General features: G+C 48.1%; 4 protein-coding genes and 1 long non-coding RNA gene across 10 annotated transcripts; 2 read left to right on the top strand and 3 right to left on the bottom strand.

Moving 5' to 3' along the window:
* The first annotated feature begins 38,436 nt into the window (after positions 1-38,436).
* On the top strand, positions 38,437-44,567 carry TRIM40 (tripartite motif containing 40). The gene is made up of 4 exons (XM_004598407.2): positions 38,437-39,467; positions 43,151-43,243; positions 43,874-44,098; positions 44,385-44,567. Exons 1-4 carry the CDS (start codon positions 39,120-39,122, stop codon positions 44,565-44,567), a joined length of 849 nt encoding a protein of 282 aa, XP_004598464.2. The 5' UTR covers positions 38,437-39,119.
* A 4,958-nt stretch (positions 44,568-49,525) lies between these two features.
* On the bottom strand, positions 49,526-57,658 carry LOC101536382 (tripartite motif-containing protein 10). 3 transcript variants are annotated; one of them, XM_004598406.2, is made up of 8 exons: positions 57,437-57,658; positions 56,757-57,223; positions 55,449-55,544; positions 54,564-54,794; positions 54,031-54,053; positions 53,582-53,697; positions 51,916-51,948; positions 49,526-50,567 (listed from the first exon to the last, which is right to left on the bottom strand). In XM_004598406.2, exons 2-8 carry the CDS (start codon positions 57,183-57,185, stop codon positions 50,050-50,052), a joined length of 1,446 nt encoding a protein of 481 aa, XP_004598463.2. In that variant the 5' UTR covers positions 57,186-57,223; positions 57,437-57,658; the 3' UTR covers positions 49,526-50,049. The 3 variants fall into 3 exon arrangements, with proteins under 3 accessions (XP_004598463.2, XP_058522640.1, XP_058522642.1); XM_058666657.1 differs by having other exon boundaries at positions 56,757-57,258; positions 57,439-57,658; XM_058666659.1 differs by having other exon boundaries at positions 56,757-57,227; positions 57,439-57,658.
* A 5,958-nt stretch (positions 57,659-63,616) lies between these two features.
* LOC101536140 (E3 ubiquitin-protein ligase TRIM15) lies at positions 63,617-73,006 on the top strand. Of its 3 annotated transcripts, none has more exons than XM_058666645.1 (8): positions 63,617-63,986; positions 64,262-64,624; positions 67,049-67,144; positions 68,745-68,975; positions 69,659-69,681; positions 71,081-71,196; positions 71,546-71,578; positions 72,300-73,006. In XM_058666645.1, the coding sequence occupies exons 1-8, from the start codon at positions 63,951-63,953 to the stop codon at positions 72,815-72,817; spliced, it is 1,416 nt and encodes a 471-aa protein (XP_058522628.1). In that variant the 5' UTR covers positions 63,617-63,950; the 3' UTR covers positions 72,818-73,006. The 3 variants fall into 3 exon arrangements, with proteins under 3 accessions (XP_058522628.1, XP_058522633.1, XP_004598462.2); XM_058666650.1 differs by having other exon boundaries at positions 63,619-63,986; positions 64,424-64,624; XM_004598405.2 differs by having other exon boundaries at positions 63,619-64,624.
* A 14,454-nt stretch (positions 73,007-87,460) lies between these two features.
* Positions 87,461-88,727, bottom strand: LOC131480721 (uncharacterized). Its single transcript, XR_009245766.1, has 2 exons — positions 87,921-88,727; positions 87,461-87,868 (listed from the first exon to the last, which is right to left on the bottom strand). It is a non-coding gene; the product is annotated as an uncharacterized LOC131480721 (long non-coding RNA).
* Positions 88,728-88,759: 32 nt separating this feature from the next.
* Positions 88,760-111,775, bottom strand: TRIM26 (tripartite motif containing 26). Of its 2 annotated transcripts, none has more exons than XM_058666324.1 (8): positions 111,649-111,775; positions 94,184-94,669; positions 93,924-94,019; positions 92,850-93,080; positions 90,811-90,833; positions 90,243-90,358; positions 89,986-90,018; positions 88,760-89,520 (listed from the first exon to the last, which is right to left on the bottom strand). In XM_058666324.1, exons 2-8 carry the CDS (start codon positions 94,619-94,621, stop codon positions 88,838-88,840), a joined length of 1,620 nt encoding a protein of 539 aa, XP_058522307.1. In that variant the 5' UTR covers positions 94,622-94,669; positions 111,649-111,775; the 3' UTR covers positions 88,760-88,837. The 2 variants fall into 2 exon arrangements, with proteins under 2 accessions (XP_058522307.1, XP_004598426.1); XM_004598369.3 differs by lacking the exon at positions 111,649-111,775 and adding an exon at positions 110,161-110,311.
* Between the last annotated feature and the right edge of the window lie 940 nt (positions 111,776-112,715).

Genomic DNA, 112,715 nt, shown 5'->3' with positions numbered 1-112,715 from the left:
CATTTGAATCTGTTCTTTTGAAAGGTTAACTCTGAGAGTGGTAGAGGCTTTTTTTCCTTTACTGGGGAGTCTTCAGTAACATTCATTGTGCCCATGTCTCTTCTTTTAACTTTTGACATTGCAATCCTCTTTTGTGGATTTTTCTCCTTAGTGCAGATTTCTAAGATGTATGACTCAGAGGTCTACAAGTCAATTTTTATGTTAAATCAGTGTCCTGGGTTAGAAAGACACCAACTGTCACAGATAACTGGGTTATCAGTGTTGCTGATCTTGTCTAAACATACAAGATAGCAGCCAGCAGGGCGCTGCTGGAGAGCTGGGTCTATTGGCCTTCCAATCTGGGGGCCACACAGATCCTGCAGGATGCAAAGCTGGCTCTGCCCTCCTGGTGGGATCACCTAGGTGTGCCTAGCTGGAATCACACCCACTCTGCCATTTGTTCCCTGTGCTCTTATCTCCAATGTGCCACCAGTCTGCCCCACAGAGACTGCAGCTCCCTTTCCATTCATTGCTGAGCCAAAGTATTTGGCAGAATTGGTCAGTCCCAGCCTGCCTTCAACTCCCAAGCTCCCAGTAAGAACCCAAGCTCTCACCTGGCTGCTGCAAGGGCTGATTTGTGGCTGTCACTGAATTCCTATTGTCACAGGAGTCCAGATCACAGCTCACCAGTGGCTGGTGGTTTTCTGTTCTCTGTAACACTTCTCTGCCAATGTCACCTCTTCCCTGTGTCCAGAAAGTCTCCAGATACCTCCCTGTTGACTGCCTGGCCCCTATCTTTTTCTATAATCTGCTCTCTGCTCTTAACCCTGTCTAATGATTCTCCATCACCTTGAACATGTCTCCAACCTTTACTGACATTTTGATTTTTCCAACCTTTTCTAAAAAACAAAAATATTAGTTTATAATGTCTTAAAATCAATACTATTGAATATTGACCAACATACACATATATTGCCGGATAAATTTTCCTTTGCTTCATGTATCATGTAACCTCTACCCTAACCTCATTCCTCTTTAATAAATAATAAACAGGGCCTGGCACAATAGTATAATATTTAAGGTCCTCGCCTGAAACGTGCCGGGATCCCGTATGAGTGCCAGTTCTGATACAGGAAGCTCTACCTCCCATCCAACTCCCTACTTGTGGCCTGTGAAAGCAGTCAGGGACGGCCCAAGCACTTGGGACCCTGCACCAGCATGGGAGACTGGGAAAGAAGTTTCTGGCTCCTGGCTTCGGATCGGTGCAGCACCGGCCATTACGCTCATTTGGGAAGTGAATCATCAGAAAGAAGATCTTCCTCTCTGTCTCTCCTCCTCTCTGCACATCTGCCTTTCCAATAACATAAATCTTTTTTTTAAATTATTTATTATTTAACTTCATTAATTACATTGTATTATGTGACACAGTTACATAGATGCTTGGGTTCTCCCCACCCCTCCCCAAACCCTCCGACCATGGTGGATTCCTCCACTTTGTTGCATAACCACAGTTCAAGTTCAGTTGAGATTCCCCCATTGCAAGCATCTACCAAACATAGAGTCCAGCATCTTATTGTCCAGTCAAGTTCAACCAATAACATAAATCTTTGAAAAAAATAAATAATAAATAATTTTTAGGAGGTTGTTCAGAAGAATCTCTTGTTAGGAAATCACTTTGGTATTTAATGGCTGAAGATGTATGTGTGTGTGTGTGTGTGTGTGTGTTTTAATCAAATGATGTTCATTCAGCAAAAGTTAAATTTGACAAAGCAAGAAAAGATATTGACAAAACACATCTTAAGATTAGGTGTACCTCAAAGATTAGTTACTCCTCACTGGGGTATTGAAGATTTCTCTGCACACCCCTCCTAAAAATGTTCACCTAAACTGTTGACATATGTCTTGTTAGAGTTATAGAGTTAGACTACCCGAAAAACATCCAGGTACAGCAAAATCATGCTTCAACGCTATAAAATGCTAAACACTAAAATTAAAATAGACATGAGACTGCTGAATAGTAATCTATAGCCATTTTAAGGTGTATAGAACCCGGTTGTATATAAACTAATAATTGAAATGTCAATGTAGAAGTCACAGGATGTGGTTCAGAACTTCCATTCTTTTTTTTTTCTCTTTTAACATATTGGATACTCAATACCATGTCAACTAATTCCATAACGTTATAAATTGTTTCTGATGTAATGTCGGGGCTTTGAATCGATAGGGATGATACTCTGCCAGCTCTACCTTCAGACCAGAGATGGACTCCCCAAGAAACCGTTGAGCTTATCTGGACAATAAGATGCTGGACTCTATGCTTGGTAGATGCTTGCAATGAAAGAATCTCAACTGAATTTGAAGTGTGGTAATGCAACAAGGTGGAGGAATCCACCATGGAGGGGTGTTGGGGAGGGTGGGGGGGAATCCCAGTGCCTATGAAACTGTGTCACATAATACAATGTAATCAACTCAGTTGTCACATGGAGTGAACTAGTGGATGGGATAGCTTTCCTTTGTTGACTTTTCTTCTCTCTCTGTAAAATCTAGTTTTCCAATAAAAATACATAGATCCTGAGAATAAATAAATTAACTTGGATTATAGATATCAGGCCTGGGTCTCCTGGAAGCTTGACATTAACCCTACTGCCCAGTGATGGGATGGCCCCAGGAGTTACAGAGGATGACCAAAGAGCACAGATAGAGACTCAAGGTGATCTGGATTCCAGAGAACAGCAGCCTGAAGAAAAAGATCTTTCCTGGAAAGCAGGTATAGAAAATTTAAATGTGGTTGTGGGTATCAGGTCATAGAAGGAGACCTTCTTGTCCTCGAGATCCACGCAAACATCCACTCTCCTGGGGCCACACCTCAAGGGACTCCCAGGAGCTGCTCCCAATGAACACCTGGCACTTGAATCTGTTAATGTGCAGCACCCAGAAACCACTCACGCGTCAGGATCAGGCCGCCCCTGCAGGGTACCAGCTCCTATGTCCCACCCAGGATGTAGGCCATGCACTGGGGCCCATGGTGCTCTACCTCTCAGGTGTAGCAGCCTTTGGAAACCCCATGCAAGCCCAACAGGCAAAAGGACAATTAGAAGCGGTGAAGCTTCACTGGTCGTCTGAGGAGTTTTTTTTTTTTTTTAAGATTTATTTATTTCATTACAAAGTCAGATATACAGAGAGGAGGAGAGACAGAGGAAGATCTTCCGTCAGATGATTCACTCCCCAAGTGAGCTGCAACGGCCCACCGGTGCTGTGCCAATCCGATGCCGGGAACCAAGAATTTTCTCAGGGTCTCCCACGCTGGTGCAGGGTCCCAAGGCTTTGGGCCATCCTCGACTGCTTTCCCAAGCCACAAGCAGGGAGCTGGATGGAAAATGGAGCAGCCGGGATTAGAACCGGCGCCCATATGGGATCCCGGGGCATTCAAGGTGAGGACTTTAGCCGCTAGGCCACGCCGCCGGGCCCCTCTGAGGAGTTTTGAGGGATCACGTAAACTGTCATCATTTTCAGATCCTGGTAAATGTTCAGGCCTGGGTGGGCAGAGGCAGTATCAAAGATCACAGTGGTAGTGTGAAGAGTAGGCAAGTAGGCGAAAGATCCCTTGTCAAGGCCCCACAGAGGAAGACTTTTTTTTTGTAGCCATGGGCATCTGTGATCAGGCAGGCCTTAACTCCTGTGTGGACTTCCACTCTGAAGGTGTAAAGGGTGTGGACACAGCAGCAGGGACCTCGTGTGTCCACTAGAGGGCACCACACAGCCCAAGGGGGGCCAGAAAAGCCATCATGATTGTGGCTTCTTCTAAGAACCACTCCTACCCTCCTGGGAGTTATAGCCACCACCTCTGCCACCCAACCTCCGCTTTCAGGAACCCAGATTTTTCCTCAAGTCCCAACCCAAGTCGTGGCTCCAGTTACCTCCAGCCACTCATGCAGCACCAGTTGCACCAGCATGAAGCATAAGGACAGCCAATGATTCCCAGGGGGAACCACCACCACTGCACCCAACAGAAGTGTGGAAAATTTTCATTCATCCTCAGGCTCAGCTGGAGAGAGGATCGTTGCTGGCCTGTGCCACTAGGGCCTAAGGGGTGGGAACACTGAGTTCCCATTAGAAGTGAAATGCCCAGTCATTGTCCCTCCCAGTGGAGACCTTGCACAGAAACAAGGGGACTGCCCAGCATGACTGTTAACACAGCAGAAAAGGCCCTGCGTCCAGCACATCTAGAGCCATTTCCTATCTTCTCTGGCTCTGAGCAGGGGAAATATCATTTACTGACTTTTTTTCTTACTTTGGAATGTTTTTGAGTGACTGAGATTTTCCTGGGTCTAAGATATCCCTCTAGACCCTTTAACACTTTGTGGGAGAATTCTACCCACTTCCTGTTTGAGGGTCTCACTCTCCACCAATGGCAGGAAGCAGCCTTGCATCTCATTTACTGCTCTGCCTATGGGTTGTACTCATGTCTTAGAGGAACTTGCCTTGCCATTTTTTTCTGTGAGACTGAAGTTGGTCTGGGGGTAGAAAAAGAAGGCATTAGAGGCTGTGGAGTTTGAGTGATAAACCCGGGCTCTCACCACAAGGCCCTGATGTGGCCCTGGGAGCCGGAGTTGCAGTTGTCTCTCATGTTCTCAGTACATGTGAGACTCCCAGCCTTGCTGCCCTGCTTCTCTAAAGTGGCCACACAGAACAATACCGTACAATGGGCATCCAATGAGACTTCATTTTGGGTGAATTAAAAATTCTTGGGGACTACCGTGGTGGCATATAGGCTAATTTTTTGACTGTAGTGTAGAGGCATCCATATGGGCAACAGCTTATGTCTCCTTTGCTCTGGTTCTTATCCATCTTCTTGCTTATGGCTTAGGAAAGTAGCAGAAGATGGACAAAGAACTTGGGCCTCTGAACTCACAGGGGAAACCCAGAAAGAAGCTCCTGGCTTCAGAGCAGCCCAGTCCCATCTGTTGTGGCCCTTTGGCAACTTAACCAGTAGATGGAAGACTTAGCTCTGTCTCAGCCTCTCCTTTTCTCTTTATAATTCTGCCTTTCAAAAGAGTGACAATAAATCTTTTTACAAAGTCATGAAAAGATGGAAATGAAAAACACTTTTGGGTGAGTTTTGGATGCAGTATTTAACATACTGCTTAGGACACTTGATGCCCAGCTCTGTTTCCAATTCCAGCTTCCTGCTAAGGGCACGCTGGGAGGCCCAGGTAATGGGGCAAAAGTTTAGGTTCCTGCCACACACATGGGAAACTAAGATTGAATTCTTGGCTTTTAGCTTTCTCCTGGCCCAGCCTTGTATGTTTTAGACATCTGGGAAGTGAATTAAATGGATGCAATTTCTCTCTCTCTCTTTCTCTCACTGATTCTCTGATTCTCTGTTTTGTGAAGAATATGTTTAAAAATTAGTTTATTTTGGTGCAACAGATTTTGAAGGTCATGGGCACTTTTGTCCATACATATGTTCCATGAACATATATGCCACATACAATTTTAGCAATGATAGGCCAAGTGTTGCGGCATGCAGATAAAGCTGACACCTGTACTGCCAACTTTTCATTTGGGTACCTCTTTATTACACACATGTTTGCTGTTGCATTTCTAATCCAGCTCCCTGCAAAAGGCCTGGGAAAGCAGCAGAAAATGGCCCAATTATCTGGACCCCTGCCATCTACATGGAAAAACCAGATGAAGCTCCTTGCTCCTGATTCATACCTGGCCAACACTAGCCAATGTGGTCCTCTATGGAGTGAACCAGTTGATGGAAGATCTCTCTCTCTCTCTCTCTCTCTCTCTCTCTCTCTCTCTCTCTCTCTCTCTCTCTCTCTGTCAATCTATTCTGCTCTCTGAAATTCAAAGAATGAATAAGTCTTTTTTGGGGATTTATTTTTATTGTGAAGGCTGATCAGATTTATGGACAGAGGAAAACAGAAAGATCCTGCATCTGTTGGTTCACTCCTCAGATGGCTTCAAAGAGTGGAGTTGAGCTGATTCTGTCTGAAGTCAGGAACCAGGAGCTTCTTCCAGGTCTCCCACATGAGTGCAGACTCAAGGCTTTGGGCCATCCTGCACAGCTTTCCTAGGTCATAACTATGAAGCTGTATGGAAAGTGGAGAAGCCATAACATGAATGGCACCCGTATGGGATCCTGGCAGGTATAAGATGAGGATTTAGCCAGTGAGTCATTCTAATGTGTCAATAAATAAGTCTTTAAAACATTTTTTCTAGTGGTTACACTAAGAACTAGAAAGAGAGGTTGGTGTTTGGTGCAGCGAGTTCCGTGGACCCTTTTTTTAAATTTTTTTTATTAAATTTATTCATTAATTACATTGTGTTGTAATTACATAGAATCTGGGATTCTCCCCCATGGTGGATTCCTCCACCTTGCTGCATAACCATAGTTCAAGATCAGTTGAAATTCCCTCTTTGCAAGTATATGCCAAGCATAGAGTCCAACATCTTATAGTCTAGTCAAGTCCAACTACTTATTGGGTAGACCCTCTCTGGTCTCAGGGCAGAGACAGCAGAGTATCATCTCGGTCAAATAAAAGCACTAACATACCATCTGCAACAATTAACATCATTATGGAATTAATTGACATGGTATTGAGCAGTCAACATGTTAAAAATAAATGCGATTTCTTAACCACTTTCTGTGACCCCCCATTCACAGTTCAATTTTAGTTTATATACGACATATGACATAACATTCATAACATAACATGTTATGCTTAACATCATATCATCTTAAATTAAGGAAAACATGTGGTATCTAACCTTTTGGGATTGGTTCATTTCCCTTAGCATTATGGTTTCCAGTTTGGCCCATTTGGCCACAAAGAACTGCATTTTGTTTTTTTTTTTAATAGCTGAGAAGTATTCCATAGAGTAGATGAACCATAGCTTTCTTATCCAATCCTCTGCTGATGGGCATTTTGGTTGGACCCTTTGACGCTGGCATCCCCTGAAGGCAAGGTTTTGCCTCTTCCCTATGGACATAGCCTTCAGAGCCACATGCCCTGAAGGCCAGGCCCCTTTTGTGGCTGTCACAAGAATGTGGGCAGTGGGTATACACAAATACCATGTGCAACAGAACACAGGAGAAATGACTGAAAGAGGCAAAACATGGAAGGATGCAGTGATGGCTGCTGACATGAGAGAATCATCCAGAGAGGAGAACATAGGCCCCTTCAGCCTCTTCCTTACCGCCAAATTTCCTCAGGCTCTTGATGATGGAATCATGTCTAGACATGGCTTTCTTGCTTTTTGTCTCCAAGTCCATAGGAATCATGGTTAGGCTGTGAAACTGAAACTGAATCACCTCATTCCTAGGAGGACAAGGCAGAGCTGGGTGGGTTGGCAAGGAAGAGAGACTGGTGCTCTGTGGGGGTAGAGTCATGGGAGGAAAAGTGGCAGTGGGCATCAAGACCCAGTGGATGTGTTGAGTAAGAAGGCAGGCACTACATAATGGGGCTGCAGTGAGAAGCTGCCCAAGGAGACTTGGAAGTGAAGGGGAGAGGAGGAAATCAGTAGGGCAAGAAAAGGGGACCAGGAGGCATCCAGCTGAGCAGCAGGCCTGCAGGAGGCCCTGGGAGATGGGAAGAACAACTCAGGCCTCTCACAGCCAACACATTTGCTCAGCTCAGTCCTTTCTCCATGTAGTCTAAACCTCTGACTGCAAATTCTGAGGATGTGAATATTGGTGAGCAGAGAAGGTTGAGGGTATCTGAAGCTATGTTGGGAACAGAACCCAGCAATGCCTCAAGAGGCAGCATGCATGTCGGATGACAATCATACCTGTGCAAGGTGCCTTTGATGTCCTGGAAAAGAAAGACAAACAGCATGGCCTCCGCACTGGACTGACCCATGGGGCCAGGGAGGAGCCAAGGAGGCAAGTGGGTTGGCCAGAGCCGGGGGAGTGAGAACATCTCTGAAATTGTCTCTCTTTCTCTCTGCTGTTCTCTCTCACCAGGAGGACTCTTCCAAGAAGCGCTGATATGACCCTAAATGGAGATGTGGCTAGACATGAAGAGGAACCATTGATGAGCAGAAAATGAGTAACATTTTACGGATGAATTTTGTCTAATACTTACCTTAGCAGGGGAGCTCAACTCCCTGGGACAGAAGAAATATCACAGTGACTTTGCATGAACTTTCTTAAAAGAAAGGAATGGACACCAACCAGCATGATGGTTCAAAGTAACCAGCAGCAGCTGAGGACGGCCCAAAGCCTTGGAACTCTGCACCTGCATGGGAGACCCAGAAGAGCTCCTGGCTCCTGCCTTCGGATTGGCTTAGCTCCAGCCATTGCAGTAACTTGGGGAGTGAACCATCAGACGGAAGACCTTCCTCTCTGTCTCTCCTCCTCTCTGTATGTCTGCCTTTCCAATAAAAATAAGTAAATATTAAGAAAAAAAGAAATAAAATCCTGGCTTTTTTTCATCATGGCCCAGGCCATTGTGACCATTGGGGAAATGAATCTGTAATAGCATCTGTCTTTCAAGGCTGCCCACTATCACCACTGCTATTCAATATAGTCCTAGAGGTACTTGCAGAAGCCATAAGACAAGACAAAGAAATCAAAGGAATCCAAATTGGAAATGAAGAAGTCAAGCTTTCACTATTCGCAGACGACATGATTCTTTACATAGAAGAACCAAAAAACTCAATACAAAGACTCCTAGAACTCATACGAGAATTTGGCAGAGTGGCAGGATACAAAATTAATGAACAAAAATCAATAGCCATGGTATATGCAAATGGCCGCAAGATGGAAGAAGATCTAGCCAACAAGCTACCATTCAAAATAACAGAGAAAAGCATGAAATATCTGGGAATAAATTTAACCAAAAGCGTAGATGACCTTTATGAAGAAAATTACAAAACACTCAAAAAACAAATAGAACAAGACCTCGAAAGATGGAACAACATCCCATGCTCCTGGATAGGCAAAATTAATATCATCAAAATGTCTATACTACCAAAAGCAATATATACATTCAATGCAATCCCAATCAAATTACCCACAGCATTCTTCATCGAACTGGAAAAAATGATACACAGATTCATCTGGAAACACAAAAAACCACGAATAGCCAGAACCACTCTGAAGAACAGACACTTAACAGGGGGAATCACAGTACCGGATCTATGGACATACTATAGGGCAGTGGTCATCAAAACAGCCTGGTACTGGCACAAAGATAGAGAGGAAGATCAGTGGAGCAGAATAGAAACAACAGATGGAAACCCACACAGATACAGTCAATTAATCTTCGACAAAAAGACAGACAACAACCCAAGCAAATGGAAAGGTCTGTTCAATAAATGCTGTTGGGACAACTGGTTGATAGCCTGCAGAAACAAAAAGATAGACCCACATCTCTCACCATACACCAAGATCGAATCTAAATGGATAAAAGACCTAAACCTACATCCAGAAACCTTCAAACTTTTGGAAGAAAATGTTGGAAACACACTGGAACACTTAGGGGTAGGCCCTCACTTCCTAAAAAAGACTCCAAATGCAGTAGAAATCGAGACCAAAATAAACAATTGGGACCTCATCAAACTAAGAAGCTTCTGTACAGCTAGAGAAACAATCAACAAAGTAAAAAGGCAACCTACAGAATGGGAGAAGATCTTTGCACACTACATAGGAGATAGAGGGCTGATCTCCAGAATATACAAAGAGCTACAGAGAAACCAAAACAACAGAACAAACAAACTGCTCAAGAAATGGGCACGGGAAATGGGCAGACATTTCACAAAAGAACAAACCCAAATGGCAAACAAGCATATGAAAAAATGCTCAAATTCCTTGGCAATAAGGGAAATCCAAATGAAGACAACAATGAGGTACCACCTAACTCCAGTAAGGATGGCACACATACATAATACCACCAACACTTGCTGGCGAGGATGTGGGGAAAAGGGAACCCTCCTCCACTGCTGGTGGGACTGCAGGCTTGTACAGCCTCTATGGGAATCAGTTTGGCGAATACTCAAACAACTGAAAATCAACATACCATATGATCCAGCAATAGCACTCCTAGGAATATATCCAAAAGATTTCCTACACAAGAAACCAACATGCACGCCTATGTTCATTGCAGCACTATCTACAATCGCAAAAACCTGGAAGCAGCCAAAATGCCCATCAATAGAAGACTGGATAAGAAAGCTATGGTTCATCTACTCTATGGAATACTACTCAGCTATTAAAAAAAACGAAATGCAGTTCTTTGTGGACAAATGGGCCCGACTGGAATCCATCATGCTAAGAGAAATGAACCAATCCCAAAAGGTTAAATACCACATGTTCGCCTTAATCTGAGATGAAAAGATGACAACTTGAAAGATAGTACCTGTATATTGTAATATTAGTGCAATCTCTAACAACCTGTATCCAATGCAATAAGATAACGCGATATAATCTATAAAACAACAATTAATGTCAGAATACTTAAGATCTACATCAAAAAAGTGTAAAACCTACTATACCCTCAATACGCTATGTTAACCGGTAATGGGGAGGGAGTGCAGGGAAATCTTTCAAGACCATAAAAAGAGTGAGAGAAAAAAAAAAAAAAAGTACAATATAGCTTATCAAGGTCAAATCTGGTATTTCATAGACAGCAGACTCAATGCGGCACTAAACAACAATAAAACTACTATACCAATGCATGAGGGGGGAATCGGGTGCGATCCTGACAACCTCTTAACAGGAGGTCATGTGCGTGGAGCAGGGGGGCACTCCAGAGTGGAGCAGGTGGTAAGGAGGAAGCATGGATCCCAACCAGGAAGACTCCCAGATCTTCAACACAAACTACTAATATGAGCAACAAGGACTATACCCCAACTGCCAAGGAGGCCACAGGGAATTGGATGCCCTCAGAGGCTGAGTACTCTGAGGTCACCCACCCCCAACCGGAGCTTCCGCAGGGGATGGAAGAAGTCCAAACACTACCGTGCAGAAACCAACGTCATCGGAAAGACAGCCAGAAGCCCTGAGCGGTCCGCAGAAACAGAAGAACGATAAACGTCCTTCCGGACCAGGGAGGAGAGCTTTCTCTGGTCTGAGCCTGGCTCCACCTCTGGACCCCCGCCCTCCCTCGCAGTGACCATCGGGATCGCTTCGAAAACCCCTCACAGCAAACAAACAATCATACAAACTAAAAAAAAAAAAAAAAAAAAAACCCTAAAATAAATAGACAAACAACAGAAAGTAGAGCTTGAAATCTGACAGGAAAGAGCTGGCATGGATTGGCTCATGCCTTGCTGGGTGGGACACAAAGATTGGTCACTCCTCACCATGGTGTTGAGGATTTTCCTGCACACCCCCCCCAAAAAAAAAAAAAAAAATGTTCTGCACCTTAAATGTCGACAAATATCTTGTTAGAGTTAAAAGCCAGTCTGGATTATTCCAAAATCTGCCAAGATCAACAAAATTATACTTCAACACAACAAATGGCTAAATACTAAAATGAAATAGACATGAGACAGCTGAATGGTACCCAGTGGCCTTTTAGGGGTATATAGCAGCCGGTCCGGTCCTGTATATAAACTAAAATTGAGATGTCAATGAGCTAATCATAGGTTGTGGTTAGGACTTGTTTTTTTGTTATTTTGTTCTTTTTTTTTTTTTTTTTTTTTCTTTTCTTTAACATACTGGTTACTCAAAACTATGTCAATTCCATAATATTGCAAATTGCTGTTGATGTTATATTGGGACTCTTAATTGACTGTGATGATATTATACCAGCTCTGACTTCGGACCAGAAATGGTCTCCCCAAGAAACTGTTCAACCCATCTGGACAACAAGTAGCTGGACTCCATGCTTAATATATGCTTGCAAGGAAAGAATCTTGATTGAATTTGAACTGTAATGCTGCATCAAGGTGGAGGAATCCACCAGGGGGGAGGGGAGGGGGAGGGGGAGGGGGATTCCCAAAGCCTATGAAACTGTCATATAATGCTAAATATTAACTAAAAATAAAATCAAATTAAAAAAAAAAAAATACCACATGTTTGCCTTAATTTAAGATGATATGATGTTATGTATAACATGTTATGTTTTGAATGTTATATGTTGTGTATAAACTAAAATTGAAATGTCAATGAGGTGGTCACAGAATGTGGTTAAGAACTTGCATTTATTTTTAACATATTGGTTATTCATTACTATGTCAATTAATTCCATAATGATGTAAATTTTTGCTGATGGTATGTTGGAGCTTTTAATTGATTGGGATGATACTCTGCTGGCTCTGTCTTCAAACCAGAGAGGGTCTACCTAAGAAACCGTTGAACTTGACTGGACAATAAGATGCTGGACTCTATGTTCGGTATATGCTTGCAAGGAGGGAATCTCAACTGAACTTGAGCTGTGGTTATGCAACAAGGTGGAGGAATCCACCATGGTGGGAGGGTTTGGGGAGGGGTGGGGAGAATCCCAGTACCTATGAAACTGTGTCACATAATACAATGTAATTAATGAATAAAAAAATTATAATAAAAAAAAAGAAAAAAAAAGAAGAAAAAAAAAATAGCATCTGTCTTTATCTCTGTCTCTGTTTCTCTCTCTCTCTCTTTCTCTCTCTCTCTCGCTCTCCTTCTCTCTGTGTAACTCTGCCTTTCAAATAAATAAATCCTTTAAAAACGTTTTATTTTCTGTAAAATGCCTTGAAGTCCATTTATACTTTCTTCATCACGTGGGTTTATTTATAATGGTTTATTTATTTCTATTGGAAAGGCAGATTTACAGAGAGAGGGAGAGACAGAGAGGATCTTTCATCAGCTGGCTCACTGCCCAAGTGACCCCAAGAGCTGAAGCTGAGCCAATCATAAAACAGGAGCCTCTTCTGTGTCTGCCACATGGGTGCAGGGTCCCAAGGCTTTGGCCCATCCTCTCCATCCTCTGCTGCTTTCCCAGGCACGTTAGCAAGGAGCTGGATTAGAACTGAAGCAGCTGGAACTCTACCCAGCACTCATATGGGATGCCAGTGCTACAGGCACCATCTTAAATCACTAAGCCACAGCAGCATTCCACAAAATTTTTAAATATAATTTTCATCTATCTGAAAGTCAGAGAGACAGAGACAACAGAGAGTTGCTGCACCTGCTGATTTACTCCCTAAATGCTCACATAGCCAGGCTGAGCCAGGTCGCAATCAGGAGCCTGGAACACAGTCCAGGTCTCCCACATGATTGCTGGATCCCAGGAATTGCCAACTCACCTGCTTCCTCACAGGGCACACATTAGCAGGAAGTTGGGTGGGAAGTGGAGATAGGGATCCAACCAGGCACACACACAGGGTAGGTGGCTGTCCCAAGTGACATATTAACCACTGTCCCGAACACCTGCCCTTCAATGTGCTGAAGCTCTTTATATGTGGCTTGCACTATATTTTTAAATTGCATATATGTCTCTGGTAAATTTTAAAATTATACTGGAAGTAATTCACATTATATTTGTAATTTTCATATGTGGTTTGTATATTCTAAATAACACGTGTGGTTAATATTGTCCTTCTAAGCAGCATGTTACCACTTTGACTCTTACTGTTGGAGGGTGCTGCCCTAGAGGCCGGGTGGTTGAGGCAGTCTCAGAGATTCTGCCAGGCACGGGTGCACTGATCCAATACCAGGGCTGGACTTTGCCTTGCAGTAATTCTGCTCTGTTGGACTCACCTGCAACAACTCTACAGGAAGCATCTGCTACTTGGCCTTTAGGGAATCCTTGAGATCTTTGAGCAAGCTGAGCTGTGCCCTCATGGCAATGATGTAGTGTCCACACTCCCTGGCACCTTCCAGCATCAGCCACTGGATGGAGGTCAGGGGCACGTCCTTCTCCTCCTCCAATATCTCCTGGTACTGCTTAAATTCTCTACGGATTCATTGCTTTTCAGACTCCACCAGGGTCAGTTCGGGCCTTGGGTTTGGGGCAAGTGCCACTCCCCACGGTATGGTGGCTGTGGGGGGTGCCCCTGCCGGGTTGGACCCAATGCTGGGGGCTCACACCAAAGACACTGCCGCAAGGCAGTGAACAAGTCCTCAGCCTACCCCAGGATCCAAGAGAGCTCTTTCCTCAGGGTAAGTCCGCCATGAGGGAACTTGGGAACTGGCTTAAAATTCCTAGCTCCGCCCAGCTGCTAATATCTGAGGCTGGGTGGGTTTGGGAGGGGTTCGGGCCTTGGGTTTGGGGGCAAGTGCCGCTCCCCACAGTGTGGCAGCTGTGGGGGGTGCCCCTGCTGGGTTGGACCCAATGCTGGGGACTCACACCAAACACACTGCTGGAAGGCAGTGAACGAGTCCTCAGCCTCCCCCAGGGCAGCCAGTGCACCATTGGTGCCAGGCTTTGCCTGCTGGCTGGCCTGGCGACAAACTCGGGTTTTTTAAGATAACTTTGCTAGAGCCCGGCAGCGTGGCCTAGCGGCTAAAGTCCTCGCCTTGAATGCCCCGGGATCCCATATGGGCACCGGTTCTAATTCCGGCAGCTCCACTTCCCATCCAGCTCCCTGCTTGTGGCCTGGGAAAGCAGTTGAGGACGGCCCAATGCATTGGGACACTGCACCCACGTGGGAGACCCAGAAGAGTTTCCAGGTTCCCAGCTTCGGATCGGTGTGCATCGGCCTGTTGCAGCTCTCTTGGGGAGTGAATCATCGGACGGAAGATCTTCCTCTCTGTCTCTCCTCCTCTGTGTATATCTGGCTGTAATAAAAATGAATAAATCTTTAAAAAAAAAGATATGTTTGCTGCCTGGGGACACCCATGACTAAGTCCAATTTTAGTGTAGGTGAGTAGTGATCTTGGGTGATTCCCAGTGACAGGGTAATGGAAGTTTTAGGCATGCGTGGGGACTGACACCTGGTGGTTTGGAGGGAAGTATCCAGGACACAATTTCGGTTAGACAGATACACCAGCCCAATTAGGAATCCAGAGATGGGCTGTTAGCATAGAACATCACTGATCGTCACACACCAGTCCACACCAATGTTATGGATGGGGGCCTCTTTGGCAGTGATGGGTACCATTACCCAACTGTTTGGTGGAGTGGTGGAGTGGTCACATTTGACAGGGTCAAGACTCTATCCAGCATGTGAGAGAACTTGGTCTGGGGGTAGACTCTATGGGGTTGTGTGGGCCCAACCCTGTGGAAATACAAGTCCCCCTGATTAGCTCACAAGCTGGGGATGCAGTGGACTAAGCTAGGTGTGACCATGCCACCTGCCATCACACACGGGTGCAGGAACCCACAACAGTCAGGGCAGGTCAAGGCAGCAGCACCTGAAAGTGCATCCTAAAACAGGATGTGGGGTGGGCTGGGCTGCCACTGGAAGGGGGCAGAATGGGCAGGGCTGAACAAACCTTAACTCACAAGAAACAACAGAAATCAAGTTGGAGCACAGGTTACGCCAAGTAGGTCCTTGCACCTACTGATCTGCGTGACACAGGGATGCTAAGCCACAGCATCTAAGGGGTCAGGACAAGTGAGGGGCTCTACCAAGTTGAATCAGAGCAACCACTGGCCTTCACGAGATCTAAGGCTGGGAATAGGCCCGGTTGGGCAGCTAAGGGAATACTCTAGCTGGGTTGAGTTTCCCACCAAGGAGCGCATGGGCTGTAAATGGGGCTGCGTTCTGATCAGGATACGAGTGTAATCCCACTTGGCACAAGTGTGTACTGGGAATGGAAGCACCAAGCCAGGCCAGACTCCAACACCATCTGGTGCTCTGGAGGGCCAGGGGAAATGTATGACAGACTAGGCTAGGTCTCAGCTCTTGCTGAAACATGTATGAGCTGTATGGGGATATGGAAGAGCCATGGCTGGGTTGAAACATCCAACAGTAAGAACCAGAATAGGTTGAAGAACAGTCAGGAAACACCACTGCTCCTGCTAGGACAGGAGGTGAACTGAACAGGGCTGGCTCATGGACCCACTGCTATGCGCGAAACCTGGCACTGGGGGAGTTTCTGATGGAGGAGCCTGGACAACTTCTCTGGCAGGACACAGTCCATGCAGGTAATCACAAGAAACACAATAGGAAACAGCCCAGAACAGGCAATAGAAATTATCCCACTGGCATACACATGGCATGGATTGGGGGCAGACCAGGCTGAACCTGTTCACATCAACCGCTGGTGAATCCAAGCACCAGGACAGAGTGTGGGTCGAGCCAGGTTAGGTTGCAACACATACTAGTACACAATAAGGAACGGCAAGGTGAGATGAGCCGTACCAGATGTGGTTGCAGCGCCCAAACAGCACATGTGATAATCCGGTGGAGGAGGCAAAGCTGACAGGGGAAGTTGGGCTCCCCTGCTGGACAACTACTTCCATTGGAAAGCGTGAGTCCTTCAATTGCTGGCAATCCCACACTTTCAATCGCAATGAAATCTCTCCGGAATTCACTGTTTGCTATATTCCATCTTAGTGTCTCCATCTGCCCAAATCTTCACTGTCAATACTTGGCTGGGATAGTTGATCAATTTGTTCTGTCCTCCATTCACTGACATGGTACCAGGTGTCCTCTGGAGACTCCAATGTACTGCCATATCCTCCATGTACATTGGAATATGCTGTCCACTGCTTCGTCTGAGCAACTGATAAGGCCCAGCTCTGATACATGCACTCCATGGTCAGACCTTGGAATCAGCAATTCTCTCCATGATTAGGGTTCTGAGTCCAGTGGTTCAGTTGATAAGAGTCACCAAAGAAACCTCATCTGAGACCATCCCAGACCTGATTCTCATGTGTGTTTGTCAATAAAAGGTCCATCACCCCAATCAGCTTTTGCACACACTGGTAGTTGAAATTGCTGGGTCAGTTCTGTCTGCCGCCCCTTTTTTACACAACCCAATGGGTGTTGGAGCCGAGCCTGATCCTGACCACCACATACTCAGCCTTCTCATAGACCAGTGGGAGCTGCAGTCTAGTTGGAGCAATGCACAATAACCCCCACCAGGCCCGCCCCATGCCCTGGTTCTTGTGCTTGCCAGTAACTACAACAGACTGGTCCCAGCTGTCCCACATCCCAGTTGTCCCACATCCCAGCTGTCGTACATGGTTATTAAAGCCCAGTTTGTCCCAACCAGCCCCACTATCCAGTCCACACTGATGCCAACAGGTGCCACCATCTATCTAACCCATGCCTGTGCCTGATAGAATTTGATCCCTGTGCCAGCATCTGCCAGCTAATGCTGTGGCAAAACCCAGTGAATCCACATCCACACTGGTGTGTACCAGAAGGTACAGTCACCCCAACCTGGCTTTGCCCTGATCCAGCTCACATGTAGGCCATCAGAGGTTGTGGCCATGCCCAGCCTGGTCTGCCCCCATCCCAGCTCTCATGCTCACCAGTGGGAGTAGTGGCCCAGTAGTGGGGCCCTCACAGCCCCCTCACTGAGGCCATACCCTCTACCCTCTAAGTTTCACATGTGCTGGTTAGGTGCTATGGCCCTGTCTGGCACAGCCCGCCTCACCTCAGCATTTCCAGTGGGTGCTGTAACCTGGCCAGGCTTTGCACCTCACACTGGTGGGGGCTACAGCCTAGCTCAGCTCTGCCAGCCTCCAGTCCTGGCCCTCATGTGGACTGCCTGGAATTACAGCCTGACTCACACTCCATGCTGGCACTCAGATTCGCCAGTCAGTAATATGGATTGACCCAGCCTGGCCTGCCCCAGACCTATGCCAAATGCATGCTGGTGGGTACCATATTTTGGCCTGGTCTGGGCTGCTCCCTGTCTTGGTTCTTGCACTCACCTGCAGGGAGCAGGTCTCGACAGAGGAATTCCGAAAGCACCTCCATTAGGATCTCTTCCAATGCCAGATCTCGTGCACACCAGTGGGTCCAAGGGCCAGCCCTACCTAGTCCACCTCCAGGAACAGTGGCCTTTCCTCACCAGCCTTCACCCATTCCAATTCTTGTTGTTGGGCACTACAGCCCAGCCAAATCTGGTCCACACCCAGACACAGCTCATGCATGGCTCAGCAGGGGCAAAAACCCAGCCTAGCCCGTCCTATACCTACCCTGGTTCTTACAAGCACCCGTGGGTGCTGGATTCCAGCCCAGTCTGGTGCATCCTAGACCCAGACTACACACATGCCAAGGGATTCTGCAGCTATATCCAGATCAGACATTGGTCCCCACCCTGGCCCTCGCATTCTTCAATGGAGATCACACCTGCCCAAGGTGTCCTCTTTGCTCCCCAACCAGGCCTGTTTCCATCCTCAGATCTCATGTGTGCCAGTGGTTGCTCTGAACTGGTCTGGCATCTGTCTTAGACTTTGCCTTTGGATGTTGCAAGCTGGTTCGACCTAGCCAACTCTCTCACTGGCAGGTGCTATAACCTGGCCCTACTTAGTCTGCTCCCCTCCCCAGTAGCTGTGATAGTCTAGCCCGGCATGACCTGCACTCCAGCATGGATTCTGCACTCACCATTGGGCTAAGGTCTGCTCAGCCCTGCCTGATCCACCCCCTTCTAAAAGCAACCCACACACTTGCCAATGGGTGGGGCTGCCTTGCCCAGCTTGCCTGACCCTTGGGTCTGGAACATGTACTCATCAGTTGGAGCCATGGTCCCGTAGGGGAGTTTCCCAAGTTCCCCCACTCAGCCTGTTCCTAGACCCAGCAGGTGTTATACCCTTGCCCAGCGTAGCTTGTCCTGCCATCTCGGCCTTTGTATGAGCTGGTGGATGTTGCAGACCAGCCCACCCTACATCCTATTTTAGGATGTACATGCAGGTGCTACAGCTTGGACATGCCCAGCTTATTCTCAGCCACAGTACCTGTGAGTGTTGCTGGGTTCCATGTTCACACCTAGTTCAGCCAGTCACCACCCCAACTCTTGAGCTAAGCAGCAGGACTTGTATTTCCACAAGGTTGGGCCCATTTTTCCCCCCACAGAATCTACCCCTGGTCATGGTTTTCTCATGTGCTGGTTAATGTCATGGACCTGCCTAATGTGACCCGTCCCCTGTTCCAGCACTCAATCAAGTACTGGGATCTAGCTCTGCTAGACAGGCCCCAAGTCCTAGCTATCATGTGGTCTGGTGTGTAACAGTCAATGATGCTCTGCACTAACAAGCCCATCTCAGGACTCCCATGTGGGCTGGCAAATCAGTCTGACCCATACAGATCATCCAATCTCTCCCCTCCAAACCACCAGGTGTCAATCCCCTCACTTACCAGCAAGTACAGTGACCCTGTTGTTAGGTGTTCCTCAGGATTAATTCCTCACTCACATGTATGGTGTTCATATCCATGGATATCCCTAGGCAATAATTTGTCACCCCCAAGTCCCCAGAGCTTATTGGTAGGTGGCCAGCAGGCAAATCCGCCAAGACTGGGCAATGAAGCGAAATTTCGCTCCTCATGCCAGAGGATTTCAATCCTCTGCCCCAATTTCAATCCAACTCCCTGATAACGACCTGGAAAAAGTAGCAAATGACACTAAAAGTGTTTTGGGGTCTGCTACTCTTTTGGAAGATTCTGAGGAATCTCTTGGCTTCTGGCTTTGGCCTGGCCTAAGCCTGGCCCAGCACTAGCCATTTTGGCCATTTGGGGTGTGAATTAACAGATGGAAAATCTCTGTCTCTCTTTCTCTGTCTCTCTCTCTCTCTCACCTCTCTCTCTTCCTCTCTCTCTCTCTTTTTCTCTCCCTCTTCTCTTTATCCCACTCCCTCTTCCTTTCATATTCTGTTTTTCTCTAAAAGTGCTTTTCCAAAAAATAAATAAGTCATTTAAAAGCATAAAATTGTAAAACCATGGACTTTGGAACATCCCTTACTGCTCCAACCCATCCAACCACTAAGTGACAGAGCTGGGAATCAGTCCCAGTTTTCCCACCTTATAGTATGTCCTCTTTTGAATTCCTGACACCCATATGGGAGACCAGGAGGATGTTCTTGGCCTTTGAGATCACTTGGGGAGTGAACCAGAGGATGGCAGATCTCTCTCTCTCTCCCTCTCTTCCCCCCTCTCTCTCGCTCCCTCTCCCTTTCAAATAAATTTATAAATTTAAATATTTATACAAATATTTAAAAGAGGAAAAAATGAAAAAAGTTTAAAAGAATGATAAAATTGACCAATAAAACCAGAACTTGTTCTTTGAAAATACTGATCATTAACACTAAATGTAGGCAAATGCCTAGATTGCATTGTACCTAGGCAAGTGTTATATACCTTTTGGAGAAAAGCAGCTCATAGCTGGCAGGCTTCCTGGGCCTGCTTAATGCCAAATTTGTGTTAACTATACCAGTGTGCCAACACAGTTGCCTATCCTATCTTCTTTTTTCTCTATCTTTCTTTCTTTTCTTGTTTTTTCTTTCTTACTTTCTTTCTTCCTTCCTTCATTCTTTCATTCCTTCCTTCCTTCCTTCCTTCCTGCCTTCCGGCATGTGGGGGCACTGCCTGCACATCAGTAGACAGGGTCTGGGCACCCACTCATGATCATGCATGGACCAAGGCTGGCACAGCATACCACCAGAGGACTGGCTTGGGGATTTTTGTGCTAGCTGGCATGGTGAGCTCTGTATTGCTCAGGGAAGCAGGTCTGAAGATGTTTGCAAGGTAGGACTTCTGAGGAAGAATGTGACAGGTGAGGAATGGCTTCTGGGGGCTTCTAGCAACCTGGCTACTGAAGTTGCAGATAAACAAGGGAGCTGAGATTAGGTGGTTTACAGGAAGGAACCTGGAAGACCTTTGAGGCTAAACCAATGCACCTACCCACTTGGGATATCTGAGCTGGGTTTGTTGATATCAATCATCAACTACCAGCATACACAAAAGCCATGGGTGGGGACCTGCCTGGCAAGGCTCAACCACAGTACCCACCAGTGAGTATCAGGACAGAGTGTGGACCATGTTAGGCTGAGCCACGACTCTAACCAGCTTACAACAGAAGTTGGTCTGGGAGTAGATCCTGTGGGGGATAGTGGGTTCACCCCCCTGTGGGACTTCCATAACAGTTGGTTCACATGAGGACTGGGGATGGTGATGGGCTGAGCTAGACATGACCATGGAACTCACCAACACTTGTAGGCACTGAGGATGGGTGCAGGTTAGGCTGGTCCAGCATTTGATGGCAAAAGGCCAAGATGTGTGGTGGATTACACCAGGCTAGGTTGGAGTAACCACTGGCATGCCCTAGGTCTGTGGTCAGGGACAAACCTGATCAAGAGATAAGGGGATGTGCCAGCTGGGCTGTGTTTCCCACTGGTGAGTGTAAAAGCAGGAATGGGGTCAGTGAACTGGACTACACATGGCCTCAGCATGAATGTAGACTGGTGGAGTGATTCTGGGGTGTTCCAGACTGGGCTTGACTCCATGACTCATTGGTGCTTGCAAGAGGCAGGGTAGGTGTAAGACAGGCTGGGCTAGGTCTTGGCTCCTGCTGAACAACATGAGAACTAGGTCTGGGGGAGAATCAGTTGGGGCTGGATTGTAGTACTTTACAATAATAGCCAGAATGGGTGTGAGCTCATAACGCAAGGCCACTGTACATGCCAGGACAAGAGGTAGGCCAAGTGAAGCTGGACCAAGAATCCACCAGTGTGCACAAGATCTACAACTGTGAGGTGATTTGATAGAGGAGCTTAGGGAACCCCTATGTCACAACACAGTACCTATAGGTGAGCACAAAAACCAAGGCTTGGAACAACCCAGACCAAACCAGGTTAGTGTCTACTGGCATACGTGTGGGTCAGGTTGGGTCAGTTCATCGGACCCACTGGCAGACAGAGAACCAGGACAGGGTGTAGGACAGGCCAGTTTGGACCAGTTTGGACAACACCATCATGTTCACATTAGGGTCAGGATTGGGGACTGATTGGATTGGATTAGGTTATAGAATCAGCCAGCATGAGCTCAATTCAGGGCAGGCTGGGCCATGCCAGGCTGGAGCATTCTCTGGTGGATGCCAAGGTGAGGCAAGTCATGTCCGTCTGGGCCACAGCTCCCATCTGCACATGTAAGACCTGATATGGGACTTTGAGCACACTAGGGGCTGTAGGGGCTCCCTTGCTGGGCAAAAGCTCTTGCTGGTGAGCATGCTTGGGGCAGGCCTGGCTGGACAGGACTACAAGGCCTGTTGGCCTGCATGAGAGCTGGGTTAGGAGGAGAGGCAGGCTAGGCTAAAAGACTATATCCACTGGCATGCATGAGCCAGAATAAGTGCAGGTTGGTTGGGCTTTACCACAGCATCAGCTAACAGGTGCTGGGACTGGGGGGCAAGTCCTGTCCAACTAGATCATAGAACCACCTGGAAAGTGCAATATCCACAGCTGGGACTGGGCCTATGAAGGGAAATTGTGGGCACCTCTCTGATGGGCTGCATCTCCCACTGGTGAACATGAGAACCAGAGTTGGGTGCAGGCCCAGCTAGATAGGCAGTGGCACCCACCAGTATGAGTGTGGACTAGACAACAGAGTCGGTTGAATTGAGCTAATTTACAGCACTAATGTGTGTGTACAAGAGCTGAACATGATGCAGATCCGACTGGACCAGTCTGCTGCACTTACTAGCATGCCAAGAAATTGAGCTGGGGTCAGGCCTGATGAGGATTATTAGGGATCACTCCAACTAAGCTGTAGTTCCCGCTGGTGTTTGTGAGAAAAGTATGTGGTGTGAAGGGTTAGGCTGGGCCCCAGCATCCATCAGTTTGCATATGAGATGGAGTTGGGGACAGAACTAAGTGATTACAGTTACCAGTGTGTGTAGTCTGATCTGGATGATGGACTGAGCCAGACCCCATACTGGCTGGCACAGGAGTCAGGTTGGGGAAACCTGAAGATGTTTCTTTGGGTGACCCCCCCCAAATAGGTCATTGGATTCTGAACTCCAATGATGGTGAAAATCACAGGATCATGGAGTGTCAGACTTGCGTGTCCTCAGTTGCTGAGGCCTGTGAAGTAGATGACATGCCAAGATATTCATGTGGGGCATGACAACCAGTACATTGAGACTTGCAGAGGATGTCTAGTACCATGGAGGGCAGAACAAATTAGATAGCTCTCCCCACTGAGCGTTGATAGTGAGTATCTGGGTGAATCATGACCCTAAAGTGGACTATGTCAGCTAATATGATTTGGAAGGATTGCCTCAATTTTAGTGCAATAAAATCAACAGCACCTCAGAAATATTTAAACCAGTGAAGCAGAACCCTCAGACATGCTCCACATCAGGGACCCTGGGATGACATCAGGTGGCCATCCCCATTCTTGGGTACTGATGGGTACTAGTCCTCTCCCTTTCTCTCCCCAATTTCCACAGATACAGGAAGAAAAAGAGAGATTGGAAGCAGCTGTCTCATCCACTTTCTCCCATTCCTCGACCCTCCCCACCTAATCGATGGTCCACATGCCATGCATCCCTCTGAGCTATATAAGCAATATAAAAAATAAAATTAATTACTATTTTTTTAATTTATCATGAATACTAAGCAATTTCACATAGCTTTGATAAGACTGATCAAGAAAAAAAGGAAGACCAAAAAATAGTAAGATTTAAATACCAAAAAAACTAGGAAATTAAAATTCACAGAAAACCCAAAATGTATAGGTTTATATCAGTTAATTTGAAAGCATATGGGCCCAGCACAATAAGCTAGCAGCTAAAGTCCTTGCCTTGAATGCACTTGGATCTCATCTGTGCACCGGTTCTAATCCCATTTGAATAATCATAATAGCAATAATAATAATAACCCTTTCTTGGACATTGATATAAACTTTCTATCTAAAATGGTAATAATCTAATACAACTGGCTGCATTTAGGGAGATAGGCTGACTAGCCAGGAAACAAGAAGACAAACTTTTCACAGTTTGTATATTCTTAGAATTTTTTAAAAGATTTATTTGTTTTTATTTGAAAGTCTGATTCACAGAGAGGAGAGACAGAAAGATCTTCCATCTGCTGACTCACTCCCCAAGTGGCCACAATGGTTGGAGCCAAACCTAACAAAAGCCAGGAGCCAGCAGTTTCTTCTGGCTCTCCCACGTTGGTGCAGGGTCCCAAGCCTTGGGGCCATCCAACTCCCAGACCCAAACAGGGAGTTAGATGGGAAGTGAGGCGGAGGGACACGAACCAGCACCCAAAGGATCCCATTGCATGTAAGGTGAGGACTTTAGCCACTAAGCTGCTGCACTGGGCCCTGCATACTCTTTGGTTTTTTTCTTTAAAGATTTATTTATTTTTATTGGAAAATCAGATATACAAAGGAAGTTAGACAAAGAAGATCTTCTGTCCACTGATTCACCTCTCAAGTGACCGCAGTGCCTGGAGCTGACCCGATCTGAAGCCAGGAACCTATTCCAGGTCTCCCACACAGGTGCAGGGTCCCAAGGCTTTGGGCTATCCTCAGTTGCTTTCCCAGGCCACAAGCAAGGAGCTGGATGGGAAGCGGGGCTGCCAGGACCCAAATCGGCACCTATAGGGAATCCTGGCATGTGCAAGGCAAGGACATTTTCTGCTATGCTACTGCATTTGACCCAAGATTTTTGAAATGAGATTTTATTTGTTTACTTAAAAGTAAGAATTACAGAGAGAAAGAGAGAGAGAGATGGAGAGTCTTCCATCTGCTGTTCACTACCCAAGTGGCTGGCAAGTCCATGGCATAAGCCAGGAGTCAGGAGCTGGGAGCGTTCTATAGGTCTCCTGTGTGGATGACGGGACCCCAAAACACATGCACCATCTCTGCTACTTTTCCCAAGCACTTTAGCAGGGAGCTGGATGGGAAATGGAGTAGCTGGGATTCAAACCAGTGACCTTACACCTCCTGGCATTGCAGGAGGTGGCACCCAGTGAAATACAAACACCACATGAAGAATGAATAATGCAAGAGTTGAATCATATATTCAAACTGCTTATCTGAAATATTTTAGCTAGCAACACTGCAAGTGACCTTCCTCTCCCAGCTGCCACGAGAATCTCCCAAATTCTCACACCTTTCCAGTAAACTGGAAGGGGTGAAGAGGGAGAAGGCTGGAGTGGCAGTGGAAATTAGACAAACCTGCCCACCAGCTCTACATACGTAGCACACGTGGGGGTTGCAAGAGGTTGGGGCGCAGTCTAAAGGACGGTTCTTGACCCTGGCCTGTGATTTCTCTGTAAAGAATGCAGACCAGAGAGGGTATACCTAAGAAGCCGTTGAACTTGACTGGACAATAAGATGTTGGACTCTGTTTGGTATATGCTTGCAATGGGGGAATCTCAACTCTAAACTTAAACTGTGGTTATGCAACAAGGTGGAGGAATCCACCATGGTGGGAGGGTTTGGGGAGGGGTGGGGAGAATCCAAGTACCTATGAAACTGTGTTACATAATACAATGTAATTTTTTTGAATTAAAAATAATAATAAAAAAATAAATTAATTTTAAAAAGAACAAAAGTAATCAAATATTTTATGTAACTGAGTAAATCTTAAGAAACTATGTTTGTAAAAATTAAAAATATGATTAATATATTAAAAAAAAAAGAATAGGGCCCGGCGGCGTGGCCTAGCAGCTAAAGTCCTCGCCTTGAAAGCCCCGGGGTCCCATATGGGCGCCGGTTCTAATCCCGGCAGCTCCACTTCCCATCCAGCTCCCTGCTTGTGGCCTGGGAAAGCAGTTGAGGACGGCCCAATGCATTGGGACCCTGCACCCACGTGGGAGACCTGGAAGAGGTTCCAGGTTCCCGGCATCGGATCGGCACGCATCGGCCTGTTGCAGCTCACTTGGGGAGTGAATCATAGGATGGAAGATCTTCCTCTCTGTCTCTCCTCCTCTGTGTATATCTGGCTGTTCTAAAATGAATAAATCTTTAAAAAAAAAAAAAAGAATACATCTTTTCTCCCCAGAAAAGAAACGATTTTCATTAAACAGGGCATTTATGTATAAGGTCCAGCTCTTTTAACCCAAGGCATGTGCCCTTATTCAATGCTTTTGTAACCCAGTGGTTTGCAAGTTGTTTTGCTTCGAGTAATCTGAGAGGGCTTCAAAAATGGCCAGCTAATACTGCAAACAGCGATGTTTCTCTGATTGCCTGACCTGGCCTTTGCTCTCCACAGCTCCTGCCCCACACACTTGCTCCTCAGACATCCGACAGTGCCTCAAAGCTGATCTCTGCCTCGGAACTGTGGCTATAAACTGTCTTAAGGTCAACTTGCATCTGAAACCAAGCTCATGCTGTTTCAGGGATGAAGGCAGGTGCTCCTTTTCCTTGCCAGAGCAGGAGCCCAGACCTAGAGCAGGAGCCCAGACCTAGAGCAGGTACAGGTGAGCAGGTGTAATGAGGCTGCCAGCAGCTCACAGGCTGACACCCAGCACCTCAAGGGCACAAAGCCATGTACCATCAGCCAACAGATCCCTTTGGCACACGTCACAGGGCCCATGTAAACTTTCCCAGATCATAGAAAGCTCTTCAATTTAGACCCTGAAAGCCAAACTCCTTACCCATGACTCTGCTTTTGCATCCTGATGTCCTCTGCCCTTTCCACAGTAATGACAAAATAGATCACTTTTTAGCTGCTATTTTTTATGATGTTTACATAGTTGATTAGGGTTAGAATGTTTAAGGATAAGGAGAAAATGAGTGGGAGCACTATTTCCACACCTTTCCTTACCTTCTTCCTACATCTGGAAGGAGGGAAGAGACTAGAGAAGCCACACACAGCCTCCAGACTACCCTATGTACCAAATGTTGGGGAACAGCCACCTGATGTCATCCCAGGGTCCCCAATATGGAACATGTGCTGAGGCTTCTGCTCAAGTGGTTTTAGTAATGCTGGCATGCTGTTGATCCTGCAGATCCAAGGATGAGGAAATCCTTCATAGTCCACCTTAGAGTCCTTCATAGTCCACCTTAGAGTCTCCATTCACCCAGAAATTTGTTGTCAAGCTTGGCTGGTGTTGTTAACCATTTTGTACTGCCCTACTTCCTCTGCTATGGTACCAGATGTTCTTTGCAGGCTCCGATGGTCTGTCAAATCCTTCAAGTGCATCTGGGTATGCTGTCTACCGCTCCATCTCAGCCACTGAGGCAGCTTCATTCAGACACATGCGTGTCACTGTCAGATCACAAGGCCTGGTCTGCCCCTAGTCCCAGCTCTCACACTCACCAGCAGGACCAGAGGCCTAGCAAGGGAGTTCCCACATCTCCCCTACTGGGCTTGCACCAACCACCCACCCCCCAGGTCTAACATGTGCTGGTGGGTGCTTTGGCCCAGTCTGGCATGGCCCATCTAACCTCAGCATATACCAGTGGGTGTTGTAGCCTGGCCTAGCCCAGTCTGCCCTCAGATCCAGCTGGTGGGTGCTCAGCCCAATCCAGCCCAGCCAGCCCACACTCCTGGCCTTAATGTGAACTGGCTGGTGCTGCAGCCTGACCCAACCTGTCCTGCACCCGGTCCTGGTTCTCAAATCTGCTGGTGGGTGTTATATACTGGCCCAGCCTGGCCTGCCCCCCAGACCTGAGCCACACATGTGTGGCGCATATTGTAACCTGGCCTAGTCTAACTGCTCCTTTCTTAGTTCTTATTCTTACTTTCAGAGACTGTCCTGGCAAAAAAAAAAAAAAAAGTTCCCCAATCTCCTCTATCAAGTCTCTTCCCAGTGGAAGATCTTGTACACATCGGTGGGTCCTTGACCCAGCCTGAGTTAGTTCACCTCCTGTTCCAGCAGAAGTAATGGTCTTGCACAACCAGCTCATACCCATTCTGGCTCTTACTGTCGAATGTTATAACCAAGACACACCTAGTCTATTGCTAATGTAGCTCTCACAAAGTTTAGCAGGAACCAAGACCTAGCCAAGCCTGTTCTACACCTTCACTGGCTCTCATGAGCACCAGTGGGTGCCAGAGTCAAGCCCAGTCTGGCATACCCCAGATCCAGTCCACAACCATACCAAGGGATGCTACAGCCATGTCCAGCCCAGATCGCAGGCCCCATTCTGGCCCTCATACTCACCAGTGGGAACCACAACCCAGCTGATGCATCCCCTTAGCTCCCCAACCAGGCCTATTCCCTGCTACTGATCTTGTACATGCCAGTAGTTGTTCTGACCCAGCTCAGCGTAGCCCTTCCCTCATCTTAGCATTTGCTATCAGATGCTGCATCCTGGCCTGGCCTGCCCTGCCCCCGGTCCCAACTCTCACTAGCAGATGCTGCTGCCTTGCCCTGCCCAGTCTGCTGACATTCCTGACTCTTACAAACCAGTAGGTATGATAGCATAGCCTGTCATGAGTTGCACTCCAACCTGGCTCCTGCACTTGCCAGTAAGCTAAGATTGGCCTGGCCCTTCCTGGTCTGCCCCCCTCCATAGCCAACCCACACATTTGCCAACAGGTGGAGATACACTGTAGAGCCTGATCAACACCCAGTCCTGAATCACATGCTTATCAGGCTCCAGGCTACCATGGGAGTTTCCCAAGTTCCCCCACCAGGCCCACGTCCAGACCCAGACTTCACACTGCCAGAGATGTGTCAGCAGATGCTAGACTCTTACCAACATAGTCTCCCCCTCTGTCCAGGCCTATGTATGAGCTGGTGGATGTTCCAACCCAGCCCACCCTACACACCCTATTCTTGGGTATGCCTGCAGGTGCTGCAGCCTGGAACAGCCTGGCCTGTACCCAAACCCAGTACTCATCAGTGTTGGAGGATTTCATGGTCATGCCTAACTCAGCCTGTCACCACCCCTAGCTCTTAAGTAAACCAGTGGAAATTGTAGTTCCACAGGGGTGGGCCCACATACCCCCTCATAGAATCTGTCTCCAGACATGATTCTCTCACATGCTGGTTAGTCTCAGCCTAACATTACCTTGTTCTGATTCCAGCCCTGCCAGGTAGGTCCTCAGCCCTAGCTTTAGTGTGCACCAATGAGTGGTATTTGGCAGTGGCCAATGTTAAGTATCCTAACTCAGGTCTCCCACATGTGCTGCTATTTTGCTCTGACCCTTAAAAGTCCTCCCTCCAAACCACTCCAAACTGCTTGGTCTCAGCCCCCTTGCTTACCTGCAAATGCAAGTGGTCTAATCAGTGGAAGTCTCTCAGAAGCCATCCCTCACCTGGTCTTGAGTCCTCAGGTCCGCACATGTTTCCCCCATAGTGTCAAGCCCAAACTTCCAGCAAGCCCACACCCCGAAGCCCATAGAGCGCCCCATCGGGTAACCCAAAGGCTTTGCTGGGCTTTCCTGCCTCTAGGGTTCAGTTGCCCAGCTGCTGGCCCTCTTGCCAACCCAAAAAGCTCAGCTGTTATTCTGAGCCAAGTCTTTCCAGTAAGCTCTCTCTGTGCAGATGTGACAAACATCTTGTGGTTATTTTGTTTGGTGCAAAACAGAAGGGCTTTGTCTACAAAATTTTGCCATATATATATATAACTCATTTATATATATATGTTATATATAAATATGTACATATATGTATTGTTTTAAAACATATTTTTTAAATATTTATTTTTATATGAAAGATTTGCAGAGGGAAAAAGAGAAAGATTTTCCATCTCCCAGCTTACTCCCCAAATGGCTCCTGGCTTCCTGAACTGACCAGAAGCCAGAAGCCCCCTTGGGATCTCCCACTTTGGTACAGAGTTCCAAGGCTCTGGGTCATCCCTCACTGCTTTACCAGGGCACAAGCAGGAAGTTGGATGGGAAGTGAAGCAGCTGGGATGCAAACTTGCACCCATATGGGATCTTGGTGCTTGCAGGTGCAGATTTGCCAATTGAGCCATTATCTTATCCACTTGAGAGGCAGAGGGAGAGGAAGAGAGAGGTCTTCCATCGATTACAACCCCAAGTGCTTCAACAGCCAGGGCTAGCTCAGGCCAAAGTGAGGAACCAAAACTCCATCCCAGTCCCCCACATGGGAGACAAAACACCTAAGCCATCATTTGCTCTCTCCCAGGATGCATTCACAGGAAGCTGGTCAGAAGCAGAGGAGCCAGGACTTGTGACAGCTCTTCAAGATATGATCTTGAAGACAAGATAGGATCATGTTGACATCCCAAAAGGCAGTTTAGCCTGATCCACCACAATGCTAACATGTATGCGTGCACACACGTGTGTATGGGTATAAAATGTCTGCCAGTGTGAGAGTGATGGGAGAAGTAGCAGATGAGCTAAAAAAAAAAAAAAAAGAATCGGGCTAGGGTGGCTATAAATCTTGATATACCTTGGATGCATTTTGGGGCCATGTAACTATCTAACTTTTTAAAAATGCTGTAAAGTTATATATTTGACTTTTTATTAGATAAATTTTGTTGTGGCAAAAAGCTGAACTGGAAAATAAAATACATTTCTCCCTGGGCCACATGAAGTCTCTCATTATAATCTTCCTGGGTTTACAGATGTACTAACAAGGCCACCAAAACTCTAGTGCTTACAATTGCTTAATTCTAGAATTTCCACCACCACTATCCTTCAATCTGCTGTGCTACTTTCTATAAGTTCAAGCTTTCTGCCAAACTTTCCTTTTATGTCCTGGAACATCCACCTAATTGTTGTGTAATTTGTGTCCAACAACCCAAATACCTGGGGTCGCTGTAGAGCTGATTCTGTTGCCCGTTATTTCTGCTTTGCTTTTTTTTCCCCCTGAAATCTATTTTTATTTGAAAAGCAGATCTTATCAAGAGAGAGGAGAGACAGAGAAGTCTTCCATCCGCAGGTTCACTCCCCAAACAACCACAATGGCCAGAGCTGAGCTGATTTGTAAGCCAGGAGCCAGGAGATTCTTCCAGATCTCCCACGTAAATGCAGGGGCTGCTCTTCCAGGCCACAAGCAGAAAACTGGATCAGAAGTAGAGCAGGTGGGACTAGAACCTGTGGCCACATGAAATCAAGCAGTACTGGCCTACTTGGCACGACTGGCACTATTGGAGGAGAAACACACTGAGGGACCACAAGCAGGTCCCTTAGCCACCTTTTTAAACACAATTCGCAGGGCTCTCCAGTTATGGGATAGCAGCTTGTACCTTCCCAAGGTGAAAGGAAGAACTGTCCTGACTTGGGAGACAGTGCCCTCTACTGGCCAAAAACGCTCAGCAGAAGGCTCTTAGCCGTGACTGGGTTGAAACATCAAAAATGGGTTGAAAGCCAGTCAGGCTTCCTCCTTACCACCTGCTCCACCCTGGAGTGCCCTCCTGCTCCACGCACATGACCTCCTGTTAAGAGGTTGTCAGGATCGCACCCGATTCCCCCCTCATGCATTGATATAGCAGTTTTACTGTTGTTTAGTGCCACTTTGAGTCTGTTGTCTATGAATTACCAGATTTGATCTTGATAGGCTATATTGTACTTTTTTCTCACTTTTTATGGTCCTGAAAGATTTCCCTGCACTCCCTCCCCGTTATAGGTTAACATAGCGTATTGAGGGTATAGTAGGATTTACAGTTTTTCGATGTAGATCTTAAGTATTCTGACATTAATTGTTGGTTTATAGATTATATCGCATTATCTTATTGCATTGGATACAGGTTGTTAGAGATTGCACTAATATTACAATATACAGGTACTGTCTTCCAAGTTGTCCTCTTTTCATCTCAGATTAAGGCAAACATGTGGACAATAAGTAGCTGGACTCTATGCTTGGTATATGTTTGCAAGGAAAGAATCTTGATTGAATTTGAACTGTAATACTGCATCAAGGTGGAGGAATCCACCAGGGGGGGAGGGGCGTGGGGAGAGGTGGGGGGATTCCCAGAGCCTATGAAACTGTCACATAATGCAAAATAATTAATAAAAATAAATAAATAAAGCAATCCTAAATAAAAAATAATAATACAGCTGAACATTTGTCACAGATTACATGAAACTATACACAGTGACATTCTCTGCATTGTAACCAACACTGATGTGTGTACTTGAATTTTTTAAATGGATTATTTGTAATCCTTTCAAGTGCAATTTATTGAAGCAAATCATCAACTTTTTTTTTTAGTGTCAATTGAATACTGGTATGGGACGTATCTATCCAAAGAAATAATGCTCTGTGAACAAGGTGGAGGAATCCACCATGGTGGGAGGGTTTGGGGAGGGGTGGGGAGAACCCAAGTACCTATGAAACTGTGTCACATAATACAATGTAATTAATTAATTAAAAATAATAATTAAAAATAAAACTAAAAATTTTTTTTAAAAAAAAGAAATAATGCTATTAAGTATTAAATTGCATGTCAAACAGTTTATTGAGTTTAAGAATTAGAGTGAAGCATATTCAAGCAACAACATTAATCACTTGAAATTTTTCTATTTTTTATTTTTGGAGCTGGAATACTTTGAGATTTCTTTGTTTTTGTAAATTTCCCTGTATCTTTTATTCACTACATAAATGTGCTATTTGACAACATAAGAGGTGAATGTGTAAATGCTTTTAAGGTTTATACATAAAGAAAAAAATGAAATAAAAATAGGCTATTTTAATATACAAAAAAAAAAAAAAGAAAAGAAAGCCAGTCAGGAAAAGCCACTGTTCCTGCTAGGACAGGAGGTGAATTGAGTAGGGCTGGCTCATGGACCCACTGGTATGCGCGAAACCTGGCATTGGGAGAGTTTCTGATGGAGGAGCCTGGACAACTTCTCTGGCAGGACACAGTCCATGCAGGTAAGCGCAAGAAGCACAATAGGAAACAGCCTAGAACAGGCAATAGAAATTATCCCACTGGCATACACATGGCATGGATTGGGGGCAGACCAGGCTGAACCTGTTCACATCAACCGCTGGTGAATCCAAGCACCAGGACAGAGTGTGGGTCGAGCCAGGTTAGGTTGCGACACATACCAGTACACATTAAGGAATGCCAAGGTGAAATGAGCCATACCAGATGTGGTTGCAGCGCCCAAACAGCACATGTGATAATCAGGGGGAAGAGGCAAAGCCAACAGGGCAATGTGAGCTCCCCTGATGGACAACTACTCCCACTGGAGAGTGTGAGTCGGGATGGGGGAAGATCAGACTAGGCAGGGCTATAACACCTGTGGGCCTCATGTGAGTTAGACAAGAGAAGGACCACGGTGGGCTGACTTCCGACTGGTGTAAGCAAAATTAGAGTGGGTGAGGGATGGTTGGACTTAGCCGCAGCATTAGTTGGCAGAGGCTGGCACTTGGAGCTAATTCTGTCAAGTCGAATACCAGAACCACCTGGAGAGTACATAATCTGGGAGTGGGTGTGGGAAATGAAATAGAAGGGAAATAGTGGGCACCTCCCTCGGGGTTACCACTCTCACTGGACAGCACAAAAACCAGGACAGGGGCAGGGGTGGCTAGACAGAAAGGCACCCGCCAGTAGGTGTACGGGCTGGATAGTAGGTTGGTTGGGTTGAACTAGGCTTCAATGCCCATTGACAAGTGTGAGAGCTAAATGGGATGTGGGACAGACTAGACAAGCCTGCGGTACATACTGGCAAGCATTGGAACCAGGGTAGGGGGCAGAACTGGTGAGGGTTATGGGGAGTCGCCCCAACTAAGCTGCAGCTCCCACTGGTTTGCATGAAGACCGAGTATGAAGTGGGTAGGATCGAGCTGGACTACAACACTTGTTGGTTCACAAGGAAGACAGGGCTGGAAACAGAACGGACCCAGCAATCTCAACCACTAGCATGTGCATAAGCTGATTGGTGTGACAGACTGTGTTGGACTCTGTACTAGCAAACTCACGCAAGAATCAGGTCTGGGATCATCTCAGATAAAGTTTCTTTGGAGATCCCTCCAACTGAACTGCTGATCTTAGAACCCCAACCATAAAGAGACTGTCAGGCAGTGGATTCTGAATAGGTTTCATTGCGATTGGAACTGTGAGATTGGCAGCAATCCAGAACCGATGAACTATCAAAACTGTTTGAACAGGACCCTTGGAGTGCGCCTCCCATTGGGGATCTGGGATGGGTGGGAGGTTGGGTGGGGCTTTTCCCTTTGTTTTTTTCCCTAACCCCAAATACAGGGAAAAATGATAATATTAGTGTGGAACAATGGTATTACCCACGTTCACCCTGTAGCCCTTGACCCTTTGTACCGTGATCAACTAAGATTATTAAAAATAATTTTTTAAAAAAGAAGGCTCTTCTCCATCTCTAACAGAATATCCAGGTAGGAATAACGTTAAAAAAAAAAAAAAAAGTAGGTGTTTGGTGTTTGGCGCTGGTGTTTGGGCCACCTGCATCCCACATCAGTGCCTGGCTTGAGCCATCACTTGCCAAGCTCTATTTCTATTCCAGCTTTCTGCTAAGGCCCACCTGGAAAGCAGATAGCTCAAGTAGTTTGGGTCCCTGCTACTCACATGGGAAACTTGAATTGCCCCCAACCGTTGAATGCATTTGGGAAGTGAACCAAATGACAGTAGATCTATTTCTGTTCTTTCTCTGCTTTTTACTTATGTGTTTAAAATATTCATTTGTTTATTTGAAAGAGGGAAGGAAATACACACATGAGGGAGAGAGAGAGACAGAGAAATCCTTCATCTATCGATTCATTCTCCAAAAGGCCACAAAGGCCAGGCTGGTCCAGAACAAAGCTAGGGACCTGGAACTCGGTTCAGGTCTCCCACATGGGTGCAGTAGCTCAAGTGCTTAGGTTGTCTTCCCCTGATTTTGCAGGCAAATTAGCAGGAAGCTGGGTTGGAAGGACTTGAACCGCACCACAATGCCTTTTAAATAAAATAAAAATAAAAATGTGACCATTGCAAATCATTTTTCTATTTGCATTTCCTCTTGATATTACTTTGCTAGCTTCTTTTCTTTTTTTAATTTATTTATTTATACTGTGAAGGCAGATTTACAGAGAAAAGGAGATACAGAGACAAAGATCTTCCATATACTGATTCACTTTCCAAGAGACCACAACAGCCAGAGCTGAGCTGATCCATAGCCGGAAGCTGGGAGCTTCTTCTGGGTCTCCCACATGGGTGCAGGGTCCCAAACACTTGGGCCTTCCTCCACTGCTTTCCCAGGTACATTAGCAGGGAACTGGATTGGAGATGGAGCATCTGGCTGGAACTCAGAAAGGCAACTGTAGGGAATGCCAGCATTCCAGGCAGTGGCTCTAAACTTGCTATGCTACAAATAAGTTTTGTTTAAACACTAGTGGGTTTCTGTCTTCAAGATATTCAACAAGCCAATGCAAAAATCAAGACAAATAGCTGAACATCACAGTAAAGTTACTGCATGATCAGTACTCTCTAAGTTGGTATAAAGTGTTGTATTTCTTCCATCTTCCCATATATCCACCTGTTAATCTAACTGCTCATGTGTTCATCTGCAGGTTCATTTACGGAGCCTTTACTGAACTCCCTAAGAGGAAGAAACAGTGTGAAGACAAACAGTAACCCTGGGCTGGGCTGACAGAAATCCTCCAGCAGGTGGCTTAAGCTTCCTATGGCTTTTGTTTGTCTTACTTCTCATGAGACAGGGCAGAAAAGGAGAATGAATTTACAAGGCCTTGAGGCTGGGAACAGTTTAGGGAGCCAGCAGCAGGATGAAGACAGTGCCTGGGTTTAAGCTTTCAACTGATGAAATCTGAATTCTGGCCATGTGCAGGGAGTAATCACGGGGTAAATGGAGAGTCAACGTCATGGGGCAGGTAGGAACTGCGGGGCTCTGGTCCTGGGTGGTAACTCAGTCCCTGCGGATCCTGGCAGGACATGTGAGAGGGAGAAGCCTGTGACCCAGGAGCCTGGTCCTTGGGGGATGAAGGGAGATGGCTCAGTGGAGGGGGCAGAAAAGAGGGAAGAGTGGACGGCCCAGTGGAGGGAGATAGCAAAGGGGAGAGACTGGACGACCCAGTTAAGGGGGCAGGAAACAGCATTGGGAGCAGGAAGCAGAGGAGAATGGGCGACAGGAGCACCCTCATACACTGGGAATTCATGATCAGCAGAGGCCAGTCAGGATGAGTGGGATGCCTACCTACAGGGCCTGGAGCTTCAAGGAAGCAGTTTCCTTAAAGAAGGAAGCCTTAGGAAATGTGAAGTGGAGGAAAGTCATGTTTTAATAGCAAAGTGCAACAAAATCGATGGATCTGGAAATCATTGGGCTAAGTGAAACAAGCCAGTCCAAGATAGACAAATATAATGTTTTTTTTCTTATTTGTGGTAATATAGAGGGACTATAACGATTATGTGAATGTCGTTGATTTGGGATATAGCTAGTGATCATACCACATAAATGACAATGCCCCCTTCTTTCCCTCATCATAATCGCCACCATGAATCCCTCATTATATGAGATTAACAGCTTTGATTTCAAGAATAGTACTCATGTGTATGTATGTATGTGTATACATATATATTTGAAGTCAGCATGCGAAAAATTTTCTTAATTGTAACATAAACAAACAAAAGCTGCCTCTCACAACACTTCTGACACCGAATGTTTGGACCTCCCCTAACCTCCACCCATCCTTCCCCTGACTCTCCAACACCCCCAACCCCCAATAGCGATCAAGTCAGCTCTTTGACATAGTGGAGCTCTACCACTGAGCTCAGTTCGACACTCGCTGCCTGGAGTCACCGCAGACTTCTCTGGCTATAAGGGCTCAGTCCCCGCACACTGCCCCCCACCTGGATTGTCAGCTACACTTCTGGTTGGCTTGGCACACACTGGGCTTCCTGCAAACCCTTTGGGTTTGATGTTTGCTGACCTGGTTCACAGCACTCAGGGGAACACTTTATTTACTGTCCCTGAGTTACTGTTAAGGACTCCCATGAGCAGCCTGCTGCAAGGATCAGGGCCTGGGCCAGAGGGGTCCCCGGGAATCTGGGATGCACCATGTTTTTGACATGTGACACAGTCACCAATCCATGAGATCTCCAAATCTCCATGTCCAGGATTTTAATGGTGGTTCCATCATATGTCCATAACTCATCAAATGACTGATGAACATTAACTCAGTCCCCTGACCCATCTCTCTTTGCTGGAGGCCAAAGATGAGGTTGAAACGGGCAAGCTTCTAGTCACAAGATCGGGTCTTTAAGCAACGAGGTCCCATCCTTCACTAATCACCTCCTTTGCCCAGAATCAGGTGTAGGGAAAGGGCTGGGTATGCATGGCAAAAGATATGTCAAGGCACCACTCACTCAGGTTTTCTTTTCTTTTTAAGATTTATTTATTTATTATTGGAAAGTCAGATATACAGAGAGAAGGAGAGACAAAGAAGATCTTCCATCTGATGATTCATTCCTCAAGTGATAGCAACATCAGAGCTGAGCCAATCCAAAGTCAGGAGCCAGGAGCCTCTTCTAGGTCTCCCATACAGGTGCAGGGTCCCAAGGCTTTTGGTTGTCCTCTAATGCTTTCCCAGGCCATAAGCAGGGAGCTGAATAAGAAGCGGGGCAGCCGGGATACAAACTGGTGCCCATATGGGTTCCTGGTACATGCAAGGTGAGGACTCCAGCTGCTAGGCTATTGTACTGGACCCTCACTCAGGTTTTAAACTCAGATTTTAGGTCTGTGCCAGGAATGGGGAATGAAAACCAAGTGTATCTTTGGTATCATAGTTTCACATAACTCCACAGCCAAACGTGTCAAGGCGAATTGAAGGAGGAGGTTTTTCCCAACACAGAGCAATGTTTTCCACAAGAATCTTGGACCCTTGGGGCCAGCACCGTAGCTCAACAGGCTAATTCTCTACCTGCCAGCACTGGCATCCCATATGGGCACAGTTCATGTCCTGGCTGCTCCACTTCTGATACAGCTTCTTGCTTGTGGCCTGGGAAGTCAGTGGAGGATGGCTCAGCTCTTTGGGCCTCTGCACCTACATGGAAGACCCAAAAGAAGCTCTTGGATCCTGGCTTCAGATCAGCTCAGCTGACAATTGCAACCATTTCAGGAATGAACCAAGGGATGGAAGATCTCAATCTTTCCGTCTCTCCTTCTATTTGTAAATCTACCTTTCAAATAAAAATAAATAAATCTTAGAAAAATAAAAAGAATCTCAGATCCTTATAAGCTTCAAGTGGCAGCCTTTATCCAGAGTGTCCCCTAAGGACTCCCAAGATAGCACCAGGACCAGCCTGTCTGGAGAGGAAGTAGAGGGAACAGCTGAGGTGCCTGCATCACGAACAGGTGCCACAGTCCTGTGATGGCTGGATCCCAGAGTTCCACAAGCTGGGGCTCAAAGAGTCTCCATTTCATAAGCAGATTCTCACTTCCTCATTATCTTCACATGAGCACATCTTTCTCAGGGGCAAACAAGCCACACCCTTCTTACCTGTCAAGGTCCACCCCCTCTCAGGCCATCTTAACTCAGGAGTTTCCTTCCTGGACTGTCAGTATTTCTAAGACAGGTGAGTCTCCTCCTCTCCTGCAAGTTTGCTGTCACATGAGTGGGTGTGTATGGCTGGCATGACTTACAGGGCAATGATTTACTTGCTGAACATTCCCCAGGGGTCTGGAGCCTGAAGTTATAGAAGGAGAAGTCGAGGTATGCGACTCAGAGCTTTGGGGAAGAGGAGTACCAGGTGAGTGCCCAGGGTGAGTGTGAATGAGCAGAAGTTGAGGAAAGAAAGGTGGGGGGCACTTCCTTCTTTGGGGGTATCTTTGGAGCTGGTGGGAAACGAAGAGCAAGGGCGTTCCCAGCATCACACGAGACTGTCTTTCTTGTTCACCCTGGAAGAGCTGCTGGTTGGGAGAGTGACTCACTGATAGAGCCACTGCTGGAATTGTATTTGACAATGGGTAAGCCACCACAGCTGGTGGGGAGGGAGACCACAGGTCAACCCCAAGCTCTTCCGGCTGCCAGCAATCAGATAAGACTGACAACTTGTGAGTTGATGATGACCTCACTTTTGTGGTCATGACACTGTAGCCTTTGAAACTCTGAACTGTAGCAATGTTCATAGGAATCTCTCAAGAGCGAAATAGGATTGGTTTTTCAGTCACCTTCTTCTTTTCGCAAATGCAAGGAAGTCAGGGGTACATGCCAAACTGAGAAGATATTTCTGAAATTCAGGCAGAATTCAGGTGTGTGTGTGAGAGACAGACACTCCAGCTGCCCTGCTGGAAGGCAGACATTGGCCAGAAGTTAAAAACAGAGTCCTGTCTTTTAGGTGCTCCAAGGCTGCCTTCTGCTGCCAAGAGCTTCTTATCCGGGGCTATGCAGTGAAGTGGGACCTCAAGAAGACCCCAGGGAGGAACACAGGCCCTCAGACAGGAAGCTGAGTGTGGAGCAGAGGCCATGGTCCCTTTGAGGGAGGAGGGCCAAGGGGAGGGCGTCTGCCCCATCTGCCAGGAGCAGCTGAAGGAGCCCACAGGCACCGAATGTGGACACTTCTTCTGTCACGGGTGCCTGGTCCAGCATGCGGAGAAGGCCTCAGCCTCCAGGGTCCTCTGCTGCCCCCTCTGCAGAAATCCCCTCTGTTCTGAGAGGATTCTGAGGCCAGACTTGTTCTGTCCCAGCCACCAGAAGAGGGTATGCAAGTTCTGCGAGAAGAGCAGATGTCTTCTGTGTGCGCAGTGTTTGGAGTCCCCGGAGCACAAGGCCCATTCAGAGCTCACCCTTGAAAATGCCATCAGCCACTACCAGGTAAGGCAGGCTTGTCTCCTGCGTTCCCCGTTCCTGCCCCTGGCACCCCTGGGAGACTCAGTCACTGACACCTTACTCTGTTTCCTCTGCTCCCTCTTGCTCGAGACCCAGGCCTCTGCTTTGTTCCATGTATTTGGAATAGATAGGAGAGTCTCTAGGCATTGATGTGGCTCCATCTGAAAGCGGATGTGAGAGTCCTGGAGTGGATGCCGTGAGCCTGGGAGCCACAGTAGAAACATACCTGCTGGGTTCCTTTCAGCAGCCATATAGTGTTCAGTTCTCTGAATGTGTGTTGTAAATGGGCAAATCTCTGCTTATTTCTAGGTTATTGTGTTGTTTTGATTTGTTGCCCTGAATATCCTTCAATACGCAAGAGGACTTAAAAAGTTTGTGAAAGTTTTGCACTGTATTATAAATTTTATTTTTTAAAAAACTTTTTTGGAGTGTTTTGTATATTTTAGAGTATGTAGAATATCTAAAAGATATTCTGAGTAAAGTGGGAAGCAGAGCTCTAATTCTACTTTGTCCACGTTATAGTCCATTTGTCCTTTTACAATTTATTGAATATTTCATATAATTCCATATAATTTGTGTCATATTCCGTGATTTGAGTACCAACAACAATATGTAATTACATGTAGTTACTTGCATATTTTTCTGATTCTCTACTTTATTCTGTTTATTCCTCCCTGTGTGTTATATCAAACATTATACCTTCAGAGTATGTTTTTTTTTATTTTTGAAGGTGTATTTATTTTTTGTTGGAAAAGCAGATAAGATTTACAGAGAGAAGGAGAAACAAAAAGAAAGGTGTTTTATTTACTGATTCACTACCCAAGTGGCCGCAACTGCCAGAGCTGAGCTGATCCAAAGCCAGGAGTCAGGAGCTTCTTTGAGGTCTCCCGCTTTGGTACAGGGACACTTCAATGCTTTTTTAGGCCATAAGCAAGGAGCTAGATGGGAAATGGAGCATCTGAGACAAGAACTGGTGCCCATATGCGATTCCAGCACTTGCAAGGTGAGGATTTAGCCAACTGAGCCATTGTTCTGGCCCTTTGCAGTATGTTTTAATATCAGGCAGTTCTCACATCTCCAAAACCCTTATCTTTTAGAACCTTGTGGATATCCACATTATTTATTTGGCCAATTATTGTTTTTATCAACATAATTCCCTTGGCCCAAGCAGCCCGCCGTGCTCACTTCAGCACGTTGAAGGCCAACACATGCCCAGCCAGTGGCTTCTCCCATCAACGTCTGACTCACAGTGCTGCTGCTGGGAAATGTGTTTTAATAACTTCCTGGCAATACTTCTGTTTCTGGTACTTCCTGAAGCTTTGCTTGCTCCATGCATTCTGCAACCTTTCCCCCACAGTACCTGGTCCTGGAACTTCCCTGTCAGACATCATGCCCAGACTGACTGCTCTCTGCACGCCTCCAGTGACGGGTCTCTAACCAAGACACTCCTTCTAAGTGCCTATGAGAGTGAAAAACAAAACTGAAAAGCTATCACCACTACCACCACAGTCTTAACCCCTCCCCCAGAATTCTCTTTTAACCCAAGATAGAAGGCTAATTTAATGTAAGCCATGTCCTTCAGTTCAAAGTGTGCCAATGTCTATAGTTCACAATTCCCTCTCCTGTTTATTTGGGTTTATGTTGAATCATCGATTCTCCTTGTCCCATGATCAACCACTTTGAGCATTTGTTGGCTCTTTGCTTGAAGATGATTTAGCAAAACACATGTTGCCGTACAGATGGTCCCTGGTAGAAGCTGGTTCCACTCACTGAACCATGGTTTGTTTCAGGAGTTTGCAAAGCCACACTCATTCAGTAAGGAGATAGCTTTGAGTTTGGTCTTTTCACCCAGCCTGTTCTGGGGTCCCAGACCCCAGCACACACCAGGAATGTTTCCAGGGTCAGGATGGCTGTCAGATTTCGTTGTTGTGGTGATTGTCATATCATGGCTGTCTCTGACTCCAATTACTACTGAGTTTGGGTACTTCCTCATATGTGCTGTGGTTTTTTGCACACCTGTCTTCTGTGAATTAATTGTTCACATTCTTTGTACGGTTTTCTTTTCCTTTTTTAAGGATTTATTTATTTTTATTTGAAAGGTAGATTTCCAGAGAGAAGAAGAGACAGAGAAGGAAAGATCTTCCATCCTCTGGTTCACTTCCCAAGTGGTCACAATGGCCAGAGCTGAGCTGATCTGAAGTCAGGAGCCATGAGCTTCATCCTGTTCTTCCACATAGGGGCCCAAGGCTTTGGGACATCTGCTGCTTTCCCAGGCCACAAGCAGGGAACTGGATGAGAAGTGAAACAGCTCAGACAAGAACTGGTGCCCACATGGGATGCCAGTGCTTAAAGGTGGAGGATTAGTCGGTTGAGCCCTGGTGCTGGGCCACGTATACTTTTCTGTTGGGATCTAGTCTTGCTTTGGAGTAGGGTTTACTTCCTCTGTTCTACATGCAAGTCTCTTACTGATTTTAGAGATTCAGGTATCTCCCAATGTGCATTGTTTCTATTAATTTTTTCACAGTGCTGGCACTACACAGAAATATTTCATTTTGAGATAGTGAGTTTAGTAAGTCCCTCATGGTTTGGGCATGTCACAGATTTGCTCTTTAATACTATTTTCTATTATCTTTACAATTTTTGTTTTGGTGCTTCATTCTTTAGCCCCTCTGGGGGCTGCTATCTCATGTGGCCCCAGGCGGGACTCTGGTTTTATTTCTCTGTTATTGTTGCTGCTTTCTCAAGACCATCTTCTACAGGCTGTGTTCCTACTGTCATGCATCTAGTTGCTACTTTCTTTTTCTAATTTCCTTAGTGAACCTGAGTCCACCCTTGAGCTTTTTTTTTTTTCATTTTTCTGTTTTTTATTTCACCAGCAGCATATTTATTGCTATGGATTTGAATGCTCCTTTGTATCTGTTAGAGCAAGTACAGTTTGTTACTCATCAGACAAGGAAATGCCTCAGGAAGGCTTTCAGAATCTCTGTTTGGTCCCTCCCCCTCCTTTCCTCACTTGGATTGGTCACAGTCCTACGCTGAAAGCAGTACTAGCTATGTTCATTTCAGCTTCTCTCCTTGGTTATTTAAAACCTGGAGGCAAGTTCTTCTCAAAACTCAAATCATTTATTGTATCTATAACTTCAGGGACAGAACGAGAGAGAGAGAGAGAGACATACACATGTCTGCCTGCCTGCATTACATGTTTGTACCCAATCAATGGCTATTGCCAAATACCCCAGCCAGGGCCAAGGGAAGAGTGCCATCAACAGCTCCCCACCTCCTCCTTATGGTGACTGTTCCCAGACCAGCCTCACTCGCTTCTGCAAAGTAGCAAGAAGTGCAAGACGATTAGCACACAACTTGTGTATGTTGGGAGAAAAACACCCTAAACTCAGGTAGATATAACTGCTTCTGATGCTATTTGTTATCACTGTACAGTTCTAAGACTGTTTCAAATACTGCCCATTGCTTTTCTCCATCATCATCTACTAAACAAGCTCTCAGATTCCTTATACTAAGCATGGAGGTTCAAGAGCACTCATTTTTAGGTAGAATGTATGTTAGCTTCACCCTATCCTAGGCCCTCCACCACATTCCAGTGAGTTCTGCCCTCCAGGTGCCACTCACACCCTGGTATCTCTGACAAGCAGGTGTATCTGTCTCCTTAGGAGCGACTCAACCGCCGCAGCAGGAAGCTCAGAAAATACATCACAGAACTGGAGTGCCTCAAAGCTCAGGAGCAGAAACAGCAGACCATGGAGGTGGGTTCCTCAGATTCCTGGGACGGGCTTTTTTGTGGTGTCCTCAGAAGCTCTCACTTCCTGTTCTAGATGCTCACCTGTCCCTGGAGCAGCCAGACACGGGAGGGAGGTCCAGGAGGTTGAAAATCCTGGTGCTCAGTTTGGCTTTGGGCTGTGTACAACATGCAACCTGGGGTTTGTTGATACCTCTGATCATCATGACTTACCTGTTAAATAAAAGCAGATCTTAATTCCCCCAGCTTACATAGGGGATCAAAGGAAACGAGCATCACAGCAGCTGGAAATTACAAGTCTTAGGACTCCATTTCTGTCTCTGCCCTAATTCCTTTTGCTATGCAGATGTGGGATCTCTCCTCACCTGATAAACAGAACAGGATTAGAAGTAGGCAGTAAAGGATTCAGGTAGGTGTGTGTGTATGTATTCCCACCATGGTATGACATGACCTTGGTAGTAAGAGATGCCGGGGAGGAGTTCCTACCTTTTTGAGAAGCACTTCTACCTCCATATCGCCCTGTGACACACAGAGGCAATACTATGAGACACAGGGGACTAAGGGACCAGATTCTAAGATATGAAGAGCTGAGAGGGAGTCATTTGACACCAAGTCTTAGCAAGGTGCTTTTTTGTAGTTTCAGGTAAACCCTGGGATCCAACGACTGGAGGCTGAGCTAGAAAGCCAGTGCCAGGCCAAGGAACAACTGGATGCCTTCACTCAGCAGGAGCTGGGTCAGCTGCAGGATACACCGGCTGAGGTGGCCAGAGTCCCCATCCTCCCACAAGCAATACTGCATCTTAACAGCCTGGTCACCAGTGTGGAAAGGACATCCCAGGAGTTACAGGCCAGCACATTGAAGGTGCACATGCCAAGCCATCTCCCAAACAACAAACACTGGGTTCTCTCCAACGAGTCTGTGGCCTACCTGCAGCACCCCTCTAGGAAATAGAGGGTGGAGAGGCTTGTGTGATGTGTGGTGGGAGTGGCTTGTCCAAGGCCATGGGATGCTACTGCAGCAAAGTGGATTGTGGAAGAGGGGTGCTAGCTCCTCTGGTTCTCATGGTGGCACCTGGAAGTTGGGAAGGGAATTTGGATGTGACAAGAGCCTGAGGACTTATGGAGATTCTCACTCTTTCTTTTCCTAGGATGCCAGTGACTTGTTGAGCAGGTATGAGCTGTCCCCTCTTCCTTCCCACACAAAGCCACACAACCAGATGTACTTGGGTTCCATCAAAGTCAAGGGGTTCCACTGCTCCATTAGCCTTCCTGCCTTCATGCTACATGGCCAGGGGAAGATTCAACAGAACATGGGATTACACATAAATTAACACAGCATTTCTTTGTTTCCAGGAGTGCTCCACGCAAACTAGAGGCTATTTACCCCATGTTGAAGAAAAGAGTCAGGAAGTCATTGCTTGAATCATTCTTGCAACAGTAACCAATTTGTCCCTGAGCAGCCTAACCCTACATCAGCCTCCTTTTTGCCAATCCTCCAACTTGTCCAGATCCCCCACTGAGTCTGTGTAGGACTCCTTCAGGCCTGCCATGACAGGGACATCCCCAAGGCTGTGCCCAGGCATGCAGATGGCAGAGGCTTACCAGTGGGGGTGCCACCTCAGCACATGGATCCCAGCAGGTGCCAGACTCCAGTGGTGCCTGTCCTCTAGCACCAACATCCAACAGACAGACACATACTCAAGTTTGCTACGTCAGGCGACTCAGGGGCTACCCTCACGTTCCTCTCCTTTCAGTGTCCTTGTCCTCTCGGGACTTGTCTCCCCCTAAATGTGAGTGGGTTCTCTGACTGGCTTCTCGTCCATAGGATATAGCAAAGAGGAGGGGAGCATCACTCTAGTGACTGCACTGCATGGTGGAGACTCCCCTTCACTAGCAGATACATTGCAGAGATGCCCTTGCTGCTTATAGAAGCAAGAAATCGCATGACAAGGACCCGCAGCCTCAAGGAACCAAGATTAACCTGTACCCTCTAACCTAGAAGAAGAAAGCAGGGTGTTTGTCTCACAGTTGAAAAAGAAAAGAACAAAATGAATGGTGACAGCAATCTGAGTGAGTTTGAACTGGTACTCTTCCCCCACTCGAGCCTCCAGATGAGAACCCAACACAGCCAATACTTTGCCTGTGGTCTTGTATGATTCTAAGCAATTGATCCAGCAAAGCTGTGACCAAATATATGACCCACTGAAACTACAAGACAATAAATGTTAATTTTCAGACAAGGTGTGGTCAATTATTTGAGCAATGGATACCTTTACAAATGTGTACTAGTTCTTTGTGTTTATGTCTCAGCTGTTGGGGTCAACAAGAGCAGCACTTTATGTTTCTAACGTCTAGGACAATGCCTGGCTCATAGGTGGTGTCAAAATTTTAAATAGATGCACAGGTGAATTAACAGAATGTATAAGGACCCTTCATGATTGTCTATGTTTGAAGGTATCGTAAATTGCTTTAAAAAAAAGATTTATTTATTTTATTGGAAAGCTAGATATACAGAGAGAAGGAGAGACACAGAGGAAGATCTTCGCCCATTGGTTCACTCCCCAAGCAGCTGCCATGGCCAGAGCTGCACCGATCTGGAACCCAGTCTCTTCCAGGTCTCCCACACTGGTGCAGAGTACCACAGCTTTGGGCCATCCTCCACTGCTGTTCCAGGCCACAAGCAGGGAGCTGGATGTGAAGCGGGACTACTGGGATTAGAACCGTTGCCCATGTGGGATCGCAACGCGTGCAAGGTGAGGACTTTAGCCACTAGGTTACTGCGCTGGGCTCCATAAGTTGCTTTTTAAACTAGTATTTTAGTTATTGAACCTTTGCTGGGATAGTCAGTACTATACGAGGTACTGAGGGACAAAAATAAGACACAGTCTCCAGGTGGTGCTGCACGGTGGTACACAGAGTGAAAACCCAGGAGTGAGACCTGTGTTCAGCACCTGGTTCTGTACTTAATCCTTCTGGCATCTTGGACAAGTTGCTTAGCCTCTCTGAAGCTTTCAATTAATAGTGATGGTATTTGCAGCCTGGGATAAATCTACAAATTCCATATTAGACATGATCAGTGTTTGCAATGGTGTCCAACACACTGACAATGTTTAAATATAGTCCTTATGACTTTCAGGGGGGAAAATCCACTTTGCCATCCAAAAGCTCATTTTCTAGCTATGGAACCAGGACAGACACAGCTAAGCCACCGTAGGTGCTAAATGTTTCAGGAATTCAAAGAGGAATGCAAGCAAGGCTGGAACAATCAGGGGAGGTGTGGTGGGAAGGTGGAGGACTGATGGGTGAGAGAGAAAGGTGAGCGTATCCAGGCCAGGATAACCACATGAATGAAAGCACAGAGGTAGGAGAAAGCCACAGCGTTAGCAGAAGTGTGGCAAAACTGACCTGGGTCATCGGGAATGTTCAGGAAAAGGGACGATCAGAAGCAGGCCAGTTGCATGACCCCAAGACACAGGGAGCCATCAAAGGTTTTTGAATCAGGAATGAAGGCAAACGTGCCAGTCAGGATCCCGTGTGCATTATGGACAGGGCAAGGCGTTGAAGAGTACAGAGGGGAGACAACCTCAAACAGGTGTTCAAGAAATGGGAACAGATTGTCAAAAACACAATTAAAAGATTGGAAAAAGTTAAAAAAAAAAAAAAGAAATGGGAGGAATGACTTAGTAGAAATCTGCTGATCTCAATCTAACAAGAAGACATTAGCCAAGGAAAAAAGGCAACAGCTAACACTTCCTGCAACCCACGCAGGTTAATGCTCACAGAGTGCTTATTGAGAAGTTTCCTACCATGTACAGATGGAACAAGTAAGCCCCAAGGGTCTCTCTCTGCTGAAGAGAAGTCAATTATCCCACTGGTGCCTGCCAGGCCTTCTGCCCTCTTCAGCCATGACAACACGTGCTTGGACCACAAATGGGTAGACCAATGCTGGCCAACTGGGTCTATGGTGTGACCTGTTGAGAAAGATCCTCTCATAAAGAGACAGTGACAGCAAACTTAAACTGTCAGCTTCACTTGGAAATCAAGAAGGCACCTATGACCACTGTGTCATTAGTTGGCAGGTAGGGAAGTGGCAGAGAAAACCAGAGCTGCACACAGGGCAATGTCTAGCACCCAGTGTCCACATCTGTACTACTGCATGGCCACAGGATGAGCCAGTCTCTAGGCTGCCTGGGACCTCAAGCCCCCTGCCCCAATCAGCTCCTGGGCAGAGGATATAATCTTACATAGTCATCATGAGCCTAGATATGGGAACTGCCTGAATCCATGCTTGTTCTGATGAACACCATTGGCTGATTTGGGACCCACTGCTGGACCTCCCATGTGCCAGTTCTCATGTAAAATATGGGGATAGTAATAAGGGCACCTAGCTCATGGGGTTGTTATGTTGACTGAATGAGTTACTCTATAAAGTACTTAGCATGAAATTTGACCGAGATGAGCTCCATGTATGCATTGTTACTGGGATTTTCTAAATGCCTGCCTCTTAGGCAAATTCAGTCCCCTTACCTGATCCTGCCACAGCTCCCCATGAGACTTGGCCAATGGTAGAAAATCACATTTTTCTTTGTGTGTGTGTTTTTTAAAGATTTATTTATAATTATTTGATAGGTAGATTTTACAGAGTGAAAAGGAGAGAGCAGGTCCTTCTAAACTTTCCCCATAATGGGATAGATGTGTCTCAAGTGGCAACATTTTTTTTTTTTAATTTTAGTTGGAAACTCAAAGTTACAGAGAGAACAAGGGAAAGATAGAGAGAAACAGAGAGAGATTTTTTTTTTCCATTATTGACTCACTTCCCAAATTTCTTCAACAGTTAGAGCAGAGCTGGTCTGAAGGTAGGGGCCAAGAGCTCCTTCCAGGTCTCCCACATAGGTGCAGGAGCCCAAGAGCTTGGTCCATCCTCTCCTGCTTTCCCAGCAAGGAACTAGATCAGGAAGTGGAGCAACCAGGACTTGAACCAGCATCCATAATCCTCCGCAGGGAGGATTATTCTAGCCAGTGAAGTTACCACGTGAACCTTTCAAGCAGCATCTTAAATTCTGGGCCAAATGCCTGCCTCTTAAATTCATTTTCTAAAACCCAGCTAAGATCAACAAAAATGAGCAGAAAAATGAAATCCAATTTTTAATCAAGTCCTACGTTTGGGAGTCCAGGTTTTTATTTTGTTTCATTTTGGTTTTGGTCATTATACAAACACTGTGCCAATATTTAGAAAACACAATATTTTTATGAAATATTGAATTCTCTCAGGGAAAGCAAAGTCACATTCCCTCCAAACCCTGGCTCCAGGTCGCCACATGTTTTCACAACCTGGACCTAACGCTTGCACACTAGAAAGCTCACTTCCACTAGGGCACATCATGGTCAGAGGACAATAGACATGCAGTGGTTTATGGGTCAGCTGAGCAATCAGAGGTGAACGGCTGGCTCAAGGAGAGCAAAATTCCACCTGCGGGGAACGTTTCCCACATTCTGGCTGATTTCTGGGGCTCTCCAGGATCTAGCGCCTTCATACTCAGTGTGCTGCTCACAGCCTCCCCGGAGGCTTTTCCTCCCACAGAGCTCTCCACTGTGGATCCACTCATCATCTCCACGTCTCCAATCTTTCCTTCCTTTCACCACAGCCCTCAGATGATGATTCTTATCCAGCCCCAAAGCAGTGGCAATTCTTTGGGCTAAACGTTACAGGTCACCCAGAGAGCGTGCCATGCCCCACACCAGCGGCAGATACAGATGGTGCAGCACCTGCTCTCACAGCAGAACTGTTGGGGCCAAGTTCCTTCTTCCATCTCCTTTCTTGACCCAGATGATAACTGGCCAGTCTGGGAGGCCATCTCCCTTAGGGGCTGAATGTGGGGCCCAGGTTGTGATTTACAGCCCAGCCTCTCCTGTTCCCCTGTACCTGTGGCTCAGCCAGAACTGACACTAGCAGGAAGAGGGAGCCCCTGAAGGCTGTGGAGGTGGGGGTGCTCTGTGCATGCCCGTGAGGACAGTGGAGATATCTGTGAGTCACAGACCAGTCAGCCAGGTCTCTGCTGCTCGCTGCCGGCAATGCTTTTTCCCTTCTCATTCACCATGTGTGTGCTTCAGACCCACGTTCTCCAGGACCTGCCCGTGACTCATCCTCTCTCTCCAGCCACACCTTGTCACCTACCACGCCTCCCTAACAACCCCACCACCCGCCAGCCTGTGCTCCAGTTTCCTCCTTGCAGCACCATCTCTTCCCACATGCACCTGTTAATAAAGGACAAGTTAGTTTAGCTTAGGCTTGTTGTTGTTGTCGTTTGTTTGTTTTTTGTCCTATTTCCAAGTCATCAATGGCTGCCACAACACTTAGACTATAATTGGTGCACAATAATTTTCCTTGATGTATGAATGAATACACACTAATAATTTTGGAAGACAATAAGTTGAAGGGTGGTGAGGTGCCGGACTTCAAAATCATACAATTGACTGCTTGCAAGAATAGGTCTAGACTCAGGATCTTCTAGCTCTGAATCCAATCCTCTTTCCTCCACACAGCTCTGTTTGTGCCTATTGGGGGTGGTGTGACCAAGAGCTGGCAGCAGCCTGAGTCGCCAAGGACCCTACTCATTCCATCGGCTGGGCACTGGGGAAAAGATTTGATGGACAGGTAGGGGATCATCTCACCTTGTGCCTTACAAATGGACCCCAGCACTTCAACTAAAGCAGCCATTTCTATTTCAAGTCTTCCAGGAGACCCAACCAGGGGTCAAGTCCACACAGTCCTTGATTTGAATCCTGTACTTAGAGGAGGCCAACAATTCCCACTCAGGAGATCAAGGAGAAGCTGGACCCTCGGCCCCAGAGTCCAAAAAAGGGAAAGACCTTCCGTGCAAAGGAGGCTGTGAAGGTGTAGATGTGTTCCCGGGTGACAGCATTGGCAAAGGTCACCCAGCCCACCTCATAGTCAAGTGACACCCGCACCTGCTGGGGCTGTTCCTCCAGGGCCAGGCGGGTAGGGAAGGAGCCCAGAGCCGAGACGAAGCCCCAGGCCAGCCTCACTGCCCACACCCCCTCCTCTGGCCGCAACCGAAGCTCTCCCTTCCTCTGCACGTCCTCGCTGACCACACCCACAGTGCAGCTGCCCCCGTGGGCCAAGTCCACACTCACCACCCACGTGTGTCTCCCCCCCGTGAAACCCTCATAGGCCAGCACACAGGTGGCCCGGTCAAAACGCTGGAGATTGTCCGGAGAGCTCTGCCACTTGTAGGAGAACCTGGCCCGCTGCTGATCCTCGGATAGGAGGAGCTTGGGGTGGGACGTCAGGGGATCTAGAGACAGGTGAGCTGTAGGAAGTCGAAAGAGATATGAGTGTCAGCAGACAAGCCATGATAGTTGAGGCAGGCCTGGAAGCTCCCCAGCATATGCACCTGCTGCTGTCATGGCACTTTTGCCAGCCTGCAGCGTTGGCATCACCAGGGAGCCACCAGTCAGAAATACAGACTCAGAATTTGGATCTTGACAGGATACCCTAGGGGCTCCATGCACATTAAAGCCAGAGAAACCGGGCTTTGAGGGCTGATGGCTCTCATCCAGTGCTGGGCAGGTGCCTGACAAGTTGTTCTACTCCCTGCAAACTAGCTGGATCCCAAGGCTGTGCATAACAGTTTTGTTGGCTCCCTGCGGCAGTTACACACATGCCCCCTCCTCACGGCTCTCGCTGGGGTTGAGGGGGAAGCATGCCTCTAATCCACCCAAACTTTCTGAGTCCTCCCAGCTTTCCTTCCAAGGCATCTTTGACTCGGGGGCAGTCATGCTCTAGGCAGGCTTACTGGCTCCTCAGTAGTTACCCACTGTTACTCAGAGTCTAAAGTCCATTTTAAACACCCAAAGCTTCCACAGACCCCAGCAGAGGGGTCAGTAAAGAAGGGAACCCCAAAAAATCTGATAGACCCACAGTTAAAGAGGCCCTTCCATAGTCACACATTCCCCAGTCTTGGAGCAGTGGCATTGAAAGATTCCCCTGTTTGCTCCTTTCCTGTTCCCAGACTGCTCTCCTAACTGCCATCTACAAAGAGACATCTGGGAAGGATCAGGGCTCCTGACAGTCCCACAAAGTGATTGCAAATCCAGTCTAACTTGTCTTTATCCAGTCACCCATCCCAGATGTACCTCTTCTGTTCTGATTTACTCTTTCCACCTGCACTGTGCACTCACAGTGCACCTGTCTTTTCTTTGTAGTTCCCTGGACAGACTGACCAATGCAGTGACACAAACGTCCAGACTCCCCAGACCTATGGAAGCTCAGAGCTCATACCCCGCACAATCCTCCCACACACTTCACATCATTGCTAGATTATTTATAATGTCTAATATGATGTCAGTCTTATGGAAACCAATGTTATAGTGTATCGTTTGGTGAATAAATGACAAGAAAGAACCTGCAGATGCTCAGCACAGACACAATTTTTTCTTGAATGTTCCCATGGATGTGGAACCCAGGCGTGGATACAAAGGGCCAACTGTACGCACACACACACACACACACACACACACACACAGAGCTTTTTAATGGTATATACATACAATATGTGTATATATGCACCTGTTGTATGTATATTTGGCCATTCTAGTACCCAGCGCAGAACCCTGTCAACCCTAATCTCTCCTTTTCAGAGACTCCTCACTGCTTACCTGGCTCATAGTCCAACTCAAAGCGGAGCTTTTCTGGAAAGAGGAAACAAAATAAAATGATATTTCATTCATTTAATAAAACCAGAGACCACTGGGAGATGAGGACACTGAGACCCACAAGAGAGAGATGACCAGCAGCAGAATGGAAGCTGAATCCTCTCTACCTGAACTTGAAGGAGAGCCACCTGAGCACTTGTCTGTTTCAGATCCAGGTGTTCTGGGGTGAGCCTGCAAATTTATATTTCCACCAGTCTTTCTGGGGGGGTGGTTGCTGCTGCTGAGGGTCCCACTTAGAGACCCACAGCCAAACTCTGAGCACAGAGACCATGTTTTCCTTGCTCCCTTCTGTGTCCACACGGCCCAGCACACAGTAAACTATCTAGAAACATCTGCATGGTGAATAGATAAGTTAGAGAGAGAGCGAGCCTTCTATTCCCTCGTTCATTCTCCAAATGCCTGCCACAGCCACAGTTGGCTGAGGCTGAAGTTAGAACCAGGAATTCAGTCCAGGTCTCCTACATGGGTGACAGGAATGCCAACATTTGAGCCATCACCTGCTGCCTCCCAGGATACACGTTAGCAGGAGGTTATGTTAGAGTAGAGCCAGGGCTCAACCCTGGACACTCCAAAATGGATTACAGGTGCCCCAAGCACTGTGTTAGCCACCACCAAACTCCTGCCCCAGGTTAGATATAATTTCCTTCACTCTCAAGTCCCTGGAAGTATTTACAGGAAGTAGATTCATAGGAAAGTTCTCTCACAGCATGACACTTCAACAGGAAGAGTATTTAGATATAGGTGATATTATTCACCAAGCCGCCATAAGGGTGGAAGGGGTGGCCAGACAAAGAGTCATCTTCATACCTAAGTCTGATTTCACAGCCTGGTCCTTTCCTAGCAACATTCCCTGTGCTGGGAAAAGGAGGGGTCACGGTCCCTACCAAAGCATTCCAATGCTGAGAGCCAGACTAACAGTAGGAAAGTGAGAATAGCCCACCATTGCAGGACAAAATAGATGCTTTTGGGGGCTGACGTAATGGATCAACTGGCTAATCTTCCAACTTCAAGTGCCAACAATCCATATGGCATAGGTTTGAGTCCTGGCTGCTCCACTTCTCATCCAGTTCCCTGTTTAAGGCCTGGGAAACCAGCAGAGAATGGCTAAAGTCCTTGGGCCCCTGCATCCATGTGGGAAGCTTGGAAAAAGCTCCTGGTTCATGGCCTTCGATCGGCTCAGCTCTGGCCATTGTAGTCAGTGGATGAAGATCTTTCTCTATCTCTCCTTCTCTCTGTAAATCTGCCTTCCCAATCAAAATAAATTTTTCAAACTATATAAATGTAAATGCTTTCACTTGCTACACAGAAACAATGTTCATCATTGAAAACTTACTGCAAATGTTGCTGTGGAGGTTTTTCAGTTATTGAAAATGACAGACACTGTTAATCGCTATCTTTCTTTTTGCTTAATGCCAACTCATCAGATATATTTAAGTACTTTTCAAATGACTCGCATTTTTCCCAAGAAGTGTTCCCCATAATCATCTCTATTCATTGTCACATCACCTGACAGATTTCTTAAGGATCTGCAAGTCACACAGCCTTTCATCAGTGAAGAGTGGCTGCATCATGCCCACCTGTGATCTGTGGAGGCCTGTAGTTCTCTTACCCAGAAACATCTTCATCTCTCTCTGCAGTGGGACAGCCTGCTGGGGGAAGTCCCGGATCCTTTGTCCCAGCTCAGGGGACACAGCCTCTGGTTTCCGGCACTTTCTGGTTTCACATCTAGGGCACAGAAATGGCTATGTCTGGGAAGATTCTTCATGATGATGCCTCCACCCTCAACTGGTCATCTCCTCCAAGAAACACAGGGAGGTACTGTTCCTGCAACCAGACACAGCTCCCTCCAATGGATGCCACTGCCCACTTACAGGCAATGCCACTCAAGAGTGTGCATCTACAGCCATGCGCAAGAGCACACGGGGATATGTGGAAGTTGATGTGTACATTAACTCCTTAAAGAGAGGGTGCTGTGTATCTGTATGACAGACACTAAGTGTTGGTGCATGTATATGTATTTATGAGAGGAAAGAAAAATAGAAAAACTACATTGCTTACCTTATTAGTGTGCTTCTGATATCCTAAAAGACAGAGACAGAGTAGAGATTTAGTTTTTAGTGTACCTGGCTTTCATATGATCAGAGAAGACAAAACACCTTGAACCCACTAGTAAGGTAACCAAGCATTGGAACTCACAGCCTGATCCCTTTATTCCACAGACTCAGGTGGTAAAGTGACCTGCACCTGCTGGTCAGTGGCAATCGTAAACCCCTGCACAAGGTCTGAGGGATTCAGTCCAGAATGCACCACCTAAACAACATTGCCTTTCTGATGTTATGTTGGGACTCCAATATCGTTCATCCAGTTCGAGTCCATGAAATAGACCAGGGAGAACTTTAGACTGGCAAAAGGTGACAGGTGATAAGGGAATGGATGTATTGGAAATGGCACCAGACATATTTAACATAGTCTTTATATTTTCATTCTGCCATTGGATCCTGGCAAAGATCCCATGATAATAAAACTAGACTAGGACCAGGGAACATGGAGACACAGCTGAGGAGGACATGGAGTGGCAGTGCCAGGCTAACCTTCAGGAGCTCCTTGGCTGGCCTCGCGTTCTTCTCCTCCAGCTCTTCTATCAGAGCGCTGAACCGGCAGATCTCCCCGGTGACCAGGAAATCAAACTCATCCTGTTGCTTCAAGATGTCCCCATCCAGCTTCTCCAGCTGTGTCAGGAGGACACTCTGCTGCTCCTCCAGGAACTGGCGCAGATGCGCAAACTCAGAAACCACCTGCTGCCTCTTGGTGGCCACCTGTGTCTGGGAAGGAAGTAGAGGACCCCAAGGAGAGGTTCCCTCCTCCTCTTCCTTTTGTTTTTCCTTTTTTGTTTCTTTCCTTTTCTTCACCTCACGCCTACCTCCCTCTTGACACAGGTGCACATTCTCCAAGATATGGTCATGAACTCAGAATCCCCCAGTCCAATTGTCTCAATCCCCACTCCCATATCAGACTTGGAACTATGGCATGGTGTCTGTGCCACCTGCCAGCCACCTGCCACCCCATTTTGGGGAGCTGCACTGTCCTGCACTACCTCAGCACTGGTTGCTAAAGCTTCTAAAGGGAGGAAGGCTCAGAGCACATGCTTGGAAGATTGGGGGCGGGGGCCATCCTGCCTGTTTGGAAGCACACCTTGGATGCACAGCACTAAGCTATATTGCACGCTCATGTAATCCTTACATCAACTCCATGAGGGAGGGGCAGGTTTTACTCTCTGTTTTACAGATAAGCAACCTGAGTGCATGAGGTCATGCAGTTCGTGCCAGAGTCAAGTCACATTCCAAGAGCATTTTCACTGCCCTAGCTGGCTTGGGTTTCAGGGAGAGGCTGGAGCCTGGGGAAGGGCAGGACAGGGGAGAGGACGAACCCAGGGGCAGAACGGCAGCGTGGAGCCTGGGGAAGGGATGGCGATTTACCAGCAGGACTTGGATCCTCTTATTCTCTCTTGATTGGACTTCCTGGATTTCTTCTCTCTCTCTTCTTAAACACTTCAGACATTTCTGTATTTGTTCCTGGGGAGCAGGAGTATAAAATACTTAGATGGAGAAAATTATTTTATGGTGTCAGCATTTCCAACTCTGCCTTCTAGCAGTGGAGGGAGCCCAGGAGAGGAGCCTGTCTCAGCTCTGACGGTGTCCGAGTCTTCATCACCCTGACAGCTTACTGCCCTGTTCCTCTTGTTTTGTGCCCCAAGCATTTGTATCAGGGCACTCCCACGATTGTGTGTTCCTCAGGGGCCATGACTTGGCTCTCCCTTGGAGCTGGCCCATACAGTCAGCCACTAACTCCCTTTGTTTCTGGCAAACGCTGAGATGTGTTCTGATTTCATATGCTTGAAATTATTTCAAGCTACTGACATTTTTCAAAGAGCACATGTAAACTCCCCACAGCAACTAGAATTAATTAGCTGTATATAATTACAGAAGAAACATGGGTATACCAAAATAGTTAACAAGTTGGTTTAACTATGGTTTGTTAAGAGAGCTGGAAACATTCAAAAATGCACATAGAAGTCTCCCCATCAAATGCTGATTAAGATGTCCACCACACACAGACACTCACTTGTAATAAAACAGAAACAACTAAAGGCAGCACTCACTTATATGGTGACATATAAAACTTCATTATCTATTTACCTAATGTGTGTATTTGTGGGCTTTTTTTTTTTTCTTGACAGAGAAGAAGTTTTGTTTGTGCAGTGAGAGTGAGCATGACAAGAAGGAAATGGAAAGCTCCTCCCAGGAGAGATTCGGGAGGTGGTGTGTTTACTGAAAGGAGAGAGAGAGACACAGAGAGAGAGAGAGAGAGAGCGAGAGAGAGACTCTTAATTTGCATATTCACAAACTCAAGCATTCAAATTAGTTGCGCATGCAAATACATCTATACTCAGACCCTCATTCAAGCAAAGTCCACACTTGTAAGCACACACAGTTTACACAAACACTTCTCCAAATATAAAGCTCAGTCACACCTGCTAGTCTGAACAGACACATACACTCACACATGGCGGTCCCTCTTTACTCAACAAGTACACACACACACACACGCACACACACACACAGATAGACAAAAACCTGTGCTCTTCCATGCCTAGGTCTATGGCTTGGGTGACCATATAAGAATTCACCTTCAGTGTAGCTGAAATTATTCGCACCTGTGTTCAATTTTCTGCATGCACTCTGACCCCAGGCCCACCCAGAGATACCCCAGGGCCCCTCACCTACCCTGTAGGGCCCTGCCGCATCCTCCAGAAAGCGCACGGTGTGATTCCTGTGCTCCGCAGCTGCGTGACACACCACGCACAGCTGCGCCTCGTCATCCTCACAGAAGAAATAGATCTTCTCCCCGTGCTCCTGGCACGCGTGCTCCTCCTCCGTGCCCTGCGCAGATACTAGCTTGAGGCGCTCGATGTTTTCTACCACACTGGCCAGCTGCCAGTTAGGTCGGAAGTTCCCCGGTCGGAAAGGTTCTTTGCAGAGCGGGCAGGAGAGGGAGTCCTCAGACTCTAGGCCCAGAGTCTCACAGTAGCGAGTGACGCAGCTGCGGCAGAAGTTGTGGCCGCAGTCGATGGTGACCGGCTCCCTCAGGGTGCCCTGGCAGATGGGGCAGTTGACCTCATCAGCCAAGGTGGTCACGGAGGCGGCAGAGGCCATGGTGGTGCTGCTGGGCCTGCAGCTCCCTCAAGGTCAGTCTTTCTGCTTAGAAGAAGGAGGGGGAGCCTGAGAGCTGTGGAGACACATATCACACACACACTCACAGGTGTACACAGCTCAGACGCAGCACATCTTGACAGTGTGACACCTGCATCCTCTCTCTTTCTTTTACATAGACACACACACACACACACACACACACAGGCCACCAAGGCTGCTAGTGTCCAACTCTCCCAAAGGAAAGGACACACACCTGCCAGGTGGAGGAGTGGGATGAGGAGGGTCTCACAGCATCCCTGACCCAACTTCAGCCACGCTCTGGATCAAGGCTCTTGACTTGGGTTTGCCATTCCTTTCTGTCCATTCACAAACTCTCTCAGTAGAAGCAAAGTGGAAGCATCTCTGCTGTCCACGGTGGAAAGAGGTGGTGATGAGATGTGGAAGAGAGACTGGGCTACAGAGTCTGGCTGCACTGCAGCCTCTCTGCCACATGGCCAGCTGTCTCCAGGGAGATTTGTGGTATCAGCCAGCCCAGGGCTTGCCGGTTCAGCGGGAAGGGAATATGGGGGCTCAGATAAGGTCCTTGTGCCTGGGTGTACCCAGCACAGGCTATGCTGGTGGAGATGTACCACTGGGCTGCTATGAGCTTGGAAAGAGGCTGTGTGCAAGAGAAGAAACCAGTAATAGCTGGCATGTATTTCTAATGACCACACACCCTATTCTACAGCAGCAGTGTCCACTTCTGGACTCATTTATTGCTCCCATCTGCTCTATAGCATGTGTTATTCCAACTTCCTGAGGCTCAGTCAGGTTATTTAGTTCTTCCAAAATACATGAACAGGAAGATAGGGGGCCAAAGTTTGCAATCACATCTATAAGGAGACTTTGTAGAAAATCTGAATTAAAAGATGAGTTTATATTGATAAAACATAATTTTGAAATCCAGGCATCATTTTTTATAATACACATTTTTGCTTAAATATCTATTTATTTTCATTGAGAAGGCAGACCCACAGAGAGGAAAGAGAGAGAAAGAACTTCCTTCCACTGGTTCGCTCCCCAAATGCTCCCAATAGCCAGAGCTGAGCCAATCCACAACCAGGAGCCAGGAACTTCTTTCTGGTCTCCCACTGGAGTTCAGGGGCCCACGGCACTGGGCCATCCTCGGTTGCTTGCTTTCCCAGGCCATAAGCAAGAAGCTGAATGGGAAGTGGAGCAACCAAGAGGCAAACTGGTGCCCACATGGGATGCTGGCTCTTGGAGGTGAAAGATTAGCCAGTTGAGCTATTGCCCTGGCCCCTGCAATACACATTTTTCATGAACTTTATGAAGATTCCTTATATGCATGGGGAATTCATAATGTTTTGAATCAAAGTATGCTTTTGGATAAACGCTTACTTATTTTCAGTTACTTGGAAGGCAGAACAAAAGCAAAGTGTGAGAGAGAGAGAGAGAATCTTCCATTCACTGATCCGTTCCCAAATACCTACAACAGTCAGGACTGGGCAAGGCTGAAGTCAGGAACGAGGGACATCATCCAGAGTTCCCATGTGGGTGGGATGGACACAACACTTGGTCATCCTCTGTTGCCTCCCAGGATGCATTAGCAGGAGCTGCATTAGGAGCAGAGGAGCTGTGACTCATATCAGGCAGTCTGATACAGGATGTCTTGAGCGGCAGCTTAACCCTTGGTCCACTGAACTTCGTGTACTCTTCTATGTATCTCCAAAGTGATACTACCTGATAGGAACAGGATATGAGCCACATATACAATTCAGAATTTCCCAACAACCTAGCAAAATGCACGAGCAGCTGAGCACACTGGCTCTCTTGGGGGAGGGAAGCTCAACGGGCTTCCAGGACCACCCAATACTGGAGGCCAGGTTTTTGACCTGACGGGGTGCCTGAAGCCAGGCAGCCAGGCACCAAAGCTGCGGGGTTAAGCCCCTCAGGCTGCCTGGGGGTGTTCCCTCATGGTTAGAGGGTCCTGATCTATAGCAGAATGATGGTATTGCACAGGTAGCAGTGGGAGATGACCTTTGATTTTTATGCCCAGGTTAGGAATTACAGCTGAGAGACTTCTATAAACAAGTACATGACATGTGTATATATGTATGTATGTATGGGACCCACACCAAAGTGGTTTGGGGGGGGAACAAGAGAGGAGTTGGTCTGTTAGCAGAATCTGTGGGGGCAATGTGGGTTTACCCCTGTGAGACTGTAATTTCTGCTGGATACTCCTAGAACTGCAGATGGGATCAGGCCTTGCTGGGGAACTAAGGGGGCACCCCAGTTGGGCTGGAATTTCCAATGGTGAGAACGAGAATAGGATTGAATGCAGCAGGTGAGACTATACATAGCTACAGACTGCACCAGCACAGGTGTCACTGGGACAGTGAAGCATCAGATTGGGCTTAACTCCAGCCACCACTAGTATTCATGAGAGCCAATTTGGCTATAGAACAGGCCAGACTAGGTCTTGACTCCCTTTAATCTATGTGAAAGCTGTATTTGGGTGTGGACCAGGCAGAACTGGGCTACAACAACCAACAACAAGAACCAGAATGGGTGTGGCCAGCTGAGCAAGGCCACTGTTCTCACCAGGACAGCAGGTGGACAAATCAACCTGGGTCAACCATCCACTGGTGTGCACAAGAACTGCCATTAGGAGGAGACTTGATGGAGGAGCTTGAGAAACTCCTTCATCAGGATGCAGACCCTGCAGGAGGGCACAAGAAGCAAGGCAAGGAGCAGCCGAGACCATGCCAGGTTACAGTACCCACCAGCATACATGTGAGTCAGGTCTGGGGACAGACTAGTCTGGACCAGCACACAACACTCACTGGCAGATCTGAGAACCAGGGCAGGAGGAGCCAGATCAGGCCAAAACACCAGCCAGTTCACATTCGGACCGGGACAGCAATCAGGCTGGGCTGAGATAGGCTGCAGCTCCAACAGGAGCTAGAACAGGGGGCAGACTAGATTAGGCCAGGTGGAGCAATAAGACTGCAGAAACTCAGGTGAAGCGAGTCATGCCAGCCTTGGCCAAGCAAGGGCCAGGTACGTGAATCCTAGAGACAGGGGACCTGACAGGGCTTGGGTAAATTAGCTCAGGCCATGTGGCCCACATATGTAATAGGGGATGGGTTCCCGAGTCCTGTGGGACAGAGGAACTGGTGGGGTGTGGGTGGCTTGGCCCAGATCCTGATGCCCTCCTGCTAGGTGGGGGGTTGATTTCGTGAACCCTGGGATGGGGAATCTGGCAGACTTGTGTCTCCTGGCCCAGGGCCAGCATACTAGGTGGATGTTGGATTCATGAAACCCAGGGGTGGGGGATCCAGTAGGGCTTGGGTCTCCTGGCCCAGGTATCAGGGCCCTCCCACTAGGTGGGTGCTGGGTTCATGAGCCCCAGGGGTGGGGGATTTGGCGATGCTTGGAACACCTGGCCCAGCTTTTTGGACTTGCCTGCAAGAATGTGCCCTACTTAATACAAAAAAAAAAAAGGTGGAGCAGTGAACACAGCCCTGTTGTAAAAGGAGACTAAGGCAGCACATTTGGTGCTGTAGCAGAACAGAACTAACTGGACAACAACACCAAACAAACGATGACAGCAAAAAGTTTCAGTGAATGGAGCCAATGGACATGGGAGGGTGACATCATCCTTGGATTGGTGAAATCAGCAGCATTTCAGAACTATCCAAACCACCTTGACAGAACCCGTAGTATATGTACACATTGAGACTCTGGGTTAATATGTGGTGATGGCTCCTCATCCCTGGGTACTGGGATGTGCAGAAAGTTGTGAGTGGTTTTCCTGTTTGTTTCCCCCCTACCCCATAAACAACAAGAAGAAACAGCATATTTGGAAGCAATGAACTCACCCAATTTTCTCTAAACCTTGATCCTTCCCACCCTGATCAACCATATAATCATTATTTTTTAAAAATAATAAATTTTTAAAAATTCCCAAAAGCCACATAAGAGAGATATGAAAATAATTTTAACGATATCTTTTACTGAATGCATTATTGCCCAAACATGGACATTTCAACATATCATCAGTGCCACACGTTGGTGACATGATTCACATTTCTTCTTTGTACTAAGGCTCTGAAATCTGGCATACATTTTCCACATGCACCGATTTGCACGAGTCACATTTCACTGCTCGGTGGCCACATGTGGCTGGTGGAGTTCAGGGCAGTACTCTAAGGCAGGGAGTGCAAGGTGGCATGGAGAGGGAAAGTGCCACAGGAGCACAGGGCAATGGATGTGAAGAGGAGGCAGTTTCAGGGTGCCACCTAGGCCAGTGGCTGGGAGAGGGAGATGCCTTGGATGCAGCTGCAAGTGAGTGGTGGAAGAGCCAAGGCTGCCTCACCGTGGTCCTGGCTTGCAGGATGGAAAGAGCTTGGGGCTTGGAGCTGAGACCTTCACTATCCCCAGCCTCGCAGCTGTCATACTTTGGGAACCCTCAGCAAATCTCCTGGCCTCTCCACCTGCATTTCTTCTTCTGTGAAATGAAAGCAATGACACCTTCGACAGAGGGGGTCGTTGAAACAGATGTTGTCATTAGAATCAACTGCAGCACCAGGGTCCCATATGGATGCCAGTTTGAATTCCATCTGCTCCACTTCCAAGCCATCTCTGCTTGTGGCCTGCGAGAGCAGTGGAGGATAGCTTCAGATCAGCTCAACTCCAGCTGTTGTGCCATTTGTGGAATGAACCATCAGATGAAAGATTTCTCTCTCTCTCTCTCTCTCTCTCTCTCTCTCTTGCTCTCTTACAGAAATGTGTAGAACAAAGGGCAGGACATGCCCCCCCCCAGCCCCCATGCAATGAGGCTGCAGATTGCCTAGAAAAGAGGGTCTGAAGACGTATAGAAGTAGGAGCAACTGAGGGCATGTCTGACAGGGGAGGAATAACTTCTGGGGTCTTCCTTGGACCAGACCACCACACTTGCAGGCAGGTGAGAGAGCTGAGATGGAGTAGTTTAGGGTAGGAAAATCAGAAGGCATGTCTGGGTCAGGCCAAGGCACATGCTCACATGGGAAACCTGGGCTAAGCTAAATAGCATTGCCTGCCACCTGCTGGTATATGCAAAAGCTCAGGCTCAGTGAAATGTCTGACTGGGCTAGGCTGAAGTACCCACCCACAGGTGTTGGAGCAAGCAGTGGGCCATGTCAGGCTAGGTTGCAGCACCCCCCAGCACACCTGAGATCCATTGCTTTGGGGCTGGCCTGGTAGGGGAACCCCCCTGCTGGGCTGCAGTTCCTTCCGGTGAGTGTGAGAGCTAAGATGGGGTGTAAGCCAGACCTGGTTTGACTGCAACACCCACCAGTTCACATGAGGGTTAATGCTGGGGGTTGGCTAGGCTGGGTTAGGCTCATGGACCCACCACCAAGATCTTGGACTAGGGGCAGGTAGGGCTGAGCCAGGTTGTAGCACCTGCTGCCATCTCAAACTGGGCTGCATAACCCTCTGGCACACGCAAGACCCAGGAATGGAGCAGGCCTTGAAGGAGAACTTGAGATTCCCTTGTTGGGCCACTGTTTCCACTGTACTGGTAAATATAAGAGTTGACACTGGGGTGGGCTGGGTTAGGCAAGTGTCAAGACTAGGTGTGAGCTATGTCAGGATGCACCACAGTACCCCTTGGCAGGCAGAAGATCAATGGCTGGGGGCATGGTGCAGTGGCTTAGCAGCTAAAGTTATAGCCTTGAACGCGCTGGGATTCCATATGGACACCGGTTCTAATCCTGGCAGCCCCACTTCCCATCCAGTTCCCTGCTTGTAGCCTGGGAAAGCAGTCCAGGACGGCCCAAAGCCTTGGCACCCTGCACCAGTATTGGAGACCCAGAGGAGGATCCTGGCTCCTGGCTTCGGATCCATGCAGCTCTGGCCATTACGGTCACTTGGGGAGTGAATCATTGGTCGGAAGACCTTCCTCTCTGTCTCTGCGTCTCTCTGTATACCTGTCTTTCCAATAAAAATAAATAAATATTTTCTAAAAGACAAGTTTATTTAAAAAATAAATGAATAAATAAATGAAATCTATTTTTAAAAGAAAATTCTTTTTGTTATATTTTTATTTTGGCTTTTTGAATTTTGTGGTACAATTTTGTATAGACAGGGATTCCCCCCTAACTCCCACCCCCTGACAGATTTTCCCCATTTTGCCACAATAGTATAGTCCTTCATAAGGAGTCATAATTCCATCAGCGCTTATTTAAGTGTAAAAAAAAAAAAAGGAAATTCTAAACCCTATGTAATTGCGGTTGATTCTACTTCTCTGCCTTCCGTCGAATCGAATTTCCCCAACGTTATCAATGCAAATCGCTGAGGTCATGGGTTCTTGCCTCTCCCATCTACAGTGGAAAAACGAAAGTAAAATGCAAGTCCAGGATTACACAAAGTCCAGTAAGGACAGGGTGCCCATGGGGACGCAGGGGGACAGGAAAGGGCAGCGCTGGCGGTGCAGGCGAGGTGCGGGCAGAGGCGGGGTGGGGGCAGTGCTCACAGCCCCCTGGGACCCAGTCCACAGTCACCGGAAGTCAGCCAACTCCGCCTCAGCCTGGACTTTGATGCCTAGGCACACCTCAGAGCCAGAAGTTTATGGCTCCCACCTGCTCTGACTGACAGGAAGCGACTCCACCCTGATTCTTTCCACCCCACCGTGGTCAGGGAATCCAGGAAACCCCTTCTGGCCGTGATCTCACAGCGTACCCTGTTCCCCACCCTGGGACCAGCAGCACACAGGAGAGGGGAATGGCTGGCTCGGCCATCGCCGCTGGAAAACACTGGGTAACTGCCGGTGCCCTGGAGTTTGGACCCGCTCAGCTGACCCGGGTGGTGGTAGCCCAGGGTTCTGGGGAGCCCGAGAGGCGGGGAAGGTGGCTCTCGTGGGCCGACGACGTGCCTGCCGTCCTGGCTCTGGACCGCAGGGTCCTGTCCCACCGTGACTCACTCATCCGTGACTCCATTTCGAGGAAAGAGCCTCCTTCCCAGGCAGCGAGGCAGAAGCTGAGGCGGACGGCCTGGGCGTGGCACCAGCGATGCCCTCCACCCCCTCCCTGCAGGTGGTCCACAAGGGCACTGCCACCTGTCCCGCCTGTGCCCAGCCTCTGGAGGATGCCGTGACAGCCACCTGCGGACACGACTTCTGCCGCCTCTGCCTCTTCCCACCCTCCCACATGGGGTCCCAGCCCTCAGGCCGGATCCTGCTTTGCCCGGTGTGCCAGGAGGAAGAGGAGCAGACAGAGAACGTCATGACCCCAGTGCCCCTGGGCCCTCTGGGGGAGACCTGCTGTGAAGAGCATGGTGAGAAGATCTACTTCTTCTGCGAGAACGATGCTGAGTTCCTCTGCGTGTTCTGCCGGGAGGGGCCTGTCCACCAGGCCCACACCGTAGGCCTCCTTGAAGAGGCCATTCAGCCCTACCAGGTAAGAAGCATGCTTTGACCTTGGACTCTGGCGGGAAGGGCAATATCCCGGGGGACTCAGCGGGAATCTCGACTAAGGACATGGCTTCTAGTTGGAAACCTGCTCCCATGCCGGTGACTCCACTTGGGTGTCAGCAGTGCATGGCCTCAGGGTGAATGTCCACTCCAGTCCCCTAACTCTACCGCCTCTCCAGAAGACCTAAGCCTAGGAGGGTCACTTCACTCATCATGGAAGCTGCCCGGGCAGTATAAGGTCTCCTGCAGGCCGGGGGCAGGTGCATGTGGTCTGCCAGGTTTCAAATGGGAGAGGGGACTTTCTAAGGCTCTGACCACCAAGTCCCAAAGGAAGTGTGGACAGGGAAAGGCAACCTACTGACACTGTTCTGCCTTCCTTTCTTTGGATTTGAAAGGCAGAGAGAGCGATCACTCTTCAATCCACTGGTTCAGTCCCCAAATGTCAAAAACAGTTAAGGGCTGAGTCAGGCAGGCCAAAGCCAGAAGCAAAGAGCTCAACCCAGGTTTCCCTCACGGGGCAGAGAACTTAAGCTGACACCTGCTGCCTCCCAGGGTGTGCGTTAGCAGGAAGCGGGATGGGGTGTGAAGGAGCCGTGGTCACGGTGGGAGATGGGCATTCCAGGAAGTAGCTTCACAGCGGTGCCACACACGCCCCCACTGCTGTGTCTCTGAGAAAAGGCAGGGTGACCACAGGCCAGGATCATGAAAATTTCCTATTTCCTGTCTGTTCTAGGGAATATTTTCTGCTCCTGTCTGTTTCGCAGCTTTCATTTCGCCATCCAACCCCAAGGTCTGGAAGTGGCTTGCTTAGAAACCTTGAATTCTGTCTTGTTCCCCAAGCCCATTTCAGTTCCAATCATTGCATAATCTACCACATAGTGTCCATCTCCATCAGCATATCCTCCTAGAATGCAAAGCTGGTCCTGTCACTCCCTGCTCTATATCCGTCCGTGGATCCCCAGTGCTCCAGGAACCCCCATGCCTCCAGCCAGGCCCTCCATGCCCCCGGCAGCAGGATCCTCCCTTCCTCCTCCAGGTTCAGCTCGCAGCCATCCTCCCCACGGCACCACAGGTCCTGCCAGACTGAGGTAGATGCACCTGCTACTTCCTCAACTGCCACACTCTTTTTAAAATATTATATTACATTATATGTACATCTATATACATATGTATGTATGTATTAATGCTCATTCCAAAGATGAGGGGATGGAGATTGCAGAGCCATGTGGACCACTGGTAAAGATGGAAAGGGTATGAATGCAGAGAAATGTGTCCAAGGCAAGGGGCGAGTAGGGGAAGAGGATGTGTCACCCCTTGTTGTCAGCCTACATCAGGGCTGGGGGACGGAGGTGGTCTGTTGATGCCACCTCAGGGGCCTTGATTGAAGGAAAAATGTCCTGGGGACCGAGTGGTAGATGGATAAGATCCAGGGGAGGTACGACCTCATGTGGCCCTAAGCTTGCTGTGCGGCTGTCCCAATTCTGACCCTCATCTAGTGAGTCCTTATCACCAGCCAGGGCTTTCCCTTCAGTGGCTGTGCCCCCCACGTCATCTTGATTGCTCTAAGACATTGTTGGCTTCATTGTACAAGGGATGACATGTTCCCTCTGTCCTCAAAGGGGCTCTTCCTTGTTGTCTCTGTATGGGTTCTAAGGCCTGTTGGTTGTTCATATCATCTTTGGAGAGTCCACAGGCCTAGGTACTTTCTGTAGAACCCGACCTGAAGTGTTGTACCACCTGCTTTTCTTTCCACTCTTTGAAGAGGTACTTGAGGTCTTCTGTAGGGTTAGGGGATCCACTTAATCTTGCCTTTCATGTGCATCTGGAAATGTTCTTCATCCTTTTTCTGGAGTCAGCAACACAGGTGGCCCGGCCTTGCAACAAATGCTCTGCGGTCAGATCACACATCATGGGATTCTCTGAAATGGAGATCCTGTCAGTCTAAGTCACTCATGTGATTAGGGGGCCCACTCCTGACCAGGTCACCCTCCCCAGGCTGCCACCAGCCCTAGATCTGACCCTTCTCAGTGGGTGATGCAGCCAGGTCCAGACCACTGCCTGCCCTATCTCCTATATGCACTGGTCAACATGACTCTCCAGAATTCCTGCCTGGCTTCCCCCACTGCTACCATGGCCTGGCACTTGTGTGCACTGGTGGGTGCTGTATTCTCTGCTTTTGAAAGCCATCCTTATCCCTGCAGGCAGGGCTATCACTGTGTGCACACCTGTACTCAGACACTTACCTGTTGATATTTTAATCACTCATGACAGACTCCTGCCCCATAGAGTGGTCTCTTTAGGACAAGGTGAACTCCTCTACCCCCAGCAGTGAGCCTGGGATGTGGCGGACCATGTCTGCGAGTCCAGCTGTTAATCCCGCTGCTTCGTTGGCCACTTCTTCTCCTGACAGGAGCGTCTCAGGAGCCGGAAGGACGCAGTGAGCATGGAGAGAGATGAGATTGAGGACACCAAGTGTCGGGAGGAGCAGAAGATCCAAGAGCTACTGGTAAAGGCCACACCCCTGGCCACCTTCTCCTTTAGGGGTTGCTTAACAGACTCAGCCAAAGCTGCTGTCCAGCATGTCTCGCCTGGCTGGAGAGAACCAGCAAGCTGTTCTCATTCTTCTTCCTGCCACCATTGAGAGGCATTGGGATCTGAGGGTGTCACTATGCCTTCTAACCCAGGATCCTCTTTGCTGAGCTTCCCCCCCCCCCCCCCCCGCTTTTACAGCATATAAACCTGGGGTCCAAAAAAGTAATGCTTCTAAGATCACACAGCAAAGCTTAAGTTCATGACTGGACCCTGGGTCTCTTGCCCCCTGTCCTCACTGCACTCCCTGCCCCTGTCTGTATGCCTTAAACCACCACCTCCAGACAGGAAGCTTGGGTCCCGTGGTGGGTGTGTCTGGACTCCAGCCCTGACTCTGAGGGCAGTGGGCTCACAGAGTGGCGGTGCCTGGCTCCCTCCCACCTCCTGTTTCGTGCTGCAGAGTTACTGGGGAAGGCATCCTCAGGGTAAGACTCCTCAGCAGCTGGGCCAAGGGGGCAGCGTTGGTGCTGGAGGGATCCCACATCCCTCAGCCCTGAAGAAGGCGACCTCAGGGGCCAAGTCCAGTGTCACACATCGTGCATGAAGCTGCGTTGGCTGGAATCACAGCTTCTTTTTTGCCTCAGCTGTCTGCAGGAAATGACCATCATCGTCTGCATCCAGCTCCAGGGAAGGTGTGGCAGGGTTAAGATGCTACCGTGGATGTGGAAGGACTTGGGGCAAGTTCAACATGGTTGTGAGAGCATCATATGACATTTCCACTAGAATCCCTAGCTAAGACAGTCCTCAACACTGAGGAGTTCATCCTGAGGCCTAGCCGCTTCTACCAGAGTAATATTTCAAGATTTACTTATTTGAAAGGCAGAAGTCTTCCTCTGCGCATTCACTCCATATTGCCTGAAACAGCTGGGGGCTGGGCCAGGTGAAGTCAGGAGCCAGAAGTTCCATCCAGGTCTCCCACACAGGTAGCAGGAAAATCCAAGTAGTTGGGCCATCATCTGGTGTCTCCCAGGCAAGTTAGCAAGAAGCTGAACAGGAAGTGTGGGAGTCAGGGCTCACACTGCCATCCCAATATGGAATGCGGGCCTCCTAAGCAGCAAATGAATCTTCTCTATCACAGTCCCTGTCCCTACCACAATATTAGTTGATGGAATGAGTCTTGGAATTACATGCTCTTTGTATCTGTTCCTTTTTAAATTTTTTTTAAATTGTTTTCCATTTATTTGAGAGGCAGGGAGACAAACATAAGGACATCTTCTATTTACTGGTTCATCCCCAGTGGGTAAGCCTGGAAATCAATTGTGTCTCCCATGTAGGTGGCAGAGTACTACAACCACCTATCTGCTGCCTCCCAGGGTACACATTAGCAGGAAGCTTGGTAAGAAGCAGAGGAGCTGGGACTCAAGCCAGGCACTCTAGTGTGGAATGCGGGTGTCTCGAGTGGCATCTTAACTGCTGCACCAAATTCCCCCAAAACCTTGCCTTAAGATCTATTCCAACGAGCCTCGTGGCAGCTCAGAGTCCCTCTGTAGCCATCTCTGTCTTCCCTTCCCTTGCAGAGTCATATTGAAAACAAGAAGCAGCTGGTGGAAGCCACCTTCCAGAGGCTGCAGCAGGAGCTGGAGGAGCAGCAGCGCCTCCTGCTGGACAGGCTCAGGCAGCTGCAGCAGCACATCTGGAAGGAGAGGGATGAGTACATCACCAAGCTCTCGGAGGAGGTGACCCGGCTGGGAGCCCAGGTCCAGGAGCTGGAAGAGAAATGTCAACAGCCAGCAAGTGAGCTTCTACAAGTGAGAGACACCCCATGGGACCCCCCCTACCCCCACCAGCATGGGCTGCAACACGCTGGAGAGAAGCTGGAAGCCGGGAAGCCGAGATGGCTTCTCGGGGGAGGGACTGGTGCTCACCCCGTTTCTCGAATGCAGGGGGATCACGGAGATCTGGACTGGTGGTCCTGCTAAGGGCTTGGGGACCAGCAGCTTTGGAATGATTCTTGTTTCTTCTATCTATGTGCCTTGGGCACTCTCTTGACCTCTCCAAAGAAGCAAATAAGCATGGCCTCCCACCCCACCGCTTCATAACAGCGTTGCCAATTTTAGAAGAAACAACCGAGAAAACTGTGTGCATGGACCCCAGCACCCAGGAGAAAAACCCCAGCAAAACAGTGCCCATTGTGGTGGTCATCATTGCTGTCCTGTCACACATCAGGGCTGGCTGAGAACCCCAGGGGGCCCTGTTCTCACCCAGCTTAATCCATGGAGGCAGACCCCAGTCCAGGATAAGCCTGGACACAGAGGCACTGAGCCCCACGCAGGGAGGAAGCACGGTGAGGATCGAGGGGGGCAGTTCAGTCCAAGCATCTACCTAGAGGATGGGCGTTTCAAGCTGGTATTTTCAGATAGCCAGGGTGGACAGAAGTGCAGATCGGAAGGACATGTGAAACTAAGTGTGTGTTTTTGTCTTTCTTTTGTAGGATATCAGAGTCAGCCAGAGCAGGTAGGGCCCCTCTGCTAGTCCCATACCGAGTCGCTTGCTGTCCCCCATCTCTGCCCACAAATGTAGTGACCCAGAGAAGCAGCAGTGCCCTGCTTGACAGTCTCGCTCACTCACACCCCAGTCACTCTCCCTAAAGGCTCACATTTGAATTGGTTGGTATTGAGGACATGTCCTCCCCGACCCTCCAGCCAAGAGCTGAGGTTCTAAATAATATCCATGTTCCTAAGCTATTGTAGGAACATCTATATAACCCACAGGTTTTATACTTGGGTTGACCAGAATCCTACCAATATCAAATTGGAACTGAAAACATTTTCTATAATTGAACATAAGCATGGGATCTAAAGAGACCCAGGCTTGTTCATTCATCTTCCCCACTCGGCTGCTTCTGAACTGCTCAGGGCTACTGTCCCAGGACAGCCAGCAGGTGCTGGAAGCCTTGGGAGTCTCTGCTTCCCCTCCTCTCTGCTGTAAACGCAGCAGTCTGCACGGAGATGAGAAAATAGAGGATTGCTGGGAATTCTGGTCCACGCTCAAGCTCTGTGACCACGTGTGTGAAGGGAAGGTGTGCCGAGGTGGGCAAGAGTCATGTCTGCATACATCTTTTTAAAGATTTATTTTTTTTACTGGAAAGATTTACACAGAGAGATATCTTCCATCCACTGGTTCATTCCCCAAATGGCCCAAATGAGCCAATCTGAAGTCAGGAGCTTCTTCTGGGTCTCCCATGCGAGTGCAGGGTTCCAAGGTTTTGGGCCATCCTCTGCTACTTTCCTAGGCCACCAACATGGAGCTGGATGGGAAGTGGGGCTGCCAGGACACAAATTGATGCCCATATGGGATCTGGACAGATGCAAGGCAAGGATTTAGCCACTAGGCTATCACTCCAGGCCCTGCACACATGTTACAAGAACAGCCACAAGAGCACTGGAGGTCTTCTAGTCTGAAGGATCTGAGACCCGTGGGCTGAAGGTCACACAGCCGGTTACTAACAGGACAGAGCTGAGACCCGAACTTTTTCACTGCAATGTGTAGCTTCTTTTCCTTTAGCGCTATAAGTCTCACAAAGCTCAGCCCACAAACTAATCGTTAGTTGAACAGATGGTAACATACTGCCCTCTAGCGGCTAATAGGAGAAATTACCTCTGCCCAGCGACTGGCACGCATGCCATTTTCAAGGGTCTACCTCCCCTTGTCCAGATCCGGTTACCCAGAGTCCTCCTTGAGTTTAACTGAAATGCCTGTGGCTTTAGCAACCCTATATTTCTATCCAGGGTAAATAAGTGATAGTCTAAGTATTCACCAAAGTCATGCACACATCAGATTTTAGGCTCACTCTGCATCACCCACCCATTATTTTGGGAATTTGGAACTGAACTGGTTGCTAACTCATCTGCAGGTGTGAGACAAAGACGTTTGTGTGTCCGGAGACCATTTCTTCTGAACTTATCCGGAAGACCCGCGACCTCCACAGGAAGATCCTCGTCCTCCCTAAGATGATGAACACATTCTCAGGTAAAGGCAAAGCCCCCACCGCCTCCCCGCCCCCTCCACTCCTGCCCTCCACCCCGCTCCACCTTCCCCTGCCTTCCACGTGGTCCCCGAGATGACCCTGTCACTGCTATCCCACCCCGCCCCATGCCATCCCACCCCACCAAGCTTCCCCTTAACCATCCCATCCCGCTGCGCTCAGGGGTCACTTCCCAGAGCAGCCTCGGCTTCTAAAAGCAGCAGACTCCCAGAAGGGGGGGGCCTCCTGTTTCCCCTGTTCAGATCACAGCCAAAGCCCAGCTCAATGCCATCCCTGGCCTCACCTGGCACCCAAGACCTGTCTCAGATCTTTCTTCACTTCTGTTTCCCTCAGAAAGGCTGGCGCATCATCTGGAAACAGATTCAGGTAAACAGCTGGGTTCTCTGGGGTCCACTGTGTCATATATCCACTTGGTCCAGGGCAACCAGCAGGACAACTAGACACCTACATTCTGGAGTCATCCCACTGCTTGCCCTTCTCCATTGTGGCCGCTGCTAGCTGTGAGTCACTAGGCCCAGTTATTAAGTCTTTTGTCTTTTAAAAATATGTATTTTAATTGATTTTTCATTCATCTGAAAGAGAGAGAGGCAGAGAGCCCTTTCATCGGCTGGTTCACTTCCCTAAATCTTTTACCAGCAGAATCCGTGTCTCCCACACGGGTGGCAGGAAGCCAAGCATCCGTGATTCAGTACCTTGCTGTTTGCCAGGAAGCTGGGTTAGAAGTGGAGCCGGGCCTGGAACCCAACCACTCTGATGCTGTTTGCTCAAGCATCACCTTATTGGGCTACAGTTCAGGGCCTCGGCAGCTTAATGCGCTGAAGCACGGCCTAAAGACCTTGTGAGAAATACACATTCTGCTGATGTTGGGCTGAAACAGGGTTCTGGCTTGCGGGCACCTAAAAGCGCCCAGGTGAAGCTGACGTGGCCCCACGCGCCACATTCTGGGAAAACAATCCTTGAGTTGCCCTCTGCCAGCCCCTGGAACGGCAGGTTGTGCTGAGGCTCAGAGAGGCCCCCACAGCCGCTTTGCACAGCCAGGCTCGCTCCTCCTCCGGCTCAGCCCCTGCGTGTGCGCTCTTTCCCGCAGGGCTCCTGATTCTGGACCCCCAGACTGCCAGCCGGAGCCTGGTGCTGTCGGACAACGGCAAGTCGGTGAGGTACACTCGGCAGAAGCAGAACCTGCCCGACAGCCCTCTGCGCTTCGACAGCCTCCCTGCTGTGCTGGGCTGCCCAGGCTTCTCGTCCGGGCGCCACCGCTGGCAGGTGGAGGTGCAGCTGGGCGAGGGCGGCAGCTGCATCGTGGGTGTGGCCGCCGAGGAGGTGAGGCGCAAGGGCGAGATGGGTTTGAGCGCCGCGGAGGGCGTGTGGGCCGTGATCCTGTCGCACCAGCAGTGCTGGGCCAGCACCTGCCCAGGTACCGACCTCCCACTGGCTGAGATCCCATGCAGCGTGTGTGTCGTCCTGGACTACGAGGCGGGACGCGTGGCCTTCCTGCACGCAGACACGCAAAAGTCCATCTTCACCTTCACAACCTCTTTCTCTGGCAAAGTTTACCCTTTCTTCTCTGTCTGGAAAAAGGGCTCCTGCCTAACCGTGAAAGACTGAGGCGAGCGATTGGGCGGCAGAGAGGGCAGTACTGGGCGGGGTTGAACAAGGAGGACCCAGCTCTTCCCCCGAGGCCCAGCCCCAAGAACCCAGTTCCACCCCTGCATTTCCTGCACCTGATCTGGCTAGGAGAACACCCTGAAGCTGAGATGGGTGAGGAGAAGGCAAGGAGCCGGGGAAATGGGTCTTAATCCTCCATGAACGAGACACAGTGAGCTAGAATTTGCCTTGATGGCAGAGGGACACTCCCTAGTCCCCACTGGTGAATAAGATTAGTTGTTCAGGCCTAACTTCTCAAATGTTCCTTTTTTTAAATGTGTGTTAAGGCCCATGCTGTGGTGCAGGGGGTGGCGGGGTGGATGTCTCATATGGCAGCCCTGCTTTGAGTCCCAACTGTTCTGCTTCTCATCCAGCTCTCCGCTAATGAGCCTGGGGAGCAGTGGAGGAGGGCTCAAGTGTCCCTGCCACCTGCATGGAAAAGCTAGATGGAGTTCCTGGATTCCTGGCTTGGGCCTGGCCCAGGAGCAAGAAAGACAAAAGAGAGGAAGAAAGTGAACTTCCATCTGTGGATTAATTTCCCAAGTGCACATAGCAGCTGGCGCTGGGTCAGGCTGAAGCTGTGAGCTAGGAATCCCTCCATCTGGGTCTGCCAGGCAGGCGGTAGAGACCCATGCACTTCAGCCATCTGTTCCTGCTGCTTCCTTAATAGACACTAACAGAAGACTGGATCTAAAGCAGAACAACCAAGACTTGAGCTGGTGCTCTGATATGGGTTGCAAGCATGGAAACTGGCAGCTTAAAATTTACCCACCCCTCCCGCAGCACCCATTGGTATGTATAGGACCTGGGGCCGGAGACAGAACTGGCCAGGCAACTCAATGCAACACCAGTGTGTGCCTAGGCTAACGCAGGTAACTGGCTGAAACTGACCCTGTACTGGTTGGCACATATGAGTCAGGTCTTGGGTCACCCCAGGTGAGGTTTCTTGGGGGACTCCCCAGCTGGACCACTGGACTCAAAATTCTAGTCACAGGGAGAGTCATAGGATTTGTGGTCTGACCTTGGGATGCATGTCTCAGGACTGGGCCTCCTCTATTGGTGATGCCTATGCAGTAGATGGCATGCCCAGGTGCATGTGGGGAACAAGATGGCCCGCTCATTTGGGCCTACAGAGGACAGCGAGTGCCATATCAGAGATGGAGAGCAGAATGGGTTAGGCAACTCTCCTGGCCAAGCTGTGGCAGCTGGGTGAGTGGATGCAGTAGGGTGGACTCTGTCGGTCAATGGACCTTGGAAAAATTTCTTAACCTTAAATCAATGAAGCCAACAGCATCTTGGAACTATCAAAACTGCCCAAGTAATACCCTCAGAACATTCTTCTCCACATCGGGGTTTCTAAGATGACATCAAGTGGGCATCCCCCATCCCCCGGGACTGATGTAGTTTGGCAGCTGGGTGTGGCCCTTTCCCCTCCCTCACGTTTGTCCCACTTACCTTCCCCCATGCCTCGACCCTCCCCACCCTAATCAGTGTTTCCTCATGGGTACACATACTTGTCAACTATGTAAACACCAACAATTAAATTATATTTAAAAAACTAAATCTGAGATTTCATTTTTAAAAAGTTGTCCACCCTTCGAGCACATCTTCCTATTATTTGGATGCAGAGAGAGACTCAGGGTTAACACTGTGAAGTGAGCTTTGAATCCCAGGAGTGTTGATAGCTCCCTCACCTCCACCCTTCCGAACACTCACACTCCCACCCTGCTACATAAGCCCTGAAGAAATGTGTGTTCACACACACACACACACACACACACACACACCAAGGCCAGACTTCCTCTAATGCAAGGCAGTATGCTGGGCCCTAAAGCACTTCTTACAGCATGGCCCAAGCTAAGGTGTTGATCAGGTGTGTTCAAGGCGCTCAAAGAATAGGTGTACCATATGTGGCTCTTAGAACAAGAAGGTAATGCAAATCATTGTGATATGAATAATTGCCCCCAACTTAATTGCTAGACAAATAGAGTCCTTGTTATTTCTTGAAACTTCTTTACATGAATGTGACAGACAGAAACAAACAAAAACAGCCAAGTGGGGGGGCCAGTGCCATGGTATAATAGGCCAGAATCACATAGGGATTTGAGACCTGGTAGGTTTAAGCTTCCAATCCAGCTCCCTACTTATGGTCTGGGAAAGCAGTGAAGGATGGCTCACATCCTTGGACCCCTGTACCATGTAGGAGACATGGAAGAAACCCCGGGTCTTGGTTTCAGATCAGCCCAGTTCCCACCATTATGGTCATTTGGGGATTGAACCAGCAGATGTAGGACCTATCTCTGCTCTCTGTAACTCTGCCTTTCCAACGAAAATAAATAAATCTCTTAAAAAATAAATAATATTCTAGAACATACACCTGTGACATTGGTTATATATTCTTTTAGCAAAGAAACACTCAGTGTCTGTCTGCTAATGACAACAGCAACACCATGATGAACAGCTAATACCTTCCCTTTTTTTTTTTCCAGTGGTAGGGTAGGTCTAAAACAATATATTTCATCATTAAAAGTAACACATGAATATGAGTCAACAAAATGTTTTTAACAATTTAGAGAGGTATGTAAGCTGTGCTACTATAATTTTTTTTTATTATTATCAAGGTGGAGGAATCCACCAGGGGGGAGGGGCGTGGGGAGGGGTGGGGGGATTCCCAGAGCCTATGAAACTGTCACATAATGCATAATAATTAATAAAAAAAAAGTAAAAAAAAAAATAATACCTTCCCTTTATGAAGATGTGTAAGGAACCAAGATATGATCATCCATTGCCAGGTCTTCCAGTTAAGCTCTCATTACCTTTCTAGGATATCCTCTGTATGATGATGTGTCATTTCTTAATAGCTCACTGATGTGTAACTATACAGCCTTCAACTTGTCCAAGACCTTCTTGGCTGTGCTTCTCAAACTTTCATGTTTAAAAGTCACTTAGGAGTATTATAAAATTCAGATTCTGACTCAAAAAGTCCAGGCCAGAGCCAGAGATTTTGCTCTCTTGAAAAGCCCTTGCATGTTGCTAGTACCATTTGACCCCAGAACACCCTCTGAGGAAGCCTCTATGTGCAGGTCGATACTGTAGTGTACCCAAGTGCAAATTCCTAAGAAAAACTCCCAATGGGCTTGTAGTAACTTGTGTGCTAGGCTGCAAGTTCCTGGCCAGTGTGGGTTTGGATGACCCTTGACGAGATATTGAATTTTAGGAGAATCAGTATGGTCAATGGTGCCCATTATAGGGTTGGTATCAACAGAATTCAAACTTGAGCTCTTCTAGTTGGTGCCTTTAAATCTTAGTGCTTGCATATGAGAACAAGATAAATGACCTGGTCCACAGGATTACCACAAGGCTTAAATGTATTAATGCAAGTCATGGGCTTGGCATAGTGCTTGGTGTTCACGAAGCAGCTGATGTCCACATTTAGTCATGGCAGTGATGGATTTAAAAACAAATTTCCTTTCATGAAACATGACAGGAAATTCATGTCTTATTCAACTGGTCTGCAGAATCAGAAAGAAACCAATGTGAGCTATGGGCATGGGAACAGGACAGTCCCCTCTGGTCTGTTCTTCTCAACTGTGATGGAGAACTCTGAGCTTGAAGTCTACAATCTGGGGACAAGACCAGCCTAGCACTCTGCAACAAACATAGTGAAGGTTACAGAGTTCACATGAGAACCACAGACGGAGACAAGGGTTTGCCCCAGTGATTAAGATACAGGTTGGGGACACCCCCCGCTTCCATATCAGACTGCCTCCCATTGAGTCCTATTTCTTCTCCCAATTCCAGCTTCCTGCTAATGTGTGTCCTGGGAGAAAGCAGGTAATGGCTCAAGGATTTGGGTCCCTACCACTAATGTAGGAGACTTGCTTCAGATCTGGCATCCATCTAGCCCAGACCTCGCATTGCAGATACTTGGGAATGAACCAGCAAAGGTAAACCCTCTCCCCCACCTTTCTCTTTGCCTCACAAATAGAAAGGAAAGGAAAACAAGGGGTAAGAAAGGAAAGGAGAGAGATGGGGAAAAAAGGGAAGGGGAAAGGGACTTAAGTGGATTTCAATCTAGGTTTTTGTTTTGTTTAAATTTATTTGTTCATTTGAAAGTCAGAGATGTATATATAGAGAGAGTAGAGAGTGGGAAGTCCTTCACCTGCTAGTTCACAGATGGTCACAATAGTAGGGGCTGAACTAGGCCAAAGCCAGAAGCCAGGAGCTTCATCCAGGTTTCCCACATGCACGAAGGGCCCAAGCACTTAGGCCATGTTTGTCACTTCCCTGGGTGCATTAGCAGGGAGCTGGTATGGAAGTAGAATAGTCAGGACATGAACCAGTGTCCATATGGGATGTTAGCATGGCAGAGAGTGGCTTAACCTGCTGTAACACAATGCCAGTCTCATCAATCTAGGTTTTGAAAACAAAATTGTAAATTAAGGAACGTGGACTCAGGTTTGGTCTTTGGTCATGGCCAAACTCTCCTGTATCTCTAGTCCTGGGGGTCCACAGTGTTCAAGAAGAGTTACAGCTTCATTGCCTGGCGGGGGGGGGGGGGGGGTCAGAGTCGGGAATTTAGAACACCAGTGAAATATTCAAACCCACAGAAGAACAAAATTTAAACTAATGAGAACCGCCATGGGGATCACCTTAAATTTAGCACTGTGGGCTGTCACCAGTAAATATTTGTACACTCCTTCCCTCCCTCACCCGATTAGGATGAAGACACAAGAACTGATTATTCTCAGGCCAACAATAAAGCCATTGCCACCAGCGTCACCCCCTCACAGAAGTCTCTTTGTTGCAGGATTCTGAGACTAAGCCAGCAGTCCCAGGAGCTTCACAGAATTAACTATGAATGCAAACAAGTCAGGGGGCCCAGCCACAGTGATGTGAAGGCCACTTCTGGCCTTGGCAACGTCAGTGATTTGACGTCAGGAAAAAGATCCCACCTTCATCAAGGATTCCTTCTAACTCTGGGAGCTGGTGACCAAGTCCCAGCCTTGAGAAGCTGTCCACCTATCACTGTGTCTCCAGTAGGAGGGGCCAGCCTCTGGGTCTGGAGAAGGCAGTGGCCTCACCTTTGCTCAGTTGAGAGCACATGGGCTCTAGAGACAGGAAGTTTCTGGTTCAAATCCTGCCACACAGTTGATTGTGTGACCTTGGGAGATTGAAGTAGCCTCCTTGGGCTTCTAGCTGTCTGGCCTGAGAACTGGGAACAAGCGTTCCCTTAGCAGTGCTATGAGGAACAAATGACATAACGCTTCTGGAGTTCTGGATACAGTGTGAGCGCATGGGGCAGTGAGGAATTGTGGAGCTCCCAAGGAGTGTCGAGACCCAGCTTTCTGCCTGTAGGCAGGTGTCTACTGTAGTCGATTTTACAGGTAACACAACTAAAATGAAAAATTCAAGTCAGGAAATAAAGATCCAGGGAGAAAATGCAATCTCATTTGTTTAACATCAGGGGTTATCAGATCTTATGTGTTCCTCAAAATCTTTATTCCCTGACAGGAAAGCATACACCCGCATCACACACTGTTGCTTGGTTTTTGTTTTGCTTGGGTTTTTTTTCCCCCCTTTAGATTTGTTTATTTTTAGATTTATTTATTTCTACTTGAAAAGCAGAGTTAGAGAGAAGGGGAGGGAGAGAGGCAGGGAAAAACAGAGAGATTAAGATATCTTCTATCTCCCAGTTCACTCCCCAAATGACTGCCATGGCCAGAGCTGGGCTCATACAAAACCAGGAGTCATGAACTTCATTTGGTATCCCACATGGGTGCAGGGGTCCAAGCACCTGAGCCATTTCCACTGCTTTCCCCAGCACATTAGTAGAGAGCTGGATTGGAAGTAGAGCAATCGAAACTCCAATTGATGCTTGTATGGGACGCTGGCACCGCAGGTCTCAGAGACTTAGCTTGCTACACCATGGCACCAGTTCTTGATGTTCCAGCTGCTGAACACAACTCATCCTGAATTTCCTGTATTTTGGAAGTCAACCCCATGTTTAAAATAACAATAACATTAACTATAATGGATATGTTAAAAACTAACACTTAAAAATAAGAGAAGAAATAATAAATCAGCGATAATGTGTTTTTGCCTCTGAGACTATGAGTTAAGGATTGATCAAAAAAACTCTTTTGGCTTAATTGAGCATGTCAGCATGTGGATTTTCTGCTGAAATCCTGAGTGGCTGTGAGAGTCCCAGCTGCAGTGCCTGGAGTGCAATGTTTCCCTTCCTCCACACCCCACACCTCAGGGGTTAGGCTTTACAGAGCATCTTAGAAGGGTTAGTGTACAAATGCTGGGACCAGTAGCATGCTGAGTCTCCACTGAGGCTGGCAAAAGGCCCAGACCCTGTGACCCAGTAAGTACAGCAGGCTCAGAGAGCATGGCTACGAGGAAGACCACCTAGTTAATGAGGAGATACTTGGGTTCGGGTTCAGGTTTGGGAGAAGTTTTCCTGGGAGCTCTGCTAAGAAACAATCTGCTGCCTACTGCGTGAACAGTGTTTCATTAGCGGTGCCGGAACCAGGCCATCCCCTACAGCCAACATAAAAGCCTAAAATTGCACCTGGGTTTGCCAGCAAAAGCACTGCGTGGAATGCCATTAGAAAACCCTGCTAGAGAGAAGCTTAAAATAAGTTATCATAAACACTCAAAAGGCCCCTTTCCCTACCAGGATACACACACTGTAGGAATACAATCCCCAAAACTGCGACTGTAGAGTAATCTGAGCAGGCTGAAGCATGGGCCTCCTTGACCTTGGGTTTCCAGCTACTTCCAAAACTGTGAGTCAAGTGCCAGTGCTTCTAGTCATCCAGTTTTGTTCTGACAGCAACTTGAAGAGCTAAGACAGCAATATTACCTGTGACTTCTGCAGAGCCAATACAAAACCATCAGGGATTTCAGAAACAGCAGTCCTGAGCCAGAGCAATAACGACCAATCTGCCCCCAGACGCAATCTGCAGGCAGCCCGAGATAAGAGACACTTCCTCCTCAGGAGCCCTGAAAACCACAAGACTTCTCAACCAGGGCAATTGGTCAGCTCCTTTCACCTTGAGAAAAAGAAACCCGTTAAACTGAATGTTCAGCCCCAGCACAACTACAGCTGCAGAAAAAGTATGGAATGCAATCCACAGGGTAAGACAGGCCGCTGACCACAGGTCTCTGCTGAGAGCTGCCAGCAACCCTGCTCAGGAAGAGGGGACTCAAACCCAGAAGGAACTGGGGCCAGGCGGGGGGCAGACTGGGGAGCTGCGTTGATAAGCAAAGACTTTGACAAATGTATGTGTAGACAGAAAGAAACATTAGGGCTAAATCAACAGGAGCTGTCGAGACCAACAGGCTGGGGCTGGTATGGTGGCATAGCAAGCTAACCCTCTAGCTGTGGCACCAGTGCCCACGCTGTTTCGTGCCCTGGTTACTCCACCTCTGGTCCTGCTGTCTGCTCATGTGCTTGGGAAGACAATGGAGGAAGGCAAAAGTGCTTGGGCTCCTGCACCCGCGTGGGGGATCCAGAAGAAGCTCGTGGCTCTCAGCTGCAGACTGATTCAGATCCAGTTTTCTGGCCATTTGGAGCGTGAACCAGAGGATGGAAGATTTCTCTTTTTGTATTTCCCTCTCTTCTCTATAATTCTGACTTTCAGGTAAAATAACTAAATCTACAAAAAAAAGAGACCAACAAACAGTATATTAATATAGGCATGCTCATGACCACTTTAAAATAGGTTCATGATCAAAAACTGATGAAAGTATAAAACTTTATAAAACTTGACCAAATCATTTAAACTTTGCACTGCAACTTCTCTATTTTTTTTATTTATTTATTGTTATTGGAAAGGAAGATCAGATTTACAGAGAGGAAGAGTGACAAAGATCTTCCATCCTCAGGTTCACTTTGTGAGTGACTGTAATAGCCAGACTGAGCTGATCCAAAGCCAGGAGCCAGGGGCCTCCTTTGGGTCTCCCATGCAGGTGCAGGGTCCCAAGGTTTTGGACCATCCTCTACTGCTTTCCCAGCCACGAACAGGAAACTAGATGGGAACTGGACCAACTGGGACACAAACCTGTACCCTTATTGGGATCCTGATGCTTGTAAGGTAAGGGATTAGCCAATTAACCCATCATGCTGGGCCCTATGCACTGTAACTTTTCTCTGTACAACTGTACAATTATCTTCTAAAACATCATGTAAGAGAATATCATAGCCTTGGAGTAAGCTTGTAAGAAGACAAAAATAAATAAATAAAGCACTTACTATACATATAAAGCTCGATAAAAAATTTCTGGTAACTAAGTCACCAAGAGGGGCATGAGAAGTCAATTCATAAACTGGGGAAAGGCCATGGCTGTACATTTAACTGACAAGACTCCAACATAGGGAGTTGAGGATGGAAGATCTTTGTCACTCTTCCTCTCTGTAAATCTGATCTTCCTTTCCAATAACAATACCAAGAACTATAGATCAATATGCAAAGACAACTGGAAAGAAAAATTAGTCCTATTTGAGTGGGCACTACTGAGGAAGGAAACTCGAAAGAAGGAAATAACTTACATAAAGATGACCAAACCTTCCTGAGCAACCAGGAGAATGCAGATTAAAACCACAGTGAGACGTGGGCACTGTGGCAGAGATTTAAGCCACTGCTTCGGACACTACATCCAATACCTGAGTGCCTGTAATGAACTCCCACCTCCACTTCTGATCTAGCTTCCTGCTAATGGGCCTGGGAGGCAGCAGACGTGAGGACGGACTGGAGTTCTTGCCACCACGTGACAGACTCAACCACAGCTCCTAACTTTTGCCTGAACCAGTTCCAACTATTACAGGCATTTGGGAGTGAACCAGCAAATGGAAAGTCTGTGTCTCTCCCTGTCTCTGTCACTCTGCCTTCCACAATAAATAAACCTTTTTTTAAAAAAGATTTAATTACATACAACTAGATTAGCAGACGTTTATATGACAGACATTACCAAAAAATGAGGAACAATGAGAAAGGTCACATCCCACAAGCGGTGGCACAAGCGTGAACTGGCACAACCACTTTCAAAAACAGTTTGACGCTACCTGGTAAAGCAAAATACACCACCCTGTGACCCAAAATTTCATGGCTGTGTGTATCCTGGAGCAACTCCTGCACATACGTAAGAGGAGGAATAAACTTTTCTTAGCAGCTGAAGATGACAACACAAAGATGGTCATCAGATGAAGAGGTGTCTCAAAGCATTCCAAGGGCTTGTACTGTTTGGAAGGAGGGAACAATGCCAAGCTTCACGTTTTGTTAAAATATGTACATAACACTGCATGGATAAACAGAGAATGAAAATGACTTTCAAAAAGTTCATGGAAATGCACATTATGAAAAATTTGTGCAAGTATATAAAAAATTTTTGGTACCCAAATAGGCTTATTTTGAAATTATACTTTCATGGACTTTTGTCCAAAGTACTCATAAACTTTTTAATTGATTTATTTCTTTGTAAGGCACAGTGGCAGGAGAGAGACAAAGATCCTTCATTCCTCTTTACGCTGCAAATGATCAATGCTGGGTCAGACTGAAACCAGGCGCCTGGAGCTTCACCTGGGTCTCCTAGCCAGGTGGGTGACAGAGACCCAGACATTTGGGTCATCACCTACCAGCTTCCCAGGCTCATTAACAGGAAGCTGCAAGGAAAGCAGAGCCTTTGGACCTGGAACAAAGCCAGTCCTCTACAGGGGCCACTGGCTTCACAGGTGGCTTCCTGTGTCAGGGACCAGCCCTCTCATATACTTTAAAGTACCCTTGTATAATGTCCAAGACAGCAGAGGGGAAGCAATGGAATAAAGAATGCTCAGCCAACTGTGAGTAAAAGAAGTGTGTGTATGGGAAGTGCAGAGGGAAGAAGGGAACAATAGAAAAATCATGGTAAATAGAAATCACAGATCCACCAATAATTACAATTAATGTAAATATAATAAACTCACTTGCCAGAAGACAGTTTCATAGATTACAGGGGGCGAAAAAAAATTGCACAAAACACCTCAATGGTTACCAAAGAATAAGCAGTGATGCTAAAAGATTAAATATAATATACCTGGCAACGAGGACCAAAAGAAAGTTAACACAACTACATTAAGATTGGGGAAAATATACTTTAATTAATGAAAGAGGTTATGTCAGAGAAAGAAGGATGTTCATTTCTGGTTCAAGGAACAAAGTATCTGAAAATTAGAAAAATCTCAAGCTCTAATGCCTTCACTGACAGTTACAAAGAGAACTCAGCAGTAGTAGACGTGGAAACATTTCTCACTCAAATCATTAATATGGAAAAAAATCACTAAGAACATTAAATATTTGAACCATAAGTGAAATCATTCTAATAAAGATGTAGCACATTTAAATAACAAAATAAGTCATCTCTGATGTCTTACAAGACATAAAGATCTTTGAACTTGACCAGGAAAATATAATCTCTCCGGGCATTCAGAAATGTCTAGAACAAACAACAAAGACCTAGACATAGAAGCCAAACAACCAGTGTTATTGTCGAAGCAAACGTTACATATTCTGTTTTAAATTTCTTCCATCTTCTCCCATGAGGAAGTGTGTAAGCTTCTGGCCTATTCTTTTCCCTACCACTAGCCCGTAGAAATCTAGGACTTAGTCCTGGGAATGCTGGCGGTGCTGAAAAGCAACTGCTGGTGAAAGGACTTTCAAAAAGAAGCAGGGGCTACTCCCTCCTGCTACTTGTTTGATAAGACACCCAGTCAACAGCCCCACAAGAACACCACAGCTCTGGGCGTACAACCATGTGGCAATTCATATCTATAGCCACTTCTGTTCTTTTTCCCTGTTGTCATAAAAACCATTTTTTGCAAATGTTATTTGTAAAAGAGTCTTCCAAGACTCCTGAAGTACAAATATCACTATGTTCTGTAGAAGCTGGTAAACTTTTAGTTTTTAAAATGTCTTTCCCATTAAAAGATTTTCTTTTGTGATAATAATTGCTCTGGGAAGATTTGAATAAACATGTTTACTGGAAGTACAGATATTTGCAAGATTTCTTGCTTGGGCAGAGATAGAAAACTATCTCCCCTCCTCCATACAAAAAAAAAATAATAGTCGGAGCTAAAAAGCTGGATTTCTTGGAAAAACAATGTATCTGAGTGAATTTCCTCTTGTCAGTCATGCAGCCAATGATCTTTGACCACAATGTGACAAAGATAAAAAATGGTAAGTTAGAAAGCCCATACAACTTCGGCAGATAAAAAATATACTTCTAAACTATTCATGGACCAAAGAATCTTAACAAAAAAATTTTTAAACGTTACAACTCAAAGATAATGAAACACTCAAATGGGACAGAATGTGAGTGCAACAGAAGCTGTGGTCTCTGTGGTGGAGGGTCCCTCTCATGGCAGAGGGAAAGGACAATGAACTCCTGTGGGCACCATGCTAATTTTGATCTTCACATGCGCTCTGCACCACGGCTCTAAATGATATCCCTGTATACTTTTTACTCGGCATCAGTGGCTTCATTACATCTTGATTTCTCCAGTCAGATGTACAAAGGTCTCTCAAATGATCCTGAGCAAAGCAGAACTGACTTCTCTGCTTCCTAATCATCTTTAACATCGTCTACATTTCCTTGGTCATTGCCAAAATCTAGGAAGCACCCATTTCTTGACTTCTATCCACTCCATGCAGTCTAGCTACTAAGTGCTGGTGACTCTATCCTTAAAGTTTATTCCAAATTCATTCACCTCTAATTCTTCTACTGTCATTGCAGTCAAAACTGACACCATCTCGTTATGCTTGTCACAAGAGCTTTGGTGGAGACTCCCTGAGTCCTTCCTCCCCCATCTCTCCAACCAGATCATTGTAAAAAGCATTAAATCATGTATATTACCTTTTCTAGCATACTATACTTATATATTTTATATTCACTGTATCTATTCCTTATGGCCACTCCCTTTGAAAATGAAAGCAACTGCAACATGCATTGCAAGTGCCAGGGCTGTGGCTACCACATACCAGTGCTCACATTTGCTGAGTTCAGTCACAGGCCACTGCTTCAGCAGCTGCCCTCCACTCTTGGAAGACAACATCTGCACCTTTTGCATGGTCCACAGACCCTGCATGACCCACCTCGGCCCACCTCTCCACCTTCATCTCCATCACCTCCACTCTTCCACTGTCTTCTGTAGACAACATCTCTCTGCACTCAGCTTGTCTCCGCCTTTGGACTCCACTGTTCCTCTATCCAGTGTAATCTCACCATTCCAATTTTAATTTAAATGCTATTTCCTCACAACACCTCTTTCTGAGCCCTGAGCAGAAAAGATATTAGGTCACTTGGTCACAGTCTTTGGATTCTTTAATTTGTACAAATTGTTATTTTCATTTGTTGCCTGTGGCCTCCAGTGGCACATAAGTTCCATGAGTACAGGGACTCTGTTAACCCCTAATCACTGCTTTAACCTGGAATTATCCTAGCATACCACAGGTACTCAGGAAGTAAACTTCAGAGACACATGAAGGCTGGAGATAACATATTCAAGACAAAACTCATTCAGAAATAATTCGGGGGCCCGGCACAATAGCATAGTGGTAAAAGTCGTCACCTTGTACACACCGCGATTCCCATATGGGTGCTGGTTCTAATCCTGGCAGCCCCACTTCCCATCCAGCTCCCTGCTTGTGGCCTGGGAAAGCAGTCGAGGACCGCCCAAAGCCTTGGGACCCTGCACCCGCGTGGGAGACCCAGAAGAGCTCCTGGCTCCCGACTTCGGATTGTGTCAGCTCCAGCCATTGCAGCCACTTGAGGAGTGACCCATAGGACGGAACATCTTCCTCTCTGTCTCTCCTCCTCTTTGTATATCCGCCTTTCCAATAAAAACAAATGAATCTTTAAAAAAATTCATTACAAATTCCAAGAACCAAAGTTCTAGAATGAATTTCTAGAATGAACAGGCCCCACTGAATTGATCAGCAAAATGGGGGAAAGAAATCTCAAACAAAATCAAGCGTAAGGGCAGAGAAAAGACCCAAGAGCATCCAGTAAGGGAAAATAAAACCCCAAACCAATCAGAAGCAATAAACTGTCCACCAGAATGAACTATCAACAGTAACAGAAGCCAAAAGGCAGTAGAGCTGTGCCTTCAGAATTCTGAAGAATTAATTCTAACCAAGAATCTTAACCCTAGCGAATTTCACATTCAGCAAAGATTAAAAAAAAAAACCAACTACTTCTATGCAGTTTTCCAAGAAGCTACTTCTATGCAGTTTTCCAGGAAGCTACTGCTATTTCACCACAGCAATGTGAATTAAGAGAGAAGACATAGGATAAGGAAGCATGATTCCTTCAGGATCCCAGGATGATGGTGAAGGGAAATCTAGGACCGCAAAGGTGATGGAGCAAGTGCCCGGGATCCGAGGTCCGGGGCTTCAGAAGAGATGCCCGTGACCACATCACCACAGCAACACTGCACATCGGAGATTCCTGATAACAGGAAAGTTTGTGGGTTACTAGTAACAAAGATGTAGGGAACATGGCAAAAGCAAGGGAGAGAAGGCAATTGGTAACTGCAGGGAAGACAAAATATGCATGATGGACAAGTTATCATAACCATACACACAGCCCAGGAGTAAACAGCTTATACCTGGACTTAACAACTTTATAAAACACTAGTTCATCAGTGCTGAGACCACATTGGAGGGAGGGGTGAGAAGAGCTTGTGTGGTGGACAATGAAATGAACAAGGCTAGACGGCCCCTCTCTACAGTAGGAAAGTGGGGACTACTGCTTCAAACTGAGGTTGGTGAGGTAAATGTGAAACAGTCTGCTGAAACAGATGGACCAGTTCCCCAAGGCAGAGGGATGGGCCAGGAAACCGTCCGGTATTTTTTTGTTGTTTCTGTTTTGTAACAAGCATTGTAGAAACAGTTGACTGGATGTGTGGGTATAGTTTGTAAAAAACCAAGCAGTATGAATACAGAAAAAACTAAGTCCACAAATAAAGAGTACAGGAAATACACCTTGATGCTAGTGTAAACCTGAAGATAACTTTGTATAAAACTTCAAGAAAATCAGAAAGAACAATAAACACCTGTGCAGACAAAATTGAATCTAGATAGTTCCCTTGGATTCTTTAAAATCCTGCTTACAAGAACCAATCCACAGAGGTAATTTATTGGTTAAGGATATGATATATCATATCACAAGTATCCAGATCCTTCCAGGGAGCCTCACTTCCCTAGCCATGCAAGTGGCTTCCCAATCTTCTCCATGGGGCTCTGCTTATTTTCCAAGGGAGGATTATGGGGTACCAGGTCAGACATCACCCTTCTTCAGGAATAGTTCTATGTTCCACAAAGGATCTCAGCTCAGGACATCACCATGAGAGGGGAAGGCCATGTGGAGCCAGGACAGGTGCCACTCAGTGTCCTGTGGAGGCTCTTTTGGCAACTTCCAGAAGGAACTGCGTGTTTGCAGGGGACAAAGAGTTTAAGAAAGAAACCCAGGACTGTTGCTAGTAATGGAAGCTTTGTGTTCAGACTGACAATCTGTCCTAATAAAAGTGCTTACATATGTATACACACACCTCTCTCTACAGACCACTCGTTCAATAAATCTTTATTGAGCACCTACTCTGTGCCCAGCACTGCATGAGGTGCTGTGAATACAAGAGAAATCTAAGAGGGGGTATCCACCCTCCAGGAGCTTACAAAACTAGAGGCAAAAGTAAGATGTACAAGTAACTCAGGCAGCATGTGATATGTACAAAGTGGGCAGCTCTAACAACGCAGTGGCCACAGGACCACAGCAGAGGGGAGCAGTCTCAGAGCAGGGCACAGGAATTAAAAACCTGGATAAGCAGGGGACTGGCAGAGCACTTGGAGTAGGCAAGGACAGACAAGGACACCATCTCTGCTGGAACAGGGGGCCTGTGTTAAACCATGGACACCAGGAGTGCCTGCACAAAGGTTGGGGGTTGGCTAGGGCACATGGTTAGTGAGGACAATTCTGATTCCTCTCTTGACATGAGGACCTGGTGGGCTTCCTTCCCTCTCTTCACACCACTCCCATCCCTTTCCACTCCCTCCCCAGGAAGAGGAACTTGGACACTGAGGAAGGCTGGGGGACAGCAGCTCACCAGCCCCTGCAGGGCATGGTTAGAGGGGGCCACTCTGCAGATCTGGCCTGTTAAGATGCGCTGATCAACAGCAGGAACATGTGTCCCTGTGACTCTGCATTCTTTTAAAATCTCCCCTCACAAAGACCCACGTGGAGGGAATTTTTGGCCATGGGTAACAGCTATTCCCTCATGGGCACGTGTCTCCCTTTCAGGGAGCCCCACAACCATACTACAGAAGCCTCGTTGGCTCAGCCCTGGTTTTGGAGAAGCCTGGGCTCTGCTCTGGACCTCACAAGGCAACGCCAGCAACCAGAGCTTGTGGGGGCTGACCTGCCGGGACAGGGGAGCCTGTGGAAATGCCCATCTTGTTGACTTCCAGCATTTTCCTATAAGTTCACGTCCAGGTGGCGGTGGATCAGCTTACAACTCCAGGGCAGGTGGGCACTGACTGGAATTGAGCAGGGGAACCCATGGGGACTTAAAGACAGTGAGATGCTCTCAGACTGGTCTCACCAACACAGCTGGTAGAGGACACCGTCCTGGGCAGGGGCTGCCTCAGATCTGCTGTCAGCAGAGAGCGCAAAGCCATAACAGAAGAAAGGTCTGTGGGGAGTGAGGGTCTTCACAGACTTCAGGGCCAGAAGGGCCCAGAGAACCAGTGGGAGGAGGGAGAAGAACCACTGAGTGAGGCCTCATGAGGCCATGACCCGAGACAGGTTGGGGGAGGGAGTGCAGACGCAGTGGCCCCTCCCCTGCTGCAGGTGCTTGGCCAGCTCCCCTCCCCCCAGTCAGAGTTCAGGAATCTCAGAGAAGTGAAGCAGCTATGGACGCAGTCAGGGCCAGGCAGGCCTCAGGACTCAAGGTCTCAGAAGCAGGCGTGTTCCTGGCCACTTGAGCCACAGGAAAGGGACCAGGCGGCGGGTGAAGGTGGCAGTAAAGGTATAGATGAGTTCCTGTGACTCAGCATTGGTGAAAGTCACGGTGCCCCCTTCATAATCCAAGGCAATGCCCACTCTTCGGGGTCGCAGTGCGGGGAACAGCTCAGCCTCGGGGCTTGTGTTGGCCCAGATGCCCGAGGAGGAGAGGCGCAGGGCCCACACCCCGTCCTCCGGGCGCAGCGAGAGGTCTCCCTTTCTCTTCACAGAGTCTCTGGCCACTCCCACCATGCAGCTCTCCAGAACTTCCTCATCGTCATCCTCCTCCTCCTCTTCTTCTTCTCCCAGGGATTCTTCGTCCTCATCGGTTTCCCAGTCATCATAACCATCCCCATAGCCAGCCTCCTCTTCCTCCTCTTCCTCTTCTCCTTCTTCTTCCTCGTCACCCTCCTCTTCTTCCTCAGACCAGCCCTCTCTCTCCACCTCCACTTCCCAGTAAACCTTGCCCCAAGTGAAGCCCTTGCTGCCGAGCACCCCGGGCTCACAGTCAAACTGCTGCGGATGCAGGTAGGCACCCTGGTACAGGCTGCTGTAGGTCACACACTTCCAGTCCTCTGACAACTGCAGGTACCCACTAGCCGACTGTGGATCCAGGGTGACACTCACTGTGGGCACAAAGTCAGATGTAACAGCATTACAGTGGTTTGGGGACACCAATCTCATAGCACTCCCAGCACATGTGACCCCCCCATCTGCTCTAAAGAAAGAGTGCTCTGGGGCTATGCTAGGTATGGCAGGGGTAGGTGAGAGGTGGCACAGCAGGGGGGCTGAGGTAGAGCCATCCCTGGCCTTGGGCAGACCCTGTTGCTTACTCTGAGTATAGGAGCCATTAGGTATGGCACAGGAGAATGAATTCGGCCACAGGGCAAGGACTGAGGGTAGGGTCTGTGAAAAGGATCAGGGACCATCAGAACGCTTCCCCTGCAAAGTGCAAGGGGAAGGAGGAGGAGGCTAGCTGCTGGAAATTGTCCCTATCACCAAAGAGTAGGGGCTGCACCAGGGCCACAGGCACAGAAGCTCTCTGCAAGGCAGCGGTGAGGTTGCCCTGGGGACCACCTTTAGACACTCACCTGTCTTATACTCCAAGTCTCTCAGCAGTTTCCCTGTGGAGAAAAAGAATAGCAATGACCCTCAACCCAGCACAGCTCTGGGCACATTTCTCACTTGGACTGTATTAGTTTCACAACAGGGCCCCATCCTTGAGATGCCAAGAAGACAGACACAACAACCAGGAGGCCGCTGGAGGAGTGAGGCTGGAAATGACAGTAAGGAGCCGGAACACAGTAGTCCCCAAGTCCCCACACCCTGGGCTCTCCCCAACCCTCACCCTGGAATTCTCTCAGGCCTCGCTGCAGAGATTGGAGCTTATCTGAGAATTCGCCAGTCCTCTTCTTAACCACCCTAGCAATGGGTTTCCCGATCCAGAACTTCTTCCGTGGATACCTGGGGAGGTAAGAGACCAAACAGCATGGCGCTCAGTTCCTCTTACCTTTCTTCAAGCTCTTCTCCCAATCCTTAGGACAGTTGTGAAGGGGGCAGGAAAGGTTGGAAGAGCCCCCATCGGAGACAGAGAAGCAGGAGCCAGGAGGCACTTCCTGAGCTAGGCCTCAAGACCAACCCCCCTCCACAGCTGAGGTCTGTACCAGGTTTCCATGGTCTCCTTTCTGTCCCACCTCAAGAACATGATAATGGGCCCAAGTCACGGGGTCACAGAGAACATGCTCAGGTGGCAAGCAAGTCAGGGAGGTGCTCCTACTCCCCGAAGGCCAGCAGGACAAACCACAGAAAAAGGAACGAGAACACTCCGCATTAATTCCAAAGGACACGGTCAAGTAACAAGACACAGGGACCCCGGCATGGAGAAATGACACACACTGTGGAAGGGGGGCTCTCACCTGTTCAGGAAGTCTCTGGTGTCCTGTAAGGGGAGAAAGCACAGCAGGAAGTGAGTCAAGTGAGACTTCACTCACCCACACTGACACTAGAGGAGAGAAGGAAGCCTCTCAGAGAGCAGGACAAACACAGGCCCTTCCTCACAGAGAGCCTAGGGAAAAAAACCCAAAGACAGAGTAATCACGGTGACAGAACCAACTGCAGGCCAGGAACGATGGGGCCACTTGTGCTGGGGAGAAACTGGCAACAGGAAAATCTGGCCAGAAAAAGGAGGGGGAAGGGTTGACAAAGGGGCAGGTTCCTGCTCCGTGGTTGGGAGGAGCTGGAACCCAGTTCTGTGTACCGGGAGGAATCCCTGGAGGGTTTCCAGGCAGACCTGATCCATGTGATCAACGTACTGAGTCTCCCCAGGGGTCCATTCTCCCTGCTTCTTTCTTTTCTCTCTCTCTCTCTCTCTCTCTCTTTTAAGATCTATTTATTTGGAAAGCAAGTTACAGAGAAAGGAGAAAGAGGGATCTTTAATCCAGTGGCTCACTCCACAAATGATCACAACAGCCAGGCCGAAGCCAGGAGCCTGGGACTGCACCCTGGTCTCCCATGTAGGTGCAGTGGTCCAAGCACTTAGGCCATCCTTCACTGTTTTCTCAAGTGCATTAACAGAGAGCTGAATCAGAAGTAGAGCAGCCAGGACTAGAACCTGCTCCCATATAGGATGTCAGTGCTACAGAGAGTAGAAAAATCTGCTGTACCACAATACCACCACCCGCTTCTGCCCTGTAATACTAGAACCCATGTGCCTAGAGTTGGGCAACTGGCACTCAGGAAGACTACATTTCCCAAGTTTCTGTGAGCAAGTCTGGACAGATGACAAAGTTTCAGGCAATGGCATGTGACACAAATCAATGGGCACAATCTGGATGTTCTCCTTTGAAGAAATCAAGCCACTTCCATAGCCTAGTGGCCAACTACAGCCAACTAACAATCGCTATTTCAAGCTAACTAACGGAGCCTGAGGTTCCCAACATGTAAGAAGGATTTCATGTCAGAGGAGATGAAATGCTCATTATAGCCAGACTTGATTAATACACATTGCACGCTGAATCTTGCTGGTGCCTGTCTGCTCCATGCATGACTTGTGGCTGTGAAGAAGGAATGACATACCCCTGAAAGGCCAGGGGAGAGGCAAGGGTCCAAAAGTCTCGGAGGGACATAATGACAATGAAGGACAAGGGGGCAGACAGACATTTTGGACAAAATGAGAGATGAAAAGGTGCTAAGCCTGGGAAGCAGGACACCTGGGCTCAAGCTTTGATCTAATTCCTGACCCGCCCAGGGCCTGGACCACAGCAACACCAGAGATAGGCGGGAAGAATCGAAGATCCCCTCTGCTTGCTCCAGTGTGTCTGGATCCACGGTGGCGAGAGGCAGGCAGAGCCACCTCTTCCTTCAGCGTGAGCTGGCATCAGCTCTGAGGAACTCGCCCTGCCTTCTCCCTCCTTCCTCCTCCTGGCTGGCTAGTGGCTTGCCCTGCCAAAAGTCAGACCCACTCACAAGAAACCACACAAACGGGAGACCAGCAGCCACTCTCCTGACCCATGATGGTGGAAGAACAAGGTAACAACCAGTTCCCCAGTCTAAACTCTCACTGTCTCAGAACCAAAGACAACTCCTCCATGAAGCCTTCCCAAGGCACCTTGTCTGCTCTCCCTTTGTTCTTTGGAGGTTAAGCCGTGGTCAGTGCTCCTCCTGCCAGGGCACCTTTCTGCACTTCCAGAACCACACAGGGGCAGTGGTAAACACAGAGGGCCACAATAACCCTACTAACAACCTTCCTTCTCATTTCTACAGTACTTTCCAATTTTTAAAATATTTTTGGTAGGACATGGATATTTTTGAAGTGACATATGCCAGCCATCCAACTGTATGCCCATGCAACCCTTGGCTGGGGAAGGGAGGGTTATCAACCTAATGTCTCAGAAGAGCCTAAGAGGCAATTCCCTCAGGGATGCCAGGTCCCTGCCCTGGGGTGGGGGTTCCTCACCAGCATGAGCTCTGCCGCTGGCTGCCGTGCCTTGCCTTCCAGCTCTGAGATGACCAGCGCCAGCCGCGTGAGCTCTCCGACGCCCCGGGTCTTGTACTTCTCCCGGCCGTCCAGGAGCTCCTGCTCTAGCTTCGTCAGCTGGTCCAGCAGGTGCTGCTCCCGCTCCTTCAGAAACTGCTGGCCCTGCTTAAATGCTGTCACGATGTACTGTCTCTGGTCCTGCAGCTTCTTCTGCAGCAGGAGAGCAGTAAGGGAGACACACTGACACCTCTGCCTCAGAGCAGGGACCCCTCTGGCACCCATTAGAGGCATGCAAGGTTGACTCTCTCCCGTCACTCCCCCTACTCAGGCATTCTACAGCATCTGGGGTGGGAGAAGCTTGGAGTGCAGAAGACGCCAGCAGTGAGTGAGTGTGGCTCACTCAGTCCCTGCACCAGAACCCCGACTTTGCCTGACTGCCCAGCCCTTGCCTGTTCTAGGTGAGCCTTGAAGGAACCCCACGGGCCTCCTCACAGCTTTTCCTCCTGGACAAAACTCTGCCTGCTGCCTCTTCCCAGGAGCTTTGCTTGTCAGCCAAGCCCCACCAAACCTCCCTTCAGCAACAGCCCACCACTGCACAGGAACTATCTAGGTGGGTTCCCTCCCTGCCACATCGGACAGCACCCTGTTCCCTCATAGCTGGCAAGGCCTGCCTTAGCCCTTTCCTGTCATGGCGACATGTGGCCAGTTCCCTCCCACCTAAGCCCCTTGCCTGCCTCCAATCTCAACAAAAAATGTTTGCTCACATGTCCAGCCCTTACCCTGCACACAGTCAAAGGCAAAATAAGTCAAGCCCGCCTTAGTCCCTGCAGGGCACCAGCACTGGGCAGAGGTGGAGGGAAGGAACCCTGGTTAACATCTGGGTGACCTCTCACCTGTTAGATGAGACACAGGCCCCCCAGCTTAAGGTCCTCAGGTTAGACAGAGAAAGCCAGGGCTGAAACCCAGATGTGCTGACTGATAGCCCACTGCAGCCCTCACCTGCACAGCTCCTGGAACTCCCTCCCACTGAAAGCCACTCGCAGCCTCACTCACCAACGCAGCCAGGATGTCAGCTTCTCCCTTGGCCTGAAATCCCTGAATTTTGTCTCTGTCTCTCCTTAGGGTACTCAGGTGGTTCAGGATTTTCTCCTGTGGAAAGATAAGCATGGAGACAAGCGGATGGATGCTCTGGAGTGGGGCAGGAGAGTGGATTCAGGCAGGGTCCCTGGATGGCGAGAAACCTTCAGCAAGGTCCCAGGCAGGCCAGGAGCCCTCAGGCAGGTGCAGAGCTCCCTGCCTCTGTGTGGGCTTACCCTGTGGGGCAGGGCGGCCTTCTCCACGAGGACAGCCGTGTGGGGCCGGTGCTCCCGGGACTCGCGGCACATCACACACAGCAGCTTGCCGTCGTCCTCACAGTAGTAGTGCAGCTTCTCCTGGTGCCGCTCACACAACCTTGTGTCCTGCTGCTCCTGGGCTCCCTCTCCTGGCTGCCGGCCCTTGTCCACCTTCAGCCGCTCGATGTTCTCCACCAGGCTTGCCAGCTGCCACACAGGCCGGATGTTCTCCTTCTTAAAGGGCTTTTTGCAGAGTGGGCAGACAGGGCGGCCCCCAGAATTAGGGCGGACATCAGTGGTGCAGTTGCGACAGAAGACGTGGCCACAGTCTATGGTCACGGGGTCCCGCAGGTAATCAAGGCAGATGGAGCAGGTCACCTCTTCTTCCAGGCTCCGCAGTGGGGCTGATGTAGCCATGGCGCCCTCAGCTCAGAGGGGTCTCTGTCCTGCCGGAGATTTCTTCCCCTTGGAGAGCAGACATAGGCTAAGAACAGGCACAGCAAAGAGGCAAGGCAAAGCTATGCAGAGAGCTGCCAGTCCCAGCACTGTCAAGGGGACACTGCCCACTCCCACAAGGCCCCTACCCTGTCTGCCCAAGAGGGACCTTGCTGATCTGGTCTAAGAGATGAGGAAACAGAGGCCCAGAGAGCAGCATCATGGAGTGAAAAGCAAGGCTACCACCAACCCTTTCTTTCCTGCTTGTAAACCATCCTGCCTCAAAATCTATTTCTTCTCTGTTAAGGGAAACTATTCCAATGTATCTACCATGGCAGGATAAATCAGTCACTGCCTGCTGGAAAACTGGTATAATAAATGGCTAAATCGGCAGTACCTGCTGCCATGCCCATGCTGCTCCCTCACCTGGGCAATGCATTCACCAGCTCCCACGGGGCTAAGAAGCCCCTCTGGTTGCTCCTCTAGATCTCAGGTTTCAAGGACCAAGAAGCCCAGGGAAGCATCAAGAGTCAGTGTTGAGTGGCAATGTCTCCCTTTAAAAGGAGGGCTTCCCTGGCTGTGCTGGGGTTTAGGCTTGGTTTACTCTGTCAAAACTCAGCCAGCCAGCAGAGCACAGCCTGGCCACACAGCACTCATTCTCGGCTGTGGCCCTCCATCCATGCCCTGGAGCCAGCCTGTGCTCATCTCAGCTGGGCTCATGAAGGAAACCACAGGGAAGGCACCTGAGTGTGGATGCAGCACTGCGCTAGCAGGGATGGCCCTTCCAGGAAGCAAGGCAGCTCAGCACAGAAAGCACACTGTTTCTGTTGTGCTCTGCAGTCCAGCCCAGTACCCATCGGAGGTGTCATTGACTCTGTGACAACAGGCAAGCCATCTAAACACTCTGAGCCTAGATGCCCTGTCCGTGAAATGGCGCAGGTGATACATACCTTCAAGGGTTTCTAAGAAGGTTATGTGAAGGAATTATGTTTGGAAGCACCACATACAGGGCCAATACACAGACAGGAAGCTAGCTGACAACACAGAAGCCCTCAGGTCTCAAATTCAGAGAGTGCTCAGATCACACACAGAGAAAAGTGTGTGGCAAGACAGGAAGTGGTCACAGTGATGCATGCGCACCAGTGGGCACAGTGATGCATGCACCTGTTGATGCAGGGGAGGCTGAGAAGATAGCTGGCAGGCACAGCAGAGGTGACTGCGAGGCTGGTGTGCAGCAACTAACCATAGGCAAATCAACACCACAAATTCCATGCAGCCAGAGCCCATCACAGCAGCTCAGCAGTGACATCAATGCGAGGGAAATAAAACTTCCAGTGTATAAGACTCAAAGAAAAAGCAAGAATATCTACTCCTCAGGAATCTAATCGTGATACACTAAACAGTGCTTCAGAGGGGCAGGTATTTGGTGTAACAGAACTGCAGCTTGGGAGTCCAGCATCTCCTCTGGAGTTCCAGCTTCCCGCCGTGCACACCCTGGGAGGCAGCAGAAGATGGCTCAAGAACCTGGGTCCAGTGTCACCCAAGTGAGAGACCTGAACAGAGTTCCAAACTTCTGGCTTTAGTCTGACCCAGCCTGGACTGCTGCAGGCACTTGGGGAGTAGACTAGCACATTGAAGATGGTCCCTCTGCCTTTCAACTAAAATGAAAAGAAAATTTAAGTGCTTTTACAAAGTGAAAGTACTATGCAGATTAAGAGATTATACTGCTGATAATACATTTGAATGGGGAGCACTAATGCATTCAGACATGTGTGACTTCAAGTGTCAAAAAGCATAAGGTACAAAGCTCAAATAAAGGGCTCAAGGAACTTAATTAGTAAACAAAGGCAATAGGTTCTTACAATGTTGGTCAGGCTGGTAGAAATGCCAGGAACTGCCAGGTCCAACTCCTTGATCCTACTGTTGAGGAAATAAGTCTGGCCCAGCCCTCTTGCAATTCTAACAGGCTACAAAGGGTCTGGAGAGGGGAAAAGGGCCTGGTACTGGGTGATTCCTGCCGGCTGAGGAGCGCTTTATCATGCCACTTTGCTGAATGACCTGGAAGGTTAAAAGCTGAGGTTGTTTGTTGTTGCTCTTGTTGTTTGGAGGACAGTCTGTGTTATCTCTGGAGCTGAACATTTATTTTGCAATTCACTGGAAATGGAAAAGGACAATCAAGAGCTCAATACAGTTCCCCTTCCCCAGGAACATGACACTTTCACCCCCAGGAGCTGATGGTCACCCAGGCTCATGCCAGCTGGGCTCTGCTGCAACGTCAGCCTCCTAAACCTGTATTAAAAGTACAGCCTACGTTCTAGACAAAACTGTCGAAGGTTACAGGAGGCCATCAGCTAATAAGCAGAGGAAGGATAATGGTGTAAGATCACCATTTTGGAACTGTTGTTACATAACCTAAGCATCATCAGTAGATGCTAACACCACTGGGTTAAAGGTTTTGGTGACAAGATAGTTCCTCGTGGTAACAAAGTACCATCCAATGTATTACTGCCTTCTATCCTTTGATGAAAAAGACATCTAATGGTCCCCTTAACCAAGTCATCAAGGCCAGCATCACCAGCCAGGGCAAACTGGCATATAATTCCCAGTGTGGCATCTTTAGAATTACACAACTTCACTGGTGAAGTGTTCTTGCCAGAAACAGTTGACCTGAATGAATCTAATTAGCTTTTAAATCTAATTTACAGTTTACGGAAAATATAAGGGATAAGGAACAATTGCCAATTTGTTACATGAAAAGAAAGTGCTGACAGATGACTTAAACTATAGCATGAAGAAACATACCCTGTAGAATATGGACACTCCACAAGTCAAATGGTCAGGTCTTTAAAAAGTCAGCGTCAACAGAGAAACAACCAAGCACAGTGTGTGAACCTTAGCTGGACTCTAAAAACAAAAAACAAAAACAAGACTGGAGCCAGGGCAATGGCTCAACTGGCTAATCCTCTGCCTTATAGCACCGGCATTCCCTATGGACACCGGCCCATGTCTCAGCTGCTCTGTTTCTTTCTTTTTTTTTTTTTTTTAAAGATTTATTTTATTTTATTGGAAAGGCAGATGTACAGAGAGGAGCAAAGACAGAGAGGAAGATCTTCCGTCCGATGATTCACTCCCCAAGTGAGCCGCAACAGCCGGTGCTGCGCCGATCCAAAGCCGGGAACCTGGAACCCCTTCCAGGTCTCCCACGCGGGTCCAGGGTCCCAAAGCTTTGGGCCGTCCTCGACTGCTTTCCCAGGCCACAAGCAGGGAGCTGGGTGGGAAGTGGAGCTGCCGGGATTAGAACTGGCACCCATATGGGATCCCGGTGTGTTCAAGGCAAGGACTTTAGCCGCTAGGCCACGCCGCCAGGCCCAGCTGCTCTGTTTCTAATCCAGCTCTAGGTCTCCCCAGTGGGTGCAGGGTCGCAAAGCTTTGGGCAGTCCTCCACTTCCCTCCCAGGTCACAAGCAGGGAGCTGGATGGAAAGTGAAGCAGCTGAGTCTCAAACCATGCCCATATAGTATGCTGGCACTTGCACGTAGGGAATTAGCCAGTTGAGTCACTGCACCAGTTACACAAAATAATTTCTTCATATGCTCTACTCCGCAGTCTAGTTTTTGAAAAGACATACTTCTTTGGGGCTGGTGCAGTGGCTCAATGAAGCTAATACTCCACCTGCAAGTTCCAGCATCTCACATGGACATTGGTTCATATCCCAGCTGTTCCACTTCCCATCCAACTCTCTGCTTATGCTCTGGGAAAGCAGCAGAGGGTCCTTCAGTCGACTGCAGACAATGGTTTAACCCATTATATCACAGGACCAGGCCTGGGGCTATAATTTTCTATCACATGCTGAAAAAGAGTCTGTAACCAAAATACTGACATTAATACTCATACACTGAAAAAAATGCCTGGATCCAAAGAAACTGAAAATGATGTTAGTTTTATAGAACTACTTGCTGTTTTAGAGTCTTTACTAACTAAACAGAGCACCATTACTCTGTTCTACCCCACTGCTTAGCTATACAGACTGTCTTAAACATACTGCAGTATGTTTATTGGAAGATCCCGCCTTCCTGCAGGACATACATGGATGCTGAATATACAAGTGAAAATCCACAGGTTGAAAAATCCAAGTTCAAACTGATGCTCTGAAGCCCTGGGTAACCAACTTGGCAAGGACATTTTTAAAAATGTTTTTTCTGGAGTTGGCACAGTGGAACATTGGGCTAATCTGACTCTTAGCACCAGCATCCCATACGGGCACCAGTTTGTATCCTAGGTACTCCACTCTACTTTCTATCCACCTCTCTATTTAGGCCTTGGAAAGCAGTTAAGGAAGGCTCAAGTCCTTGGATTCCTGCACCCACAGGGAAGACCAGAAGAAGCTCCTGGCTCCAGATTGGCCCAGCTCTGGCCATTGTGGCCATTTGGGGAATGAACCAGCGGAGATCTTTCTCTCTGGCTCTCCTCTCTGTACCTCCGCCTTCTTAATAAAAATAAAACATCTTAAAATAAATAAAGCAAATAAATATTTTTAAAATGTCTTTTATCTATTTGAAAGGCAGAGATGGGAAAACAGATGGGATCATAAAGTGAGGCTGATTTTGCATCTGCTGATTCACACTCCAAATGAGTATAACAGCCAGGACTGGGCCAGACTGGAGTCAGGAGCCAGGAACCCAATCCAGGTCTCCCAGGTGAGGGTCAGGAACCCATGTGCCTCATAGGGTGCACATTAGCAGAACATGATCCAGAGCAAAGCCAGGACCCAAACCCAGGCACCCCAATGTGGGCTGTGGTTATCACAAGCACTATCTTTCCGACTGAACCAAACCTCTATCCCTGGCAACAACAGCATCTGTTCAGGATTCAGCACATCTGTCACCGATCTATCTAAAGATACTTTCACATTCAGGATACTCTTCCAAGGAAACTGAGGCTCTGCAGGGTTAACCAACTTGCCAAAGAGCACAAGGCTAGGCAGCAAAGCCTGGGGGCAATGCCTCAGCCCAATCCATCACACTCCCTCACCCAAGCACAGTACATAAAGGAGCCCAATACCAACTCCTTTGTTAGAAGCTCAAATGAGGTCATCTGCATGGGAGGCTTTGTCAGCTGAGCTGTGCTGACCACAGAAAAGGGGCATATATTCTGCTGATATGGACTCCAAGTACCATAGCCCTCACTAGGTCACAACTTTTTTTTCAGAGGCAGAAGGAGGATCTCCAGATTTCAACATTACAAGAAAAGGAGTTGAATGGCAGAGACAAGGACAAACTACGACAACTGCCCCTGTTCCCTGCACCCCATCTTAGACCCAATTCACCCTCTCCAAAAATTTCATCCTCTCCAAAGCTTCTTCCCCAACCAAGGACCCACCTCTGATTTGCTCTTTCTCATTTATGCCGGCAGCACATTCTGATTATCTCAGGTTTCACCAGTAAGGGGTAAAATCATTACTCTCTTCTCCATTCCTAGTTCTTGAGCCACAAAACACTATACAAAGTCAGAGCCGGAAAAAAGCCTCAGAGGCGATGTGATATACTCCCACTCCCTTTACCCAAACAGGAGCTCTGAACTCACAAAACCGCTTCAGGAATGAACTCCGTGCCACAAGTCACACGCCACTTGCTCCAGGGCTGGGGCTGAGGGGACCCTGTGTCCTTCCAATGAGCCAGAAGCTAGCTGTGACTACAGGACCAACCCTGCAGCATCCCAGCAGCATCCTCGCAGGCGGAACTGGACAGGCTCCAGACTTTTTCTCAGATCCCCTTTCTGGAACCTTCCTTTCCCCGGCAAGTATCCAGACCTCATAAATACCTCAGGTGCAAGTGTCAACAGACTGGCAGAGACTGTGCTGTGCACTTTCCAGCAGGGCCTTTCAGGATGCTTGGAGATTCACCGGGAGCTGCAGAAACTAGCTGTGGAGAGCACTGCTACGAACATCCACACCTTGTGAGCTGACACTTGCATTCCTCACCTCCACCCCGACCTAGTTCCAGTGGAAAAGGAGCCAAACTCTGGCCCCTTGTTTCACAGTAGCAGCCAACTGCTGTTTCTCTGTGTACACAACTCTCCCTCCCCATTCTGCGGCCTCTGTCACCCCACATCCCGGGTATTGCTCCCTGCCTCCCACTGCGGCAGGGTGCTGTGCAGGTGCCACAGAGATGTACCCAGAAGACAATCCCTAACGTGGGCTCTTGAAGCTCAGAGAAAACAGTAAAAGGGCCTGGGTTTGTACTCTAGGCTCCAGGCCACCAATTCAGGGATTCCTCACTTCCCCTCAAGCACCTGCCAGGACTTCTGAATAAGAGTCCCTGCTTCCTATCATTCCAAAGCACTTAGCCCCAGCCTCCAGATCTTATCAGAAATCTCAAAGACTCTTGGGCCTCGGATTTAGTGCCTCTCTCCACTTTTTTTTTAAAAAGGAGACTACTCTAACAAACCTAGAGAGGACAGAATACAAGGCAAAAGGTAAGTGATCTGAATGTGTATTTTAGAGGAGTGGCCAGGCCACTGGTAATGATGCCAAAGGCAGGCCCGGCGGCATGGCCTAGCGGTTAAAGTCCTCGCCTTGAACGCCCCGGGATCCCATATGGGCGCCGGTTCTAATCCCGGCAGCTCCACTTCCCATCCAGCTCCCTGCTTGTGGCCTGGGAAAGCAGTTGAGGACGGCCCAATGCATTGGGACCCTGCACCCGTGTGGGAGACCCGGAAGAGGTTCCAGGTTCCCGGCTTCGGATCAGCGCGCACCAGCCCGTTGCGGCTCACTTGGGGAGTGAATCATTGGACGGAAGATCTTCCTCTCTGTCTCTCCTCCTCTCTGTATATCTGGCTGTAATAAAAAATGAATAAATCTTTAAAAAAAAAAAATGATGCCAAAGGCCTGGTTGCCCCAGTTTGTCCCAGGAGACGCTGGTGACTGTGGATAGGGCACCACTGTGGACACACATAAGCTATTGTTGCCCACCAAGATGAGCATCAGTGGTGCTTTGAAGTACAGTGCCAGTCATTCAAATCAGAGCTGGGTTCCAGGCAGGTGCTCAACAGTGGAAATTCCCATGGGGCTCAGAGGGGCACGGTTAGCCTACAGGGTCCTTGCTCTATGCCTGATCCAAAGGACAGCACTGCTGTGGGACAAAGCTGAGAGTTCTAGCACAGGCGTCTAACAAGATGCTTGGGATGCTTGCACCCCACTTTGCTGTGCCCGATTTGAGTCTAGGTTCCTCACTTACACCCTAGCTTCCTGACAGTGCTCATCCAGAGGCTCAAGCACTTTGCTCCTTGCCACCGTGTCAGAGACCCAGACTGAGTTCCAGGCTCCTGATTTCAGCCTGACCTAGCCTTTGCTGCTGCAGGCATTTGAGAGTGAATTATCAGATGGAAGAGCTTGCTCTCTCTTTCAAATAAAAGGAAAATAAATAACTGTTTTTGTTTCTTTTTTTTTTTTTAAGTCAGGAGCTCCCAGTATATCAGTGTGGACCTTCACTGGATGAACCAAACTCTTTTGGCTAAAATATTCCCAAGCGACATCTGCACCAGAGAATATAAGGAATCCTTTGTCATCTAGTAGCATGGCTGGCAACACAGGACTGCACATAACAGTTACCCAGAGAGGCGTCAATACACACCTGGAACAATTCAATCAGAATATCTGATGGCTTTGTAATTTACAATACCTCTTCAGGTTGTCTAATAATGTCTAATGATTGCATACCACTAACTGAGCTCCCTTGATGAGGAAGATGAGGAAGGTAAGGACCAAAGCCTTGGTCTGACTTGCCAGTGGCAGAGCCAGTTGGGGCTTCTTCAACTATACTACACTACACTTTGGTACCTGGAAAGTGAAATCTCCCTTACCCCTGGGCAGTGAGCTGGAGGGTGATCCTTGGCAGGCAGTGAAACCAACTGCCCAGGGAAGAAGGGTTGCAGTGAGTTTGAGGAACCGATGATTGGCTGCGGTTGGGTATGGTGTGGTGAGCAGGTGGGACATACTGTTGGGATCTGGGTGGGTTAACGGGAAAGACAGATTACACAAGCCTCTGTAGGTAATATTAAGAACTCCGACTTTCTCTCCTTTTTTTTTTTTTTTTTAAGATTTACTTTTTATTTCTATTGGAAAGGCAGACTGACAGAGAGGAGAGACAGAAAGATCTTCCATACACTGATTCACTCCCCTGGTGGCTGCAAAAGCCAGAGCTGAACTGATCCAAAGCCAGGAGCCAGGGGCCTCCTTCAGATCCCCCAGAGGTACAGGGTCCCACGGCTTTGAGCCGTCTTTGCTGCTTTCTCAGGCCAGCTGGGACACAAACTGGTGCCCACATGGAATCCCGGTGCATGCAAAGTGAGGATTTAGCCACTTAGGTACCATGCCAAGTCTTCTTTCTTTTTACCAGGCTTGGGAAGCCACTAAGCATTTCAGAGTTCATCCAGAGGTTAACAGGTATCCATGGTGGCCCACTATGCCCCAGCTGCATAAACATAAGGAACAAAAATGACAAAGTGCTTGCTCTTCCAGAATGTACATCAAGGAGCATAACCAAGTAATTGTCAGAGGCTATAACCAGATCCAGCTGTGGGATCATCAAACCTTCCAGGGTTTTTGACCTACCTAAACCATCTCTCTCTTTTGCTCTCAGTGCTCCCACCACTCTTGCCTTTTGTCCCTCAAACATACCCTGCCATGTGCCTATAAAACCACTGTTAGGACCCCTCAATGGCTTTCTCAAACCTCTTCCCTTCCTGTGGGAAGCCATGGATTGTCTCAGCCCAGGCCTTGTCTCCAAGCTCATTTCCTCATCCCAACCCCAAAAGCCAAACAAAACCCCTCCCTAGCCCTTAAATGAAGTGCCAGGCTCTTTCCTACCCGAGTCCTTAGAAGACCCAGTTGTGCCTAGAGAGAACACCATCCCCTCCCCACTCAGCCCACAGCTGCCAGGCTGAGGTCTCGGCTGCCAGCCAATCTTCCCTGACCTCTGAGGCCAGGACTACAAGGCTCTCCTTTCTGTGGACTGAACGCACCCAGTCTACACTCTCTAATTCTCATTTCTTATATAATGTTTAGCACACCAGCTTTTCCCACCAAGCAAGTACAGGAGGCAAGGACAGTATGTGTCCTAGCCCCAGCATCCAGCACAGTGCTTGGCATGGAACAACAATAAAAACTGGCTAAGCAAGCAACAGAAGCAGCACAGGCACAGAGGATCTGACGGAGGAGGATGCTCCCAGAGTGACTGGGAAGCAGCACATGCAATTTCAGCCACTTGTCTGTCCCCTCCAGGTAGAGGCTGAGTTACTAGGGAGGGAGATGATTTGCTCATTCTCTTGGGAACACCAGCAACAGCAGCTTGCATCTCATATTCTAGCCACAGTAAGGCAAGGACAGAGTCAGGGGAGAAAAGCTATAACCAAGAAAATGGCTATGGCAGGATAAACTGCAATAATCACTCCTTCCCCTTCTTTCAGGTTTAGACCTAGGTATGTATTCATAAACAATAGGGTTTATATTTCCTGCTCTTGAGCCTTAGATGAATGAAAGCATATTGCAGGGCTGTTTTTGGTTGTTTGGCTCTTAAAACCATGCTTGTGCAGTTCATTTGTGTGACTGCAAACCGCTCAATTCTATCACTATAGGGCAGCTTGGAAATATCATTCTTTAATGCAGTCCCTGTAGGAGGACATTGTGACCCAAGGTCAGTGAGCACAAGATTACAGTTGATTGGATAATATCTGCATGAGAACAACCAAATGGCCACCTTTTGTATACCTTATTGGATATCATTTGCATAGGAACAGTTGAGTGGACAGTATGTATATGAGAACACCTGGTGGAATATACAAGACAAAAGGAGTTCCAAACAAAAGCATTGATGGTTTTGGTGATAAGCTCAATACTTCCTCCCTTATCCTATATGGCCCTCAGTGTATAAAGTCTGATGCTACTAATAAACTACGGCTTTTGACCATCAGTCAGGGTCCACGTGTGTTATTATCGGATCCATGCACCAAGTCCATCGCTGCGGGATAGCGACAAGTCCCCTTCGATGGCCTTCTTGGTGACTGCACTCATGTCAGCCCACCAGCAGACTCTCAGTATGTATGTTGCTCCATAGCTTCACCAACACCTGCTATTATCAGTTTTAATTTGTCACTGATTTGATGATTAGGAAATTAGAATTTGTGTGTGTGTAAAATGCTAAATACAATTAAACAGCACGATCCAGGCCCATCACCAGGCCCAGGAACGCGACAGCAGCACAATATAATTGTGCTCTTTTCTCCATCTACTAAGCGGTATAAACACTTTTCTCTGGAGAAAGAGGGGTACACCCAGCTTCTTCCATTCTTCCTTTCTTTGGTAACTTTACCCAATTCTTTCCTAGGAAGACCATCCTGAGGATGGAGCCCTCTCTCAGTTCAATGGAGAGAAGTAGAAGACAAAGCCTCAGGCCTGTCAGTGACATCCCTGTCCCCAGATCCCCACTCGCTTCACAAGACAGAATGTGACTGATACGGTCAGGGACATGAAAACCCCGCTGAAACATTCAAGTGTGAGGCACAGCTTGTGGCAGGGGAGCAGGGGAGAGGTGATTTGGCATTGCTTGGGGCAATCGTGCTAAGCCAGAGGGTTGTCCTGTTTGAGAAGGAAGCCCACTCAGATGATGTAAAAGGAACCAGAGCCTGATGACATCTTTCAAAAGCCTGCATTGATCTGCGCCTAAAACCAGCCTTATCCTTGAGCTTTGCAGTCTCATGAGCAATCCACACCCTTTCTGGACTTTCTGGACTTTTCTAACACCTGCAAAGAAAAAAGGCCTGACACAGCAGAGGTTACTGAAGGTTACTGGGCTGGAATACACAAAGAGCTTGTGTGGAAAAAAAAAAAAAAAAAAAACCCCGCCCGTTTATCCAGATAGAGGTTTTTGAGACAAAGGAGGATCCTGAGTCTCCAGCCCCCACAGGTAGAATACAACCAGCAAGGAGGAGGCTGACCTCCAGTCCCCGCCCCTCCCCACAGCACCTAGGAATTCTGAGAGAAAACAAAGGAGAATCTCCCTCCACCCAGGCTATTGTTCTAGCCAAAGCCCACAGAGAGAGTCCTAGGTGAACCTTTGCCCGGCCTCATTCTGCAGCTCAGTGCTTGATTTCCGCCCTTTCTGGCTTCAAAATCATGAAGAAATAGGAGGGGGAATACACAGGTCATCCACAAACTGGAATAAAGATTTGGAAAGTGACCAACATATTTAATGTGCAACATAAAATCACTGCTGTTTGTGTGTGCGCACATGTGTCTGTATGTGTCTCCATGTGCATGTGTCTCTATGTAAAAAACAAAACAAAACAAACCAGGGATTGGTGTTGTGCAACAGTTAAACCACTGCCCATGACATGTATATTCCATATTCCATATGGGTGCTAGCTCAAGTCCCAGCGGCCCCACTTCCAATCCAGTTTCTTACACCAGGGAAAGTAGTGAAAGATAGTCCAGGTGCTTGGGCCCTGCATCCATGTTTGAGAAGCATATGTAGCCCCTGGCTCCTGGTACCTAGCTTCGACTTGGCCCAGACCTGACCTCTACGGCCATTTATAGAGTAAAGCAGCAGGTGAAAGATTTTTTTATCTGTTTCTTCCTCTCTCAATTTGTAATCTAGCTTTCAAATAAATAAAAAATAAATCTTAAATAAATAAAAAAGGGGGCTGGCATTGTGACACAGCCAGTTAAGCCACAATATGCAATGTAGCATTTTGTATGGGCACCACTTCATGTTCCAGCAGGTCCACTTTCAATCCAGCTCCCTGCTAATGTGCCAGGAAAGCAACAGATGATGGCCAAGTGCCTGGGCTCCAGCCACCCATATGAGCTCAGGCTCCTGGCTTCAGCCTTGGCCCAGCCCCAGCCATTATAGCCATTAGGTGAGTGAACCAGCAAACAGATGATATCTCTCTCTTTGTAACTCTTTCAAATAATAAATAAATCTCTACAAAAGGCATTGCAGTTACCAAAACCGGCCAAAGCAGAATAAGCATAGCGGAAATCTTTGGATAGGAATTGTTGTTTCATTAGAGTGATTTCTGACAATTTGGCCAAAAGGCAGGAATGGCTCAGTATATCAAATTTAGCAATTCCAAGGTCTCAAACAGAGCCTATGTATTCAACATCTATGGAATAGCAAGATGGAGAGAGATCCTAATTATTCATACCCAGTTAGAGGTAGGGATCTATGACCTCAACTGGGGACACCTGTGACATCACGTGGTGCTGCTGAAAATGTGGTCAATAGCACATAATAATTTAACTGGCAAAAAAAATATTTTTCTATGTGGAACATAACATATGGCACAAAAGCAATGGCATGTAAGACTTGGTGAGATGTGGCATACCTGCTACAGAGTGCTGTCAGACTCACCATTTTAACAGAGGCTAGAGTTGCAGTAAAAAGGGTTAGGCAGCCACCTGTGTCAACAGAATCCCAAGTGTGTGCCAATTCAGGTCCCTGATGTTCCACTTCCAATCTAGCTCCCTATTAACACACCAGGGAAAGTAACAGAAAATGGACCAAGTACTTCTGCCCTGCCACCCAAATGGAAGACCCAGTCAGACATCCAGGTTCCTGGTTTTGGCCTGGTCCAGCCCCAGCAGTTGTAGCCATTTGGGGAGTGAAACAGCAGATGGAGGATCTTTCTTTCACTCTAACTTTGCCTCTCAAATAAATCTTCAAAAAAAAAAAAAAAAAATGCAACCCAGATATCCTGTTGTGCTTCAAATCACAGCTGAGGTAAAGGTAAAAAAATCACACAGCAGGACATTCAGGCTCTCCATAATCTGCTCCCAACTAATTTGTCCCACCCCAAACCTTGCCTCATTCAACCTAATGCTGTTACTGTTATATGCACAGACCGGAGAGGACAGCCCCCTTCTTCACAGCCCCACTCCCCACTTGGGCCCCCCGCAGGTGCTCTTCTCTCAAGCCCAGCTCACTGCTGACAGCCCCAGTAGGCCTGGCCCCCTTATTTTTGAGCTCCCTGCAGCGCCAGACCCACCTCTAAGTTGAATGACTTCCCCTCCCCCTAGTTAGTTCCTGGAGCAGCTCTGCACACAGTATTTCTAGGTCAGCACTGTCACAGTGGTTCGTAATTGGCATTTTTACCCATCTTCTCACGCAAACCACAGTGGGAACCTCAGGGCCACCCTCACTCATCCTTCTATCTCTAGTACCTGGCACACAGCATGGGGGACCCTGATGATAGAGGAAGAGTAGAGACTTGTTCTGAGGTAGGACACCGAGCAGCGGGTTGGTGGGAAGTCTTTGGGTCGGTGGCAGTGCTTTGGAAGACAGCTCTTGCAAGAATCTGTTGTTAGAGCCAGGTTCAGCCTAGCTTCTCTGCTTCCTGCCTCGCCATACCACACTTCCCACCTGCTTCGCCATGGCCAGCCTTTACCAGACACCAGGCTGGCGGGGGTGGGGGGGTGTCTCCAGATCCTGGACTGCGACCTCCAAGCCCTATGCTGAAATAACCCTTCTCTTTCCTGAGAAAACTCTCAGGTATTTAAGGAAGGCTGGCTGCTGCCACATGGACTCTGACCCAGAGCTCTGCTCCCTCTCCGTTTTCCTCCTGTTCACTACACTCCTTTACCCACCCTACATCTGGTTTCAGCAGCAGACACTCCTGGCCATAGACACTACCCATTCCTCCCAGGATCTTTCTCCACACACACAACTTCCAGGAGGAAAGTCAGCATTCCACTTCTACCAAGCTGGCAAGTTCTAATTCGCCCTGGATGTTAGCCAAGTTAAACTTTCCTTTTCAAAACTAACAATCAACTTCCGTCATCCTCCATGTCCTGATCCTGACAGTTGATGTCTGAAGTTACTCCCCACTCCTTTAGAAACCTCAATTATAACTCTCTTCTGAGGGGGGTGGGATCCAATCTGAGTCCAGTCTGTTGCTCCTTACAGGAAGTGCCATCTGAGAAGTCACCCCTGGCCACCAGGGCCTGTTTCTTCCCCTTCGAACAAGAAGAGGTTCTGTCAGGCTGTTTGACAGAAAATGTTACCAGGTTGTGTGGAAGCTCAAGTGAAGCCATAAGACCTTCTGTTTCCATAGCAAAAGGTCTATAAAATGCATGTTACAAAGTAAGCACAAGGAGCCAACTCGAAACAACCTACAAGTAGATTAATCTGCAGCCTCTTGAGGAGCCAAAGTTGTATAGCCTTAACTCAAAGTGTAAAGGAAGTATTCCCAATAATACCTGTGGACACTTGCATTCAAGGAAATCAGAGTGTGGCCCCCACTCCTACGGTGTGGGCTGCACCCAGTGACCTCCTCCCCTGTCAGGAGCACGTAGGAGGGGGGCAGCCAGGTGAACAAGCCAGGTGAAGCATGCTGATAGGATGAAAACCACACTCTACCCTGGTGGGCTCCAGACAACTTCCACTAGGGAGGTGGAATACACTCAACCAGTGTGACTCAAAACTTGCCAACGTCACCAAAACAAAGTCTGAGAAACCACCACAGCCAGACAGGAGAACTAAATCTTAAAGTGGAAAGCTGGATGGGCTGATGAAACAGAAAAAAAAAAAAAAAAAAAAAAACCTGAGGAAATGACAAATATGCTATGGACTCTGGGTAGTAACAATGGGCCAATACCAGCTCATCAAGTGCAACAAATGTACCACACTGATGCAAGACACTATCTAAGGGCAAAAGTTAGGAATACTTTGTAAGGGAACTCTAGATGGTCTTTTCAATTTTCCTGTAAGTCCACAACCACAATTTAAAAAAAAAATCTATTTTATTAATTGCAACTCCGAGACCATAAAAAAAATATCTCTACTTTTTAAAGGCAAATTTGCTTAAAAACTTGAGGGAAAAATATGCTAGGGTTTATGATTTTAGCCAACAGTGAAACAGAAGGGTCAGGCATGCATGAACGAATGTCATTCTCCACTCTTTTCAAGCACACACAGCGGGCAGTGGTGTCAGAGGCTGGAATCTACCGGCTATTTGCAAGTGTTTGCCTCTCATTTGCTCCACAAAGTTAAAATTTATGCACTTATTTCTAAGGTTTAGCAGGAAAATTAGCAAGAGAGCCTACAGCTCTTCAGGCTATGTGGCTAAACAGGTTTATTCTGACGAAACAGCAAAGGAAGGAAAGGAAAGAAAACCTGACTTTGACCACGGAGCTGGATTGGCCGTCTACCTACGGGGCTCCAGGCAACCAGACCCATCATCCGGGCCCCGCTTACTTCTGGCTCTGGGAACTGGAATAAATCCGACTCTAAGCTGAGCCCTGAAAAGCCAGGAAGACGCAGGCGAGGACAGGCCGACAGAGGGTCAGGCCAGCAGGAGGGGTCGGCTGGCGGCGAGGACGCGGGGAACCCGACCCGCTCCCCAGCCGGCGGGGCGGCCTTGGCCCCGCTCTGCCCCGGGGCCCAGCGGCCGCCCGGACCCGGAGACAAGCCGGGAAGCCTACCTGCCTCCGCTGCGCTTCTCCCCGGGTGTCTCCCCACCCCCACTCACCAGTCCCGAGCTCCGGGTCGCCAATCCGGGGCCGGGGGTCGCCTCCCTCCCGCGCCCGCACGTCCGAGGTCCCGGCTGCCCCACGAGCCGCCAAGCGCGACACAGCGTCCCCGCCCCGTAATCTCCCGGCTCTTCCAGGCCCTCCACCGAGATTTTTCCCCATAGGCCCGGGGATTGGTTCCTGCCCAACTCCGCCTTCCAATAGGCAGCCTCATTTCCTCATTTCCTCACTGATCACTGGGCAAATCCTTCAGGCCGTTGCGGGAGAGGGGGTGGAGCGGCGGGGCTGGTGAAAAGGAGCGAGCGGAAGGCCGGGCCGTTGTAGGAGGCGAAATTCTGAGGCTTCGTGGGCCCCCAAGGTGGGACTCTGGGAGGCAGGAGTCCCCTCCTCCCCAAGCCCCTGCCAGTCTCTGGGATTCCCAACCGGTGCCGGGTCAGAGTCGGAGTGCATTTTGAGGCGAAGTTACCGACACCAGGTGCTTCATATTAAATATGTCCTCCCTCCCCAGCCCCTGCTCATAACGCACACCCCCTTCACTAATACGGCCTAACTGTGCTTCCACAACAAGGCAGGATGTGCTCAAAGATTCCTCTGGGCCTGTTGACGAAACTTAGCTACCATTTCTGGGGCTTTGCAGCGCTTTACGTCAAATACATGGCAAGCGTTGCCCCATCTAACGGCTCCCTGCTCCTGAGGGTGCAGACCGAGGTGGGACGGGCAGGAGTTGGGGGAACCCTAAACGTTGCCTGCCTACCTCCCGCCTCCTCGCTGCGGCTGGGGAAGCATGGAGTGAGTCCCCCGGGGAGGCTTGATTAGTAGGTAGTGGTGGAAGCCATGATGTATCCTGGATAACTTCGCATTCATGTTTTACACCTCGGGTCCCTTGGTCCCCATACCCATACCTTCTGTTTGTCCAGTGGTGTCACTGGTGTGTGTTGGGGGGAGGATGGAAGGTGTATGGGCCTCACTCCTTTGGCACTCATGTACAACCTGCTCGATAGTTGGTGTTTTTTTTAAGTGTCCTGAACTTATCTTGCCGCTGATTGGTTCTCTGCTGGTCGGTCCTCAGGAGGTGCTTGTGTCACCTCCAGGCCCTTTGGGGGTACGGGGTACACTCCAACCCTTGTGGTTCCCTTCACCCACTTAACTCCCTCCTCTCCCCCACTTCGGCTTCCCTGCTACCTTCCCTGCGCAATTAGATGGGCATGGAAGCCCCCCCGAAAGACCTGCAGTGACCCTCCGACTTCCCTCTGGCTGCCTCTGCCTCCCTGTGCCCACTGACCCTCTGTGTCACAGCCTTCTTGCAGTCAATCCCACACGTCCCCAGCTGGCATCTCCCCCCACCACCACCCCTACGCCCACCCTCCAGTCTGAATCGGCCGTCCTGCCTGGTTTTCCTTAAACAGTCGTCGGCATTTCAGAGCATTTGTTTATTTCTTTCCCAGCCATGTTTCTGTTTCCCACCCCACCCCCTCATAGTAAGCTACCTGAGAGTTGAAACTTCACCTGTGTTCCTGGGCCGTAGTTGTCACTCAGTAAATGTCTGCGGAATGAATGTGCTCAGAGTGCTGGTGAAAGCTGCATAGCTGCTCGGGGAGTCCCAGGCTTGCACTCTTGCCCCACACGCTGTATACCCTTCTCAGGTCCAAGGGGCTAAGCTTGGCACATGGGGATACTTGCTCCCCTAGCTGCTGGCATTGCAGGAAGATGGTGGCCTCAGTTCTTGTGTCGTGTGGAAGAATTTCCACATGGACAGGGACAATGAGCAAAGCAAGATTTATTGAAAGCCAGAAACTTCCCTCCACATCAATCACCAGGAGAACTCTATGGGGCAGAGTTGATCTTTAAGCCTGTGGAGGCCTGCCCTTTATAAAAGTAGCTCTCTGCATTGGCCCCTTTCTAAGAACCAGACCTGATGTAACCAATCAGGAGAGGACCAGAAAACAGCCAATCAAAAAGTAAGGATTATCATCCTAGCTAGCCTTCTGGTAAAACTAAGGACAGTGACCTGACCTAACTGCCTACCAGCCCTTCTGATTCCCCGCATTCTAACTGACCCAACTGCCATTCGCCCAGCTCACTCCTTACATTCCAACTGCCCCAACTGCCTGTTAGCCCAGCTCACTCCTCACAGCCCACCTCCCTCAGAAGAATGGACCCTGACTGCTGTTCCCAATATGGGGCAAAAAGGGTTCTAATGTCTGCTTGTGCTGACAAAGGGCACAGAGCCAGAACAGCATCCAAACATTCCTTTAGGAGGGACCTAAGGATCTCTGGTAGAATGCTAATTTTCTCAGGGGCTTCATCTGGAATACTGCCTGGAGTTTGATGGCTTCTGGTTGGTTCATCCTGGAGAACACATAGCCTGGGTAGAGTCTCCTTAAGCAACAGCTTCAGTCACTCAGTGTCACCTCATGGCTTGTTGTCCTTGCTCGGGTCAGACCTGGATTGTCTTCCAGAGACTGGCCTGCTGGAGCTTTGCAGGTCCAGACATTCTGCTCTAATGGATCCAGGCGTGGTGACCTTAGATCTGCAGAGAGGGTGGCCAGGTGAC

This window comes from Ochotona princeps, chromosome 1 (genome assembly GCF_030435755.1).
Source record: "Ochotona princeps isolate mOchPri1 chromosome 1, mOchPri1.hap1, whole genome shotgun sequence".
NCBI classification, from domain to species: Eukaryota; Metazoa; Chordata; class Mammalia; order Lagomorpha; family Ochotonidae; genus Ochotona; species Ochotona princeps.
This window is presented reverse-complemented; position numbering and strand designations above follow the sequence as displayed.

What these genes read in the sequence shown, in the direction of transcription:
- TRIM40 (XM_004598407.2), top strand. Translation starts at nt 39,120, where the DNA reads ATGGTCCCTTTGAGGGAGGAGGGCCAAGGGGAGGGCGTCTGCCCCATC. An exon ending in ATGCCATCAGCCACTACCAG is followed by an intron (nt 39,468 to 43,150) that starts GTAAGGCAGGCT and finishes CTGTCTCCTTAG; the next exon opens with GAGCGACTCAACCGCCGCAG. An exon ending in TACAGGCCAGCACATTGAAG is followed by an intron (nt 44,099 to 44,384) that starts GTGCACATGCCA and finishes TTCTTTTCCTAG; the next exon opens with GATGCCAGTGACTTGTTGAG.
- LOC101536382 (XM_004598406.2), bottom strand. Translation starts at nt 57,185, where the DNA reads ATGGCCTCTGCCGCCTCCGTGACCACCTTGGCTGATGAGGTCAACTGC. An exon ending in AGAGGATCCAAGTCCTGCTG is followed by an intron (nt 54,795 to 55,448) that starts GTAAATCGCCAT and finishes CTTCCTTCCCAG; the next exon opens with ACACAGGTGGCCACCAAGAG. An exon ending in ATCAGAAGCACACTAATAAG is followed by an intron (nt 53,698 to 54,030) that starts GTAAGCAATGTA and finishes TCTGTGCCCTAG; the next exon opens with ATGTGAAACCAGAAAGTGCC.
- LOC101536140 (XM_058666645.1), top strand. Translation starts at nt 63,951, where the DNA reads ATGGCTGGCTCGGCCATCGCCGCTGGAAAACACTGG. An exon ending in TCGCCGCTGGAAAACACTGG is followed by an intron (nt 63,987 to 64,261) that starts GTAACTGCCGGT and finishes CCCTCCCTGCAG; the next exon opens with GTGGTCCACAAGGGCACTGC. An exon ending in CAGCAAGTGAGCTTCTACAA is followed by an intron (nt 68,976 to 69,658) that starts GTGAGAGACACC and finishes TTTCTTTTGTAG; the next exon opens with GATATCAGAGTCAGCCAGAG.
- TRIM26 (XM_058666324.1), bottom strand. Translation starts at nt 94,621, where the DNA reads ATGGCTACATCAGCCCCACTGCGGAGCCTGGAAGAAGAGGTGACCTGC. An exon ending in ACCAGAGACTTCCTGAACAG is followed by an intron (nt 90,359 to 90,810) that starts GTGAGAGCCCCC and finishes TTACCTCCCCAG; the next exon opens with GTATCCACGGAAGAAGTTCT. An exon ending in AGGCCTGAGAGAATTCCAGG is followed by an intron (nt 90,019 to 90,242) that starts GTGAGGGTTGGG and finishes TTTTCTCCACAG; the next exon opens with GGAAACTGCTGAGAGACTTG.